At 33.0% G+C, this 115,909-nt stretch overlaps 4 protein-coding genes and 1 long non-coding RNA gene across 8 annotated transcripts; 3 read left to right on the top strand and 2 right to left on the bottom strand.

Annotated features, from left to right (window-relative positions):
- Nucleotides 1–3,898: 3,898 nt before the first annotated feature.
- LOC132722037 (tRNA methyltransferase 10 homolog A-like) lies at nucleotides 3,899–31,668 on the top strand. Its single transcript, XM_060706433.1, has 5 exons — nucleotides 3,899–4,053; nucleotides 19,835–19,904; nucleotides 21,727–21,887; nucleotides 24,412–25,079; nucleotides 31,415–31,668. Exons 2-5 carry the CDS (start codon nucleotides 19,844–19,846, stop codon nucleotides 31,650–31,652), a joined length of 1,128 nt encoding a protein of 375 aa, XP_060562416.1. The 5' UTR covers nucleotides 3,899–4,053; nucleotides 19,835–19,843; the 3' UTR covers nucleotides 31,653–31,668.
- A 15,612-nt stretch (nucleotides 31,669–47,280) lies between these two features.
- LOC132722035 (ubiquitin carboxyl-terminal hydrolase BAP1-like) lies at nucleotides 47,281–69,760 on the bottom strand. Of its 4 annotated transcripts, none has more exons than XR_009624565.1 (15): nucleotides 69,635–69,760; nucleotides 63,884–63,913; nucleotides 63,081–63,135; nucleotides 62,673–62,802; nucleotides 61,693–61,812; nucleotides 60,744–60,805; nucleotides 60,031–60,170; nucleotides 58,288–58,366; nucleotides 57,377–57,500; nucleotides 56,217–56,237; nucleotides 51,770–52,406; nucleotides 50,937–51,016; nucleotides 50,304–50,396; nucleotides 47,490–49,444; nucleotides 47,281–47,449 (listed from the first exon to the last, which is right to left on the bottom strand). XR_009624565.1 is itself a non-coding variant. In XM_060706431.1 (14 exons), exons 1-14 carry the CDS (start codon nucleotides 69,669–69,671, stop codon nucleotides 49,241–49,243), a joined length of 1,812 nt encoding a protein of 603 aa, XP_060562414.1. In that variant the 5' UTR covers nucleotides 69,672–69,760; the 3' UTR covers nucleotides 47,281–49,240. The 4 variants fall into 4 exon arrangements, 2 of the variants coding, with proteins under 2 accessions (XP_060562414.1, XP_060562415.1); XR_009624564.1 differs by having other exon boundaries at nucleotides 47,281–47,469; nucleotides 47,710–49,444; XM_060706431.1 differs by having other exon boundaries at nucleotides 47,281–49,444.
- Nucleotides 69,761–75,557: 5,797 nt separating this feature from the next.
- LOC132722034 (uncharacterized) lies at nucleotides 75,558–84,078 on the top strand. The gene is made up of 4 exons (XR_009624563.1): nucleotides 75,558–75,694; nucleotides 79,096–79,151; nucleotides 82,009–82,096; nucleotides 83,923–84,078. It is a non-coding gene; the product is annotated as an uncharacterized LOC132722034 (long non-coding RNA).
- Nucleotides 84,079–90,742: 6,664 nt separating this feature from the next.
- On the top strand, nucleotides 90,743–108,314 carry LOC132722033 (dentin sialophosphoprotein-like). The gene is made up of 4 exons (XM_060706430.1): nucleotides 90,743–90,931; nucleotides 100,338–101,930; nucleotides 102,833–102,934; nucleotides 104,117–108,314. The coding sequence occupies exons 1-4, from the start codon at nucleotides 90,821–90,823 to the stop codon at nucleotides 105,152–105,154; spliced, it is 2,844 nt and encodes a 947-aa protein (XP_060562413.1). The 5' UTR covers nucleotides 90,743–90,820; the 3' UTR covers nucleotides 105,155–108,314.
- Nucleotides 108,315–111,534: 3,220 nt separating this feature from the next.
- Nucleotides 111,535–113,595, bottom strand: LOC132722032 (ubiquitin thioesterase OTU1-like). The gene is made up of 2 exons (XM_060706429.1): nucleotides 113,476–113,595; nucleotides 111,535–112,982 (listed from the first exon to the last, which is right to left on the bottom strand). Exon 2 carries the CDS (start codon nucleotides 112,969–112,971, stop codon nucleotides 112,057–112,059), a length of 915 nt encoding a protein of 304 aa, XP_060562412.1. The 5' UTR covers nucleotides 112,972–112,982; nucleotides 113,476–113,595; the 3' UTR covers nucleotides 111,535–112,056.
- Nucleotides 113,596–115,909: the final 2,314 nt, after the last annotated feature.

Here is a 115,909-nt window from a genome sequence, read left to right as displayed (position 1 = left end):
ACACCGTAACTAAGTGACTTCTTCCAAAATGATTTAATTTCTTCTGGTAGGGAGAGTTAGTGGTCCGAGCACGTGAAAATCATGCATTTCATACATATAATTTTACAACGGAAAAGAATGTTATTCATAAGTTTGTGTAATATTTATACGAATACGAAAACGAAAATTTTATTCAGCATTAAACATGTTCAAACAATGTGTTATAGCCTATACAAATTCTATTGTACTGTGTGAACAAAAAACATAGAATAAAAGAAAAGCAAACAACAAAATGCATTTTTTTTACAGAATAAAATTTATACGCTGGAGAAAGACGATGTAGAAGGAATGTATATTATGACATGAAGAAGAAATGTACATAATGACATGTAGAAGAAAATGTACATTATGACATGCATGTAGGAGAAATGTACATAATTACAAGTAGAAGAAATGTACATTATGACATCATGTAGAAGAAAATGTACATATTGACATGAAGAGGAAATGGACATAATTACTTGTAGAAGAAATGTACATTAATTATGACATGTAGAAGAAATGTACATAATGACATGCAGAAGAAATGTACATAATGACATGTAGAAGAAATGTACATTAATTATGACATGTAGAAGAAATGTACATAATGACATGTAGAAGAAATGTACATTAATTATGACATGTAGAAGAAATGTACATTATGACATGTAGAAGAAATGTACATAATGACATTTAGAAGAAAAAGTACAGAATGACATGTAGAAGAAATGTACATTATGACATGTAGAAGGAATGTACATTATGACATGTAGAAGAAATGTACAAAATGACATGTAGAAGAAATGTACATTATGACACGCAGAAGAAATGTACATTATGACATGTAGAAGGAAGAAATGTACATTATGACATGTAGAAGAAATGTACCTTATGGCATGTAGAAGAAATGTACATAATGACATTTAGAAGAAATGTACATAATGACATGTAGAAGAAATGTACACTTATTATGACATGTAGAAAAAAATGTACGTTATGACATGTAGAAGAAATGTACATTATGACATGTAGAAGAAATGTACATTATGACATGTAGAAGAAAGGTATATTAATTATGACATGTAGAAGAAATGTATGCATGTATGTACAATGTCTTTTACATGATCTTAAACTGGGTTTATTATATATAAATTGACCTGCAATATGTTATTCCCTGCGGTCTGGAGACCGCAGGGTATTGGTACGCGTTTAACTTTTGAGGCATGGAGGAGCACGTGACCTGTTTTCGGTACATGGAGGAGCATGTGATCTGTAAACCGTACATGATTGGTTAATTGACCTTTTCGAAAACCTGGCTAAATACCGTTTGCCGGTACGTTACGGATAATCCTTTAGGGAATAAGTCAGAATTACACCTAATTAAGAACAAAAAACTATTACGTGATATTTTTAATTTTCTATAATTATAATACCGTTTAAGGTGGAAAAACTTGAATGATGTGTTTGAAAATTATCAATGTTTCTTTAATATGTATCTCAGAATGTTACAAACAATAAATTGTTTATACTGAAAATCTACAAAATTAAAATATTCGTAGTAGCATCTGCCATAATAAATAGAGATGTTTTCTGCGAAAACTTGTGTGTTTGCTTTTTTTTTTTGCTCGGAATTATTCATAAAATGGTAGGCCTATTTAATCATTTTCTTAAAAAGAAATAATTGTTTTATGTTCGACCTTCTCCGGTCATTAACGGTCACCAGTTTCCAAAGACCTTCTTCTATATTGATCAATTATTGTCAACTATATTCCTGATACAAACGTTTATTTATCCACCCACCCAAACAATGTTGAAGATAGTTAAATGAAATATCTTTATATCATCAAAAATGTTCCCCGCAGGAAACCATTTTACTTTTTGGCTTGCAGCCACGGCTGCAAGCCATTTGTTTTGAATAACTTGTTCCGGTATGGTGGTTTCCTGTTTCCAATTGTTAGTGCATGATTGAACGGGAAACCAGCTGCAATCGTTCCAATCGCAACTTTTCGGCCTTTTCCGTCACTCTTCGGATTAATGATAATAGCCGATGTAGTTCCGATTGCAATCGTGACAATTCGGGCGATTCCGTCATACCGCGGAATCAGACGAAGTTATATTACGGAAATCTAAGCTATTTTAGTTACTTCGGTAATCCCAGTTTGTTTATATAAATAGGATTTCTATTTTCACTTGATTTATCGGTTTAAACTGTAATAAATTATAAACGAAATTGTTCCGTTTCAATTGTTTTTCAAGACGCAAAAGTTAGTTTCTTTTATAATTGTTTTTTTGTCTGTATTAGTTTTATACAATAGAGAATGGTAACTGTAGTAGTATTCCGTCTTCAAAGGGTGGTCCTGCTTACCAAATCACGCATGATCGAATTATATTTAGATCTACTGAACGCAATTCAACTTCTTGGTGAGGTAATCTAAAAATAGCCCATGCATATCATTAACCTTGCCACGTGCTGATCTACAGATAGCGCATCGTATTTGTGATCGTGTAACATAGTTGATATATGCTTATTAATTGGTACCATGTAACGAAGTATTTTAGTGCATTTACTTGTCTATAAAGCAAACGAATGATTACTCTGCGAAAAAGGGGAAATGAAATGTGCACACTTGTATAGATAGATCTCCACGTTAGTATTTTTACGATTGATCATTTTCTTAATTAGTTTTATACAATAGAGAATAGATTTCAAATCGTTTTGACAAAAATATTCGTTTTTCAAAAAAAAAAAAAACAACTAAATAAACCGTTTATGATATACAAATACCGTAATTCAAAAAAATTGTGATAATAAATTGAAACCAAAAAAAAAAAAAACAATTTTAAAGGGTTGGGATGAAGGCACAACTGTGCAAGCCTTTCCTTTTAAAAGGAAACTTTATTTTGGCTTGCAGCCACGGCTGCAAGCCATTTCATCTGGAAAACTTGTTCCGGTTAGGTGGTTTCCTGCTTACATCTGTTGGTGCATGATTGAACGGGAAACCAGCTGCAATCGTGCCAATCGCAACTTTTCGCCCTTTTCGGTGAGTCTTCCGATTAATGATAATAGCCGATGTAGTTCCGATTGCAATCGTGACAATTCGGGCGATTCCGTCATACTGCGGACTAATATTACGGATATTTAAGCTATTTTAGTTACTTCGGTAATCCCAGTTTGTGTATATAAATAGGATTTCTATTTTTACTTGATTTATCGGTTTAAACCGTAATAAATTATAAACGAAATTGTTCCGTTTCATTTGTTTTTCAAGACGCAAAAGTTAATTTCTTTTATAATTGTTTTTTTGTCTGTATTAGTTTTATACAATAGAGAATGGTGACTGTAGTATTATTCCTGGTCCTGCTTACCAAATCACGCATGATCGAGTTATATTTAGATCTACTTCTACTTCAATTCAACTTCTTGGTGAGGTAATCTAAAAATAACCCATGTATATCATATTAACCTTGCCACTTGCTGATCTATGTATCATAGTTGATACATGCTTATTAATTGGTACCACGTAACGAAGTATTTTAGTGCATTTACTTGTCTATAAAGCAAAGGAATGATTTCGCTGCGAAAAAGGGGAAATGAGATGTGCACACTTGTTTTCCTTCAGTATCACGTTAATATTTTTACGATTGATCATTTTCTTTATTAGTTTTATACAATAGAGAATAGATCTAAATCGTTTTGACAAAAAAATATTATTATAAAGGGTTGGGATGAAGGCACAACTGTGCAAGCCTTTCCTTTTAAAAGGAAACTTTATTACTTGTTAGATATTTAAAAATGCACATCTTGAGACACCTGCGCGCAGTGGATCAGCGTAATAAGTTTATTAATCTGGTTCCCTGTCCTATTATGGTTCCCATCCAAGATGTACATTTTAGAAGTGCGCAGGGGACCAGTTTATATTTCAATCGCATCTCCTCTGTCTTTTCCGTCAAATTTAGAATCCGATTGCTCCACATGCTTGATGGTTATTTTAAACAATTCTCATCTCTAGCGGTAAACAACTTAATGCATAGGTATGAACGACAGTTTAATAGTAAACATGAACTAAATGACAAATATTCTTTGGACGAATTACAATCAAATAGACCTCAAGTCAGACCTGTCCCATAATTTTCTTTAGAACTGTTTTTTGTTGATTTGTTGTTGTTGTTTTTTTTATAGATGTTGTGTCTAATATATTTTCTTATGGTAATGGTGCTGATGATGTAATGTAATCGTTAACGATTTGAACAGTATCTCTATCAATCTCTGGATACTGCCAACCCCTCTTACGACTGATATCAGGAATTGATTTCGAGTCATTTCGGCCCCAAGACGTATCGGCCCCAAATTACCCAACTGGCGTTTCGGCCCTTTAACAAATCAGCCCCATATTGAGTTAAGAATAAGTCTTACCTTTCAGTGTTTAATAGCAGAATTTTAATACATTAAGCCGTTTTTCGAAGGTCACTCCGAGGTAGGTAGCCTCTTCAGCATTAGTCCAATATCTTAGACGTTACAGGCCGAATTGGCTATATATTAACACTTCAGGAACAAAATATCCCAACACTTGAGTGTATACAATGGCACAGTCTAAATGCTCACAATAATTATAGAGAAAGAGCGAAACACGGACGATATAAATAGCAGATTGTTAATTTGGCGATGGTAGCTTGATAATAATTGGATATAATGGCACGTGTTTTAATTTACAATTAAAATCCGTGGTAATGGAAATCTGATACATTTAGTTAATAGTGCTTTGAAAGAATTAAAAAAAAGATTGAATTTTATGTCACTTTTATTACGTTTTATTATAGATACATTTATATTTTATATGATAATTCATGTTTGTTACTCCATTATCCTTCAAAAAATTACTTTCTTCGTATAGATATTGCAATAAATGGTAAGGGTAGTTAGACATTTTTTTACGTCTTCATCTAAAACTATTCTTACGTGCATATATAGGACACTCGCAGACGATAAAGAAAGTAAACCGACAAAAAAGCATAAAGTAAAAATAACACTGGCGATACAGTTGTAAATAATCTATTAGAAACGAAGTATATTAAATACTTACATTTATATTTACATTTTATTTTGCTGAACAAACATATATGTCTTGTAAAAACGTCTATAATGACTCATTTAGTGTTCTCAAGTGTTGGGATTTTAACATATAGACAAGATGTATTATGTCTCTCAAGTGTTGGGATTTAAACATCTAGACAAGATATTTCTATAATGACCCTCAAATGTTGGGATTTCAACATGTAGACAAGATATATGTATTATGTCTCTGAAGTGTTGGGATTTCAACATATAGAAAAGAGATATTTGTATAAAACAAGATATATGTATTATATCTCTCAATTTTTGGGATTTTAACGTCTAGACATGATATTTCTATAATGTCCCTCAAGTGTTAGGATTTCAACATATAGATAATATACATGTATTATATCTCTCAAGTGTTGGGATTTCAACACAGACACAAGATATATGTATATATGTCTCTCAAGTGTTGGGATTTCAACACATACACATGATATATGTATTACGTCTATCAAGTCTTGGGATTTTAACGTCCAGACAAGATGTTTCTATAATGTCCCTCAAGTGTTTGGATTTCAACATATAAACAAGATATATGTATTATGTCTCTCAAGTGTTGGGATTTTAACGTGAAGACATGATATTTCTTAAATGTTCCTCAAGTGTTGGGATTTCAACATATAAACAAGATAAATGTATTATGTCTCTCAAGTGTTAGGATTTTAACATATAGACAAGATATATATATATATGTCTCTCAAGTGTTGGGATTTCAACAAATATACAAGATGTATGTATTATGTCTCTCAAGTGTTGGGATTTTAACATATAGACAAGATTTATGTATAATGTCTCTCAAGTGTTGGGATTTTAACGTCTAGAAAAAATCTTTCAATAATGACCCTCAAGTGTTGGGATTTCAACATGTAGACAAGATATATGTATTATCTCTCTCAAGTGTTGGGATTTTAACGTCTAGACATGATATTTATATAATGTCCCTCAAGTGTTGGGATTTCAACATATAAACAAGATAATTATATGTATTTTATCTCTCAAGTGTTGGGATTTTAACATCTAGACATGATATTTCTATAATGTCCCTCAAGTGTTGGGATTTCAACATATAAACAAGATATATGTATTATGTCTCTCAAGTGTTGGGATTTTAACGTCTAGACATGATATTTATATAATGTCCCTCAAGTGTTGGGATTTTAACATATAAACAAGATAAATGTATTATGTCTCTCAAGTGTTGGGATTTTAATGTGTAGACAATATATTTCTATAATGACCCTCAAACGTGGGATTTCAACATATAAACAAGATATATGTATTATGTCTCTCAAGTGTTGGGATTTTAACGTCTAGACATGATATTTATATAATGTCCCTCAAGTGTTGGGATTTTAACATATAAACAAGATAAATGTATTATGTCTCTCAAGTGTTGGGATTTTAATGTGTAGACAATATATTTCTATAATGACCCTCAAACGTGGGATTTCAACATATAAACAAGATATATGTATTATGTCTCTCAAGTGTTGGGATTTTAACGTCTAGACATGATATTTATATAATGTCCCTCAAGTGTTGGGATTTTAACATATAAACAAGATAAATGTATTATGTCTCTCAATTGTTGGGATTTTAATGTGTAGACAATATATTTCTATAATGACCCTCAAGTGTTGGGATTTCAACATATAAACAAGATATATGTATTATGTCTCTCAAGTGTTGGGATTTCAACAAATAGACAAGATGTATGTATTATGTCTCTCAAGTGTTGGGATTTTAACATATGGACAAGATTTATGTATTATGTCTTTCAAGTGTTGGGATTTTAACGTCTAGAAAAAATCTTTCAAAAATGACCCTCAAGTGTTGGGATTTAAACATGTAGACAAGATATATGTATAATGAGTCTGAAATGTTGGGATTTAAACATATAGACATGATATATGTATTATCTCTCTCAAGTGCTGGGATTTCAACATATAAACAAGATATATGTATTTTATCTCTCAAGTGTTGGGATTTTAACATCTAGACATGATATTTCTATAATGTCCCTCAAGTGTTGGGATTTCAACATATAAACAAGATATATGTATTATGTCTCTCAAGTGTTGGGATTTTCACGTGAAGACATGATATTTCTATAATGTCCCTCAAGTGTCGGAATTTCAACATATAAACAAGATATATGTATAATGTCTCTCAAGTGTTGGGATTTTAACGTCTAGAAAAAATCTTTCAATAATGACCCTCAAGTGTTGGGATTTCAACATGTAGACAAGATATATGTATAATGAGTCTCAAATGTTGGGATTTAAACATATAGACATGATATATGTATTTTATCTCTCAAGTGTTGGGATTTTAACATCTAGACATGATATTTCTATAATGTCCCTCAAGTGTTGGGATTTCAACATATAAACAAGATATATGTATTATGTCTCTCAAGTGTTGGGATTTTAACGTCTAGACATGATATTTATATAATGTCTCTCAAGTGTTGGGATTTAAACATATAAACAAGATAAATGTATTATGTCTCTCAAGTGTTGGGATTTTAATGTGTAGACAATATATTTCTATAATGACCCTCAAACGTGGGATTTCAACATATAAACAAGATATATGTATAATGTCTCTCAAGTGTTGGGATTTTAACGTCTAGACATGATATTTATATAATGTCCCTCAAGTGTGGGATTTAAACATATAAACAAGATAAATGTATTATGTCTCTCAAGTGTTGGGATTTTAATGTGTAGACAATATATTTCTATAATGACCCTCAAGTGTTGGGATTTCAACATATAAAAAAGATATATGTATAATGAGTCTCAAATGTTGGGATTTCAACATATAAACAAGATAAATGTATTATGTCTCTCAAGTGTTGGGATTTTAATGTGTTGACAATATATTTCTATAATGACCCTCAAGTGTTGGGATTTCAACATGTAGACAAGATATATGTATTATGACTCATAAATGTTGGGATTTTAACGTCTAGACAAGATATTTGTATGATGACCCTCAAGTGTTGGGATATCATTATATAGACAAGATATATGTATAATGTCTCTCCAATGGTTGCATTTCAATGTCTAGACAATATATATGTATTTTGTCTCTCAAGTGTTGGGATTTCAACATAAAGACAAAATATATGTACTATGTCTCTCAAATGTTGTTATTTCAAGACATAGACAAGATATATGTCTTATGTCTCTCAAGTGTTGGGATTTTAACGTCTGGATAATATATTTGTATTATGACCCTCAAGTGTTGGGATTTTAATATATATACAAGATATATGTATTATGTCTTTCAAGTGTTGGGATTTGTAGACAAGATATTTGTATAATGACCCTCAAGTGTTGGAAATCCTAACCCTTGAGGGTCATTATAGAAATATCTTGTCTAGACGTTAAAATCCCAACACTTGAGAGACATAATACATATATATTGTCTATCTATTGAAATTAACATTTGAGACTCATTATACATATATCTTGTATATATTTGGAAATCCCAACACTTGAGGGTCATTTTTGAAAGATTTTTTCTAGACGTTAAAATCCCAACACTTGAGAGACATTATACATATATCTTGTTTATATGTTGAAATTCCGACACTTGAGGGTCATTATAGAAATATCCTGTCTAGACGTTAAAATCCCAACACTTGAGAGACATAATACAGAAATTTTGTCTAAATGTGGAAATCCCAACACTTAAGAGACATAATACATATATCTTGTTTATATGTTGAAATCCAAACACTTGAGGGACATTATAGAAATATCTTGTCTGGACGTTTAAATCCCAAGACTTGGTAGACGTAATACATATATCATGTGTATTTGTTGAAATCCCAACACTTGAGATATATAATACATATATATTGTCTATATGTTGAAATCCCAACACTTGAGGTTCATACTACAAACATCTTATCCAGACGTTTAAATCCCAACACTTGAGAGACATAATACATATATCTTGTCTATATGTTAAAATCCCAACACTTGAGAGACTTAATACATACATCTTGTCTATTTGTTGAAATCCCAACACATGAGGGTCATTATAGAAATATCTTGTCTACACATTAAAATCCCAACACTTGAGAGACATAATACATTTATCTTGTATATATGTTTAAAACCCAACACTTGAGGGACATTATATAAATATCATGTCTAGACATTAAAATCCCAACACTTGAGAGACATAATACATATATCTTGTTTATATGTTGAAATCCCAACACTTGAGGGTCATTATAGAAATATATTGTCTACACATTAAAATCCCAACACTTGAGAGACATAATATATTTATCTTGTTTATATGTTGAAATCCCAACACTTGAGGGACATTATAGAAATATCATGTCTAGATGTTCAAATCTCAACACTTGAGAGATAAAATACATATATCTTGTTTATATGTTGAAATCCCAACACTTGAGAGAGATAATACATATATCATGTCTATATGTTTAAATCCCAACATTTGAGACTCATTATACATATATCTTGTCTACATGTTGAAATCCCAACACTTGAGGGTCATTATTGAAAGATTTTTTCTAGACGTTAAAATCCCAACACTTGAGAGACATAATACATATATCTTGTTTATATGTTGAAATTCCAACACTTGAGTGTCATTATAGAAATATATTGTCAACACATCAAAATCCCAACACTTGAGAGATGTAATACATTTATCTTGTTTATATGTTGAAATCCCAACATTTGAGACTCATTATACATACTGTATATCTTTTTTATATGTTAAAATCCCAACACTTGAGGGTCATTATAGAAATATATTGTCTACAAGTTAAAATCCCAACACTTGAGAGACATAATACATTTACATTGTTTATATGTTAAAATCCCGACACTTGAGGGACATTATATAAATATCATGTCTAGACATTAAAATCTCAACAGTTGAGAGACATAATACATATATCTTGTTTATATGTTACAATCCCAACATTTGAAACTCATTATACAGATATCTGGTCTACATGTTGAAATCCCAACTCTTGAGGGTCATTATAGAAATATATTGTCAACACATTAAAATCCCAACACTTGAGAGACATAATATATTTATCTTGCTTATATGTTGAAATCCCAACACTTGAGGGACATTATATAAATATCATGTCTAGATGTTAAAATCCCAACACTTGAGAGACATAATACATATATCTTGTTTATATGTTGAAATCCCAACACTTGAGGGACATTATAGAAATATATTGTCAACACATTAAAATTCCAACACTTGAGAGACGTAATACATTTATCTTGTTTATATGTTGAAATCCCAACATTTGAGACACATTATACATATATCTTTTTTACATGTTAAAATCCCAACACTTGAGGGTCATTATAGAAATATATTGTCTACACATTAAAATCCCAACACTTGAGAGACATAATACATTTATATTGTTTACATTTTAAAATCCCACACTTGAGGGACATTATATAAATATCATGTCTAGATGTTAAAATCCCAACACTTGAGAGACATAATACATATATCTTGTTTATATGTTGAAATCCCAACACTTGAGGGACATTATAGAAATATATTGTCTACACATTAAAATCCCAACACTTGAGAGACATAATACATTTATATTGTTTATATGTTAAAATCCCACACTTGAGGGACATTATATAAATATCATGTCTAGACGTTAAAATCCCAACACTTGAGAGATATAATACATATATCTTGTTATTTTGTTAAAATCCCAACACTTGAGGGTCATTATAGAAATATATTGTCAACACATTAAAATCCCAACACTTGAGAGACGTAATACATTTATCTTGTTTATATGTTGAAATCCCAACATTTGAGACTCATTATACATATATCTTGTCTACATGTTAAAATCCCAACACTTGAGGGTCATTAAAGAAATATATTGTCAACACATTAAAATCCAAACACTTGATAGACGTAATACATTTATCTTGTTTATATGTTGAAATCCCAACATTTGAGACTCATTATACATATATCTTTTTTATATGTTAAAATCCCAACACTTGAGGGTCATTATAGAAATATATTGTCTACAAGTTAAAATCCCAACACTTGAGAGACATAATACATTTACATTTTTTATATGTTAAAATCCCGAAACTTGAGGGACATTATATAAATATCATGTCTAGACGTTAAAATCTCAACAGTTGAGAGACATAATACATATATCTTGTTTATATGTTAAAATCCCAACCACTTGAGGGTCATTATTATAGAAATATATTGTCAACACATTAAAATCCCAAAACACTTGAGAGACGTAATACATTTTATCTTGTTTATATGTTGAAATCCCAACAAAAAATCCCAACATTTGAGACTCATTATACATATATCTTGTCTACATGTTGAAATCCCAACACTTGAGGGTCATTAATAGAAATATATTGTCAACACATTAAAATCCCAACACTTGAGAGACATAATATATTTATCTTGCTTATATGTTGAAATCCCAACACTTGAGGGACATTATATATAAATATCATGTCTAGATGTTAAAATCCCAACACTTGAGAGATTAATACATATATCTTGTTTATATGTTGAAATCCCAACACTTGAGGGACATTATAGAGAAATATATTGTCTACATATTAAATTCCAACACTTGAGAGACGTAATACATTTATCTTGTTTATATGTTGAAATCCCAACATTTGAGACTCATTATACATATATCTTTTTTATATGTTAAAAAATCCCAACACTTGAGGGTCATTATAGAAATATATTGTCTACACATTAAAATCCCAACACTTGAGAGACATAATATATTTATCTTGTTTATATGTTAAAATCCCAACACTTGAGGGACATTATAGAAATATCATGTCTAGATGTTAAAATCCCAACATTTAAAATGTATAATACATATATCTTGTTTATATGTTGAAATCCCAACACTTGAGAGAGATAATACATATATCATGTCTATATGTTGAAATCCCAACATTTGAGACTCATTATACATATATCTTGTCTAAATGTTGAAATCCCAACATTTGAGAGACATTATAGAAATGGCATGTCTTCACGTGAAAATCCCAACACTTGAGAGACATAATACATATATCTTGTTTATATGTTAAAATCCCAACACTTGAGGGACATTTTAGAAATATCTTTTCTGGACATTAAAATCCCAAGACTTGATACACGTAATACATATATCATGTGTATGTGTTGAAATCCCAACACTTGAGAGACATTATATATATATCTTATCTATAAGTTAAAATCCCAACACTTGAGAGACATAATACATACATCTTGTCTATTTGTTGAAATCCCAACACTTGAGGACATTATAGAAATATCATGTCTAGACGTTTTAATCCCAAAAATTGAGAGATATAATACATATATCTTGTTTATGCAAATATCTTTTCAATATGTTGAAATCCACAACACTTGAGAGTCATTATAGAAATATATTGTCTACACATTAAAATCCCAACACTTGAGAGACATAATACATATCTTGTATTACATATTCTTGTTTATATTTGAAATCCCAACACTTGAGGGACATTATCAGAAATATCGTTGTCTTGAAGTTTAAAATCCCAAGACTTGAATAGACCGTAATACATCATTCATCATGTATGTGTTGAAATAAAAAACTTGGAGAGACAAATATTAGCAAATATATTTGTGTCTGTGTTGAAAATCCCAACACTTGAGAATATATATACATATATTTGTCTATATGTTGAAAATCCTAACACTTGAGGGACATTATAGAAATACAATTGAGAAGACCATAATACATCTTTCCCTTCTGTATGTTGAAATTCCAAACATTTTAAAGACATAATATTAATCTTTTTTATATGTGGAAAACCAAACTTGAGGTCATTATATATAATGCCAAAATAATCTTTTGTTTAGCAAAGTTGAAACATCCCAACACTTTTAAGAGACATAATACATATTTATCTAGACATTGAAAATCCCAACATTTGAGAGTCATTATACATATATTCTTGTCTAGACGTTAAAATCCCAACTCTTGAGAGACATAATACATATATCTTGTCTATATGTTGAAATCCCAACACTTGAGGGTCAATATAAAAATAACTTGTGTAGACTTTTAAATTCCAACACTTGAGAGACATAAAACATATATCTTGTTCTATATGTTGATTCCCAATACTTGAGAGACATTGTACATTAATCTTGTCTATATGTAGAAATCCCAACACTTTAGGGTCAATATAAAAATATCTTGTGTAGACGTTTAAATCCCAACACTTGAGAGACATAATACATATATATTATATAGACATTGAAATCCAACGATTTGAGAATTATTATACATTCATCTTGTCTATATGTTGAAATCCCAACACTTGAGGGTCAATATACAAATATCTTGTGTAGACGTTTAAATCCCAACACTTGAGGGCTATTATACAAATATTTTGTCTAGACATTAAAATCCCAACGCTTGAGAGACATGATACATATATCATGTCTATATGTTGAAATCCCAATACTTGAGAGTCATAATACATATATTCTGTCGATATGGCGAAATCTTAACACTTGAGAGTGATAAAAACATCTACTTTGTTTTTATGTTGAAATAAAAAATTTGAGAGTCATAATACATGTACTAGCTAGTATGTCACGGTTCAGAACTGATCACTATTAAGGGGAATTGGTGTGATAAGCGGCCGGATAGCTCAGTCGGTAGAGCCGCGATACGGTATTCCGAGGTTTTCGGGTTACTGTCCCGGCCAGACTGCACATTTTTCTCTCCTTGTGACATTTGGGGCCCAACAGGGGATACCGTGATGGTATAAACTCCGACTTTAATTTCACATTGTTGTCTGTACCCATTTCAATATAGCGGAGGAGTATAAAAATGTGCAGGCTGATCGGGACTCGAACCCGGGACCCTCGGAATACCGTACCGCGACTGTACCGATTGAGCTATCCATCCGTTACCCAATATCTCCCCTGAATAGTGAACAGTTTTGAACCGTGACAAGTATATACATGTCAAAAATTGGAATCATTTCTGTTTAATGTGTCTGTGTTTTCTTTAAATATATATAAAAAACAATATACTTTATAAATTATTTTTACGTCACAAAACCTTTTGTATGATTAAAAGTTGAACATAATGGCCAATCTGTTGTAACAAAATTTAAGGGATTAAAACCGATTCCGGTAACTTTCATCGCGCAATATAATGTCTGCTTTCATTTTCCATGTATAATAATGCTATTTTAAAATCACAATGATTATCATAATAATCTAATATCATATACATAGCTAAAAGCAATGTTTTTTGCGGAGCTTTCCCTTTGCTGTCTTTGCAGTATTATTTGCACTTGTTGCATAAATATTTTATGTTTAAAAATGAACATACTAATAGAATGTATGAGGTTACGGGAAATCCATGATGAGGTCAACTTCGTGAATTTTAAATAATGATACTTCTAAAAAGTAAAATGATTTATTAGCATAGTTATAAGCATAGCATTGCTGAAATTTAAGGTATTAGGTAAGATTTATAAAGCATTATGGCGCGTTGTCGTGAATTGTGTATTTATGTTGTAATATAAGTAAATAAAGCAGATTCTACATTTCCCGAAAAAAATATAGTAGAAAATGCTTTTTTTAAAATTTCCTTCTTATTTTATATGGGCATCAAATTCAGCGTGCCAGAAGCTACTGCCCAGTTAAACATATGGTAGAATTTGCTGACCAATTAAACTTATTATAAAAAGTGCTAACCAGTTAGATATATAAAATATATTATATTTTTCCGCAGTTTCCATTTAACTGGCCAGCAGTTTCCTATTTACTCTCTATCGTCAGCTAATTCGTCAGCGGTTTAGTTTACAGCGGTATTTCCTCAAGTGTTGAGATTTTATCACGCGTATGTTTACCTCAACTGTTAGATTATAGTCAGACCCGTTACAGGCTTGTTATAGTTTATGTTGCTTTGCCCAGAAGCAAAAATATCTCAAAGCGACGTCATATTTATAGGACTACTTCAGCATCTGCTAATAGTGTGTTGCTCAAGCATATCTGAATTATTGATTGAGATATTCAATTGAAACTTGCAGTACTTATTTATAGTAACAATGTATATCAGATTGACAAGTTGGATAACTCTGCCTACAATATTGACAGAATTATGCCCCTTTTTAACTTAGAAATTTTGGTTAATTTTTTTTTGTAAAGTCAAATATCCCAATTATTGCTTGAGATATTGAATAGAAATTTACAATACTTTTTTAGCTCGACTATACGAAGTATATGGAGAGCTATCCTACTCGCCCCCGGCGTCGGCGTCGGCGTCCGCGTCCGCGTCCAGATTTTAGATTAAAGTTTTGGTGCAGTAAAATATTTTTCACTATAACTTTGTCATTTCTTAAGGTATCAACTTCAAACTTTAAATATATGTTCCTTATCATCAACTACATCCTATGTGACAAGGTTCATAACTCTAGCACCAATATTTTCAGATTTATCTCCCCTTGAACTTAGAATTTTCCTTAAAAAATACTATTTTTTACTGATACTTATTCATTTCATAAGGTATCAACTTCAAACTTCAAATATATGTTCCTTATCATCAACCACATCTTATGTGACAAGGTTCATAACTCCAGCACCAATATTTTCAGATTTATCTCCCTATTTACTTGTATTTTTTTACTTGAAAAGTGTTATTTTTTACTCCCCTTGAACTTAGAATTTCCTTTTAAAAATATTATTTTTTACTTTTACTTCTTTATTTCTTAAGGGATCAACTTCATACTTCAAATATATTTACGTTATCATCATCCCCATCTTATATGACAAGGTTCATAACTCTAGCACCAATATTTACAGATTTATCTCCCTTTGAACTTAGAATTTTCCATACAAAATATTATTTTTACTGTAACTTATTTATTTCTAAAGGGATCAACTTCATACTTCAAATATATTTACGTTATCATCATCCACATCTTATGTGACAAGGTTCATAACTCTAGCACCAATATTGCAAGAATTATCTCCCCATAAACTTAGATTTATTTACTAGAAAAATGTTATTTTTTATTTTAACTTTTTTATTTTATCTACCTCAAACTTCAAATACTTATTCCTTATCATCAATTACATTTTATGTGACAATGTTCATAACTCTTGAAGCAATATTTACAGATTTATCTCTCTTTGAACTTAGGATTTTCTTTAAGAAATATAATAACTTCTTTATTTTTTAAGGTATCTACTTCAAACTTCAAATATATATTTCTTATCATTACACAAATGTTGTGTGGCAAGGTCCATAACTCTAGCATGACTATTTCTAGAATTATTCCCCTTGATCTTGGAATTTATGTTAACAAATGTTATTTTTTTACTATAACTCAATACATAATTATACATAATTGATTTTTCTTTCATAGTTTTGTCCTCCTTACTGCGTCCAGTATTTTATTAGTCGAGCTTTGCTGTCTCCTGTGACAGCTCTTGTTATAGTAACAATGTACATCAGTTTGCAATATTGCATTACTCTGCCTGCAATATTTGCAGAATTATTTGCCCCTTGAAACTTAGAAATTTTGGTTAAAGGTTAAAGGTCTTCAAAGATATTTACTGGAAACTTTTCATATTACTTAGGGTTATAATTGGAGGGTCATAATTGTACGTCACTGACCAAGTTCCATAACTCTATCTTGCATTTAGGCTGATTCATCTCCCCTTTTCTACTTAGTCTCCAGGTTAATGTTTACATGCAAGTTTTACATATCTCAATAATTATTAAAGATATTTATTTAAAACTTCACATATGCATTTAGGGTCATAATTGTAGGTCACTGACCAAGATCCATAATTCTATCTTGCATTTAGGCTGATTTTTCTCCCCATTTTCAACTTAAAAATTCATGGTAAAGTTTTCCTTGAAAGCTTTTATCTCCATAACTACTGAAGGGTGTGTGCCTTTTTTGGGACAGTTTTATGCATTTATAATAATAAAACAGTGATTTACTTGATAAAACATCTTATTAATAAGAAGCCTTTGTACCTTTTCGGTCAATTTTATGTGTTCATAGGTAATAAGCATTAATACACTCAATAAAACACCCTTGTGACAACTTTTTCGAATAGTCGAGCCAATACTGTCCCCTGACAGTTCTTGTTTAAGACAATAATTAATAAGAAAAGTGATAAAAAGATGAAGATATTATTTTATGGGAGGAGATGCACAACTAATTCAATTGGAGCATTGTTAAAAATATCATTGTCATCATTATTTAGAATAAGCTACTCTGGAAATGTATATCTCACTAAAACATTAAAAAAAACATGAGCATTTTGTCCATCTGTCAAGTAAATATAGGACATTGGCTCTTTTAGTTTGATAAATTTTCCATGATTATGATAAAAAATACTTTTTTAAATAAGGGATATTTTAATAGCACATTCATGAGGCTTGTATATTTTAAGAGCTACTTGACACATTCCTGGTCTTTTAAGTGACTATGAGAAAGACACATTTCTATGGAATTTGACAGTCTGTTATTTGTTTTATAAAAATGGATGATTTGGTTTATCAGCTGACCTAAATTTTGATGATATGATGTGACCTACAGGCTACTACTGAACTTTGATATCAGCTGACCTAGATAATTTGATGAATTTGACCTACTTAATTGTGTCGCCTCTACGGAGTAGTGGCGACATATAGGGATCACTTCTCCTCCGTCTGTCTGTCCGTCACAAAACTTGTCCGGACTACTCCTCATAAACTTCTGGTGCAATTTCATCCAAACTTTACAGGAATGATCAGTACCAAGTCTAGTTGTGCATATTGTCAGCATTTTTCGGTTCAATGATTTTTGTTAGAGTTATGGCCCTTTAATAATTTTTAACCAGGTTTCCCGAAGGAAAAATCTGGTTATTAGATTGAGGTATGTCGGCGGGCGGACGGGCAGGCGGGCGTAAACAATTTCTTCTGTGCGCAACTCCTCCTACATTTCTCACGAGATTTTGACCAAACTTTCACAGTACCTTTGTCATCAAGTGCCCTGGCGCATATTGTCGGGGTTTTGTGTTTGGGTAGTATTTGACCTAATTATGGCCCTTTGTTTTTTTCCTAATACAGAATATATAGTGAACAATTTCTTCTGTACGCAACTCCTCCTACATTTCTCAACGTATTTTGACCAAACTGTCAGAGAACCTTTGTCATCAAGTGCCCTGGCCCAGGTTGTCGGGGTTTTTTGATTGGATAATGTTTGACCTAATTATGGCCCTTTGTTTTTTTTCCTTATATAGAATATATAGTGAACAATTTCTTCTGTGTGCAACTCCTCCTACATTTCTCAAGGGATTTTGTTCAAACTTTCACAGAAGCTTTGTCATCAAGTGCCCTGGCGCATATTGTCGGGGTTTTGTGATTGGATAATTTTTGACTTAATTATGGCCCTTTGTTTTTTTTTCCTTATACAGAATATATGGTGAATTCTTCTTCTGTGTGCAATTCCTCCTACATTATTCATGATTTACATTGCACATAGTTACAATTTGTTTCTTGTATTTGTATTTCAACTACAACATATTTTATCTACAATGGTGATAACTGAAAACCTGGTTTCGTGGCATTGCCATGTTTCTTGTTATTTTTAAAGTTTGTCCGGACTACTTCTCTTATACTACTAATGCAATTTTAATGAAACTTTACAGGATTGATCTTTCGCTCAAGTCCTTGCGCATATTGCACGGGTTTTCCAGTTGAATGATTTTTGGCCGAGTTATTGCCCTTTGATAAAAAAGGTGTTTTTTTCTGTGTGTTGCCAGATACACAAAAGCTTGCCCGACTACTCCTCATAAACACAAAAGCTTGCCCGACTACTCCTCATAAACTAATGGTGCAATTTCATCCAAACTTTACAGGAATGACAGTACCAAGTCTAGTTGTGCATATTGTCAGCATTTTTCGGTTCAATGATATTTGTTAGAGTTATGGCCCTTTAATAATTTTTATTTTTAAAGTTTGTCCGGACTACTTCTCTTATACCACTTATGCAATTTCAATGAAACTTTACAGGATTGATCTGTAGCTCAAGTCCTTGTGCATATTGCACGGGTTTTCCAGTTGAATGATTTTTGGCCGAGTTATGGCCCTTTGATAAAAAGGTGTTTTTTTTCTGTGTGTTGCCAGATACACAAAAGTTTGTCCGGACTACTCCTCATAAACTACTTACCTAAACCTTACAGGAATGATCAGTACCAAGTCTAGTTGTGCACTGTTCATCTGTTTGTCCGTCTGTCACAAAACTTGTCCCAACATGAAATTGGCCATCATGAGGCGACACATGTGATCACTGATCGCTCTTGTTGTTCTATGGAATTTGAATCAGATGTAAGATTGAACTTTTATATCAGCTGACCTAGATAATTTCACAAAGTGACCTACTTTCTTGTCCTTTGATGTATAGCTATTAAATGTGGACCTAGTGGACAGTTTTAGATGTTAAATTGAAATTTGATATCAACTGGCATAGATTTTGATTTTCATTAACTTTAATCTGTAAAAATTAATAATCTTGGTTTGATAGGCTAGATCAAAAGTGAACTGTAAACATCTTGTATACATTTGTTTTTTTGTAATTTTAGGCAGTGAAGATGTTGATAAAAAGATTACTTCAGATTCCCACAAGATTGTCAAAACAACTTTTTTGGAGAGGTTTGTAGTTTGTTTTATTATAATAATTTTCCTTTCTTAAAAGTTTGCTCCCCTTCCCCCTTGTTAAATATTTGTTAACAACATAAGGAAATGTATACTGGTGCCTCATATTTCCGAGGTACCCATATTTCCAAGGTATATGGCTTAAACAGTTTAAAGTGCCTCCTAGACTTAATGAACCTGCCAGTAGTTTTACTTTTACTATTTTATTGTATTTTTATCGAAATGTAACATATAGAACTAAAAAAAATTATTTTATTCAGATTAAGAGCAAAGTTATTTAATATTTCACCATTTTTCTTTTCGATTTCATACCTTTTAAAAAAATCTTCTTTCTTAAAGAACCATTGAGGTATTTGATAAATGCCAAAGAGAAAATCGCCCCTTTCAGATGAGCCTAGGTATAGGTGTACTAATAAATAAAGTTTACTATTGGTTTTGCTTTTGAAACTGTTAAAATGTAATTGCCTAGGAAATATGAGAACACAAATTTACTCACTAGGCTGCAGATGGTTGTTAATTACAATGTTGTATACATAATTGCTTACATGCAAACATTAAATGGAATTAACTATGATGCAATTGACATGTCTATCCTACAATATTCACTTTGTTTTCCAGAATTTTGTCCTCTTAACTTTTGTTGTCTGTGTTTAAACAGTTAAGTACCACGGAAATATGAGGCACAAGTATATATTTTAAGTGTATGATAATGATGATAAGGAAATGATGCTCATCAATAAGTATCTAGACAAAAATGTTGAGTTACTCTACTAAAAATATATACATGTTACAGTCAAACCTGTACTAAGGATCACTTCTTTTCAGCGGTCACCTGACCTTAACAGTCAGTTTGTGATGCCTCAACCACTCTATTTTATACATCCGTTAACGGTCACCTGCAGCTGCTGTCCGCGGTCAACAGTCACCTAAAATGCTTGCCGTATCATGCACAGCATGATTTGACTGCTTTGATGTGCATTTTAGCCCGGCTCTATACTGATGACAAATGGTTATCCATTTTTGTTCAAGCTGGTTTAGAGTTTAAAACAGTTTCTGTCAGATCTTGTGTTGATCCATTCCTTTAAGAATTTAGTTAACTATAAACAGGGTAGGTACAGACTTTAAAAGTGCTTAAATTTGAGTACCTTTCTTTAAAAATGCTTAAAAAGGAAAAAAGTGCTTAAAAGTCCTTAAATTTGATACTTGAAAAGTGCTTAAATTTGCTGCAGATATGCTTGAAATTGGTTTACATACTAATAACTATTATAAATGGGGAAAATTCTACAAAATTTTAGGGTCCTGTATTATAAATTGTCACCAAGGTCCTGTAAAATACTAGGTTTCACAGGACCTATTGTCCTGTAAGATTATTTCAAGTTTCACTAGGACTGACATAGTGTTGGTAAAAATCATTTGAAATATGGGAGAACCGGCCCCCGGACAAATACATTGCATGTATGTAATGAGAGAAGATGAACAATAATAATAATTGAATTTGCTGGTCATACTAGAATATTTTAGTTTGCACTATACAAGAATACATGTATTAAAATATCACATAAAGATGATGTACAGTTAAGAATAAAGTTTCCAATGTTGTATGACTGTTTTAAAGTTACATTAATTTTTCATTGGTTACAAATAATATATGTGGAACAAATTGTGCTTGAAAAATGGGAAAACATGCCAAAAAAATGCTAGAATTTTGGCATTTGATGATGTCTGTATGAACACTGAAATTTAACAGAAGCTAATACTTTACAATATTTCAGTTGAGCAATTCTAGGCAGTTTGGACCATGTTTGTTTTTTATTTGCAGTTCCTTCAGCAGCTTATTGTGATGTACAGCCAAAAGAGCCACTACAGGAGGAGATGTTGAGAGAGGCTGAAGAATTTGTTGCAAACCTTGATGAATCCGGATTAGAGAAAATGAAAGAAATTAAACAATTGCGCGAAATTTTACAAGGCGAAAATGTAGAAGTATGCATTATTATCAGTATAAATCTTGCACAATATAATCATCTAATTTAACAAATTTACCTCAATAACTATGCTGATTACATTGTTAATTTTTAGCTTGACTATTCGCAATATACTCGAGCCAATGCAGTCCCCCATTTGTTGGCGTTTTCGTCCATGTGTTTAAGTTTTTATGTGTAAGCTGGTAACACCATAACTACTGAAGAGAATGGATTGAAACTTCACTCACTTGTTCTCTTAGATTATCTAACATGATAGGCACTAAAACCTTAACTCTAAATTGATTTTTTGCATAATTATGCCCTTTTTCAACTTCTTGGTTAAGTTTTTGCGTGTTAGCATGCATCTCCATAACTACTGAAGGGAATGGATTGAAACTTCACACACTTCTTGTCTGTGATTATCTAACGTGATTGACACAATTATCATAACTCTGATTTGTTTGCATAATTTAGCCCCGTTTTCAGCGAAGAAATACTCGGTTACATTTTTGCATGTAAGCATGTATCTCCATACTACATTTACTTAAGGGTTTGTGCTCTTTGGGTGACAGTTTTATGCAGTCATAATAATCAAGCAGTAATTTACTTGATAAAACATCCTAATAACAAGCCTTTGTTCCTTTTTTAGGACAATTTATGTATTATATAGGTAAACCTTATTATACTCAATGAAACACCCTTATGACAACTCTTTCAAATTTTCGAGCTCTTGTGTTATTAACACTGAACCTAATATCCATTTAATAAATTTGCCCTGCATTGAATTTGGAACAGTCCATTTTAATATTAAAGCATCATGCTTCCAGATTTTTGCTTGTTATCATGAAATAACTTAATTTTTTTTGTCCCTTGGGTGTAAAAACAGGTATTACTTTATCTGATAACTGGACAATAACAAGGTGTGAAAGTTGTTTAAAATTAGACAAAGCAATGCATTTGGACCAGACAATTAGGTTTGTATGTCACATATGACAGTGTGGCCAAGTGGTTAAGAGGTTGTTGACTTCAAACTAACCCCTCGCCGCTGTGGGTTCGAATCCTGACAGGGACTTTGGATTCTTTCATGTGAGGAAGCTATCCAGCTAGCTTCTGGAATGTTGTCGGTTCTACCCGGGTGTCAGTTCGTGCCTGAAATGATTCACAGAAGGGCACCTGAGGTCTTCTTCCACCATTAAAGCTGGAATGTCACCATATGACCAATACTGTGTTGGTGTGACATTATACTTTATCAAACAAACAAGTCACTTATAACAGGAAGTCGCATAATTCAGATCATTTATATAGGGAAATGTGTTGGGTGGACTGAAGCAATTGTCTGATAAAACAAAGAGTCATTGAAACAGGCAGTCTTGACTGTATACATGTATGAAACATTTTGAAAATCTTCAAAACAAATTAGCTGTAGGGGACCGTCTTCCAAGGTTGTTCATTAAATTCAGGAAACAAAAGATGACAATATTGAGAAAAATTATTAAAAATCATCTTGATTAAAATCTGTTTGTCACATTTTGATTTTTAAATATGAATGATTTAAAGGTTACCATAACTGTCAAGCAGATTAGGTAGGTAAACAATTCTGATTCCTCTAAAAGCAAGGTCCTTACGTTGTTTTTCCATACATTTTAAAAGAGAAAAATTTGCAAATTTTCTTACAAACTCTGGTGACTATGATGTCATGGCTCTTTTGTTTATTCTACCGTCACAAATGAAGTTTAGGACGGGTATATAGGAGTCAGCTTGTCTGTTGGTTGGTCCATTGGTCTGTCCACTTCATGGTTTCCAGACGATAACTAAAGGTCAAGGTCACCGTTGCTAAAAATAGAAAAATGGTTTACTGGCAATAACCAGAGTTGGGAATGAGATATTGTAATCAAACCTTGTGTATAGCAAGCTTACGTGGAGACCCTGGATGGTATTTGGACCCCTAGGGACAAGGTCAATGTTACTAAGAATAGAAAAACAGTTGCCAGACAAGAACTATGAGTTAGGAATAAATTATTGTAATAAAACTTGGTGTATAGCCAACTTATGTTAGAGACTTCGGTTGGTATTGCATTTGGACCCCCTGGGGTCAAGGTCAATATTACTAAAAATAGAAAAAAAGGTTTCCAGACAATATCTAGAGTTTGGAATGAGATATTATAATCAAACTTGATGTAAAGCTGATGAGGAGACCTGATGGAGATTATGTGGAGATCGGTATCGCATTTGGACCCCCTGGGGGTCAAGGTCAATGTTACTAAGAATAGAAAAATTGTTTCCAGACAGTACTAGTAACTAAGGTTAGGAATGAGATATGTAATCAAATTTGGTGTATAGCAAGTTAATATGAAGATTCTGGTTGGGATTACAATTAATTGAAATAATTCTTTGTACACAGTTGATACTTCATTTACTATAGGTTGAGTTCAAATTTTTCTTCAGACTACTTATTTTTCAAAAAGTCAAAGTTGCTGATGGGGGTATAAATCACTTTCTGTTATAGCTCTAGTTTTCATTTTATTGTTGTTTTCTTTATAAAGGTGCCAGAGACTATACCTATTACAAGTTGGAAAGTCCTGATTACCGAGCATAATACATATAATGCTAGAGTAAAGTACTTTCGAAAGCTTTACAAAGACGAATTACGCAGGAGAAGCAGTGAAGAGAAGAAAGAAATTAATAGAATAAAAAAACAAAAAAGATATGAAGAATTAGCAGCAAATTTTAGGATACCGGAGTTTAGCATTAATTATTCACCAAGACAAAGAGATCATGATAACTGGAAGAAATTGAAGGCTTGGCATTCAGATATTAACATGATCTTCGATTTAGACTTCAAGCAGAGGGAAAGAGAGTATATTCATTCTGCTACACAGATTCAAGAAATATGGGGAATGAATAAGAGGCATTTGCAGCCTCTGAATATTCATTTAACAAGCATTGATAAAAATGAACATATTGCGCGATTTATAAAGTATCAGAAAATGGAATCTTGCACTGTGCACAAGGAACACTTCTCTGACTTATTTGATAAATCAGATTTGGTTTACCTGACACCAGATGGTCCACCGATGAAGAGATTTGATAGAGACTGCACATACATTGTTGGCGGATTTGTTGATTTGGCGAATAAAAAGCATCAGACATTAGGTATTGCCAGGCAGCTAGGCATCAGAACTGCGTCGTTTCCAATCAAAACATACTGCGAGTAAGAAAAATCTTAATTAACCTATTCATTCATATTGTTTTGCATATTTAGAAACATGGAGCTATTGTTCATCATATTTAGAAACAGGGAGCTCTTGTTTTGCTTATAACTTTGGGTCTGTTTTTAAGAAAAAAAATAAAGTTGGACTCTAGGGAAAGTAATTTAAACAGTTGTAAACAATGCTTTTTATACGCCCGTTTGAAAAACGGGACGTATTATGGGAACGCCCCTGGCGGGCGGGCGGCGTCCAATTTTGTCCGGAGCATATCTCCTACATGTATGGAGGGATTTTATTGAAATTTCATAGAAATGTTTACCACTATGAGGAGCAGTGTCGCGCACATGAACCAGGTCTCTAGGTCAAAGGTCAAGGTCACACTTAGAGCTCATTGAAAAATGCTTGTCCGGAGCAAAACTTCCACATGTATCGAGGGATTTCAATATTACTTGGCACAAATGTTCACCATTGTGAGGCGAAGTGTCCCCCGCAAGATTCAGGTCCTTGCGGCCAAGGTCAAGGTCACACATAGAGGTCAAAGTTCAGATAAAAATATGAAGAAGTGTATATGGACCATTTAGTCATCATTTATTGAGGGATTGTAACACAAATGGTCATTATCAAGACTATGGCTGTGATACATATAATTTAGGTCAATATATACAAGGTCAAGGTCACTAAAGATGATGAAATATCCAGATTTTGTCCGGAGCATATCTCCTACACGCATGGAGGGATTTTAATGAAATTTCATAGAAATGTTCACCATTATGAGAAGCTATGTCACGCAAATGAACTAGGTCTCTAGGTCAAAGGTCAAGGTCACACTTAGAGCTCATTGAAAAACGCTTGTCCGGAGCAAAACTTCCACATGCATTGAGGGATTTCAATATAACTTGGCACAAATGTTCACCATTGTGAGGCGCACAAAATTCAGGTCCCTGCAGCCAAGGTCAAGGTCACACATAGAGGTCAAAGTTTAGATAAAAATATGAAGATGTATATAGGGACGATTTAATCATCATTTATTGAGGGATTGTAACACAAATGGTCATTATCATGACTACGGCTGTGACACATGTACTTTAGGTCAATATATGGAAGGTCAAGGTCACTAAAGATGGTGAAATATCCAGATTTTGTCTGGAGCATATCTCCTACATGTATGGAAGAATTTTTATAATACTTTATGGAATGTTCACCACCATGATATGTATTGCTCCATGCATGATCCAGGTCTCTAGGTCAAAGGTCAAGGTCACACTTAAAGCTCATTGAAAAACACTTGTCCGGAGCAAAACTTCTACATTCATAGGGGGATTTCAATATAACTTGGCACAAATGTTCACCATTGTGAGGCTGAGTGTCACACGCAAAATTCAGATCCCTGCGACCAAAGTCAAGGTTACACATAGAGGTCAAAGTTCAGATAAAAATTTGAAGATGTGTATAGGGACCATTTAGTCATCATTTATTGATGGATTGTAGCACAAATGGTAACTATCATGACTACAGGTGTGACACATTTAATTAAGGTTAATATTTGCAAGGTCAAGGTCACTAGAGATGATTAAATATCCAGATGTTGTCCGGAGCATATTTTCTACATGCATGGAGGAATTTTAATGTTACTTTATAGAATTGTTCACCACCATGAGGCTTAGTGCCCTGCACATGAACCAAGTCTCTAGGTCAAAGATGAAGGTCACAGTTAGAGCTCATAGAAAAACGCTTGTCTGGAGCAAAACTTCTACATGCATAGAGGGATTTCAATATAATTTGGCACAAATGTTCATCATTGTGAGGCTGAGTGCCGTGCATAAAATTCAGGTCCTTGCGACCAAGGTCAAGGTCACACATCCTGTGCATATCTTCCCTACTGATTTGTTTTAAGGTTCATTTAACAACACAATGTGCCAAGAATAAAAACTTGCTTGCTAGATAACACTTATCCATAATGCCCCCATCTCCGTCTAAAGCTTTTGTAAACGGGCGTATTTTGTGACTATGGCACCCTTGTTATTTCTTTCATTTAACCCCAGTTTAAGCATCCATCCTTTAAAGGGGATTTTTTCCAATTTTTTTTAAGAGGGGGAATTTTTAGAGTGGAGGCAATTGGTCACTGGGGTAAATAGTACATGTACATGTATATGACTATGTAGTTTGTATTTTGTGTTTGACATGCATGTTTGGCTCTTATTTAAGAACTAAATAACCTAAGCATTACATTTTATTGGCCCCCACTTTTAGGAAGGAAAAAATGTGGAGCTATTGTCATGACTTTTTCATAAGTGTTGGTGTTGGAGTTGGTTAACCTTCCCATTAAGGTCTATTTTCTCAGAAATAATAAAAGATATGAGCCGTCTGCTGTTGATATTGATCTAGATAAGCCGCTTCACGACAAAACCAACATAAGGCGTTTGCGACCAGCATGGATCCAGACCAGCCTGCGCATCTGCGCAGTCTGATCAGGATCCATGCTGTTCGCTTACCAACTCTATTACAAGTAGAGAAACTGATAGCGAACAGCATGGATCCTGATCAGACTGCGCAGGCTGGTCTGGATCCATGCTGGTCGCAAACGCACTGTTGGTTTTGTCATGACACGGCTCATATTCACTTCAAACTTGGTATGCAATGCAAGGATGTCATTTCAAAAGGGCAGATTCTCCTATAAAAAAAAAAATTGCTAGGTTTTGCCCCTTTTTCAACTTTGATTTTTAGCCCTGGTTAACCTTTTTGTTAAGGTCCATTTTTCTCAGTAAAATAAGAAATTCACTTTAAACTTGATATACATATTCACTATCAAATTATTACACCATTTCAGAAGGGCAAATACATCTAATCGTAAAATTTTGAAAAGGTATTTTCCTTTTTAGCTCACCTGTCACAAAGTGACAGGGTGAGCTTTTGTGATCGCTTTTCGTCCGGCGTCCGTCCGTAAACTTTTACTTTAAATGACATCTCCTCATAAATCACAAGGCCAATTTCATCCAAACTTCACAGGAATGTACCTTTGGTGGTCACCTTTAAAAATTGTTCAAAGAATTTAATTCCATGCAGAACTCTGGTTGCCATGGCAACCGAAAGAAAAAACTTTAAATATCTTCTTTTAAAAAATCCTAAGAGCTAGAGCTTAGATATTTGGCATGAATTATCTTCTAGTGAGTGTCTACCAAGTTTGTTCAAATAAAAGCCCTGGGGTCAAAATTGGCCCCGCCCAGGGGGTCATTGATTTTCCCTATATGCATACAGTAAAACTTAAAAAATCTTCTTTTAAAGATCCCAAAGAGCTAGAGCTAAGATATTTAGCATGAAACATGTCCTAATGAGTGTCTACCAAGTTTGTTCAAATAAAAGCCCTGGGGTCAAAATTGGCCCCGCCCCAGGGGGTCATTGATTATCCCTATATGCATATAGTAAAATCTTAAAAAATCTTCTTGTAAAGAACTCAAAGAGCTAGAGCTAAGATATTTAGCATCAAACATTTTCTAATAGGTGTCTACCAAGTTTGTTCAAATAAAAGCCCTGGGGTCAAAATTGGCCCCGCCCCGGGGGTCATTGATTTTCCTTATATGTGTATAGCAAAAAGTTAAAACCTTCTTTGAAAAAACCCAAATAGCTAGAGTTTAGATATTAAGCATGAAACATCTTCTAGTAATTGTCTACAAAGTTTGTTCAAATAAAAGCCCAGGGGTCAAAACTGGCCCCGCCCCAGGGGTGTCATTGTTTTTAACTATATGTGTATAGTAAGAACTTAAAAAAATCTTCTTTTAAAAAGCCCAATGAGCTAGAGCTTAGATGTTAAGCATGAAACATCTTCTTATGGGTGTCTACCAAGTTTGTTCAAATAAAAGCCCTTGGGTCAAAATTGGCCCGCCCCAGGGGGTCATTGATTTTCCCTATATGCATATAGTAAAAACTTAAAAAATCTTCTTTTAAAGAACTCAAAGGGCTAAAGCTAAGATATTAAGCATCAAACATGTTCTAATAGGTGTCTACCAAGTTTGTTCAAATAAAAGCCCTGGGATCAAAATTGGCCCTGCCCCGGGGGTCATTGATTTTACTTTATATGTGTATAGCAAAACAAAAAATCTTCTTTGAAAAAACCCAAATAGCTAGAGTTTAGATATAAAGCATGAAACATCTTCTAGTGAGTGTCTACAAAGATTGTTCAAATAAAAGACCTGAGGTCAAAATTGGCCCCGCCCCGGGGGTCATTGATTTTCCTTATACCGTATTGTTTCTATTTATAGCCCCCCTTCTAATTAGCGCCCCGTGGGTGAAAAATGAAGAAAAAAAATTCTTACCTGAATTGAAAATTTTAATATCCGAAGTGTATTTAAAAAAATAAACAGAAAAAAAAAACTAACTGTTGTAACTTCCAAGAAACATTCAACTTTCAGTTTGAATGCATTCGTGTACGTTTCTTAGAAGTACAACCTTCCATTGTGTATTGATTAAATCATTAAATCAAGTTTTTTACACACAGGTAAACTGATGCCTGTTACGTCATAATTTCCTGTCATAATTTCCCGTCATAATTTCCTGCCAGAGCAGGAAAAATCAATACTTAACAAAGTTTATCTCGGTCAGCAGACTACCGTATTGTCTACAATAATTTTGTGCTGCTTATTTATCGTACGATGAACAAGAGGTTTATAGGACGAAAATAGTTGGGAGATTTTTAGATATTTTTAAAAATAAAATTAATTTTCATTTTATGCAAATGTGCTTCTAATTAACGCCCCCCGTTTCCGTTTTTGCAACGCCCCGGGGGCGATAAATGGAAACAATACGGTATGTGTATAGCAAAAATTTTAAAATCTTCTTTGAACAAACCCAAATAGCTAGAGTTTAGATATTAAGCATGAAACATCTTCTAGTAAGTGTCTACAAAGTTTGTTCAAATAAAAGCCCTGGGGTCAAAACTGGCCCCGCCCCAGGGGTGTCATTGTTTTTAACTATATGGGTATAGTAAAAACTTTAAAAAATCTTCTTTAAAAAGCCCAATGAGCTAGAGCTTAGATATTTAGCATGAAACATATTCTTATGGGTGTCTACCAAGTTTGTTCAAATTAAAGCCCTGGGGTCAAAATTGGCCCCGCCCCAGGGGGTCATTGATTTTCCCTATATGCATATAGTAAAAACTTAAAAAAATCTTCTTTTAAAGAACTCAAAGAGCTAGAGCTGAGATATTTAGCATGAAACATGTTCTAATAGGTGTGTACCAAGTTTGTTCAAATAAAAGCCCTGGGGTCAAAATTGGCCCCGCCCTGGGGGTCATTGATTTTCCTTATATGTGTATAGCAAAAACTTAAAGAAATCTCCTTTGAAAAAACCCATATAGCTAGAGTTTAGATATTAAGCATGAAACATCTTCTAGTGAGTGTCTACAAAGTTTGTTCAAATTAAAGCCCTGGGGTCAGAATTGGCCCCGCCCCGGGGGTCATTGATTTTCCTTATATGTGTATAGCAAAAACTTAAAATCTTCTTTGAAAAAACCCAAATAGCTAGAGTTTAGATATTGAGCATGAAACATCTTCTAGTAAGTGTCTACAAAGTTTGTTCAAATAAAAGCCCTGGGGTCAAAACTGGCCCCGCCCCAGGGGTGTCATTGTTTTTAACTATATGTTTATAGTAAAAACTTAAAAAAATCTTCTTTTCAAAGACCAATGAGCTAGAGCTTAGATGTTTAGCATGAAACATCTTCTTATGGGTGTGTGGGGGTGGGGCTATATACAGGTGAGCGACCTCAGGGCCATCATGGCCCTCTTGTTTAATTTAATTTTTTCTTCTAAGGTCAATTTCTCAAAAATTGTTGAAGTTAATCACTTCAAATTTAGAATACTTATTTCAGTTTTTAAATTAGGATGCATCTCTAAATGGCAGGTAACATTTAAGTTTGTTTTTTCTGAGTTCTGTCCCCTAGTGACTTTGAAATTCATGGTTAAATTTTTGTTAGGGTATAGTTCTCAAAAGGCATCAAAGATAGACTATTAAGTTTAAAATGCATTTTTAGTGGGGACATTATCCTGAAATTTTTTTTGCTTAATTATTTCCCTTGTTTGACTTAGAATACTTGCCTTCTCAAAAACCGTTGAAGGTATTCACTTAGGATATTTGTTGATGTTCAAGGGGAGGTAAGTCTGAAAAGCATGTTTGCAGAGTTATGTCTGCTTTTCTATGTTGCTTTTATTTTACTATCCAGCACTGAGAAAAGTGGCGCGCACTGTTCTCAGACAGATCTTATTTTATCTTTTGAAATATGACTATCTGACTGTTTTGTTATAGATTGTATATGCATTTTAATTTATCTTTCACCTTTCTTTTTCAGTTTAAGAGTGTATCAGAAACACACAATTTTAACATTGAATGCGGTGTATGGTATTTTACTGGACATGTACTTACATGGTTCATGGGAAAAAGCGTTTGTAAAAAACTTGGGGAGTAAATATCCACTTTATTCAGATGTTTGTGTGAAGAAAAGTGTAGAATATATGGATATCAAAAGATACGAAAGGATTCAAGATGCCTTATTATCTAGAAAAAGAGATGTATTGAGAGATAAATAAAAAATAGAAAACAGAAGATGTTATTAACTAAACAACACAACAAAAGATTTCTTGCATGTAAAATGTTCTAAATTGTAAACATGAACTTTAAAGGGAAAGACAAGGTTAGAATAAAAACTTTATTTCAGAAAAAGAATACTATAAATAATAAATCTGCAAATTTTCTGCCGCCAAATAATAATATTAAACGAATGATAACAAAATTTAAATTGCTAAATCACCGATTTCTGCAAATCAGTAAGCGCGGCCATGTTTGTGTATTGGCCGTATAAAAACCACACTGGCCATAGCTTTCGCAGAAGCGGTGGGTCTACCGGTGCGGCGATGGAGATTTCGTCGCAGAAGCGGTGGAAAAACATGGCTGTTGGATGATTTTTGCTGGTGTCGGTAAGTTTGTGACTTATTTGTACGTTATGTTTTTATGTTCTACTGATAACACCTAGTGAGACTGGAGCCCACATATGTACTCTTCCAACTTATTACACGCATGGGGTGCAAATCATGACCAGTTATGCAAACACTTCTGTACAGTTTGACGAGGGGACGCCACTTTTGCCTAATTTTGATTATAACACTACATATGTACTCAAAACTACCCCTAGATACACTGGCATCGCATCGTATGTATGATAATTACACAAAACAACCATATCTTGGAACTTTTTGAAATTGATATTACCATTTTAATAAAAGAATTGACAAAAATTGATTACAACGCAGACGGTGGTGGATTCGATTGCAACGCAGTGCGGTGGGCCCGATATCATTTATGTCTTTTTTTTAACGTTAAAGTCACAAACACTCAGGAGTTGAGCTCCAAACACCTAAAAATACAAATGAAATATGTATTTGTTAATCCTAAAACATATAGTTGATTATATATATCAATGAAAGTAAATATACGCTGTTTTGAAAACAAAATGACTCTCAGATATGTTGTATATAAATGAGCTTTGAACCAGCCTTGCTATAATCGGAGTCATTCGGGATAATGCGGGTTCTCACATTCATAGCGCACCGCATTTAAATACGACAAAGCTGAGTGCCACGCTTGAATTTGTTGAAATATTTTGTAAATAAATAAAAAGGCGATAGTTTAAATTTTTTCACATAGTGTGTTTGTATATTGAAGATGAAGTTTGATATTGTTGAAAAAGAAAAATATGATGAAAATATATAATAAGTACCAGTAATATATGTTTAATAGATGACTCGTGTCACCTGTTGACAAAAGGATAATGCGAAAATATTGGAAATAAAATCAATTGCAAGGTGATTTGAAGGATGTGCGATTTTTTCTAACACATTTTTTATCTTGTGATTGACGTATAAATATTTACTTTTTCTTCAAAATAGCATATATGTAAGTTTTATTGAAATATATGATAAGTATATGGGCTGGAATTAATAAATATACAATTATTAGGATTTTAAAGCAGCACGCCTCAATATCATGTTCATTTTCATGAAAAGTTTGGAAATGTATTTATGTTTTACTTTTACCACGGTACATGTTCCTCCTTGTTAATTTGTGTCATCCTCAGTAGAGTTAAAATACAAACATAGAAATTTGATTGATAATGTCTGGCAGAGCCAGACGTCTTTATTGTCTAAGAATAGATTATGATATAATCAAAAGATTAATCAGAAACTTTAAATACGCTTTCATATAGAAAACGTAATTGTAGCAAACGTTATAATAGATGACACAAAGTTGGACAACAAAAACCACCAAACTCTCAGGTAAAATGTTAAAAATTCTAAGAAGCATGTATGAGGGTGTGAAATTATGTGTACGTAATAATGGCTCACTAACTGACTTTTTTGATAGTTACACGGGCTTGTTGTTTATTATGTTTATTAATGATATGCAAGATCACTTAGCTGACGATAGTATAGATGTTTTTACCATTGAGGAATTACAAATTTATTTGTTGTTGCTCGCAGATGATACTGCTTTATTTTCTTACTCTGAACAAGGTTTACAAATTCTACTTAATAAATTGTTTAATTATTGTAGGAAATGGGGTATTGAAGTTAATTCAGATAAAACAGTTGTAATGGTTTTTAGACAAGGTAATAGACCTTCAAATATATCGCTTAAGTATGACAATAAAATTTTAAAACAAGTTAAAACATTTACTTATTTAGGAGTAACGCTATCATCTAATGGATGTTTTTATCAAGCTCAAAAATCATTGTCTGCCCAAGCTTTGAAGGCTCTTTATTCTTTGAACTCCCTTTTTGATAATGTTAATTTAGATATTGAAGATAAATTAAAACTCTTTTACTAATTTTATGTTACGGATCTGAAATATGGGGTTTCCATAAATCTCCGGGCATAGAACGTGTCCTTTTTATAGAGAATTACGTTTAACTCTTTTAGATAATTATTATTACACATGGCCTAATATGAATAAATTCAATAAGCTTATGTCAACAACCAAAAGATCTGTTATAATTAAACTTGCAGAATTTGTCTATCTGGCTTTAAAGAAGAGAAACGAGTGTTGTTGTATAATAAAATATGTATTTCTTTAAACTATTTTTCATATTTATGCTGTATATTATTAGATATGTTAAATATGACATGTCTTGTATTGTATGTGTTTATGTGTACTTAAAACTGCCCATCTTTAGTTAAAACATGAACATGAAACATGAATTATATATTTTCATACTTTTCAATATTATATTACTTTTGTTATATATAAGGCAATTATGTGTGGCGAGAAACATGTATATATGTTTATGCTAATAAATACTTTGACTTTGACCAAACTGTCCAACCAAAGGAGGAACGACAGACCGTGAAAAGCAACGAAAACGAAAGAGCGACAATTTGAATTCTGACTTAAAGATTACAATTACAATTTACAAACAAAAATATACGATAATTTGAACGCGTGCATGTGCAATTCGCTCATAGGCCAATAAACAACATTTTCGTCTGCCTTTTTTTGTCAGGTATTTTGTAATATTTTATTTCAAAATGCATTCTATAATTTTTTATGTTACATGCAGCCTACTTATAGCTTTGTACACGTTAAATAAAAAATTTATATAATTTAATGTTAACATGTAAAGTTATATAAAAAAAATGAAATAAATAAAATAAAAAAAATACATAAAGCAATAAAGCTAAAGGTAGTGTCACTATCAACAGATCTCATCTCATCTCATCTCATCTTATCAATGTATTAAAATTTTATCACACACTGTTCATAAGTAAAAATAAAGTTCAAAATATATTTATGACCAATGTGTTAGTAATGCATAGTTAATGATGACTCTTGTGTGTTAAACTACAAAAACATTTTGATTTGTTAAATTGATAGATTAAATTCAATTAAAGCTATAATTAACATTTCATGAATGCATAGTTTGTAAAGATAATTACGAAAATAAATGTATACATTATAATGAATTTTTAAACAACCCATACATAGTTTATTGAATAAGTGTATGTTCAATACTGAATTTATTGCACGAGTTGAATAAACTTATATTATGCGAGCCTCTGGCGAGCATAATATTCATTTTTTCAACGAGTCAGTAATGAACTTACACGAATTTAATATTCTATTTATCACATACCCAAAATAGAGACCGTTTAAAGTGAAATAAGAGTCATTTTTCATTGACGCGCCTATAGTATAACGTTAACATTTAACGCGTCTTTACACTATGTTAGCATAACGCTAATGACGTCACGTCAAAATATATGCACGGCCGTGCCATACCATATTTACGGAGTCGCAAAATCGGCATGGGTGTGTGATAAATGTAGTTAACATACACCCAAATATGTTAAACTAGTATCTAAAACAGGGATTGTTTTATTAAAACATATTTATAAGGTTCATGATGCAAAGAGCGTATATTTACTTTCATTGATATATATAACAACTATATGTGTTAGGATTAACAAATATATATTTCATTTGTATTTTTAGGTGTTTGGAGCTCAACTCCAAAGTGTTTGTGACTTTAACGTTAAAAAAAAGACATAAATGATATCGGGCCCACCGCACTGCGTTGCAATCGAATCCACCACCGTCTGCGTTGTAATCAATTTTTGTCAATTCTTTTATTAAAATGGTAATATCAATTTCAAAAAGTTCCAAAATATGGTTGTTTTGTGTAATTATCATACATACGATGCGATGCCAGTGTATCTAGGGGTAGTTTTGAGTACATATGTAGTGTTATAATCAAAATTAGGCAAAAGTGGCGTCCCCTCGTCAAACTGTACAGAAGTGTTTGCATAACTGGTCATGATTTGCACCCCATGCGTGTAATAAGTTGGAAGAGTACATATGTGGGCTCCAGTCTCACTAGGTGTTATCAGTAGAACATAAAAACATAACGTACAAATAAGTCATAAACTTACCGACACCAGCAAAAATCTATCCGACAGCCATGTTTTTCCACCGCTTCTGCGACGAAATCTCCATCGCCGCACCGGTAGACCCACCGCTTCTGCGAAAGCTATGGCCAGTGTGAAAACAGGTGCGCGTGATGTCATTTCCCCACATCTTTAGATTTATGATAAATGTAGTTGAATCGGAGGGAAATATTAATATAATAAAGTATTGACCAGACAATTTAATTTTCACAGGAGGTGTAAAGGAGATTTTTTATGGTTCAAAATACGTAACAATATCCAAGAAATAAAAAAACAATAAAACATAAAGAAACAAAAAAAATCAACGTCTACCGGTCGCACCACTTCAGGCCAGTGATGCCCGTTACTCCAAGCAATGCTATGTTCATTAAAGTCTCATCTTAATGTAATTAAACAATATTTCAGAGATTTAATAAATACACATGTTATTATTTAACAAAGTTTCACAATCAAATAATGCAATTAAATAAACAAACGCACCAACGAATAATTGGCTGTTAATTATTGAACGGCGATAATTATCATTATTATTAAAATCCTACTAAAACGTGTTCTTAATAGTACATGTAATTAAATTTTTGCAGTTTGATTCTGACTTTCAAATTAAAAGGTGTGAACATATGTTATAATTGATGTAGACATTTCAAAAATATAAGCAATTCTTTTGAAAAGTAAATTGTTAACATGTCTGCGCATCGTTATCGTAGCCTAATATTAACTGCAGGCAAAACATTTTTATTGGCTGCTCAAAAATCTAATTTGCATAATTTATTCACACAATTGCTGGTTCTTACTACTTATGTCTAATACTTTGCATTATCCATTTTAATTGTTCCTAATTTGGAATGACAGACTATTCTCTCCCTTACCAGTTCCTCTCCCTGACGGTTCTCTCCCTAACCGTTTCCTCCCCTGACGGTTCTCTCCCAAATTTGAAATATGCAGACAGTTCTCCCCCAATTTTATTTTTATAAGTTATCATTTTAGTTTTGACTTAATCTAATAATATTTCTTGATGAAAATTATTAAAAGAATGTGTTTGATATTAACTGCATTTTATGTTTTATGTTTATCAGCTGAAAAGTAAATTTAACACCTTTTTTCAGTATTTTAATCCTATCAACACCTGTAAATTTAACACCTTTTTTCAGTATTTTAATCCTATCAACACCTTTATTGTGAGAGATATAGATCATTGGACAGTGATTGATATACAACTGTAATTATGTTAAGGTCTAGCTTGTGATGTTCATTTATTTGTTAAATAGTGAATAAGGTGGAAATAAATATGTTCTAGAAAATAAATATAAAAAACAACTGGTATGCAAACACATTCCACATTTACTTTTTTACAAAATTGATTTAAAAACGTGTAGTAATTAACTTGAAACAATATATAATACAAAATAACTTATATAATACTTATTCATCAACACAGCTATTCTAATCTAATCAACATCAAGGAATTGATAAACACCTCAATTATCACTGGCAGCAAACTTAATGCATACATGTGTGTATTGAACTTTTTTCATTATTCAAAAGTTTAGCAATTAGAATTTATTAATCATTTTTTTGCCTATAAATTTCATTTTTATTTATTAAAAAAAAAAAAAATAATATCTTATGATTATCCTAATCAAGTAAATTATTCATTAATTATTTTCAATGACTAAACACATTAAAAAGTATATGTTACATCTAATTAAAGAATCAGAATAATTAACTAATATCATCATTGATCAATTATTATTATATGTTAAAAAAAGTTTTTCTAATTCAATTTATATCAGTTGATAATAAATTTATTAAACATCTGAATATTCAATAAAATATTTTTTTCTCTAATTTATATTAATATTTGATAATAAACTTACCGATTTATTGTTGCTGATGATGCTAACAAAATTGAAACTTGAATTAAACATCAAAATACTTCAGTAAAGTATTTTTCTCTCTAATTTATTACAATTTATAATGAACCTACCCATTTATTTAACATCTAAACACTTCAATAAAATCTTCTTTTTTTTCTAATTTATATCAATTCATAATAAACTTACCCATTTATTTATCATCTAAATACTTTAATAATAATGTAATTATAAAAATAACAATGGGGAGGAACTGTCTTCTAATTTGCAAATATGCAGACAGTTCTCCCCCAAAATAGGGAGAGAACCGTCAGGGAGGAAACGTCAGGGGAGGAACTGGTAAGGGAGAGAATAGTCTGACTACCCCTAATTTGCACCAAATGTTCCTGTCACACTGTGTACTGACGATTTTTATTGCTCCTTGTATGCCTCTGTGCCGACAGACCCTTTGATCATGCACAATGTTGCCCTGATTGGTTAATCACCCTTGTCAAATATTCTAATGACGAAATAGACATCTATTTTTTTACGCTTCATCAGTGAACTGAATGACCTTAGGGGAAATTAAGTTCCACACCTATCAAATTATACTGTAAATTACAGCATGTCATAAAATAGCAACACATTTTTTTTCAGTTACCAATAATCATTTTAAATATTAAGTAGATTAATGATGTTTTGTTTTATTGGATTAAATTTACGGTAGTAGAAATATGTATCTGTGTGGGAAAGGAATTGGGTAAATAGATAACGTGGAAAAAAGCTATAGGGAACTGGATAAACCCGGGAATATGCGTAATTACAGGGGAATGGGCAACCTGTTGCTGTTGGTACCAGTTTTGACTGGGTGCCTAAATAACCTAACGGACAGTTTTGTTTTCATACGATATTAGTCTGGCTGCCGATTTTCCTGCGCCATTCTCATTTTTAGCGTCAATGGCTGAAAATGGCGTCCTCAGCAGATCACTGCATATTGGATTTAGTTGATATTTTACGCTGAAAAAATAACATGACCGGCGATGTACCCTATTCAGACAGCTTGTCTAGCGAAAATTAAGTACAAAATAAAAGGATATATCGTCAATTTGAAGAAGTTTCTCACAGTACCCAAATTAAATTGATGGTTTATCTTTGAAAATGAAGCAGTCATTGCTTAAATCATGTGGTGGGATCATCAGCAAGCTTGAAAATCGGACAAATGATAATTAATGTCACGGCGTCTTCAATTAATTATTTAAAGCAATTCAGTTTCATATGATGTTTTCATAAATAATATATAATGTACGCAATAAGATTAATAAATTCTTCATCAAGATATATTTCAGTTGTACCAGTGGGTACACCTATACCGGAAGTGGGTGTAACACGTCACAATCTCGGTCTTGTCTGTCTCGCGAGAATGACAGAACGCCAAAATGGCGGCGCCCATGAACTTATTTCTCAAGTAAAAAATAGTGTCTTAAAACACGAATTTCTCACTTATAGGATTGATTTCAACAGAAAAACTGTCATGGTTCCTCATTTTAAATGATGAATATTTATATTAGACAGACATCAATCCATCCTTTTCTATTCCTTTAAGGATATTTTTGGATGTTATTTCATTAGCTTGATTTTTCGAAGAAAAATTTTGAGCTATTTCTTCAATCATATTGCCATTCTTGTTGCCTTTCAGAAACTTTTAATGTAGGCCATCATTTCTTAATGAATTGTATTCATATTTGCACACAACAACCCTTTTGACCAGACCTTCCAGAATAAATCAATTATCACCTTCACTCATCAATTACCTTAAGGTCAAATTAATGAATTTTGCAGGATGTTTTACAAGAAGTTGGTCATAAAAATTGTTCTAATAAACATAGCTGAGTGGCTATTTTGATTGACAGAATTGTATATACATGTAGTAATTTCTGAATACAAACTTGTCCATGCATAATGTTAATATTTTCATTTGTAATTGAATTATAAATGAAAAATTGTTGAATTGAAATGGATATTTTATTATGCCACTGCAGCATCTGCGATGCGTGGTATATAGCGATTCACCTGTGTGTGTGTTTGTATGCATTTGTGTATGTTTGTGTGTTATATAGATTATATAGTGAACTTAAAAAATCTCCTTGTGAAAAACCATAAGTCCAATTTCAACCAAACTTGGGAGGACTGATCCTTGGGAAAAGGGCTTCTGAAATGGTTCAAGGAATTATATTCCATGCAGAAATCTGGTTGCCATGGCAACCAAACGGAATGTAAGAATAAATTTTAAAAAAATTCTTGTAAAAACCAACAAGGCCTAGAGCATAGATATTTTGTATAAGGCATCTACCTAGATTGTTCAAATTATAGCCCAGGTGTCATTGATTTCCACTATATGTACATATAGTAAAAACTTAAAATACCTTCTTGTCTGAACATACCAGGCTTAGAGCTTTAATATTTGGTAATTGATATCATCTATAAGTACTCTACCAAAGTTGTTCAAATTTTGCCTCTAATGTCAAAATTAGCCCAGCCCTGGGGGGTCATAGGTTTTCCTAATATGTATATAGTAAAAACTTAAGAAATCATCTTTTTGAAATTGACAAATGGTAGAGGTTAGATATTTTGCTTGAAACATTTTGTAGCGAGCCTCTACCAGGATTGTTTAAATTGTAGCCCTGGGGTCAAAATTGGCCCCGCCCCGGGGGTCATTGATTTTCACTATGTACATATAGTAAAAATTTAAAAATCTTCTTGTCTGAAGGTACAAGGCTTAGAGCTTTGATATTTGGTATATAATATCATCCATGGGTCTCTACCAAAGTTGTTTAATTTATGCCCTAAGTGTTAAAATTGCCCTGCCCCAGATGGGATAGTTTTCCTTATATGTATATAGTAAAAACTTGAAAAATCTTCTCTGAATTGACAAAGGCTAGAGGTTAGATATTTGGCATGAGACTTTGCATGGTGAACCTCTATCAGGACTGTTCAAATTATTGCTCTGGGGTCAAAATTTGTTCTGCCCGGGGTCATTAATTTTCATTACGTACATATGTAGTAAAAAAAAAATGTTGTCTGAAGGTACAAGGCATAGAGCTTTGATGTTTGCTATATAATATCATCTATAGGTCCTCTACCAAAGTTGTTATCCCCCGCCGATGATATCGGGAAGGGTATATTGTTTTGGAGTTATCTGTCTGTCCAAATGTCGATTCCGGACTAGTTCTCTGCAACTTCTGGCTGGAATTCAAAGAAACTTTATGGAAATCATCAATATCAAGAGGAGCTGCGCATATCATCAACTTGTTCCGGTCAGACTCTTTAACTCAGTGTTATGGCCCTTGATTAGTTATGCAGTATGCATATAGAGTAAAAATTGTTTTTACGGCTACTTCTCTGCTACTACTGGCTGGAATTCAACGAAACTTTATGGGAACCTTCAAAACCAAGATCATCGCCTTTTTCTGGTCAGACACTTGAACTCAGAGTTATGGTCCTTGATTAGTTATGCATTATGCATATATAGAGTAAAAATTGTTTCCATGCTACTTCTCTGCCACTACTGGCTGGAATTCAACAAAGCTTTATGGGAACCTTCAATACCAAGAGGAGATGCCCATATCGTAGCCTTGTTTTGGTTAGACACTTTAACTCCTAGTTTTGGCCCTTGATTAGTTTTGGAATAATATTTGTTTTCAAGCTACTTCTCTGCAACTACTGGCTGCACTTCAACAAAACTTTATGGGAACATTCAATACCAAGAGGAGATGCGCATATAATCACTTTGTTTCGGTCAGACACTTTAACTCATAGTAATGGCCCTTGATTCAAACTCAGAGTTATTAAGTTATTCAGTATGCATAAAGAAAAATATTCGTTTCTGCACTACTTCTCTGCAACTACTGGCTGGAATTCAACAAAAGTTTACGGGAATCATCAATATCTAGAGGAGATGCGCATATAGTTGGCTTCTTCTGGTCAGACACTTTAACTCAGAGTTATGGCCCTTGATTAGTTATGCAGTATGCATATAGAGCGAACTTTATAAGAACCTTCAATACAAAGAGGAGATGCGCATATCATCGCCTTGTTCTTGTCAGACACTTTAACTCATAGTAATGGCCCTTGATTAGTTATGCAGTATGTAATAGAGTAATAATTGTTTCCTTGCGACTTCTCTGCAACTACTGGCATGAATTCAATTAAACTTTATGGGAACCATTAATACCAAGAGGAGATTACTATTTAAGACAGATTTATGGCTCTGTTATTGCCCTGAATATTTATCAAGTACATGTAAAAAGAATATTAGTGTTTATGCCATGATAAATATATAAATAAAGCCTTATGTCTTCAGTTGTTGTAAAAACTTGAGATAGTAATAATCAGTACTCGGCAGGGGATATAAATTCAACAAATTTGCTTGTTCAAATTTTGCCTCTGGTGTCAAAATTGGCCCTGAATTTATTTTCATTATGTACACATAGTAAAGTCACTGAAACTAAAACAAATGTTTTCAGAATTGAAAAAAGCTACAGCTTAGACATGAAACGTTGTTTGGTGGACGTGCATCAAGATTGTTTGTTCAAAATTTTGCCTAACCCAAGGGGACAGTGACTTACTTTCTTGTCCTTTGATGTACAGCCATGAAATTTGGACCATGTGCACAGTTTTAGTTGAAAAATTGAACTTTGATATCTGGTGACCTAGATTTTGATGATGTGACCTACTTTCTTGTCCTTTGATGTACAGCTATGAAATTTGAACAGATTAAGTTTGATATCAGCTGACCTAGATTTTGACAGTATCTTACTGTCTTGTGACCTTTGACGTACAGTCATGAAATTTAGGCCATGTGAAATATGACTTTCACCACCAAATTTACTAGACGCAACTGCAATGATAGATTCCTAGTCTGATCTTTTATTTGAATAACAATAGATTTAACCACAAATCTGATAATAAGAATTAGATAGGTCAGGGATCTATGCATTATGGCAATCTTCAATTGTATAGAAACAAAAAAAAATCTGTTCCTGCACTACGATTTAGTGATGTATTAATGCGGAGGCATATCATTTTTCACAAATGCAATTTTGTTTTCCATATTTTCACTGTAAAAGTTTATTTTCTATTACAGTAATACACAATTATATTCCGTTTTTTCAATATTGTCTTGCTGGACTATTTTCAAGAACCAAAATTTAGAGTTGTAATGTCAAAAAATAGAAAAATGTATATATTTGTGATACAGTATGAAAATTATCAAAACTGCAACTCATGGAATACATGTACTTATTTTCATACCACTTGATGAAAATAAATCTGATATTTATAGAAAAAACTTACATATCCTCTATTTGTTTACCAACACTAATGCCTTTCTGTATGTTGTTTTTTACAAGAAAATTTTGACTTTGTTGGGGAGTTTTTTGTCTCACTTTTGAGAACAGGACAACCATCAAATCTGATTATTTTCCAAAGTATTCAGCAGCATTAAAATATTTCAATGTAATAAAAAGAAACACCTTATCTGATATTTGGAGCATTACATTTTCTTACAAAAAAAAAAATATGTATAATGTATTGGTTCTGCATAGAGGGATATGTAAACGAATTGCTTTCATAGAACTGCCAAATCGGCATTATTAAAAAAAAAAGAAAATCAAAAAAATCAGACCTGCTCATTTTATCTGAAATTAAAATAACGTTTTAGCAAGAGCTTAGATATTTGGCATATTGCATTGCTTACAAATCTTGAAATAATATATGAGCAGCGTCACGACAAAACCAACATAGTGCATTTGCGACCAGCATGGATCCAGACCAGCCTGCTCATCCGCACAGTCTGATCAGGATCCATGCTGTTCGCTATCAGTTTCTCTACTTGTTAAAAGGTTTAAAACGGAACAGCATGGATCCTGATCAAACTGCGTGGATGCGCATGCTGGACTGGATCCATGCTGGTCGCAAACGCACTATGTTGGTTTTGTCGTGACACGGCTCATATATCTTGTCACTGCGTTGACTTGTATGTACTTCTGAATTGCACCAACCCGTATATACAACTATAGTATGATAATAATCACAATCGTATCAGCATTTTGTAGTGTAGTAACAAATTAACCCCATATAAAATTCAATAGGAGTTTAACCATTACTGCACTTAGGTGACGATTGTCAAACATATCTGGTAGCATTTCTAGACTATAACTGGGCATATTATTGTAAAAATTGACTTAAGACAACTAGACAGTGTAATGTAGAACTTTATTTAAAACCTCTATTAGTACATCATTATTTTTTGATCACCATGTAACAAAATATTATGTTTTTCATCACAGTAACATTGTTTTAAGCTTAATGTAATTGGATTTTGCCAACAGTATGGCGCCATGCCAGCCTACACGTCCATACAATCAGACTAGGCTTGACACTGTGGTAGCTCAATTTTTTTATTTTGATATGTTACCTGTAATTTAAGGTGAAACACAATCAGAATGATGAAAAATCAACTGATATGTAAGGATAACCACAAAAGTCCCCATTGTATGAAATTGCTGTGTTATGTCGGAGGATAACCACAAAAATCCCGATTGTATGAAATTGCTGTTATGTCGGAGGATAACCACAAAAATCCCCCATTGTATGAAATTGCTGAGTTACCTTGGAGGAGAACCACAAAAATCCCGATTGTATGAAATTGCTGTGTTACCTTGGAGGATAACCACAAAAATCCCCTTTGTATGAAATTGCTGTGTTATGTCCGAGGATAAGCATAAAAATCCCCTTTGTATGAAATTGCTGTGTTATGTCGGAGGATAACCACAAAAATCCCCTTTGTATGAAATTGCTGTGTTATGTTGGAGGATAACCACAAAAATCCCCATTGTATGAAATTGCTGTTACGTCGGAGGATAACTACAAAAATCCCCTTTGTATGAAATTGCTGTTATGTCTGAGGATAACCACGAAAATCCCCTTTGTATGAAATTGCTGTGTTAAGTCAGAGGATAACCACAAAAATCCCCTTTGTATGACATTCCTGTGTTACATTGCAGGATAACCACAAAAATCCCCTTTGTATGAAATCACGGTGTTATGTTAGAGGAGAACCACAAAAATCCCCATTGTATGAAATTGCTGTTATGCAGAGGATAACCACAAAAAATCCCCTTTGTATGAAATTGTGGTGTTATGTTGGAGGAGAACCACAAATATCCCCTTTGTATGAAGTTGCTGTTACATCGGAGGATAACCACAAAAATCCCCTTTGATTGAAATTGCTGTGTTACTTCGACCCTTTAATACAATGTTGTGGATATTCATCTTCTCTTGTGAAGTGTGAATGGGATTGTGATAGCAGTCATTTTCATAAATGGCTTCTTGATCATTCTGTAAATGTCATGATGTGGGTCAACATTACTTCAGCAAAACTGGGATTTTAACCTGTAACTGCTGAAACCAAATATGATTTGGCCTTTGACAATAGTATTGATCCAGGCAAGTCTGCATATCCATGCAGTCTGACCAGGCTCTTTACTGTTGGTAGCTTCATTTCTGTACTTTGATATTGAAATCTTTTTGATGTTCTTTCTCTTTTGTATCATAGGCAAATATAAAAACATATCCCCTGTTGTCACAATATGAAACCCTAGACAAAAGAGTAACCAATGAACAAGTATCTGAAAACGATATTTCTATCGCTATTCCTTTCTCTGCCACCACAATAAGTAAACCCAAGAAAAAAGAGCCAATCAATGGGTATGCTCTAGACAGTTGGTAACTATAACCTGCACTACAGTTAACGCACTGAGCATAATAATCTAAGATTTAAGTCATTAACACATTTCTAACAGAAAGGTCCCCAAACAATGACACAAGAGATAAAATTTAATGTATTGCATTTTCTAAGACAGAAACATGTTACTTTTGTATTTTTTGTACCATTATTTATAATGTTTATCTTTTTAACAATTTATAATATAACAGTAAATTAACAGTTAATCTACATATTGCATAGAAACAATGACGGCAATTGAACAATTTAACTTATGTTACCGTCAACAACCTCTTGTTTAAAGTGGATTGGTCTACAATAAGAATAACAATTTCAAATATTGAAAAAAAAAAAAAAAAAATAGAAATGTCTCATTTCGATATTCTTATGAAATTTCATTTGAAAAAAAAAATCCCAATAAAGTTCTATATGATTTAGTATGAACATTTATATGATGAAAAAATAATATTTTGTTCTAAAACATTTTATTAACTGCTTTATAAATATATGTAATATTGGATCATGTATCTCACACATGCCAACAAAATCTGTACATAATTATTTCATGGTATGCTGTTATGTCTGATATCAAATACTATCAACGTTACTATTTATTATATAACAGTCCTTCAATTATAGACCAATTCACTTTAACCTTTCACCTGTAGGAACCAAAAGTGATAAACCTTTGCCACCCACCAGTTTAGAGCCCAGCCAGCTTTCACATCCATGCATTCTGACTAGGCTCTACACTTTGGTAATATATTTTGATATTGAGATCCCCTAAACTTTGAATGGACTGTTCTAAATTCAAAACAGGGCATTACACAAATTCAGCAGGTTTATTCTAAATTACTGTTTAAAAAACTGTAGGCACTCAAATAGAAACATTTTAGTTGATTCATCTTTAAAGAATAAACAACATCACAATTATAATAGGAGAAACAAATGAGCTGTGTCACGACAAAACCAACATAGTACGTTTGCGACCAACATGGATCCAGACCAGCCTGCGCTTCCTAATCAGGATCCATACCGTTCGCCATCAGTTTCTCTACTTGTAATAGGGTTGGTAAGCGGACAGAATGGATCCTAATCAGACTGTGCAGGATGGATCCATGCTGGTCGCAAAGGCACTATGTTGGTTTTGTCATGGAGCGGCTCAAATACATAATTATCATCATATATACTTTGTACAAAGAATGCTGCTGGAAGTAATCAGTTATTGCACATCTGTTATATATAAACAATATGATGTCCTTTAGTGAGTACACAAATATGCTAAGTGAGACACTTACAAGAGCACAACATACTCAAAATGAGCTTCTTTGATCATCACTTGTCTGTCCACACTTTACCTTAAACAACATTTGTTCCTTAATCACTGTGTTGATATCAAAACTTCAAAGAAATGTTCTTTTCTGTATGTTTTCACAGAAATAATCATTGTATGAACTGTATTAGAATGGTTGAAATGATTTTACTAGATTAAAAAATATGGCCAGATAGCTGTGTAGTCTGTTGTTATACTCGGGGATTTTGCACAAAATACATGTTGGTGAATTTTTGGATCTGGTTACTTTTATGAACAGAGAAATCAAGGTAAAACACCTTGATGTACAGAGAACCACCTTGATGTTCAGAGAAATCATTGTAAAACACCTTGATGTACAGATAACCACCTAGATGTACAGACAACCACCTTGATGTTCAGAGAAATCATTGTAAAACACCTTGATGTAAAGAGAACAACCTAGAGGTACAGATAACCACCTAGATGTACAGAGAACCACCTAGATGTAAAGAGAAATCATTGTAAACACCTTGATGTACAGAAAACCACCTAGATGTACAGAGAACCACCTTGATGTACAGAGAAATCATTGTAAACACCTTGATGTACAGAAAATCACCTTGATGTACAGATAACCACCTAGATGTACAGAAAACCACCTTGATGTACAGATAACCACCTAGATGTACAGAAAACCACCTAGATGTACAGAGAACCACCTTGATGTAAAGAGAAATCATTGTAAACACCTTGATGTACAGAAAACCACCTAGATGTACAGACAACCACCTTGATGTAAAGAGAAATCATTGTAAACACCTTGATGTACAGAAAACCACCTAGATGTACAGAGAAACACCTAGATGTTCAGAGAAATCATTGTAAAACACCTTGATGTACAGAAAACCACCTAGATGTACAGAGAACCACCTTGATGTACAGAAAAATCATTGTAAACACCTTGATGTACAGAAAATCACCTTGATGTACAGATAACCACCTAGAAGTACAGAAAACCACCTAGATGTACAGAGAACCACCTTGATGTACAGAAAAATCATTGTAAATCACCTTGATGTACAGAAAATCACCTTGATGTACAAAGAAATCATTGTAAATCATTTATTTCGGCTTCTATTGTATGCTTTTGTAGAGTGTTACTAAGCATTTTTAAATAATACCAGCCAAGGGTCATTAAAAAACATTTCAACAATTCCACACCACGGTCAAGACTATATAGGTAATTTTAGCTCTGTTACCCTTTTTGTTCAATAGTGATAAACAATTTCAGTACATCTTTTACTAATGTATTGCTGCTATTCAGATTCATGAAATTCACCAAGCAGACCGGAATTATTATTTTATTTAATTCATACAATGATCATTTCTGGAAAGTTTCATTTAAACTAGCCAATCAGTTTATGAATGGATGTTTGGACATATCATGGGCATGTTTTTTAAGCTGAGAAAAAAAGTCGACAATTTTGTGATGCCTAATAGCACCAGCATGTATAGACAATGCCATCGCTTTTTCATGAAATATACAATGTTACCACTTCACTGTGGCATAAATAGACAAGATCACAACTTAAATGTAACATATTACGACAAATGTCATTACTCTTAAAGCGACTGATTGATTAATAATCACTGAACAAAGAAAAAAACTAAATGAGACATATCCTGGGCGTCTGGTCCCCAACCAGTAATGTGATACTTATAAACAATGCAATCATCTCAAATGTGACATGTAAAATCAATGTCGCTAGCTTATAATGACATAATTATAAAGATAATGCCTCTGTCTAGATGTGACAAACAAAAGCACTTCTTGCTTTAATGTGTCGTATACATGTGAAGACAGTTGCCACTATTCAATGTGCTTTTTAGAAACAGTCACCATTTAATGTTGACACAGTGCAATTATATTAACCTGACACTCTGAGATAGTGCCATTACTTTTAAAATGTGACATTTTTAAACTGTCCATGTGATTACGTAAGCATCATATTTTTGAACACAATGTCACCACTTCCCCTTCAAGATACAGTGTATCTCTGCAGTGACCCTCTGTACAGCAATCACCTTGTATAAAACAACCACATAATTTTTCCTGGAGGTAAGACTTGACTATAACTTTAACCTCTCTAAATCAACACCTCTATTCAGCAACCAAAATCTTTGTCTCCGAAAGAGTGTTGCTCTACAAAGGTTTGACAGTATAAATCACACCTGGAAACAACACAACTACTATCTCCTTCTCTTTGCTTTTGTTTGTTTTTTCTTTGCAGCCTGAGACAGCTTGGACAATTTACTACCGATATGTCCGGGAACTCGTTTCTTTATAAAACTATGTTGTTGCACAAGTTCCGCAAGGTGACCTTGTTCTGCTAACATTGAAAGGAACGTACACAGGAACTGATCGTAGTTGTGCGTGCGGCGGCAGTTGTCAATCTGTAATAGAAAGTGCCATGTCGAATAAAAACTCACTTAAGTACTTTTCAAAAACAATAAAATCCACATACTGTAAAGTAAGAAATTTTCATGATGTATAAAATTTTGCTTACTTTGTAAATTGAATTTCTCAATGAAAATAAACGATTGCTAAGTATCTTAATATCATAATTTAAACAGAATTGAAACATTGTAGTAATTCACTGATATTTAAACTCACTAATTATATTGATTTTGCAAATTTTGAACTAATTTTACTGTATACCAACTATTGGTGTCGGAGCAATATACTTCCCTATGTTCATTAGTTTAGTATAGACAACAGTATAATGTATCATCCTATTGTTTTGTTCCGGTATATTTGTAATTATATCCCCCATCCTGAATAAACATAGTTTTGGAAGTGTGGAAGAGGCTATTTAAAATCACTTTGTCCCAACCAAATTGTTTTTCAATAACTGTGAAACAAGTGCAGGTGTGAATTTGAAACTTTACATATAACCTGTATATGAACGATTAAAAAAATGCTCTCAGTAAACCAAGTGTCACAGCAATTGTGTTTTGATACAGTTATACTCATTTTTAACTTCACTGCTTTTGAATCCGGCACAAGCAAAGTTTATTGTTATTTTTTTTTTATCAGAGATATTTGAGGGTATGAATCAAGTAGGTCTAGTTTCTGATGCCTCTGCCTAAACAATTAGCAAATCTAAGTATAACAAATTCAACATCACTAAATATCTTCTACAAATAGAGTCAAGTGCCCTTATTGGATAGCAAGGAAGTGGCGGCAATAAATGTCAACTTATTACAAAAAATGATCAAAATTTCTGACCCTGATACTAAATGAGATATATACCTTGTACTTTTTTATCTTTTCTTCTTCATCTTGTAGTTTGGTCTCGCATAATTTGATCTCATTTTCAACATTTTTCAACAGGGCTATCAAATCCTGAAAATTGAATAAGATTTTCACTCAAAAGAACATCTAAAATTATTTGTTTCCTATAGGTTTTACATAGCACCAACACTTAAAAGATCATATTGGGACTTTCCAGCTTTACAAGTGGAGGAAGGTGCTAGTCTTTTTTCAGCCACAAACAGGCACCTAGAAGAACCACAGACATTCTGTAAGCTTGCTGGATAGCTTCCTCACATGAAAGAATCAAATGTCCTGAGCAAAATTCAAACCCAGTGGTGTGGGGAAAGTGGTTTGAAGTCAACAACCTTTACCACTCAGCCACTGACATACCCAGTAGTATCAAAATATCTTTATTATTATCTTTCTTTCTTCTGTATCAAAATAAAACAAAAGGCTACCAACAGTATAGAGCCTGGTCAGACTTCACAAATGTGTTGACTGGCTTGATTCTATACAGGTGGAAAAGACATAAAATTTTTGAATCTAGTAAGTTATGGGTTTAAGTCTATGTACATTTTTATAGTTTAACTTTTTTTTTTCATTTCTGAAGGTACGCTATTTTTTTTATACCTTAGGCCTGAAACCTTGTTGACTGTTAAACTTTGTTTTTGACTTTACAGGTGATGAACTCTCTGCTTCTTTTCCTCCATCTGTAAACAAAACACAATGCTAGATTTAATGATATTAGCATGCTCCTTTACTACCTATAAAAAGAGTAGAGTAAGGGCTTCCAATAAGTTTCAAAATTTGGAAGTCAGAGACTGCAAAACCTCTGATAATGGAACCAGGAAGTCACATGATATAGGTAAAGAAGGAAAAGTGTTCTAGTCGTGAAGTCACAAGGAGTAAATGACTCCCAAACTTCCATAAATGGAGGTCCTGCAGTAACAAATTAATAATAAAATCTTTCATGATATTTCAAGTATTTAAAAATGTGGTCATTTTAAAAATGATACAAGTAACATGTTAAATACAAGAAAAAAATATCTCTAATATTTATCTGAGAAAAAAGCTATCAACTTAACACTGAGCTTTAAAATTGTTACTGTTAAAAAATCTTAAATGTCCTTCCTTCATTTTTGGGATCTTTTCATGATCAATTTTGGGGATATCAAAATGAAAATTTGAAGTAACTTGTGTAAAAGTATGGATCATGGTCACTTATTGTTCTAGCAGGTCATGGCTTAATTATAAGAAAAGCATCGTAGAGAAAAAGTGTAAATATGTTGAAAAATTCCCTGGAAATAAAGATGGGCGATCACATCTTTACGTTATATTTTTTAAGCATTTTGGACGCATCTTTGTTGTAAATTCAGCCACAATGACATTGTCAAGGTCGTAAGAAGACTTATTTTAATTTATCTAATGTGACATTGGAGTTAAAAGTGTTATAATTTACATACCAGTTATTCTTTCCCCACCAGCTACATTAGGACTGTTTTGTGCAGACGTACTCATAGTGCTACTACTAGGTGAACTAAAGCAGCTCCCCACCTCTGAAGCTGTATCAGTACTTTCACTGCTGGGACCGGGCGAGGCAGAAAATTTTGTTTCTATAGTAAGAGGTTTTGTGACGTCTGTAGTCGCTGCTGTTGTCGGAACTATAGTCGACACACCGTCGGCATCTGATGCTACTGAGATCTGAACTTCCATTCCTTCGTTCACCGACGTTTGTACATCCCCACGTGCACAATTTGTCACGTTTTTATTTCCTACATCACTTTTTAAAGTCAATTCTGTTTTTATTTCCGACTCAAGTTTAACTCGACTAATATCATTGATTAAACCAGTTTTGATCACTTCCTCCGTTGTTGTTGTTGTTGTAGTTCTAAGGTCGTCATCTGTGAGGTCAATGACCTCTGATTTCACTGCTGTTGTCATCTCCCTGCTGCCACTCTCTAAATCCCTTTTTGTCAGGTCAGGTTCATCTATCTCCATAGGAACAGCTATGTTAACATTGACAGGCCCATGTTTTTTAACAACAGCCAGACATTTCTCCTTCTCAGCTGTGGTAATGTTGGGATTGGTGACTTTAACCATCTTGAAAAAGGAAAAATAGGGAAATAATAAAATGCATGTGCAGGGAAATGAAACTTAATAATCAAATTTCTTTAAACTATTTACAGCTAAAATCTAAAACTTTAGAAATAGGATTTCTTTATAAGAAAAGGTGTGGTGTTTTTTGTTTGTTTTTTTGTTGTTGTTTTTTTAATATCCAGAAAGACTTGACCATGTAAATCAGAAACAACAGAACTAAACAATCTTTTTTATATTAGAATTAATGAATTTATCATTCAAAAACCTGCAAAACATTCAATTTTGCCTTTAAAGTGAAAAGCTCTAAATTTATACATAATTCAACATAATTTTAAGCCTGTTTATCTTGACACTTAGCCAAAGTGGCTTTTAATTAGAATTGAACATAAAAACATTAGTATAATTATAATTTCCTAAGAACTTGTGAATGTTTTTTTCTTATTTCTGATTCTGTCAGAGTTTACATGAATTAACATTATTTACATGAATTTGAAACAAGTACATTTTTACATTAAAATGAGATCTCAAATTTATTGTGCTGAAACAAAAATTGATAAAGAATGATGATTTACAAATAAAATAGTTTGACCAACTGAAGCAAAAATTGCTCTTTAAATTTTAAAATGGTAGGTAATCTCCCATTTATCAATAATTCAATAAATATTGGTTTTTGTTTTATTTTCCTGAATAATAATATATAAGTCACATAGTTGTTATGGTCAAAATATTGTGACTTTCCGAATGAACTTTCATTGAAAACCATGGTGACTCTCTGAGCATTATCTTGGGCAAAAACAGATTGAGTAAATTATGGCCCCAAAGTAAAACCACTGACTTTTTATATGCTAGCAGGATAGTTTCTTCATAAGTAAAAATTTCAGATATGTGCGGAGGCCTATTGGTTATGGTATGGTTGAGGTCTATTTGAGTCATGACCATAATTTCTCATATGACACCAGTGCTGGTTAGTTCTAGGGAGTGGACATGATATAAGTTGCAAGAACTTTACTTATTTTATAAATAAGCTTAAAAAAAATTCAGTAGAACTTCGGTAATTTGAAGGGTTTTATATAAAAACTTCATAACATCTGAACTTTTGACTTATGTACTTGGCTGAATTTCTCTACAAAATTTCGACCCAATGATGTTTACAAATTTTTTTAAAAGCTTATGTATCATCAACACACAAAACATCTGTGTAAAATATTCTGGACATTTTGTTTTTTTTTATGGTTTTACAGTGAACCAACAGTTTAGGTGGTATGGAATCTAAAAAGGAAAGATGATTCTGAATGTTTATATGCAGTAAAGGCAACTGTATGTTTAAACAAGCTTTTTGAAGCATTATAAACTATAATATATCCTCCTTTCTTTGAAAGAAAAAAAAATGACATATTAGTGTCAACATGTTAACAGGAAGCTACATACATGTATTTAATAGGATTACACAATATCGTAAAATGATCCGTATCCACATGTATTCATTTTTCAGTCTATTCTCATTTCATACCACAATTTTTGAAATTTTTTTACATAAAAAAAGTAAACAAACAAAATCTTAGCATTACAAATTATAATTTTTCTAATTAACCAAAAACAACCTATATTACATGGGTTTTTGTGAACATATTCCTGTCCAGTGGCATAAATAAACCTCCCAATTAACAAAAAGAAGAGATATAAAAGAATAAATCCTTCACCCAAAAAAGGTCAACACCATTTATAATGAGCATAAAATCGGCTATTTTTCCCTCTTTTGCCCATGTTATAACGGGGCCAAAACCATGCGTTAACATAGTCACGCGCTCTTGTTATAGCCCGGTTTTACCTATGCGCAATACATACAGGGCCCAGTAAACAAACAAACAAAAAATGACGATTTGGCCTGTTTGCCGAAGAGTCATGCGTTCTTGTTATATTGAAATTTATTGATTCGAGGGCCTCAGTCGCATATTCCAGTAACTATGCCGGAAAAAACGGCGTATAGACATCGGTGCTAATCTTGGTTGTCGCCCTTTCTAAGAAACGGACAGTTGTCAATGTAAACATATCAGATATACAGTAGAATCTACCTGTCATTCAGTTTAACACTCCGATTAACTTACAAAACTAGATAACATAAAATTAATATGAGAAAATGTTTTCTTTATTTATGTTAATGTCGATAAATGCTCTTTATAAATTTATTTGAGAGAATAATGCTTAGTGCCTGATTTTTTTATAAACTTGTTTGCTTGAAAAAAAAACCGATTCTGATGTCACTGATCTTTTTTCTATCACTCTAAACATTTCTGAGGGTCATGTTTTGTCTTGGGTAGAGGGTAGAGTAATGTAACGTTTTTTTTCTTGAGATAATAAATCTCCAAAGGCCAAGCTTTGTTAAATTAAAATTCAAAATTTCGTTCGGTTCCGAGAATTTGCCAAGTTGTTGGCCCCGGAAAAATGAAACGCATACGTAAAACATAGAATTGGATAAATACCGTCCAAGCACAAGAATTTAATGTAATTGTGTTTTGTATAAACTATACATCACGAATCTGTTTTAAAATTTTATGCTATAATAGCGTCAACGCACGTTTATTTCGTGTTATAAAGTCTGCAGAGTCCCTCGGAACTGTTGGAGCCCTCGCCCTACCGGGCTCGGGCACCAACCGTTCCTCGGGACTCTGCAGACGTTATAACACGGAAAAACGTGCGTTAACCCTATATAATGACCAAAAATAAAAAGGAAAACAAATTAATTGTGTTCATAAACGTAACAATTTTAAATTGCTATCAATATCATTAAAAAAAAAAAATTTTCAGTCATGTTTTACTGTGAAGTACACATGACCAATGAATTTAACCTGCTGAAAGCGTGAAATGGTTTTGCCCAGCTTTGAAATTGAAACAGTACATTTAAAGTTTTGTGGTTGTCATGATTACAATACAAAAACTGAGCTACCAACAGTATCGAACCTGGTCAGTCTGCGTGACAGTGCAGCCCGACCAGGCCCTAAACTGTTGGTAAAGGCTAATCACTTTCAGTTCCAGCAAGTTAAGGTTTTAAAAAGAATAAGCATTGTAACTGAAGTCCTTTAACTTAGAATTTAAAATGTGTAAAGTTACTGTTTATCAATATTATAATTCATTGTGCATTTACATCTTTTTTGTTGTTTTTTTGTTGTTGTTGTTGTTGGGTTTTAAGTCACACCAACATAGTATAAGTCATATGGCAACTTTCCAGTTTTACTTGTAAAGGGAGACCTAGGATGCCCTTCCATGCATTATTTCATGCACAAACAGGCACCTGAGTAGAACCACCGACATTCCATAAGCTAAATAAAGGAGTCAACCTAATACTATAAAATTTTGTAAAATAAATGTAAATTCTAACAGATATATATGCATACTGCCTTACTATTATTCTGCATGATAAAATATATTACATACTTATTTGCAAAAGAACAAGTTCATGTAATGTTAAAACATTTACGATCTCTTTTAAAGGTATGAAATGGCAAGTTTGAATTCCAAAAGAAATATTTTCAAAGCATGAGAGAAAAAAACAACATATTTACACTCTTATCATATTTCATTTTAGTGTCTGTGGGTTTTATTATTAATAACTAGGGCAGTGAAAGAAAAACAAACAGCATTATCTGTATGGTACATATATGTGTGATGGTGATATTAAAAAAATAATCTAAACTTAAGTAGCTGATGTTATGAACACTGTGGCAAAAAAGAATAAAGAAAACAATGGATTTACTTCTATAGGTGTTCACAAACTTATAAACAAAACAACAAAAAATATATAATATTTATTTATACCTTGGGCGGGCTTCCTAAAAGCTTCATGTGAAAAAGAAAAATATCATGAACTTTCTTTATTTTGAACTTGTGATTACACATTATACCCTCATATCATGGAATTTCATTTATGATAAAGTTAAACATTAGTTTTTATGTTTTTGTTTCTTGGGTTTTAATAATTATAGTAAGGTAATTTGGCAACTTTCAAGCTTTATTAATCGCTGCAGACTTCAGGTTCCCAATAGAGCATTATTTCAGGTACATGAGGTGTATGTGTGGATATCTGAGTAGAACCACTGACTTTCAGTAAGTCAGCTGCGTAGCTTCTTCACATATAAGAATCCAAAGTTCTCAATTGGAGCAGTGAGGGGAAGTGATTTGGCTTATACAGAATTTATTTTAGTTTGATTGTGAAGACAGCTATAAGCTTATAGACACACTTTCGTATCCTGGAACCAACCTGTACTGAGCTATGAGTGTAAAGTTTCTTGCTCAAGGAAACAACAACTTGCCCCCTTTTGGGCTTTGAATCCATGCAACCAGCCATCATTAGATTACTAGTTCAACATGTTAACCACTCGGCTATGCCACAACTTGCCGCAAATGACTTGAAGTCAATGGTCTTAACCTCTCAGCCATGGAGGCCCTTTATTACTTTCATAACACACAGTTTAGTGTATCATTTAACACTTAACATCGTTTTAGCTCCTTTGTGGAAGGAAATCAAATATGGCCGTACTACAGGCAAGTGTCATCATTAGTTTTCATAAAAAGTTACTTAGAGTTAGAAATGGTACAGATGTTGTATTATTCTAAACACAATTTTCCTGCTCATTAGCATTGTCCTTCTTCAAGCACAAGTAATTAGTTTAAATTTATAAAGTGTTATGGTTAGTTTTTACAAAGTTGACTTCTAGAATCAATGTATGTGAACATTTTAAGTACAAATATAACGTGTCTGGTTATTTTTTTTAAACTAACTTGGCTTCTAGAATCAATGCATTTGAACAATATTTTGGATTATCAACATCTACAAATAGAAGAAACATAGACACAAAGAAAACTTATTGAAGTCAAAATTTAATCAACTTTAGTTACATAAAGACTACACATACTGTCATAAAAATTACATAAAATATTATACTAGCATATATACATGTACATGTGCAAGAACCTACCTGTTGAAGGGCTTCCAGGACAATCTGTCTGTTGGTCTTTAATGTGCTCAACTTGTGTTCATACAGGCTCACTTTGTCTGGTACCACAGCCATTAAATTAAATCTTATATCATGATATGGCTCTCTGTAATAGATACAATATATAAACATATTCCAGAGCAGTAATAAATTCCACAGCCGAAATAAACCCCCACAATAGAAATAAAATATATTTTAGAGCAGATAAAATATTCCAGGCAGAAAAAATTCTAGAACAGAAATATATTCCTGGGAAAAAATATATTCAAGTGTAGTAACATACATTTATTCCAGGACAGAAAATAAATTCAAGAGTGGTGACATAATCCAGGGCAGAAGAATATTCAAGAGACGCAACTTAGCCCAGGGTAGAAATATATTCAAGAATAGTAACATAGTCCAGGGAAGAAAAATATTTTAAAGCAGTGACTTATTCAAGGGCAGAAACATATTCAAGAGCTATTATATATTCCTGGCCAGCTGGCAGAAATATTTTCCAGAGCAGTAACATATCCCAGGGAAGAAATATATTCCAGCTGGCTAGAGTAGTAATATTATACTAATATATTCCAGGAAAAATATATTCTAAAACAGTAATATATTCCAAGCAAAAATATGTTCTAGAAAAGTAATATATTCTAGGGCAATATTAAATATATTCAAGAGAAATAATATTTTCCAAAGCAAAAAATGTGTTGAAAGTGGCATAAAAACAGACAAATAAACACATAAGCTTTTGTGATAAAGTGAAACGCGCTTTAACCCACACAATGCGACAAATGCAAAAGGAATAGAAAATCAAACAAGTTAGGAGTTTATAGATAAATTTACCAGTGTACAGCAATACAGAATAAAATATTGTGTGAGCTTTAAAATTTATCTTAACTACACACCCTCCTGTTGCCATTCCAAGTCTTTCAGAGATGACACGGCGAAATTTTTCAGTCCAGTCTTCATTACTCTCCCACGGACCTAAAATTGTAACAAATATGGAATGTGTAGACAGTCAATCCTGTGTATATATACCAGTTTAAGATATGGAAGAAGTGGTCTTTCACAACCAGAAGTCCCTAAAAAAAGGAGGCACTGCATTTCATAAGATGAGAAACTAAATTAACAACCTTTAAGAAAGATTTTATATGTGGGTTTAATTTCTGGTGAATTTCAATGAAATTTAATTCAATTTAAATGATAATAAAGCTTAAGTTAAATAATTTTGTTATTGTTTGTTAAAAATGTAATGCTTCATATTGCAAATGCTATCATATTAAACATACTCCCATTTTAAATAAGCAATGTATTTAACCCTTAAGCAGCTGGATTTCTAACATGGGATTGTCCAGCTTCTTATTTTTGGAATTGCCCATTAACAATTGTGTGGATATCAAGATGAAAATTTGTTAGTCAGCCTACAGGGTAAATCATGGCCAGACTTCAGGTTATGGATTAATGGGAACAAGCAAATTCGTTGAATTTATATCCCCCGCAGAGTACTGGTTATTATTAACACAACAACTGAAGACATAAGGCTTTATTTATATATTAATCATGGCATAAACAGTAAAATTCTTTGAACTTGATAAATATTCAGGGCAATAACAGAGCCATAACTTTGTGTTAAATAGTAAAATCTGGAAATGCCAATGAGATGTATGCATACTACATAACTAATCAAGGGCCATAAATCTGAGTTATAAGTATCTGACTGGAACAAGGCGACTATATGCATATCTCCTCTTAGTATCCCATAAAGTTTCATTGAATTCCAGCCAGTAGTAGCAGAGAAGTAGCGAGGAAACAAATATTTTTCTTTATGGATACTGCATAACTAATCAAGGGCCATAACTGTGAGTTAAAGTGTCTGACCGGAACAAGTCGACGATATGCGCATCTCCTCTTGGTATTGAAGGTTCCCATAAAGTTTCGTTGAATTCCAGCCAGTAGTTGCAGAGAAGTAGTGCGGAAACGATTTTTACTCTATGTGCATACTACATAACTAATCAAGGGCCATAACTCTGAGTTAAAGGGTCTGACCCGAACAAGCCGACGATATGCGCATCTCCTCTTGATATTGATGATTCCCATAAAGTTTCGTTGAATTCCAGCCAGTAGTTGCAGAGAACTACTCCGGAAACGAAATTCGGACGGACGGATGGATGGACGGACAACGCCAAAACTATATCCCCCTCCCGATTCCATCGGCGGGGGATAATAAAATACAAACATCATAAAGCTGATATGCCATTTCTTTGTAAATTTTGTATACCGCATATATTATATAAACCAATAACCATTTGTGACATGGTGAGAAAAGGGTTCCTGCATAATTATGGAATAATGTCAATCAAGCAAGTTTCCACTTCTATTCACTGACTGTTGGTAAAAATTTTGAACATTTATCTTTTTCTAGCCCCAGTGTGATTAAAGTTTGTAGCTAACTTGAACCACTCTCAAATCTGCTTCCTGCAACTAACCAGTACCAGTGTCATGTGTTGAAACACAGTGGTGACCACAGTAGGCCTCAAACTCAAGATCCTTGGGTTGAGCAGCAAACACCTTAACCACCAGGACACTGCTCCCCTTGAAGTTCTAAGCTTTATAATATTGCACGAAAAGTATAAGAAAAAATAGCGTACCATGATCTATGGGATATGGTTTGAGACCATCTAGTTCAAACAAGTGTCCATGAATCGGTACATAACTAACAAAATGAAAAGCTTCCATAGTCCTGATGGTCATACCTTGCTGCTTCTCTGGCAAATGAGAATTCTCACGTCTGAAAAAAAATTATCATATGAAAATAATAGTTATATATAAAGTACTTTATAACATTGTACAGTAGTGGAAAAACATATTTTTCTGTACCAAACAAGCCTTGAAGATTTGCAGTGTTGTTTTGGTGTATTGGACTTACTTAATTAATAGGTATACAACTAGAGGGAAAATGCATATGAAGAAATTTATTTCCACAATATTTCATTATTCAGGTTCATACTGATAAGTTGCCATGATAGTAGGACATAATATGTACAATACAGTACTTTAAATGTTGGATATATTAACATGGTTGGGGGTCACAGAATATTTTGTATTCCTTCTTCAGACTTGGGTACAAAAACTATATAATTAAAATTGACATTAATAACACAATATTTGCCACTAGTATACAGCCAGGCCAGTCTGCACATCCCTTCAGTCGGGTATGTGCAGTCTGAATAGGGGCTAAACTGCTGAACTGTTTGTAGCTCAATTTTTCTATTTTGATATTGAAATGAATGGCTTATTGCAAATTCAATGCAGGGTGAATCAGCTAGATATTTTTTATATTATCACAGGACTAATAAGTTACCTTGCATGACTGTTATGAGCCCGTGCTAACTCTGGTATGTTACCTATTGCATAACCTTTATTCTGAAATATAAATCATTTCATTTAATATGATACCACTCTGGAAACATTTAATAAATAACTAAATGTATTCACTGCACAACCACCAACATTTTAAGGGTTTAAACCCCTCTTTATCAAGGAGTTTGCTGTTTATTTTCTAAATCATCAGATTTTCTGTATTAATTTGTAGGATAACACAGTGTAAGAAAAAAAATTAATATTATGTGATTTAGAAAATAAACTGCAAATTCCTTGATAAAGAGGGGTTTAACCCTTGAAACCTTGGATGTTGATAAAGATAATATTTTATATGATGTAATTAAACATTCAAACAAGAACGGTTGGATATACAGCAAAATCTTTAAACAATCTCAGGTTTAAACCTTAGCTTTCTGGCAGCAACTGATTCTACATGACTACCCAAGCAACCAATGCCATGGTTTGCACTGTCCACTATTTAGTCATACATATTTTGTAATTTCCCTTAAATTGATGGTATTGGCCAGATTAAAACCTGAAAAATCTGAACAAGTCAAGTCTATTTAGCATGGAAATGGTAAAATTACTATACACATCATAACCTTTGCGTAATTTTTTCTAGACATAATTCTATCAAAATCCATGCTATAATTATTAGTTTCGGACAACTATATACAGTTATGACCTAAAGAACTTTCAAGAATCAATGTACAAAGTAAATAAGAAATGATAAAGCACCATGCAAAATCATAACTAAGAGCTATATCAATAATGTTAAGAGTGAGATGGAAAGTTCTACTATTCTTTGAATAGGCAAGTTAAATATATATTTTTTTACAATAAAAGTTTGATATGATTTTCATAATCGTTTTGACTATAATAAGATACAAAGCATACAGTAGTTTGAAGTGGCTGTATAAGATTAATACCTCTGGGTTCATATGTTTGCTGTATGATTTAAGTTCTGACAGCGTTTGTCCGAGATTCACTTTTTCACAGTTCAATAAGACACTAAGTAATGCATGCGTAGCACAAGAATTTGGAATCATCTGAAAGTAAATCAGAACAAAATTTATCTTACTGATACAGTATATTGACAAAATATTAAACTATATTTATGGTTAAATCAATTGCCACACTTCACATATAAAAAGACTTTGATACCTTTGAAAAGGCTCAAGATCAAGTTAGAAATTCAAATCTTAATCTCAACGTGTAAATGACACAACTCCCTACTAACCTTAAATCTTAGATTTATTTTTGCTGGATTTTAAGTCACACAGACACAGTTAACGTCATAATTTTCAACTTTACTGGTGTAACCATGAAGGAAGAGCTCATGTACTCCTCAGTTGCATTATTTCTGGCATGGGTGGGACTTACATCATGAAAGATTTACCAGCCTGCGCATCCACGCAGTCTGATCAGGATCCATGCTGTTCGCTATCGATTTCTCTACTTGTTATAGAGTTTGTAAGCGAACAGCATGGATCCTGATCAGACTGCACGGATGTGCAGGCTGGTCTGGATCCATGCTGGTCGCAAACCCATTATGTTGGTTTTGTCATGATGCGGCTCATATATATGAGACTTGCACTGCCTAGAAGAAGCATCTCAGTAAGTGTCATAAAATTTCAGTCAAAATTGAGTAAGAATTCATTTTGATAATGCTGAACATTGCAGCCCTCAAGATCCAATTGAGGTGACATTTTATGATCAATTTGAAGCATTTCTTGTTTAAAAAAAATTCTCATGACAAACTACATGTATAAATAACTCAGTAAGTTAGACTTTCTCTTGAAAGCCAAATAGTATCTTTGATTTTATGGGAAATCATCTTAATCTGTTAAATCTGTTTTAAATTTAGTCTTTTCTAAATTAACATTTTAACAGTGTGACTATTATTAACCTGTTGAGCAAAGAAAATACTGTTCACAATGTTGTCATCTGTGACAAAACTTTCATCCTCTGTTATTGTTTTCCTCCTGGATCGTCTCTCTTCAATCCAACGAAAAAGAAAAATGAACCCATATGTTGTCCTAAAAATTAAATAAACATTGACTTTTACAGTGTATGCATAATGTATCAAAAAGTATAGTAAAATAGAGAGGGGGGAGGCGGGGGTATAAAGTATTGAATGAAATTCTTCATCAAATTAGACATGACACTTACATTAATTTGTCAAAATCCATGACAGAGTTAAGTCCTCTAGCCTAAAGATTAACAAGTATTCAATGTTTCAGAGCAATATCTCAGAGAGTATGATAAAAAATACGGGGGTGGTAAAAATATTATATTAGAGCTAAAACTTCCATACCCTTCAAAAGCTTTTTGAAGATCATATATTTCCTCAACTTGTACTCCCTTGACCCCTGAAATTATAAATGAAAATCATATAAATAAACCTTTGCCACCAGTATAGAGCCATGCCAGCTAGCACATTTGTGCAGTCTGACCAGGCTCTATACTATTGGTAGCTGATATTTTGTAGTTTGATAATGAAATCTCTTAAACTTTTAATGGACTGTTCCAAATTCAAAGAAGGGCAAATTCATTACACAATTTTAGCAGGTTCCAGGTTATAATTATTAGAAACATTATCCATATGCCATGGAAGTGCATGTAGGCACCTGAATAAAACAACTGACCTTTTCTGCTAGCTGTCTCCTTATACAAATACATATTTATTTTTTAAATATTAAAACATCAATATGGAAGCCAGTGAACTTTTTATAATACTGACCAAGAGAATATTCTTTGCCTAATTTCGTACAAATTTAAGCCTAATTTAACCACTCTATCTCTAGGAGCACCTTTAAGTAAAAGAAATTATAGCCCTGTGTCTAAAATATATTTACTTTTCACTTCACAATACTAATAAGGGTGTCAGATATATCTAAAATTGTGTACTCCAAAAAAAGCAGGGTAGTAACAAAACTTTGAAAATTACTGTATATCAATAATATAAAATTCATCTAATTTTCACTGTATTCATGTGCACTAAATATTAGAATAAGAATTAATTATGTTCAGCATTACAATTTTTATTACAAATTACTAACATAAATGGTTTTCCTCAAGAGGTGTCAAAATACTTATTGAATAATATACAAAACTTACCAAAGTCTTGTAAAAGCAAAGTGAACAATCCTGAAAATATAAATAGTATTGAATACAAACCATGACAACATAAAGGTTGTTAATAAGTAAGATTGTAAAAATGAAATTCTAAGAGAGGCAAGAGGGAGCAAAGATTGGCACATTAAAACAATATGAGGGAGCAGTTTTTAAACAGAAATTTTAGTTAAATGTGTTTTAATTATCAAGAAAGTACATGTTCCAAATGAAAATCATCTGATGCTTTAATTTTCTCTTTGATGTAGGATTTTATTTATTTGTTTAATTGTCTTTATAATTCAATTTACATTTCTCCAATTTTTTGGGTACATTATATAAATTGGTCCCACCTGGTGGTCAGATATCTCAATTGATTGGAAGTGTTTTTTTTTTATATCTTATTTTCTTTTTTTGCAATGTCACAGACTCACTGGATTTGTATAGTCTCCTTTCTGTCTATGACCTTAGCAGTTTACAGATTGGTTAATGGTTTTTTTTGGTTTTTTTTAAACAAAATTTATATTAAATTAAAAGGTTATTAGGGGGAACAACACATCAAAAACACCAGGTCAGTTATTATATTTATCAAACTACCCATATAAACCTGTTTCAGGTAATATATACATGTACATTATATTCATACAACCTGCTGGTGTTTTAGCAAAAAATTTGTTCAAAAATATTTCTTCTCATGGGATTACACACTTAAATTCTTGCAACCAATCAGATAACAGTTATCTGTGTGGTAAATTGAAATGAAAGTGATGTGATAGGAATTTGGCAATCTCCTGGATTAGACCCCTATGTATATTTAAGTGATATAATAACCAAGTGATTTTAACTAAAGGATTTTAAACATTATTATCAGGTGTGACAGTTAAATTTTCTTATTCAAAGGTTATTCATTATTACTTTCCAAATTAGTCAGCAAATTACATCATCATCTGAGTCATTTTCACCAATACGCCCATAAACACTTTTGATATGAACTATATGTACATGAATAACCCAGGTATATCAAGTGAAAAAATAGTTGTTTCCCTTATCCTCGAGTAAAGTCAATATCTCCTATGCTAAAACAATACAAAATCAGCCATTTTTAAACTGTTAAATTTTAATGTCCAATTATATAATTTATTACTTCAATGGAAAGCTTTGGGTCTTATTATGTAGCTTCGTCACAGGGTCAGCATATACTTCAACACGTCATCTTTTGACACCAAAGTATTTAAATTAACTGTTAAACCTGCCATATGTCAGACCATTCTGCATACGTTTTATACAGTGAGATACGCAACTGATTTTCTTTACTCGCAATTCTACTGATAAGAATAGCCCGTTGTTTGCTAGTTTGGAAACTGTTTATCGGTGTATTGTATTTGTCAAAACAAAGATGGTGTTCAAACTGATGAGAATAAAGGTCAGATTACTGTATTGTAACAGGGTCAGTGATTAGCTGCAAAAGGTGCAGGGAAATCCGTAAGACTCAATGGGACATCAGGTGGTTGGATGAAAATGTAATGTTTATGAAAATTATTTAAGAAACTAAAACTACATGGTTTTCTTAAGAAAATGTAGTTTTAGTTTCTTAAGAAAATGAACTGTTTCCTAAAATAATTTTCACTTAAATAGTTGCACTTTACAAAAAGAATATGTCAGTCCTGTGATCTGTAGAAAATTTCAGTGAAAAGGGGGATAATCATCTTTGGGGACATTTGGCGAAAAAATTTGGTTGGTCATATCATAATAGTGAGCTTGAAGAGCTGGCCCGAAGGGCCTGCTCGCAAAGCGAGCTTTACGGTAACGCGAGTACCTGTTAGATAGTGATGGTTTTGAAAACTTTCGCCATAAGTACTGAACTGACAAATCGCAACTTTTTGAATTATAAGGTAACGATAAAAGCTGAAGAATTCTGATTGAAAACGGATGCTTAGACTGGTGTCCTGCACACTTTCATAGGAACTATAATAGGACAGGGAACCAAAATAAACAGAAGCAGTGTATAAAATAAGGAATGACAGTTTTAAAACAGAAAATGTAAAATAGAAATGAACCATTAATTTAGATTCAGAGTCAACTCGTCCCCTGGTCAACTCGTCCTCTGGTCAACTCGTCACCTTTTTGGTCAACTCGTCCCTTGGACAACTCGTCCCCTGGTCAACTCGTCCCCAATGTTTTATTATTATTTGTTTTTCATATATTTCATAAATTATTATAGACTGTTAAAATAATATATTATAAATTTACTGAATTGGACATATTTTGACGCTTTTTGTATGCGAATATTTGGAGTTTTTTTATGTAATAATAAGTAAATATATGCATAATTCTGATTAAATTACATACAGAAAAAAAACGACCCGAAGACAATCAATAGCAATAACATTTATGTATAATGTATTATATTTATCAGGGCAACTTTTATATTGACAATTTCACAACAAATGATTATCATATTTTTAATTGACACGATCCTTCTATAATGAGATCAATACGCACCGACATAAAGATTTTAGTACTTCTAATTTCTGTTAATCTGTCGTCAGTCTTTAATCCATTCAGGGAGGCGGTAAAAATCAAAGAGTTGGACCTAATTTTAGTTTTAATTATCATTAAAACTCTGATTAATTAAACATTAATTGAATGTTTGCAAACTTACCTGTCTTTGTAGTTTTACATCAAAGCTATGCACGTGCGCTTAGATAAAGATCATTAAAATTTAACGTAAAAAAGACGTTATTTTATTAATATTTCGATATCAATCAAATTCATTATTAATTTTACATAAAAGAACTATTTAAAGACATTGATTTACAACATAATAGTGACGAATAGATTGAAAGTAGGGGACGAGTTGACCATATTAGGGACGAGTTGACTTTTTGAGGACGAGTTGACCAAAACAGGTACGTATATTAACGGTATCCGCAACTCTATACAGTAACTCAATAACGGTAAATTATGCTGTCGTGGCAGATAATCCATCCAGACTGCCGATCGTTATTGATTTTTATCGACGATTACATATCATTAAGCGGTGTGATATTTGACCTTGGTTATTTAAATTACCGTCAACATGTTATTTTCTGTTCAATTTTTTAAAAGTAACATATTCTAGAAAGCTGAAAGATAGATTTTTTCAAATATATATTTTATAAATCAGTGCGTTTAGTATGAAGAAAATTACGACGAGTTAAACACAGAGATTTTTTTTTTGTCTCCCGATTATGTCAAAACTTCAGTAAAAATAATGATGCCCTCTTCGAACAAATATAAGATTTTTTCGTAATTTATGGTCCGAATTTAGCAAAATACCTATCAAAAGAAAGCTGAGAATTTGATCTTTTTAACCGTGTAATTATCATTTACAAAGCTAAATTATTTCCGGAATTGTAACGAGTAAAAAACGCAACTTTTACTACCAGCCAAATTGCGACTGCACACGAAAGAAATTTTATATACATGTAGTAACAAGTTATTATTGTTTCGTCATTTTTTTGCCGAAATTTGTGAAAAATTATTTATAAAAAGCTTATAAACTGTAGTTTTAATTTTTTTATTTTTCAATTTCTATTGCGTATCTTAAATAAATGCGGATAAGATATCGTGAAGAATCACATGACCAAAATCATCTTGCATATTTCGAACGCAACTTTTACCATATATTTAACTTATTAAGCCCTTTATATTTTTTATTTGAACATTGTTTTAAAGAATGAAGTTATCTATCTATCTATTTTTAAAATTGAATAAAAGTATGATTATATAATTTTCAAACTGCACCAGAAAAGAGCTCTTATAAAAATGTTCGTTTTCTCAGGTACATTAACATTAATATACGTACCTGGTTTTCTGAAAAACGGCCTAAACATTTTTTGTTATGAAAGTATTGTGAAAAATAAGTACATTGTACCGTCATAATTGATGTTTGCTGCAGATTCAGTAATTGATTTAATCACGGTTATTAATGTGCATCTATTTAATTGTTCAATTGTGATAGTTTTCACACTTTTTCTATCAGTCGGTCCTGTTTGAAACTGCTTTTTAGTGGGTAAGGCTAGATTATTACTATATCCAGTTAATTGTTTTTATTTAAAACATATTCTCTGTGTTGCTTTTTATACAATTATATTGAGCAAACTGTTTCACCACTACATATGTCAGTATCTTTCAGGTTCTCTTGAATGAACGTACATTTTTTCGAGAGAATAGACATAAAGGTATTGGAAATAGTAGTATCAGGTACCTGGTAGTAAAAAAAAAAGAAATAAAAATGAAAACACATAAGTTTTGCCTTTTATTTTATAACTGGATTTACATAAAACTTCAATAGCATCGCACTGGCTATAAAATGACTGTTTATAGTGTTTTCATTTAGTCAAATTAGTGTCACTTTATTCCCGAAATTTATTTGACACTTCTGGGACTCTCCTGGCACAAGCTGCAAATCTTTGAACTTTTGGGCTGTATCAGCATTCAGTGAAATTGTCGTGCTGATCTACCACTTGAAACCCTTGAAGCACATTTGTTACGATCTGAAATAAATGAAATGACATTTAATATAAATATTTTGTTTTATCAACAGAATAACCATGTACTAATGTTAATATACGTACCTGGAATAACTAACAAAAAAGAAGTTGAATATAACTTCTGAGTAAATGAAAAAAAAAATGGGGGAAATTTCATCCATTTTCAAAAGACCATAGCATCAAAAATATTCAGTTGAAAATTATAAATAATACCACACCCCATTCACAATAATGTAGTAACTAACTTTAAAGCTTTCATTTGTATTTTCAAGGTCTTTAGATACCTCTGATGTTTGGGCCAAAATAGGTCGTGAATTTATTTTTGCACCGCAAAAATTTACAAATTTCCTTCAAATTTCACGCCACAAAAACAACAGATCAGATGATGAGGGAGCCTTAAAAGTACCTACATAACTTACTTTTATATATTCTAAACCGATTTGTGCAAGTTTAATCAGTTTTCTACAAGTAGGTTAAGCCTGATAACTCTGCAGATTTTATACATGTTCACCCGTTTTTAACAAATATCCGCCATTTTGTCGATCTCATTCATACAGACTGGAAATTTCCACACCCGATTTACGCCATTTGGAAGCGTAATCTAGTAAAAATACACGTACATAACAAAAACATAAGACTTACCTGTCATTATTTCTTGAGTATTTTGTGCCGATGCTCGTAAATTAACACTTAATTTACAGATTTTTCATCAACAAAAATTGCTCCGTCCGCCATCGATTAAATTTTTTGGTAGCATGTGCGCATGCGCACGACCGACACGACAGCAATCTCGGTCTAAAACCTTGTTGCGGATACCGTTAATATACGTACCTGACCAAAAGTAGGGGACGAGTTGACCAAAAAGGTGACGAGTTGACCAGGGGCCAAGTTGACCAGGGGACGAGTTGACCGGATTGCATTATTTTATACTATTTCAGTTTTTCACGGTAAAAGTAAATTGAGCTTTGAGGCTTTGCCTTTTTCATATTAATATGTCAGGCATGTCATTCTCCTGCAAAAACACATCTTGAACATGATAACTCAATTTTACGGTAGGTAGTCCGAGCTAAAAACACACGACTGAACAATATCTGAAAATCCGAAATTACGTTAGACGTTTACTGGTGTTCATGCTATAAAAGTCGATATCACGTTTCCTTTCGATACGTCTGTTGAAATGAACACCACTCTTTTTCTTTGCATATTATAACAGTATATTCACCTGGATCGCTTTCAAGTTCAAGCCACCCTTTGTTCATTTTGAGTGGAAAGGATAAAAATAATGAAAAAATTGTTAGTCTGTATCATCAGATGTTTGTATTGTAGTTGGACGGTAAAACCCAAACGCTTGGGTGATACAGACTTACGCGAAAGTGCGAAATAAACGAAATGATATACATTTTATGATATACGTCTTTGGAATAACCCCAGTTTTAATATCTTTACTGAGAGGCTTGACCCATTCTATAAATTGTAAATTGCACGATATGTCTTTTGAATTAATAGGCTTGTACAACTTTTATCTTTTTAAATTTGCACATAGATAATTTCTTTTAATAACAGTTCCCCGACAACGCGCCTGCTAGCAGTAGCATGTAGATGTAACTAGATGATATCATGTTGGTAGGTTAATGAGCTAAGTGACTGGTGTATCAGTTATTTCTTTCTTATTTTTCCTGGTTTAAAAAATGAAATAAAACCCTCCAAGTAATTAAGATGCCTTTTAGCATCTTTATAAAAAGTCTTCACATATACACTTTAGTCTTTGTCTGAAAATAGAAAACTGAAAAAGCCTCATTTACGTCTTTGAAAAGCACAACTCTCTGATGTAAAACTGACGTGGCATCTTAAAATCAAGGACCTATAACTTAAAACCTCTCTGAGTATCTTCAAAATATTTTCTGTTTAGTTTTTTTTTTACATGGTTGTTGCGTGGCTATCACATGACATTTAAGCATACTACATGGTGCAGGTATATGTGCTCTAAGATGTTTTGTTTCCTAATATTCATTTTCATATTAGTAATTTGTGTATTTACATGACTTACAAAGGTTATGGCAATTTATATGAAATTACCCTAAGTAACGAAATATTCAGTGTAAATATCTGTTCCTATGCATTAATTGTTTTGATACATGTTTGTCCGAAACTAAGCTTGTATATGTTGTCCTTCTACCCACTACAGAGTCAAGCAAATTATATGTTAGTAAACATAAGTTGATGACATCATTGGAACTTCTAGTTAAAAATAAACAGCTCATGAATTAAAAGTTTGAGGTTAGATTGAGTGTGAGATTAGATACTTAAACAATAAAGTATTCTAATATGAGAATAATAAATGGACGTAGAGTTATTTTTCAATAACGGGACAAGCACGTTAAAGTGACCATATAACAATGAATGATGGTCGGACATACGGCTTTTAAGTCAGCAATTGAAAATAAATGTATCCAAAAGTTAATAACAAGCAAAATAGTTTAAACCAAGTTATGATTTACAGCTAGAATTGAACAACTAATAGATAAAAGGTAATAAAAAATTGCAAGAAATACCGGTTACATAAAATGCATGCCATATGGTTCTGTAACATAACATTTCCTTGTCAAAGTGCTTTTAGAGTATTAATTATAAAAAAATGACAATTTCAATATTCGTAAATTAACTTTTACATTTTTAACAATCATTAAAAGAATTTCATGTTACATAAATATTTTGATATAAATTACTTTTAGATTCTCAACTGATAAATTTTACAACTGCAGTATAAACATGTCATAGTGGTCAAAATGAAATATTATCACCTTTCAATTTTAATACTTTATGGCTTGATTATCAATTTCCTAGTCTATTTATCAAACAAGCCATACTTGATTATCTTATGGCATTTATTGCTAATAGAGCTTAAGGCTTAATCACTATGACAACATTTTGTAGTTTTTTTTATATTTTAAATAAGTCTTATTTTGAATCGGAACTTACAACATCTAAAGTCTTATCTAGAATTTCGGACGTATATAACATCTAGTCTATACTTTGAAATTATATTTAGTTAATTCAGGTGTTAGCTTTATTGTAATATTTGTGGACTATTATAATCTATTTTATAATTTGATGAACTATTCCAGTGATAAATTAAAAAAGAATTAAATTGAACTTGACATTTTGTGTTGTGTCATTTATAAAATAGATAAATACAGAATCCCTAAAGAAAGCCCAACACGGCAAAATTGAAAATGTTGCAGGCTCGGTTTGATTGAGCCTGTTCATGGACGGTACTGGAAAGTGCAAGTTACCGTCCACGCCCCCTAGCACCGGCTTAAGCAGAATTCAACATTTAACATGAACTGGTAAAATTTACAATTTTGAAACATCCGCAGATGTGTTCATATGGCGGTTATCATGGAACCTTCAATGTGACACGGTAGTGCCATTCCATGAAAAGCGGCATATGGTCCCCAAGTAAAAAAATGCGTGTGCCCTAAACGAGAAAACAATGGGCGGAACTAAATAAAATGGAATTTTGAAAGGGGATCTGAGGTTATGAAGCCTGCGTATCACAGAGAGGACGTCAAAAGACAAATTTAAAAAGCAGGCAACATATCCTAAGGGTGATTCAACATTATTCAAGTAGGAATATTGGAACCACCCAACTAGAAAGTGCCAAAAAGTTGAAACTAAAAATACCACAAGCACAACAATAATGTCGTGCTGAACGATCTTCAAGGATCGAAAATATAACATCATTGATTAAATGTACGGGGAGACTTTTTATAAGTTATATTTAACAAAGAGGATACTGGATGTCACGGTTACAAGAAATAAAATATTAAAATATGATAAACAAGATCAACAAGGAAAGGCGGCGTTAATGAACGCAACCCAACACGACCCAGCAACAAGAACAAGTGGCAAGGAGCCCAGACGGACCCCAAACAAAAATAGGACAGGGCACAAGACAGGCTAATCAGTATCCCACCACAACCAGCCAAGGGTTTCCGTGTAGGGCGCTCACTACACCAGCGAATCTTATTCCCCAAACGACCCCAAAGCGAAGGCTCTGCCGGCGACCCTTGGCTACAGTTCATTGAAAATACTTTGAAATGAAACTAACCGTTATAACATGATGAAATATAACCCCAATTATCCGGTGGTTGCAATTCTAAATTGAGGGGCACTTAATGATTCTCAATATACAAATGTAAGTACAACATCGAGTTAATTGCTATATACCATGAATGATGTCCTGGTAGCACGTAACTCGACTCTGGATCAAGTCATATTTAGGTTTTATAACCGTAAAGTTCCAGTCACATAATGAGCACCATTAGGGCATGTTTACGGTTCTCTCTGCTTCTGGAAATACACAAATAAATTTCCTTCCACTATCACAGCTAACAAATATATGTTTTCATTGCTTCTTTTTAATTCATACAGTGCTCATATGAAAGAAATAAAAATGGCGACGATTGGCAAAGACACGGTCCAACAGATGATTATTATTTTCTGCTTTTATAGAAGTAATTCTGTGTAAATATTCCTTTATTGAATAAGTCTGTAAGAAATTTTTGTCAAGAAAACTATGTTATTTTTTTCCGGATATTAAATATGTACTGTATATTTTCAAATTCGCGCTCAAACATTTAGAGTTGGAAATAATTTTGCGCTTTCCATTAATGCTTAATTGTGAAAATATCAATTATAGGTGAGACTTTTAGATAGCATTTTTAAAAAGGTTTGGATTTTCTTTAGGGATTATTATTTTTTCTATTTTATCCCCACATCAACATTGTTTGTGCCGTGTGGAGGCTGCAAAATGCCGCCCCATACATTCAATTAGAGATGTTATATTTCCTATCTTAAAAATAGTTCAACACGACACTTTTGTTCCGATGAATTCTGCTTAAGCGGGAGCATGGATGGTAGTTTGCCCTCGACAATACCGTCCATGATTAGGCTCAATCAAACCGAGTCTGCAACATTTTCAATTTTGCCGTTTTGGACTTTGGGGATTCTCATTTTCTCTATTTTGTTGTTTTATGTAAATAATTGCTTTCAATATGAAATTTCAGCTTTATCTCAAATTCTATTCTGTTTTATGATGTAAATCTTAGAGATAAGCATTTAAAGATAAAACAAAAACAAAACAAAATGTTGATTAATTATATATAGAATTTAAAATTGACCAAGTCACTTTTAACTACTAACTTCTTATTTTTATTTGAAGAAGCAGTAAGAGACAGCCAAAGAAGTATTCAAACACAATCATGAAACACTCGAGACATGCCAAGAAAGATCAAAAGAAGAGGTTGATCGGAACAGATTGTATCTAAAGGGTTAAACTAAAAGTACTTCATAAAAAGTTTGAATTTAAGCTGCATCTTTTGAAATAAAATATTAAGTATTGTCTTGATTTTTTAGTGAAACTCTGTTACTTTGTTTTATATCTTAAAATATAAATATGGTGGGTTTTCGACATTGAAACTTCAACTGAAGCCGCCACGTCGTATCAACATTCAAATTTCAACGTTGTTTAAACTTTCAAACCCGAATATAAATCCAACGTTATTTCAACGTTGGAATTTGACCATAATTCAACGTTGTTTCAATGTTGATGTGCCTGCTGGGAAGGTACTTGGCAGTTTCAGCTGAGGGTATATGGGAAAATGGTAGGGTTCCTTTTTACAGGTGGTCGGCCCTATGCACATTACACATGTCCGGATGAACTTCATAGTCCAGACTCGTTCCTATATTTATAGGTTCTGTAAGCCATTTTGTAATCTGTCCACGTCTGTTTCACCCTCGTTTGTCGCGTAGAATATTAAGAGGTTAATACACGGCAGGAGAGGGCCGGAAGGTGATAATCGGCCCGCAAAATGAATAATGGACCCGAGGGCTTTAGCCCGAGGGCCATTATTCATTCAGGGCCGATTATCACCTTCCGGCCCTACTCTGACGTGTATTAATGTCTTTAATACACTTGGTAGATCTAATAGTAGCATTTTTAAAAAAGAAAAAAAAAAAACAACAACAACAAATAGAAATCTACTTTGAAGTTCTTTGGTTGAAATTCTTGTGTTCTGTACGGAGATGTTTACTGTTTGTGTGTTCAAAGAAGCAAGTTTTATTTTCATTTTTTTTTTCGGATTGAATTTGTCGTATTATTTCTTCAAATTTCAACAGTAACAAAAATGTGTTTGTACTAAATACGATGTGCTGTCAACCTACTTTCACTTTTACAGTTAACTGTTTCATGACGTAAAATATGACGTCATTGTTTCAGTTTGTGCACGTGCACATGTTCTGCGGGCTGATAACTAGTTCTCGGCCCCGGGCCGCAAACTCATAATAGGTCACGTGACACTCATAATCAGTTGAAATCATAGGCAATTTTGTTACTATATATAGTAACAAGTGTATTAAAGTGTCATCCATCCTCAAATAACCTTGCTTTACTTTTTACCGTTTCTGACATTAATTCTTTATAAATTTATTTCATTGGCAAATTAACAGAAGTACAATGTATGGCCCTAAACTGCGCCTGTCTCTGACTGCGATTGCTCAGAAATGACCTAATTCAGGGTGAAACTTGATAGTTTATGCCAATTATTTGTAATGCATATACATGTATTAATTTGAATTTGTCAACTTTTTCAAAGACCTTTGAAAAGGCCATTTCAATGACATCCGTATGTGGTCCATTGCCTAGGTTATTTAATATTAATTAAAGCAACGATTGACGAAGTAGGGCGATATTCACTTAGCACAGCCTGGAAAAACACCCACCCAAACATTGCCATCAGTAATATAATACACAGCAGAATAAGGCACGAGTATCAAAGGAATAATTTCACAAGTAAAAGCAATGACGTCCCGTAGAGTTGTAGTTTAAGTTGATTTTCAAAGTTTGATAAGATAAATCTTTTGAATGAAGGGACAGAAATGGGAATTACTTAGGTAGGGGTGTATAATGGAGTTTCCTTGAGAAAAAGTTTTTCGTATATAAATGTCTTCTTCGCATTTAAGACTTACCGGGAATCTAATCGGAACAGCTCGGCTATTATTCACTCAATCGCGTCTTTCCGTCTGTCTTTAGCCGTATAATCCGAAGTTTGACGGAAAAGACCGACCTAAGACTGACGGAAATAACCGAAATGTTGCTACTATCTGAAAGCGTTTGTTGATGTTGATCAGTTGAACGTGGTTTTCAGTGGTTTTAACCGGTTTTACTACGTTTTATTATTCATTTCCAGCAAGTTATTGTCAATCATGTCGGGTAGAGAAGGTAAGAATTTTATGAATCTGTTTATTTATTTAGTTAATTTTGATTCTGACTTCTGTTTCTCTCAGGTTTTCTTGTAGATCTATCTTCAGATCATTCGCGCTCTTCGTTTTTCCGGATTACTTATTTAAATTGTAAAAAAAAGCCACACAATGAAAGACGTTTAAACGCTTTTCACTCAAAACAGGCTTAGAAAAGCATAAAAAATACGATTTTCAATTTATTTCAAAGTATATTTCTTAACGGTAATAGGACATTTCGGACAATGGACGTTTCGGACCAGATTTTGGGACACTTCGGTCCATATTTAGGGACATTTCGGACCAGATTTTTGGACATTTCATATATTTATTAAAAAAATCTGTAAAATTATGGATTGTCCAAAAATTTACAGACTGTAGGTAAATATCTTGAAATCTTGACCTGATCTTGTATTATCTGGTAATTTTATTTATTGCTTGTTGCTATGTAACAATTTTTCTTACAATTTTTTTCTTTTGTTCATAATGTCTAAAGGGATATTTTTCTGTATTGAGGGCAAAAAATTACTATTTAGAAATGTTAAGTTCATCTTTGCCAGTTCATTCCTTAGCCCAATGATAATATAAGAATTTAAAGAAAACAGGATACTCGAAATACCTGGCAGTCATCAGTTAATCTATATTATATATCATGTCAAATAAAGACATCAAAATTATAAGACAGTAAAATAGAGTTATTTAAAAGTGGATAAAAGAAGAATACTGAAAACGTTGTTAAAGAAATCTATAAATTGTAATTTACGTAATCAAGAATTGGTTTTAAATTTGCATAATAAGCATCATATGATTGACTGAAATATTTCAAATAGTATGCTCAGACTGGGACTTAAAATATACATATTTTAACTCCCAGGGTCAGATGAGAATTTTATATTTATGGAACCGAACATATTTTGAATATTTGTTCCCATTCAAAGTCCAATAATGAATATATTTAATGTTACGGGCTTGTTAAAGTTTATGATGGTCAAGCATATTACAGATATTGCTAGGAAAACCATAGCAACTTAATAAAATAAAAAAAATATCTAATGTTTTGCCTTTCAAGTTTGCCTTATCAAAAGTTTATCAAATATTTTTCAATTTCATGCTCAATCATTAATAAAAAAATCTCAAACGGTGTAATATTACTAATAATCAATTTAAAATAAAATACAAACAACAATCTGATTTTGCATGTCTGCCATACTGGTTAAGTAAAGCGCTTTACAGATTGATTCCAAATTTTTTGACAGAAAAACATATTCATACAAACTTATATCGGCAAATATTTCATTAAAAAATATTTTGTTTTTGAGACTTTGACTCATTAAATGCTTACATTTAATTAGTCTATCAGATTTAGTTCTTACCGTGATAGCCTTTTCTGTATTGGTTCAGTGTATAAGAATGCTTAAATAAAAGGATTTAAATATGATTTTTCGGATGTTACAGTTTGATTATTTTGTTAGAAAAAGTATTTGTTTAATCTTTTTTACTTTTGATCATCAACAGCTCAAAATTTATGTATTTATAATTTTATAACAGGAGGCTTGTAATATATTGACTCGCTATTGGTCAGCTAGTATTAGCCACTAGCTGATAAGCCCCGCCTAAATTCACCTGGCATCACCTCTATGTAGTATGATTAGTAAATAGATTTAGTAACCAGACGGCTGCGTTGTTTAATCTCTCTACCCATGCTTGTCCAGTAACTATGTTATAGCAGACATTACATTGGCGACGAGGATGGACTTAGGCCAAAAGTATTACAAATAGCACATGAAACACATCAAGGCATAGTGAAAACAAAGCAAATGCTAAGAGAAAAAGTTTATTGGCCTGGCATTGACAACGAAATTGAAATGCTGATTAAAACGTGCTTCCAGTGCCAGCTAGTCTCAAACCCGCCACGACAACTTCCTATCACGCCAACCGAATTACCAGAGACACCCTGGCAAATTGTTGGGATGGATTTAACAGGACCGTTCCCAGGGGGAGAATATATTCTTGTAGTAATAGATTACTACTCTCGTTATCCAGAAGTTGAAATCATGAAATCAATCACTTCAAGATGTATCATTCAAAGACTTATGAAAATATTCGCCACACATGGACTTCCGTCAGTGATTAAAACGGACAATGCACCAAACATGGTATCTCAAGAAATCACAAACTTCTTCACTGCAAACGGAATAAAACACCAACGTGTTACGCCTTATTATCCACAAGCAGCAGGATTGGTAGAAAATTTCAACAAAACAATAGCAAAATGCGTTAAGACTGCTAACAATGGAAAGAAAAACTGGCGAACAGAAATCTACAAATTTTTGATGACATATCGAACAACCCCTCATGTATCCACAGGATCCGCACCTGCATCCCTATTATTCAACAGAACAATTAGGAATAAACTACCGCACTTTGAAAGAAAGAAAAATGACACAAAAGTAAGAAAAATGGACTCATACAAAAAACAAAACATGAAGAAATACGCAGACAGGCAGGCAAATACTCGGATTATAACATATAAACTTGGACAGAAAGTGCTTATTCTAAACAAACATCAAGGAAAATTAGACTCAAAATGGAATAATGAAATATACACTGTTATTGGACAAACGGGAAATCAAGTGAAATTAAAATCAAGACACAATGACATTGTGAGAAGGCATATCACTCAGATCCGTCCATTTTATCAGAGATAAACTGTCAGACACATTCTCAATGAAAACAAACTGACCATACAGACTAACCATTAAACTAAGAAAATTAATGACATGTTTCAGGAAATGATTACTTTAAATTAAATAGCAATAAATGCTATCATTCAAACTGCTAGAGAAAACATTAAGATTAATCAGTGTAACATTATTTCTGAGACTGTTTACAAAATGTCTAAACTTTATTGCTCTGAAAACTTCATGCCTCTTAGATAAATGACCACTATTATTTACAAGTGACATGCTAGATTATGTTCATGATTATAATGCTTTTATTTCAGGGATTTTGAGTTCATGAACTTTTTAAACTACTTGCATGTTATTCTTCTGAGAAAAAGGCGGATGTAATATATTGACTCGCTATTGGTCAGCTAGTATTAGCCACTAGCTGATAAGCCCCGCCTAAATTCACCTGGCATCACCTCTATGTAGTATGATTAGTAAATAGATTTAGTAACCAGACGGCTGCGTTGTTTAATCTCTCTACCCATGCTTGTCCAGTAACTATGTTATAGCAGACATTACAAGGCTTCTCAATGAAAACTGCCATTTTTCGCAATTTGCTCATGGGGTAAAAGGTTAAAAATAATGATTAAATTTTAATCTTAAGCATAAATTTGTATTATATCGATTATTATATGTTGCTGTTGTGTATATCCAGGTGGCAAAAAGAAACCTCTAAAACAGCCAAAGAAGAATAAAGGGGAGATGGATGAGGTAAGATACTCTCTTTATATTAAGTTTCATTTATAACTAGAATAACTTAATTTGTTTAGTTGGTCGAAAACAAAGCTGGGTTAATACTAAATTCTCTGTTGTTTGGTACATAACAAAATAATGGGTTACAATAAATATTGCAAGTGAACATATCAGATTATAAAGTACAGAATGTGCAGTAAAATATAATGAACATATATCAATGTATCAGGGCTCATCCGGAAGGGCGATTCAGGCGAAAACTTCGCCGTGTATATTCCAATTTCGCTCTTCCAATTGATCAAAGAGAAGTCAACATCGCCGATAAAATCTTAATTCCAAATAGTAATTACTTAGCGTTGTAAAGAGCAGAGATTGTATCCGCCCATATGACGACCGCTAATTATCATTATCCAATCAGAGCGTCGCTTTATACTACCCTTCTACCTGTAAGCGAAGCGATAGACCGCCTACTCTAAACAGTAAATAATGAGAGCATCGACCCGAAACGGTATAATTGTGTGATAGTTTGCGAGTTTAATCCGGGATTTGGCGATAATTATACATTGTTTTTTCCCCGATTATCTAAACACGTGCAATCTTCCCTAATTGATATACACGATGCACTTCGATGGTGGGTTTTTAACCCGAGTAAAGGCGATGTGCAATGGATTTTTCACGGCTATCACAAAACTGTTTGTCAATTAAAAATAATCAATTTCATTAATGATCAGCGACCGGATTAAAAACTTAATCATAGTTTTGAGTCTGTTAACATCAAATTTTTACTGTAAATTTGTTATGTCGCTCACGTCATGGCTACAGGGCGAAGTGCCCAAACCTAGCAGTAAAACTAAAAGAAAGTTACGGATTCTGATACATAAACGCGAAAATTTAAGGAAACCATTTCGCAAAAATCTTGCGATTGGTATGTTGTAGACAGTGGGGGTGTTTGGCATTGTTCTGTTTTTAGAAATGCCAAATTTGACACAGTTTACGCACGTGGGCAAGACATCCCGGCTAAACTACATATCGGTCGTATATCATGTTACGTATATAACAACAAAATTTGTCAAGAAGACGAGTTCTTATTGTTTCAATATACATATTTGTTTCAATGTCGTAAATATGACGCTCAGATTAAGATTTATCAATTTTGTAAATTTAAAAAGCATTATTTATAAAGATATAACCGAATTTAACATTTCATGAAAATAAAGGGAGGTAATTAGAAATTAATTTTCTACAATTTCTCAGTCAAATTTTTCAATAAGAAATGAATGTATGTAATTTTAGTGATCAAATATAATGTGCACAAATGTTTGCAGTACATATTTTACATATTCTTTGATGTTTGAAAATTGTTTTATAAGCATAATTATATGCATATAAATCTGACATTACAACATTCAGGACATAAAAGAAATTTCTGTTACCAGAACAGAATAGAACAGATTTTATTAATCAACATCCAAGGTGACTTCATCTTCTAATAAAAGTGAGGAAAGAAAAAATATGAAATTGATTTTATCATCACATCTTTTCTTACACATCATTATCAACAAATGTACATGAAAATATATAAACACATATTTTGAGAAAGCTTATAAATAGCTGATCAATAGATATCAATAATAATTTTTTATATTCATATTTGCAGCTCAAAAACATTTAGATGCTATTGCCAGATCTACTACTAATTAATCTACTTTTAATTAATACTACTATTAATTAATCTACTATTAATTAATTAACTGAAGAAATATTATAAGTGATGTCAATTGTGTTTATATTATATTTAAAGCATGTATAGCCATCATGTTAATGCATACACATTGGGTTGTTTCCCTTCTCCCTAATTTTCGCGAGGAAGTCACTTCTCCCTAAAATTTCCCCCCAGGATGAGCCCTGAATGTATAATGTACTATTCTACCATAATAGTTAAATTTTGTGTGTTCCCTTCAGATTTTCATCTTAATTGTTAAAAGATATACCTATAAATGTAGAAATGTGAATTGTTAAGGATTTTGCCATAATTATTGTGATTTTTGTGCCCCCACGTTAGTGGCGGGCATTTAGATTTACCCTTGTCCGTCCGTTCACTTTTGTGTTTCACATAACTCAAAAAGTATTTGACCTAGTGTCATGAAACTTTACAGGAATGTTGATCAGCATGTGTAGTTGTGCACCTGGGTATTTTCGTGTGGATATTTTTAGTATTTTCAGAGTTATTGCCCTTGACTTAGTAAAATTTTGCAATTTTCAACTTGTGTCGCATGTAACTCAAAAAGTATTTGACCTAGAGTCATGAAACTTTACAGGAATGTTGATCAGCATGTGTAGTTGTGCACCTGGGTATTTTCGTCTGGATATTTTTAGTATTTTCAGAGTTATTGTCCATGACTTAGTAAAATTTTGCAATTTTCAACATGTGTCGCACGTAACTCAAAAAGTATTTGACCTAGAGTCATGTAACTTTACAGGAATATTGATCAGCATGTGCAGTTGTGCACCAGGTATTTTCGTCTGGATTTATTTAGTATTTTCAGAGTTATTGCCCTTCACTTAGAAAATTTTTGCAATTTTCAACTTGTGTCGCAAGTTACTCAAAAAGGATTTGACATAGTCATTAAACCTTATGGGCAGGTTGCTCAGCATAATTATTTAGATTTGCACCTGGGGTTTCGCTTGTGGATTTATCCAGTATTTGTAGAGTTATTTCCCTTGACTTAGTAAAAATGACAGAACAGTGGCGCGATGGGGGCACCCGTGTCCTATGGACACATTTCTAGTTAAATAACAAAATTAATCTACATTTTGTAAGAAAATTAGATATGCCAGATTTGACTATAGTTTACATTTATTTTACTTTTGGCAGGATGAAATGGAGTTCAAACAGAAGCAAAGAGAGCAGCAAAAAGCTTTAGAAGCAGCCAAGGCAAAAGCAGGACAAAAAGGTCCTTTGGGTATGCAAAACATGTTTTTCAAATTCTATAAACTACTGGTTCAAACCATGATTTTTTTAGCTCACCTGAGCATGCTCAGGGTGAGCTTTTAGGATCGATGATTGTCCGTCGGCCTTCGTCCGTTCACATTTAGTTGTTAACACTCTAGCGGTCGCATTTTTGCCACAATCATCGTCAAACTTGGTCAGGATGCTTATCTAGTTGATAGCATGGATGAGTTCTAACATGGGTCATCTCGGATGAAAAACTAGGTCACAAGAGCTAAAAATAGAAAAACCTTGTTAACACTCTAGCAGTCACATTTTTGCCTCAATCATCATCAAACTTGGTCAGGATGCTTGTCTAGGTGATAGCTTGTATGAGTTTAAACCTGCATGGGTCATCTCGAATGAAAAACTAGGTCACAGGAGCTAAAAATAGAAAAATCTTGTTAACACTCTAGTGGTCACACTTTTGACACAAGTGTCATCAAACTTGGTCAGGAAACTTGTCTAGGTAATTGCTCAGATTAGTTTGAACATGGGTCATCTCGGATGAAAAACTAGGTCAAAGGAGCTAAAAATAGAAAAATCTTGTTAACACTCTAGTGGCTACTGTTTTGATCTAAATATCCTGTAAATTGGTCTGAAAGTTTGTTTTGATAATTTCTAAGTCAAGTTCGAACATTGGTCATCTCGGATGAAAAAGTAGGTCACACCGCCCAAATATGGAAAAACCTTGTTAACACTCTAGTGGTCACATTTTCGACTCAATTATCATCAAACTTGGTCAGGATGCTTGTCTAGGTAATTGCTCAGATGAGTTCGAAATCGCATGTGAAACTAGGTCACCAGAGCTAAAAATAGAAAAATCTTCTTAACACTCTACTTGCTACTGTTTTGATCCAATTATCCTGGAAATTGGTCTGAAAGTTTGTTTTGATGATTTCTAGGTCAAGTTTGAATATGGGTCACCTGGGTAAAAAACTAGGTCACACTGCTCAAATATGGATAATCCTTGTTAACACTGTAGTGGTCATGAAACTTGGTCAGAATGCTTGTCTAGGTAATTGTTCGGATGAGTTTGATGGGTCAGGTGAGCGATCTAGGGCCATCATGGCCCTATTGTTTAATTTTATTCTCCAACCACTTTTTGTTAGGGGCAATTTATAGATTTGCACATGCTTTTTATTCCAATTTCTTTACATAGAGCATTTTGTGTGACTGTGACATGTTGCACCAAAAGTGAAACTGATAGAGCAATGAAACTTTGTAGCATGTTCACTAACTCACCTGGGTATTTCGATTCAAAATTATTGGAGATCAGCACATGCCTTCTGATAATCAAAATATAGTTGTATGTGAAGGTGTGAAAGCCTGTCTTAGCCATATTAATCTTTATCATAAACGTCCATTTACAGTGTTAAAAAGTTGTTTAGAACTTTATAAAAGGATTTCTTATGGCCATGTTTATGCTTTGAGTGTGGTACAAAAGAAAATTATACAAGATTAGGAAGGAAGACAATTTGGATGTAACGAGTATATGATATATCCACAGGTGTACACTGTATAATCAGAGTGTTAATGTGAGGACCTTTGATGCCACATATGGCCACCATGTTTAATGTTGTCTGCAGGTTAAATGTTGAAAGATTGCTTAACAGTGAAATAGAAGTAAATAAACTGTAAAATTATTTGGAATGTTTTTGTTTTGATTTTTTTAAAAATTATAAATGCAAATATAATATTCAAGATTTTGACGAACAATGGAAGTAACTGATTATGTAAATTGGTCAATGGAAGTTATAAAGACATTATGATCTTAAATTCTCTATTTTTATGTTGCAGGTGGTGGTGGGATAAAGAAATCTGGCAAGAAGTGATCTTCATCCACAAAATGCACCTTCAATTTGACCTCGATGATTTTTTATTTTTTTATTGGAAGTTTTGGCAATGGCATTGGAGAAATTGAACTGTGCTTCATTGAACTTGTACCTAAAATTCATCAACAATTTTGAATTTCTCTAGGTCATTAGTGTTCAAAAATGTTATTATTAGGTGTTCAGTAATCTGAGATTGTTATATTTTGTTGGCTGTTGTACTTCTTGTGTAGTTCATTTACAGTTTTGACTTTACCCCCATCTAAATCCAGCCTCTAGGCTTACTGATCTGATGTCTCCTGTCTATTATGTTTCATTTGCCATGATTGTGTGGTCTTAAATTGAAGTTAAATAGAAACAAATATATTTCCTTGAAGTTTATATAAATTTTTAGATTCTTAATTGAAATTGGGATATGTACATTTTCTTCTACATTGTATTTTTTGTGCATAGATGTATAAATGTATGATATTAAGGAAAATGTGTAACATTGATTTAACATGCAGTACTATCACGCAATCCTTTTAAAAATATATGTGTAACTGTACATACATAACTTTTTACACAAGCAATTATCATAGTATTGCAAGCAATCCATAAGTCCCCTACCGGTTAGAACCCCATCAACATTCTGAAGGGCCATTGGCCATTCACTAATGTTTCAATTTTTCTCTATTTTAAGTAAATTTGTTGGAAAAGTTCTTTAAAAGTGATCACAGGAAACAGTTTTTATGAACAGACAGACGGACTGAAGGACACTCTAAAGTTAATATTTGAAACATCCCTGTTACCAAAATATAAAATTTTAAAAGCAAAATTCTTAAAGAGGAGATAACTCTTGAATTAAAGATGCAATTTCATAAAAATTTTCAGCTCTTTTGACTAATCACAAATATTGTTTTATTTGCCATGTTTTAAGCCTATTTGTTGCCAAGGCAACTGATATTTTATCAAAATAGGAAGAACGGATAAGACATGCATAATCTCAAGACTGCTATCTACCCATATGTCAAGTTTCATAAAAATATTTCCAGTACTTTTTGAGTTATAACTGGATTCAGTTTATGTGTAAAATTTGCCATATTTTCAGTCTATGTGTTGCCATAACAACCAGAATTTTCAACATAGGAAGAAAAGAAAAAGACATGCATAATCTCAAGACTGCCATCTACCAATATGTCAAGTTTCATAAAAATATTTCCAGTACTTTTTGCGTTATCACTGGATCCAGTTTATGTGTAAAATTTGCCATATTTTCAGCCTATTTGTTGCCATAGCAACCAGAATTTTCAACATAGGAAGAAAAGAAAAAGACGTGCATAATCTCCATACTGCCATCTATCCATATACCAAGTTTCATAAAAATATTTTCAGTACTTTTCAAGTTATCGCGGGATCCAGTTTATGTGTAAAATTTGCCATATTTTCAGCCTATTTGTTGCCATAGCAACCAGAATTTTCGACATAGGAAGAAAAGAAAATAACGTGCATAATCTCCATACTGCCATCTATCCATATACCAAGTTTCATAAAAATATTTTCAGTACTTTTCAAGTTATCGCGGGATCCAGTTTTGTGGACGGACGGACTGACGGACTGACAGACGGACAGACGGACGGACAGACAGACGGACGGACAGACGGACGGAGGGTAAACCTAAAGTCCCCTCCGGTAAACCGGTAGGGGACTAAAAATGATTTTGTCTTACAGACTGATAACCAAATGTATACGTTTTGATGTCCTTGACTTCTCGCTTAAAATTTCAGATTTGTTTAGCTTTATTTTCAGTAGGTCAAATGATTATGAATTCTTTGATTTGTGTATGGAAAGTTGGCAACATTTGATGCTTCATTTTATCATTTTACCATTACGTGCATATATGTGTATAAAATAAATCAACTGAGTAATAATGTAATATAATGATGTTTATTACAAATTGGACTGCTTTCTTTCTTTATTTCACACAAAATAAAAAATTGTTAAGTGTTTTGTTTGATTTGGTTTTACGTCACACCAACACAGCTAGTATAGCTTCCTCACATGAAGAATCCAAAGTCCCTGTCCGGATTTGAACCAACAGCGGTGAGGGGCAAGTGGCTTGAAGTCAATGACCTTAACCACTCGGCCATGGATGCCCCTTTGTAACATGATAAAATACATGCATCATTTGCTCGAGGAAATAATAAAATCTTGTCAGATTCATGATGGAAATAGATAGAAATGTGTGAAATAAATAAATCTTCAAAAAATCATAAGATAGAAATGTGTGAAATAAATAAATCTCAAAAAATCATTCCTAGATAAATATATTTCATACTGCATAAAATGTTACGCACCTAGTTGTCTGCCTGCCTGTCAGCAGTTAAGTGTCCACTCTAGATCTTTTGAAATGGTTGAAGGAAGTTGAAACTGCTTGGCAGAAATGTTAACCATTATGAAATGATGTGTGAAGCGAAGGTTTTGACTTTCTTAGGTGGAAGTCTCAACTTTAAAATATTGTGTCTGCTCTCTAACTTTTGAACCGCTAGAAAGAAATTAAAACTTCTTGGCAGAAATATTACTTATAATGAGACAGTGCGCAGAACACTGGTTTGCGCTACCCGAGATCAAAATTGGCACCTGAGGATTACTTGATTTATATAGTTCTTGTGTCAGACTTGTATAGTTCTTGTGTCTGGTCTGTATCTTTTAAAGCGGTGGAAGGAAAGTAAAACTACTTGGCAAAATAATAACCATAAAGAGACGATGTGTGTATTTGACCTTTCTCAGATCCAAGGTCTGTATCTTTTGAAGCGTGGAAGGAAAGTAAAACTACTTGGCAAAATAATAACCATAAAGAAACGATGTGTGTATTTGACCTTTCTCAGATCCAAGGTCACACGCATTTTGTATAAACTTCAAAGTATTGTGTTCACTCTGTATCTTTTGAACTGATATAAAAAAAACTTTGGCAGAAATATTACTTATAATGAGATAGTGGCCAGGCTTCCTGAAATGAAAATTGGCCCCACCCTATCAATGATAACTGCAGCATTTTGAACACCATTGTAAACACAGGGAGAAGACGCTGTGATCTGATATTATCCCGGGCCCCCTCCCCCCGAAGGCCCTGCTACAACCCATAAAAAATATCAATGCAAGTTGATTTGCACAATAAAAATTCATAAAAACAATATTCTGACACGTTTCGACGATTTTCATTATATCCCTATACTATATTTTATAACATAAACATATTTTTCCGTCAACTTCAAAATCAGGCATTCTATACTTTTGTGAACGTTTTTAACAGTATTGTTGTAAATCTCATAAAAAATTGTTCATAAGCTCTGATTTTGAAAGGAAATCCATGTGGTAACACTTAAGTTCATATATGAATTTTAACATGCAAATGAAGACTAGTATAATTCGAGTATGCGCTATGTCATGGTGGTAAAATCATGCAATTGTAACCATGTGGGTCACAGCAAATACGAGATATTCTTGTGCAAACAAACTTTTACCGTTTTAGTTTCACAGTGCATAATATATAGCCCTGTCGTTAACAAAAAACTAATCATCTGAAAACGTCCATATTATAATGCGGAAATGGGACTGCTGCTTAAAAATGTTTGTTGATTTTCTATTGATATACGGATGACCCAAAGGCGGAGTTCCTCATACAAATAGAAATTATACACAATTAGGTTGCAGAATTTTAGGCTTATAAAACTCATTTTGGTTTCCTGGACATCAAAATAAGAATGGGAGTCTATATGAAACACATTTAATTAACAAAATCTAGCTATTTCTCTTTTTATGAAATTTATTTAATGCAGCTTTAAGCCAAAAGGAGAGTACCGGTAAACAAGTACATATCAAAGATCTCTTTTTTAAAAACATTATTAGTTTCATGACAGTATCGCAAGGTGCACGTCAAATTACGTACATTTAGTCCTATACAAAAATAATATGTTTGGTTACGTTTTGAAGTTGTTTAAATTATCTTTCAGAAAAGAAATATCTGTACTCTAAGTGAGAGAAAGAGTTAAGATATAAAAGAAATCTTTTGTATGCCCAGAGACATATAGATAACATGTTATCTATGTGTCTGGTATGCCTCGGAAAGGGTTGCATGCGATAGTTGTAAAGTCAAAGGAAATAATTTTAGCCTCTTTTTTTGTAAAGAGTTACAGACACTTGTTGATGAATATTGTTTAAACATGCTTTTTTCATATCCAAGAAAAGCTACGTTCAGTTTACTTGAAGAATGATTTCCTCAAAATGGAAACTTTTTTTTTTTTGAAATTGCCATAATAAACTATTGCAGTGATTTTTCTCACTTAATTCATTGTGTTAATTCGGAAAAGGCCATGGTCTCTTCATTTTGGGAAAAATTATAGCTAAAATTGCTAATTTGGGAAGTAAAAAAACTGGTGTAAGTTCAGATTTTTTTGGGAAAACTGCATAATTTTAAAGTCAATCAATCGGTAGGAGGCCTTTTATAGGCCCCTATTATATGTGGAAAAATCACTGTATAATATTGATAGTGTTTGATAAAATTTGAAGTACTAAAATAACATTGTATCGGTAAATGTTACGCACATAACTTGACGTTAACATTGTATGATTATTATCATTGTAAGCACTTTTGCCATCAGTCAGATTTTGTTCTTTGTGTAGAACAATTTTGATATCGTAACATTTAACTTGGAACTTTTGTCTTGTAAACCTTATAGTACTGTCATTTAGTTGCGTTACTTAATTTAGCATTTACATAACAAGAGGCCCAAAATAGGTGGAAATAAAAATGTCTTAAAACGATTTACAATAACATCGGCAATAGAAACACCGACATAAGACTAGGATTGTGGTCCATAAGGCACTGACGCGCCCATTTTCCACATTTGATAGCAAACATATCTTTATTTAAAAATTCGGTTACATTTTATGATTATTTCTGTCAAAGAACTGTCAAATGACTGCCGAGTCCGTTAGATACTTGACTTGTTTGGCATATGTTTATCATGTTCTAAATTTTAATTTTCGTTCTTTATTCTAAATCTTAAAATGCAACAACAATTTTGTCGAGGACCTCTCCTGCTCATGCCGTGCGCAATGATACATGCATTTACAGCCAATGGCCACATCGATAAGAAATCGCTTTTTATTCAATTGAAAGAGAGGCATTATTGTTAAAAAAATTCTACTCAATTTAAATATTTTCCAGACATAAAGTCAGGGATAAAATATTCCGTTCTTCCTCTCATTTCAATATGTACCAGTAAGCTGTCTAATTAAGGTAGTGTTACTGAATTTGTCAGATATGCAGTGTATCAACAGAAATAAATGTAATAACAAAATAAATAGCGTATAGTGTTCTGAAGGATCCAGTGCACGATAAACGGTTACCTTGGGTATGAAAAATAGGATGTAAACAACGAGTGTCACTGTTAAAAGTGTCACTGTGTTAAAAAGCTGAATCTATCATACTAAGACATTGCTACCGGTTTTGTTTCCCTATATAGTATACTGTGGTTATACGTTTAATTTAAGTAACTATTTACAAAAAAAAAAAGACTAAAAGAACAACCTTTGGCTTTATGGCGTAACCCTCTTCACAGCAAACAAATGGAAGTGTTCCTGAATGTGCATGTGTATGGGTTCTTCGATTTCTTCTATATTTAGTCTTTCTTGTAATAAGAACACTTATCTCCTTGATTTCACCCAATCTGAATAAAACTCATTTTACTGCAATTGGTATGAAGACGTGGTTATTGGGAGCGTGGACGGTAGCTTGCATTTTTCAGTACATAAACAGGCTCAGTCAAACTGAGTCTGCAACATTTTCAATTTTGCCGTAGGAATTCTGTTTTTCTTTCTTATTTAAAAGTCCACGATTGATATTGCTTTATAACTAATAGGTTTTTTTTCCACAATAAAAGAGCAACTTAATTTCTTCACAAATACAGAGAGCAATTTTTACTTCCGAAATCAATTAAAGCACGTGCGTAAATTTATTTGTGAATGCATTTTTGAATATACATCATCATGTACATCGTAAAGTAAATAAAAACGTTTTTCATGGTTAAGAGAACGGAAGGCATTTTGCTTCGCATTTGCAACCAATTCTGAAATTTACTTTAAACTGTAGTTCGAATTTTTCGACATGGAACTGGTGCCAGAATTGACAATTGAAGAAAAATGTTACAAGAATTACACGTTTCTGCCATCATCGGCAGCAGCAATTTGTCTTTATGCGGCTGGAAATATTTTCAAGAAAAGACAGACTAGGTGAGTATTTGAATAGTGATGACTGTCTCCCTTCATTTATTTAAAACTTGTGATATTTTGACATCAACAGCTCTTAGTATTTCATTAAATTGAAAAACGGAAAATTACCTGATATTATCCACATAGATTATCAGATTATAAAACAGTACTTTTCATTGGCCTATGTAGAAGCACGTGAATTTCGTGCAAATCGAGCATGAGTTATGTTACACCTATCATTAAGACGATTCCGATACTGATTCATAACAGTAATATATCTTAATAGGTCTGCAAATATATACTGGGATCCTTCTTATTACCGGTTTTTTCGCTGTAACTTTTATTTAAACCCATTTAAAATAATGGAATTTTACCTAATTAATTTTGGCAGAGACTTTTACAAATATAACTCTGTGATTTTGGGTTCTTAATACACGTAAAAGTTACTTTATCAAACACGAAATTTAACATTTTGACCATAAAAATTGTCATTATCAGAGAAAGACAACTCAATTTACCCACGGATGTAATTTACCGGACGGTACCGACGTTTTCTGAGGACCGAAAAGTTGCGATTGGGATGTGCGAGTGAAAAAAAACCACAGACCCTGAAAATGGAGTTGGGAAGCTGCCTTATTGCAAACCAGAAGCTTATCAAATCATCAAAAGAAGTTTTTACTTTTGCAGAGAAAATTTCTGCGCAATGTAATTTTTTGACGAGTGATGTAAGTATCATTGTGTTATGTTCAATGTAGTCAATGTTTCGGCTAAAAAGAATTTCGGATAAATAAATTATCCATTGATCAATATCATTTAGCTTGGATAAGTATGCTATACATTTTAATTGGTATGTCAAGTTATAATACTTGCACTTTTGTGTTCATTCTGCTACAAAAGTATTTACATAAGTAGGACCCTGTAGCAAATTTTATAATAATAGCCTCGGGTGCCCTTATTCCGTGGGAGTCCTGGTTCCGGTGATTTTTGTTTACTTCCTGTCTCGCGCGAAATCGATGACGTCATACGTCAAGTGCTCGATAAAATTTTGTGTATTGCAGAATGCAAACAGCAAATAGAAAAATCAGCTCAAAAAATGCGAACAAAGCAGGTAAAGAAGGGTCATAACATTTCATCTTGATGTAAATTTGTATTTTTTACTATTTCCAATTCATTGCTTTCAAAAACTGCCTATTTTTTGCTTCAAAAACATCATTTGAAAATTTGACAGCTGATTTATGTTTGTAAACAAACCTCCATTGACATTTTCCCATCGTGCAATTTTCAGTAAGTTAGGGCTAAGCACATTTTTCATGAGTGGTTTTCAGACCTATTTCTTATGTGATTTTTTTATCATTTGTTTTTATCTCAAAATTGCTTTTCAGCAAAATCCAAAAAAATTCGCCGTAAAAAACAGGCTTTACTCCCCTACAGCATTGACCAAATGCCTATATGCATATAAAGGAGCATGGCACATCAGTTAGAAAAAGCCTCAAAACTCTATGGTGTCCCAGAGAGTACCCTTAGGGACAGAACTTAGGGTTAGTTCATATTGATACTCTGTCTGCTGGTGGACAACCCTTGTTTGACGAGTATGAAGAGGCTAATCTTGTCAGCCATTTCAAAACTATGGCAGGATATGGCCATGGGTACACAAGACAAGAGTGTGTTGACATTGCCACTGATTATGCTGTCCAATTAGGTCGACGAACTCAGGATAGACCACTCACGATGAAATGGATGAGAGGGTTTTTAAAGAGGTGGCCAAATTAAAGGTTGTTAAACAAAAGTAGGTATTTTTTTGTTTTATATTGAAATAATTCACAATCTAAATAATTAAATATATTCAAGTACAGTAGACCTATATATCATAATATGCTTTTTAATGTATTATTTCATAACTTGTATTCAATCAATTGATATTCTTAATCATATTATTATTCTCCATTATAGGGTCTAGAACACGCCCGAGCAAAAATGGCATCACGTGATACAGTGATGAAATACTTCATCAACTTAAAAGAAACAATTGAAAACCACAACATTGAACCCATTTGATTTTCAACATTGATGAAAAGGCAGTCAAAGTTGAGCATAAGCCTCCTCATGTAGTTCAAGTTCTAGTTACATCCCCTCTGCTGTTACCTCTGGCAAGGGACAGATTGTAACTTTGATTGGTGCTGGAAGTGCAGCTGGACAAGCTATCCCCCCTTATCTTGTGTTTCCCGGACAGCGCATGAGTCTGAGCTTATGATTGGAGCATCGCCAGCGTTAATTATTTAATTAAAAAAAGTTAATTATTTAACAAATATCTTAATACTGATATTTTTAGCTTATTTGGTAGATTTTTTTCACAGTTAAAAATATTATATTGGCATAGTTAAATCAAACTATTTTTACATTTCAGGTGCTGATGGAACAGTTAATGAAACCGGCTGGTCTAATGGCAGCATTTTTAGATATTATTTAGAACATCACTTTCTTAAATTTGTTCCTGGACGCAATGATAAGAAAATCCTTGTGATCCTAGATGGCATAAGTCTCATGTGTCTGTAGGTCTCTCTGAATGGGCACATAAATTAGGAATTGTTATCTTCATATTGCCACCCCATTTAGCCACATTCTTCAGCCCATGGATGTAGGATGTTTTGGCCCTTTCAGAAAATATATGATATAAAATGTCACAAGCTGATTAGGGAAGTTTCATCAGTAATTACCAGATACAATATTTGCCAAGTATCTTGTTCATCCTAATCTAGCTGCCCTTACCCAAATAATGTCCAGGCTGCATTCCGCCGTGCAGGCATTTACCCATTGATCCCTTGGCCATCGCACAGGAGAAACTTCTACCTGCAGAGGTGTTCAGATCATGTTCTCTCTGACACTGATGTCAGTGATGAATAAGCCAGGCAAAACAGTGATAGGTGGGGGTCCAGTCAGAATTAAATGAAATGTCTCGGGACATTGTAAATTTCTTGCACCAGAAAGAGGCTAGTCTTAAAAGGGTAAAAAATGAAAACAAAAACAAAACCAAGAAATACCATGAGTAAAATTGTTGCGGGTAAGGAAATCAATGAGTCTGTACTGAAACAAATGACTGAGCATGTTCAAAAACAAGGAAAATCTAAACCAGTCAAAATCTAAGGTTAAGCAGAGTAAACAGCAAAAGAAGACCCCACCATCACCACAACCTGGGCCATCATGTATAAATCTTGTTTTGAAAATGTGTCAGATACTGACAGTGAAATTGAAATTGATGAGTTTGGAACTTTGTTGTTTAAATGCAAAAATTTACCCCAGTTGAACTTGTTGAACCGCAATTTTGTAAAAGTTTACAACATGGGGGAGAGTGGGGGCAGTTGAGTCTTGTGGCCACTGGGTGCATTTGATTATATTGTACTTCTGAAAGAGTCTTAAGGCGTTGGAGATCACTTTGTTTGCCATGTTGCAAGGAGGAAAGAGTGAATTTGCATCCTTGCATATTTGTGACTTGATACTATAAAACAAAGATGTAAATAAACTAAATTTGGAAATTTACTTCCTTGAGAATATGTGCAATGATAACTGATTAAAACTGTGAAAAATTTATGTTTTGAATAGAATTACTATGTAATAAAACATATGTAAGCCTGTAGAACCCAATATAAAAATTGAAGTGGCCTAATTGTTGTTTTATTCGAAGTTACCCCCTTGATTAGCATGTGTATGACGTCACCGGAGCCGGGAAACAATCAGGGCCGGGCACCATGTTTTTACAGAAGAAATTTTTTGAAGGTGGTTAAACTTTTGAAAAAAAATCATGAACTACTTATGCTATTTTAATAAAAACCAAGGCATTTTGAAGGTAAGTTATTTGTTTTTATTTGGCAAATGTTACAACTGTTTTTTTCATTCTTAAAGTTGGTTTTATTCTCAATCCTGTCCTTATATCACCGGAACATGGGCACTCGAGGCTACAGTATACTAGTGAGAGGGAATTTGGAGGAAACGTACCACTGCATACTGGTTGGGGACCACCAAAACCGGACAACCACCAAACCCGGACGGCCCCGAAAATGCTTAATTTAGTATTTTCTTTGTTCAGTGGTTGTCAGTCACTGTTTGTTTTAACAATAAATGCACGTTTCTTTTATAATTTAGTAAATAAATTTATTTCAACCTCCGTAAATAGTAATATTTTTAATGTCTATTTTAAGAATGTTGCCGTTGAAGTTTGGCATCAAGAAAAGAAATGCCTGATCTCATATACCAGCTATAATCATTTGCAAAGTAAACAATAGAATTTCCAAAACTTCAGCATTTGTTGCTGAATATTGTATATCATGTTAAAACTTAAAAATTAAAAACATCCAAGCTTTTATATGAATTAAATCACGCCATGTACATATCTGTCCGGACACATGGTACTATAGTGTATGACAATTTAGGTAATTTGGATACCCTCCTTGACGAGCCTCAGAATATAAGTGAAATACAATCAGAAATAAACAAACTTTAGTTTGTTAGTTAGGAGAAGAACCTAGCTGTATGTGTCAAATTTTAGGCTCTCTGAGTTGGAAAGTATGAAATCTGTATGGAAAAATGTTCAAAAAAAGTGTCCGGTTGATGGTCCCCGACCAGTAAATGTATCATTTTTGGAGGTTACGTACCACTTCTATAAAAATAATTAATAAGTGATAATAAGGGATAAAAGGTGTGAAAATATCCGGTAAACTTTTTATTGTTCAAATTGACGCAATAATTCTATTGTATTTTATTAAATAAAATATATACGGCAGGGCACTAGACAACTTTTGGGGACTGGTACCCATACCCTCACTTGCGTCATTTTAAGACAAAAGGGGAAATTTTAAGCCATATATGAGTTCTTTAAATTTAGGTTTTACATTAACTCTTGGCACAATTTCCTACCATTACTTACAATAGCTAGTATATTTATTACTATAGACCTAACAAATAAAACATATAACAGGAAGTTTTTCTTGAGATAGGCTATCTCATTATTTTCTTTATTGCTTTGTTATTGCACTTGACTGACTCAGACATCAATCAGAGCTCCAGATATATGTTTTGGCCAAGGGTTTTATACCCCTCAAATTCTAAAGTGAGGGGTTAAAATGCAAATTCTGAAAAAAATGTTAGGGTTATATTAAAATCTATAGCAAGCATAATGCATTTTTGTTTATGATAAAAAATTAAAACTGACAGTTAAAAAAAAAACTTGTACAACAAAAATTGAATCAGTGCAACAAGCTCTGGAAATGCAGACTTTCCTAGGCAAGGGTATGTTATACCCAAGTGCTGGAAACACCAGGAAAATTATTTCCTATTATAGTCATTAATTGTTTCTTTATTTTTAAAGTTAAAAATGTATCACACTATTTTGCAATCTGCACTGGTCAGTTCTTAATCTATTTTCTACATATTTCTGCCTGTTCTTTAGATTGAAACAATTATAACAATGAGAATTGAAATAAGAATTAAATAAAAATAACAAGAAAGTTTTATGCCTTTTCTAAAAAAGGGTTTGGTTTCAGAGAAAATTGTCTGTAACTGTAAAACTGGGTACGAAAATATTTGAGTACAAAACTGCAAGAGAAATACGTTTTTTCCAACATCAACTGACAGAAATTAAAATAGTTTTGTTTATTAACTAGCAAAATATGACAATGTATGTCTATTCTCTAAACAAATTGAATATAAGGTAAACTCCTACGATGATTATCTGCCACATTAATTTTGTCAATAATTTTACGAGAGTTACCTCCCTTCTACATTTCTCACTTCCTGCTACTTTCGGTTTTAACATACAGCGTTGTTGACAACTGTAATTTAGTTTTCAATCCATTGAAAGTTAAACAGAAATATATTTTATTTTTATGAAATGAAAACATCACTTTTTTTGTTAAATATCAAACATTTATTCTACAATTTTTTTTAGGGGAATTTTCTGCTGAAATAGGGGAAAAAAGCATATGATTTTGAGAGGGGAATGGGGCCGATATTCGGCCCCAAAAATGGCCAAACGAGTGCCCTGATACGTTATAAGTAGAATAAACATCAAACGACAATTAACCATAATAAACACGTTTCCTCCGTGGTAAGTAACCTCCAGAAAGAATTGTATGGATTCTTGATTAGGAAGCTTTAACCCATGGGGTTTTAGCAAAGCTATTAACACATGTCTCGTGTTACATGCCGTCAGGCATTTGGAAACAATTTCCTTTAACTCTCATACATGTAACAATGATTAGAAATGTATGAAACTGACAATGATTTAGTACCAAAGCATTTTACAGTCAATGACTGACAAGTGTTGTTTATTTTTCAGTAGCAAACACTGAATCATTGAAAAAATCAGAAAATAGACTCTAATTAGACTTCTAATCTATTTTAAACTTGCAAAAAGTGAAACTTTAAGTCAAACTTTATCATAGATTTTCTAGCATACTGTTTGTTTGTTTGTTTGTTTTATTGGGTTTTACGTCACACCAACACAGTATAGGTCATCTGCTACAAAAGTATTTACATAAGTAGGACCCTGTAGCAAATTTTATAATAATACAGTATACTAGTGAGAGGGAATTTGGAGGAAACGTACCACTGCATACTGGTTGGGGACCACCAAAACCGGACAACCACCAAACCCGGACGGCCCCGAAAATGCTTAATTTAGTATTTTCTTTGTTCAGTGGTAGTCAGTCACTTTTTGTTTAAACAATAAATGCACGTTTCTTTTATAATTTAGTAAATAAATTTATTTCAACCTCCGTAAATAGTAATATTTTAATGTCTATTTTAAGAATGTTGCCGTTGAAGTTTGGGCATCAAGAAAGAAATGCCTGATCTCATATACCAGCTATAATCATTTGCAAAGTAAACAATAGAATTTCCAAAACTTCAGCATTTGTTGCTGATATATTGTATATCATGTTAAAACTTAAAAATTAAAACATCCAAGCTTTTATATGAATTAAATCACGCCATGTACACACATGTATCTGTCCGGACACATGGTACTATAGTGTAGACAATTTAGGTAATTTGGATACCCTCCTTGACGAGCCTCAGATATAAGTGAAATACAATCAGAAATAAACAAACTAGTTTGTTAGTTAGGAGAAGAACCTAGCTGTACTGTGTCAAATTTTTAGGTCTCTGAGTTGGAAAGTATGAAATCTGTATGGAAAAATGTTCAAAAAGTGTCCGGTTGATGGTCCCCGACCAGTAAATGTATCATTTTTGGAGGTTACGTACCACTTCTATAAAAATAATTAATAAGTGATAATAAGGGATAAAAGGTGTGAAAATATCCGGTAAACTTTTTATTGTTCAAATTGACGCAATAATTCTATTGTATTTTATTAAATAAAATATATACGTTATAAGTAGAATAAACATCAAACGACAATTAACCATAATAAACACGTTTCCTCCGTGGTAAGTAACCTCCAGAAAGAATTGTATGGATTCTTGATTAGGAAGCTTTAACCCATGGGGTTTTAGCAAAGCTATTAACACATGTCTCGTGTTACATGCCGTCAGGCATTTGGAAACAATTTCCTTTAACTCTCATACATGTAACAATGATTAGAAATGTATGAAACTGACAATGATTTAGTACCAAAGCATTTTACAGTCAATGACTGACAAGTGTTGTTTATTTTTCAGTAGCAAACACTGAATCATTGAAAAAATCAGAAAATAGACTCTAATTTGACTTCTAATCTATTTTAAACTTGCAAAAAGTGAAACTTTAAGTCAAACTTTATCACAGAATTTCTAGCATACTGTTTGTTTGTTTGTTTGTTTGTTTGTTTGTTTTATTGGGTTTTACGTCACACCAACACAGTATAGGTCATATTGCGACATTCCGGCTTTACTGGTGGAGGAAGACCTCAGGTACCCTTCGTGCATTAGTTCAGGCACAAATGGGCACCTGAGTAGAACCACCGAAGTTCTGTAAGCTAGCTGGATAGCTTCCTCACATGACCAGCATACTGTAACTATCAAACATTTCAATGAAAATGTTTGCTGATATTGGACACTATTCAAGTTAAGGGTTTAAACTTTAAAGAATATGTTTTGTTTGCTATAAGATTGAAATAATTCAATTGTTTATTGATGTAAATAACACTAATTATGTAAACAAAATAGACATTTGTTTTATGAAACATATTTGATTTAGAATCATCAATGTAAATGGACATGAAATAATTGATTACATAAAATATTTTTCTTTGCCTTCTTACACTGACATAAACCCTACTTATTCTTGTACAAAACAATCTAAGCAAAATATAAAGAACAACCTTGTTAACAAAGTCTAATATCCTAGGCATAATAAACTAAGCAATATACAAATATACATGTATATATATTCTCTTTATTAGGCAAAGTAGAGAGGTATATTCACTAACAGAAATAAATAAAATTTAGCTTGTATCCATATTTGAAAGTGTGTATCAATATTGTACCAGATAATGAATATCGATGATATAGCGATATTGGGATATTCAATGACAGCCCTAATTAAAGTTTTTTACTTCTGCTCTGTCAAAAGGTCATACATTTTAGATATATGTTAGTTCTATGGAATTTAATTTTTTAATAAAAGTTGGTTATTACATAAATGGAAAACTGGCAGATCTATATTTATTTAGCTCATAATTATTGCTTACATCTTCTCCCTTTCCCTATAATATTCCAAGCAGAGCCAATTGCCAAGCAATTTTTTTTATGAAATATGCCTTCAGAAATTCCAGACTGGAATGCTGCCCCTACACATTTCCTCCACATGTGCTTGGAATTCTGTATTGTCAATGACAACAGCACTGGACTGAAGGCTTTTTCTGGTTTTACTTGCCTTCTTACACACAGAATAATGCATTTTCGTTCAATCAAAATTATTGTAAGTCAAACTCTGACTGCTAACTGCCAGTGACATTGCCAAATTTTACCCTCTTTGGTTAGTAGCTAGGTGTATTGGTGAACTCTTAGGCAGAGTCATTCTCCTGACTTTTCATTGACACAGGCAATGAGTTCTTACTTGAGGCTATAAGCAACAAAACAGATTTAACAAACCCAGATCTTTTGATCAGTTTATATATACATTATAACCCAAAATTTTTATATCTGAAATTACAAATTTTCATTTCAAAATGCTGACTGATATTTTTTATTTCACATGACATTTGGATTGATCAAAACTGATTAAAGTTAAATTATATGAAAATCAAAGTGACATTTTAGGGGATAATATTGGCATTTTTAGGGGAAAATATACTTATTTTAGCTAGGGGAAACAGTCTTTATTCGGCTGTAAAATACACACAAAGAATCACTGATCATAGTGACAAATCTTAATATGATTCCCAGAAACTCAAAATCCTTTTTTGGCTGTAATTATTAATATTCAACATTTTTTTCTTACAATATGATGCATTGAACCTCAAGGTGTGGCTATGATTGAGAATAGGACTGAGCTAGAGACAATATTTCGGCCACAGATACCGTGGTTTAAACCGTCTCAAACAAGTTATAGACAGCAAGAACAAAACATTCATTAATAAGCATTTGACAGTTTTGATGATTTTTATTGTACATGGATGTATCCCTTACCTGCAATTTTTATGCATGCATGTAGAATATTGGGGTGACTCAGCTTCTTATTTAGAGAATAAATGAGCATGCTAATCTGCATCCAATTTTTAACTTTCCAACAAGTAAAAATGTTAACTTTCAGTTATCAGGTAAAAGTAAGTTGTTTTTTTTACAGACTGTCCGTACTGTAAATGATAAGAAGACACACTATCTTACATAAAAGAATGCATAATTTATACTGTAAATTGACGGTTTTATGTTACTTACAGGTTTGGCCAGAATATTCAGGAGTAGTATGTTGATTTTCTTTTGCAATTTCACAAGGGTCACATACTGGTCAACAAGGTTTAAATTTTCAAAAAAGGATTTGGGTCACCAAAGCTAAAAATAGATTTTACAACTAAATTATGCTGGAATTTGTTCAAGAGATGATTGAAAACATTTAATATGTAACTGATGAACGTGAGTGGTAAAAAATGATGGCCCTCATTATGTAACATACATGTACCTCTTGTTTTATTTTCATTGCAGTTGATTCTAGCAGCTGTGTGGCATTGCTTGAATCAAACAACAGAAACTTCTGCTGGCTCTAATACAACAAGTGTATCTGGAAGTGAAGAAAACAAAACTGACAAGCAAAATGGAAACAAAACTGGAGGAGAAAGTCCTGTCATTGTTGATGAAACTAATACTGAGGCAATCACACATAATGAAAATGGCAATGATATTAAAAAGCAGAAGGCTAGCCAGTCAGACAGCAATTGTATGAGTACATCACAAAATAGCCATTCTAAACATCCAATGAATTCATCAGTGTTAGACAAGTTAGATACAGGAAGTTGCCAAACTATCAGCAAGGACGAAGCTGGTAATGTTATAGAAACTGAAATCATTTCTGTAAAGACAAAGACAGATATTGTAAAAGTACCCGACAAGAATACAGGATTGCACACAAATAACAAAGCCAGCGTTAAAGAAACAAACAGTCAAGCCAGTACTTCAGCTGAAAACAATGAAATTAACAAATGTAAAGGTCAAAGTATATCTGGTCAAAAAAATCCAACATCTGAATTTAAGGTTTCTTTAATGGACAATGGATCAAGCAAGACTGTAAAATCACAAGCTGTAGCTGAGAAAAAGAAGGAAAGAATAGAAGATGTTGAAGTAATAAGTATTGATGATGATGATTCAAATGATGTTGGTGAGACAAACATAACAAAGGATGCAAACAATACTGATGTGATTGAAGAGAAAGTAGAAGAGAAAGTAGAAGAGAAAGAGCCAGATTATTTTGATATGGACTGTGATGAGATAGAAGATGAGGATGATTATTATGATGAGGAATATGAAGAGATATCAAATATTACATATGATGCAGGCAAAGCAGTTAAAGCTGAAAGTGATTTCAACTCAAGTAATATCCAGAAAGATGAAGATGTAACAATCATAAGTGATGATGAAGATGTTTGTGAAATAGAATTTAACAATACCAACCAAAGTTCGGAGCAAATTTGTAACAGTAAAAATGTAAATATTAATACTTCAGGCAGTGAAAATTTGACTGGAAGTGTAGGGACCAAGTCAAAAAGAAAACAGTCCTTCTCAAATATAAAGGAAGATTCTACTATTAATTCTGGGGAGAAATCTACATTGAAAAGTCCAGTAGATGGGTTGAATGAAAAAGGTTCTCCTCCAAGGTTGCGTTGTCCCACAATGGAACATTTAGATGGTATGTCAAGTCCCACATTGTCGGTTCAAGATGAGGAAAAATTATCATCCTCTTGTGTTATTGTGTCGGATAAACATTCTTCTGATTCTGCAATGGATGTATTAGGACTAGTACCAGTAAAAGATCAACAAAAGACTGTTGAAAAAACTGTAATTGCTGCAGATAAGTCTACAACAAATCAAACTTTTGGATCAGTTTCTTCCAGTCCGTCAGTATATGTCTCGTCAGACACTGTGAAGGGCTCTCTTTCCTCATTACCGAATATTCAGAATTTACCGCACGTTTCTACAGATGTTGAAAATGTGTCTTCTTCTACAGAGACTTCCCAGCGAGAACAACAATCGCTGCAGACTCAGAAATCAAGTACTAATCAGTCTCTGGCTTCAACAAGCAAGGTAAGTTGATATAGCTAATGTCTTAGAAATGTTCTGTTTATACTGATAAGACTTACTGGATTACAGGCCCTAATGGGCGTGTATGCTAGCTTTGTCTCAGGACAACAAAAATTTACTGAAAAAAGGCTAGAGTGTGGTGATGAGTTCATTATGATATTAGTTGATATTTACCAATTCATTGGAGATTGTAATCCTTACAAAGTCTTGACATATTTTTGATAGGCTAAATAACACTTAGAAGGTTGACAGCTGGAGAAGTGAGGTATTGTAAACAATCATTTGCATGCATTGGACTTTCAAAAGATATTTTCACTTTCCTGTTGGGTGAAATTCTATCAAATTTAACAGAAAAGGAAGCCTGTGAAAGACTATGTTCATTTTGACTTAAAATTATAATAAGTCAGTGTTCTTTGTTAGACTTTAACATATATTATTTCTGAAGAATACTTTATTTCATTTCTTGAATTAAAATGCAACAGTAAATTTAAATTTCAAGTTCAAATTGAAATCTTTATTATAATTGTCAAAGTAGTGGCAGATATATAGTTTATTTTGTAATGGTAGACTTAGTTTAGTTTATACAAATATACATATATTTTAGTTTGATTGTGTTGGAAGTTATAAGCTTATTGAATTACTCTCGAATCGTTCCTGGAATTAACAAGTACTAAGCAATGAATGTAAAGTTTCTTGCTCAAGGAAACAACAGCTTTGACAGGGTTTGAACCCACGCGGTCAGCAATCCTTAAGATTACTAGTCTGACGCGTTAACCACAGTCACTCGGCCACGCCTATAGACTTGATATCAACGGTATGTAACATCGGTATTTACCGTAAAGAGTATTGATTTAATAAGTATGTGTGTTTGAATTAGGAATGCAATTACATTTTGTTATTTTCAGTCACCAGATGTGTGTGGGAGCCCACCAAGAAAAAAGAAACGACTTTTGGATCATGACAAGAAGTGGCATATGGAGCCAAAATTTAGTCCAGAACAAGACAAGGTAATTTTAGTCCTTACCGATTATTGTGCCCATCCTCCTCCCTAAAAAAATCTGCCTCAAGAAGAAGACACTTTACAATATCAATTGAAAATTGCTTTATTTTTCACAAGGAAATATGTGATAGTTAACATAATGAGTATTGTTGTTGTCAGACAATTTTTTTTTCTTCAAAACAATACAAATTCCCTACATGAAGGCCCTGACCTTGTCCCCAATGAGGTAATAAGGGCACTGAGTCAATATATGTGACAATTATATTGAGGCATCAATATTGGATATCTTCTACACAGAAGACATTAGGCTGTCATTTTGGGATCAAAAACAGTTTTTTGTATTTTTATGAAGATAAATTTAATGATATAGATGAATGATTGCATGATTTGTACAAATTTAACATAGAGATCTTTTATATATTACATTTGCTTATTGTGAAGAAACCCACATATAGTGATAAAAATGTAAATGTTTCTGATGTTAATTTGAATGATATTTTCCAATCCTTGTTAAGTTGTGCCGTGACTTTAATGAATATCTATCTACTGTATATTTGAACTTTGCACACAACAAAAATGCTGGTGTTATGGTATGGAATGTTTCTTACAGCATAGACTTTTGTCAGTCAGTGTTTTAAGTCACATAATTTGACATAAAGACTAGCAGTACATATTGAGGTGCCCCACCATGCATTATTTTAAGCTAGAGCTGGCAACTAAGTAAAAACTACTGATGGTGACCTTCCATAAGCTAGTTAGATAGCTATCTATCATGAAAGAATCCAAAGTCCATCTTGGAATTCATACTGACAGCAGTTAAGGGCAAATGTTTTGAAATTGGCTGCCTTAACCACTCAGCTATTGACAAGTCCTAGTAATAATATCATGAAGATACAGATAAAGAATTGTGTTTTGACTCAGAACCCAAACTGTCCTTAATAAAAGAGTTTCTCTGTAATATTGTGATTTGTATAATATTAAACTGGTTAACAATTTAGTGAAAGTCTTCATGTATTATTCTTTCATGTGAGCTTATGGCAACTCAGTGGTTCTACTAACATGAAAGCCTTCGCTTAAAATAGTGCAGGGCAATGCATATTTGTTGATAAGATATCAAAGGTGGTTGTTCATTTTAAAATACAGATGATATGTTACTATGATTTTAAGATTATCTTTGTATGTATTTCAGTATCTCGCATTGCCAGGTGGTGTGGAAGGCAACAGCATTTTGACTGGATGGGGTCAGCCTGGAAGTTATTCCGATGATAGTCAAGCCTCAAATGAACCCAGTATAGGAATTGAAAAAGTTGACAGTGATTATATGAACTATCAAAGTATAAGTGAGGATCATTACCTTGCTGATCGTGGTGATAAAAATGATAATGACAATGATGATGATGATGATAATACAAAAAGTGGTTCAGAAGATAAAGAGTTGAGCAGAAAAAAGGCCAGTATTTCAGGTAAAAGGGGTAGAGGACGACCACGTGGACCTAGATCAAAAAGTAACGTTTCATCTAGAGCTAAGGACAAGGGTCAGAAGAATAGGAATTACGAAAGTTACCTTACTGATGACAATGATGACTATATTGATAAAGATGATGATGATGATGATTTATGGAGTGGTAGTGAGGATGAAGGGTCCAGAAGGAAAAAAGGCAGTGTTACAGGTAAGAGGGGCAGAGGGCGCTCAAAAGGACATAAATCTTTGATGATGGAGAGGGGCAAGGGTCAAGTTAGAGGGAAAAGAGGGAGGCCAGTTTTGAGGACTAGAGGAATAAATCGTCATGGTGCTGCTGTTAAATTGAAAACAGATAAAAAAGATGTCAGTCCATCAAAGTTTAGTTCTTTAAGAGGACGTAAAATAGGATTTTATTCTATAAAAACAGGAAAACCAAAGCATACAAGTGACTCTGCAGGGACTACTTGTGCAGTGAAAGATGTTAAAAGAGGGCCAGGAAGACCAAAAAAGCATGCTGTTCAGGGGTGTACTTTACCAAAAAAACTTGCCGTTAAAGGAAGAGGAAGACCAAAACTGCATAAGATTATAGGAACACAAGACAGAGATAAATCCAGTATTACATTGTCTGGTAATCAAACCAGTAAACAAGGAGAGAATAGTAAAAGTAGTGCAAAAAATAATAAACGTGGGCGTGGAAGACGAAGTCAAAGTTTGGAATCTGCAGAAAAAGAAGATCAAGACAGTGATGTGATTATAATTGATTGACAGTATTTATTTAAGAAACTTTACATGGCTAATGGGTTTATATTTTAATAATGAATCAAATTTCTACACAGTTTTGTGATAATTAATTAAATTAAAGAAATATTTGATAAAAAGAATTGTTAAGAAAGCAAAATTTCTTTTCTGGTTTGAGAGAGTTTTGTCTCATGTTCCAGGACTTAATTCAGATTATTGCAAAATTTCATAAGTCTACTATGGTAATTAATTATTAAACATTTCATATCAATTTAGACTAGAGCCTTGAGATGACATAAAATGATGAAACTTTTGTAGTTTCTGAATAAAGTTTAAGAAATCTGCTTTAGATTCAGATTTTGATTGATTCTAGCCTTGGTCAGGATCTTAAAATTTATCTCTATATTGAATTATGTACCAATTATTTTTCATGTCAAGTGTTATCATAAATATCATCTCAAATAGAGTTGAAAGTGGTAGAAGACGACTATCAGAATTATTCATAAGTTCTTTATGAACACATGATTATCGTCTTCTTAATGAATTTTTATTGTTATACAGTTGATCTTAATGCCAGGTTAAGCTAAATTGTAATACTCACTTTTTGAACTATTTCATGTTGCTTTTTTTGTTTGTTTTTAATTATCAATAAGCAATATTCACTGTAGTACAGCTGTGTTGTGAACATTTCAGATTACTTTGTTATCTTGTAATTTGCAATAATAACATGCAGGACATGTCCCTATAGTGATGTGTACTAACTTAAATGTACATGTATGATAACTACCTGTACGATATTACCTAGTCTTAACCCGACTGTTCAGCACAATGTGCTGAGAGGAGAGTGTTTGTGATGGTCGTGTGTCTGTCATTTGTCGTTGCCCACAATTTCTTTAAACAACAACTCCTAAACTACTTGATGGATTATGACCAAACTTCATATGATTGATCCTTCGGTGGTCTGATACAAAAGTTTTAAATGGTTCCAATCAGATGCATAGCTAGAAAACTAAAATACATGTATCAAATTATATCTTCTTTCGTGTGACTGCAATACCTAGAGTTTAGATATTTGTCATGTATCATTGCCTTGTGGACATCTACAAAACTTATTTAAGGTATGCCCCTTGGGTCAGAATTCGACTGCCATTTATTGGTTATCACTTAGTTTATATGGACATGTATAGTACGGATGTCTTAAAAATCTTCTCTGAAAGTATAATGCTAAGAGCTTAAATATTTTCCCTGAAGAATCACATTGTGGTCCCCTAGAAAGTTATATGTATTATGCCCCTTGGTTAAAAAATGGCAATGACTTCATCTAGACTTGTGTTAATCCTTTTATCATAAAAAGAGTTAAATGGTTTAGAAGTAAAAGTAGTGAACCTGGTGAAATTATTCATTAGCATGCCAACTATATGACCACTTAAGCGCCTTATTGTTTTTGAAAGAACAATGCCAAGAATTTCGATATTTTGCATGTAGCATCACCTTTTGGTCCTCCGCAAAAGTTAATATCATGACTCTGGGATCAAAATTTACCCCCACCCCGGAGGTCATTTATCTTACATTGTCATATTGTTTAGGAAAAAACATTTATTTGTCTTTTGTGAAACTGCAATCCATAGAATTTAGATAATTGTCATGAAGCATTGATAGTAGCAGACATGCGCAAATATTTTTAAAATTATGTGGCTTTGGTAAAAAATGAAGAAAAAAAACACAGTGAGATCATTACAGAAATTGTGAACTTTTCTAGCAATACTTCTCAGGTGAGCTATCCAGGGCCATCATGACCCTCTTGTTTATGTTCTGTTGTTATATGTTGTATGGTATTTCTGCTTTGTATTGTTGCTTGTTTTTTTACCTGTAACAGTGTAAGTATTATAAGGCTTATAGTCTTAAAGATAAAAGTTTTAAGAATTTTAATATTTCTGTAATGAATACAAGAATGAACTTCAGCAATTTTGTTAGTTTGGATATTTAGATTATTGTGTCGCCTCTACGGAGTAGTGGCGACATATAGGGATCACTTCTCCGTCGTCCTGTCTGTCCGTCACAAAACTTGTCCGGACTACTCCTCATAAACTACTGGTGCAATTTCATCCAAACTTTACAGGAATGATCAGTACCAAGTCTAGTTGTGCATATTGTCAGCATTTTCCGGTTCAATGATTTTTGTCAGAGTTATGGCCCTTTAATAATTTTTATTTTTAAAGTTTGTCCGGACTACTTCTCTTATACCACTAATGCAATTTCAATGAAACTTTACAGGATTGATCTGTAGCTCAAGTCCTTGCGCATATTGCACGGGTTTTCCGGTTGAATGATTTTTGGCCGAGTTATGGCCCTTTGATAAAAAGGTGTTTTTTTCTGTGTGTTGCCAGATACACAAAAGCTTGTCCCCACTACTCCTCATAAACTACTGGTGCAATTTCATCCAAACTTTACAGGAATGATCAGTACCAAGTCTAGTTGTGCACTGTCCGTCTGTCTGTCTGTCTGTCACAAAACTTGTCCCAACATGAAATTGGCCATTATGAGGCGACACATGTGATCACTGATCGCTCTTGTTTTTTTCAGGATTAGGAAATAATAAGCATATTTGCCATTGGGAATGGTTCAGATAATCTGTCACATAGTGAAACTGAGAAAAGGCATGGCCTTTTCTTATATTCAGGATTTTAATATGATAGTACATCTAACTGGTTTTATTTTTTGTACATGTATTGTTGGAAGAAAAAAAAGAAAATTAAGATTTTTTACTAGTATATTTCATAAGTATTACCCGTAACAAGTACTTAGGTAAGTTGAGTGCACTGTCTATAGGACTATTTTGTCTTTCTGAATTAATATGGCTGAATTTTTTACTGACAAAATTGTTGTTACAAAGAAATTACAAGACTTTACTTTTATTAAAATGTGTTGTATAACCATGGTTTGTATTTAACTGGAATGTGAATGAAAGAAAATTTTACTGTGAAGATATCTTCATTTATCAAATTTTGATTTTGTGTTTTTTCTTTTCGCGGCTTTTTTTATTCCTTATTTCTTGACAGATCTGGTTCAATTTCAGCATCAATTTTTCCTGTCATTTGTAAATTTTCTATTGGCAATATTTGTTGTTGATGTTTCTTTCTATGATTAACACAATGTGTTAAACTATAAATAAACAAATGATAAATAGTTTGGTTTTGTTTTGGCTTAATCAGGACTGAATGTTTTGTCCTTTTTGTTTTATATGATGTGTTGTTTGCCGTAAGAAATGATCAGCTGCACAGACTAATAATATCTGTCATATTTTGCGGTTCCGATCAGATTATCCGTCCCGAGGTGACCCACCCATTGGGCGGGTGACCGAGGTCTGCACTTGTTGCATGAGTAAATTCAGTCGCCACCAGCTTGTAAAGGATTCTTCAAGACTTCAAATGCTCCTAGTGACTTTAGAAAAAAATTCCCATTTTTACCAGTTTACCAGTCAATGTGTCTTGAGGCAATTTCCTTCTGAGGAAGCCAAAATGTTATTTCAATCGATCTTTGAGAATTCATTGTGCACATGCAATTTTTCATTAAAGGATGCATTATTTAGAATTTTTTACCTAATTTGCTATTGGAGAGGCCATATGGTTATACTTGCATTATACTCAAAAAAAATCATGCAAAAAAAGGATCCTGCTTTTTGTCTCTAATTTAAGAACATTCCTATAATGAATACCAGAGACAAAAACTCAGATTCATGAAAATTTCTCAAAAAATATTTAGTCTTGTCGAAATCAGGCACCTTCCAGTCTGCTATAAATGTAATTTCTGCATCGTAAAGGTGACGAAAAATAAATCTGAATATGTTTTTTCAATGGGTTATGGGGGAAAGGAACAGATCCTTAAACATTTGATCTTGAATTTTGAAACAAGTTGCCTATCTGAAATGAATATATATCCTGTCTGTAATATTGTATATGTAGACAGTAGTATAGAGCTTGATTAAGACTGCATTCCTGCATCGGCTTAAAAGATACACTCTTAAATGAATCTGTCGGTTTCCTATTAGTTAACGGCCCCAAATCACACTTTTTAACAAATAAAATAAAAATCTGTCTACAGAAGAGTACAAAAATGTTAGGTACTGTACCAAAATTTCATCACAGATTTTCAGACCTTTTTTATTTTGAATTAATTCAGTACCAGTTAGCAATATTAAGATGTTTTGTTTTTTTTTTTCAAATAAATAACTTCACAACCTTTTCTGTGTCGTCTGCAAAAGTATTGATTTACCTTGAATGTGATCTCAGTTATTATGCATTGACATTCACACTAGAATACCCCAGGTGTTGCTTATTATTAAATGTTGCAAGTTCTCTTATGTAACTTTAAACAACAGGCAAAACTATCTTAACTGCTGTATTGCATAGAAAACAAATGTTTCTCAGATTGATGAATAACAGAAATACTTAATGAAAATGATAAAGGGCCAAAAAACTGCTAGGAAACCAGTCCTGTTCTCTAAAACTTAAGAAATGCCAAAAACATGGATTCCCAACATTGTCTTCACAAAATAAACATTAGATCAATGTAGCAATATCCTTCAATAGGTTCATGAGTTTGGATTCAGCCAGAAATTAAATTGCTTAATTTTGAATCTTTGACCTTGAATTCAGTTTGTTTGTTCTGTTTAAGTCACACCGACTTTGTGTAGGTTATACAACGCCTAATTTCCAGCCTTACTGGTGGAGGAAAACATCAGGTGCCCCTTTGTGCTGTATGTCAGGCACAAGCAGGAACCGTGAGTAGCTGGATAGATTCTTCACATAGAAGAAACAGAAGTCCCTAACAGCAGTGAAGGGCCAGTGACCTTAATGTGTGACCTTGACCTTGGGGCATCGACCTGGTTATTATGCTTTGCACTTCCTCTCATAATTATGATCATTTGTGCCAAGGTATTTAAAAACTTTTCATTTGTTGCTGACACGAAATGCTGTCTTTTATACATTTGCCCTTTTATAATGACCTTTATCTTTGGGGAAGCTACCTAGTGGTCGAGTCTGCACATCATCTGACAATCGATGATCTTTTGTGCGAGGTTAATTTAAAAACTTTTCACTAGTTTAAGTTATGCAGCGTACTTGAAATGATGACTTTTACATTTCTCCTTAATTAAGTGTGACCTTGGGGGTAGCAATCTTGTTGCAGTCTGCACATCATCTGGTAATAGTGATCTTTTGTACCAAGTCATTTTAAAACTTTTCATAAATTTATAAATTACAGAGGACACAAAAATGTTACAGATGGACGGGCTAACAGATGGAGGCCATGCATTACCAAACTACATATAGGCGGCAGGTGATTAAAAAACAGGATAAGTCACTTTAGAAATTCAACAGGTTGAGGGTTATGACTATAAGGCATCATCATAGAACAGGCTCCTTTTATTATTATTTATTGGCTTACAAAATCACATACAAAAGACATTAAACAAATATGTGATAAATAGTTAAATACAACATACAAGTGAAAAGTTGTTCAAAAACTACACAACCAAAACTTTGAACTAAAATTGAATAGTCTAAATACATGTATAAACTTGGAATAAAAACATTGGATGTTAATTACAAAACATTGCAAGTATTTATTCAATAGGGAAATTTGCATTTCATGGTCCCTTTAATAAGTTATATTAAGGTACATTGACAATTTTTGTTTGTCTTCAGTGAAAATGTATTTATCTGGCTGAAAAGTGAGACAATATTTACAGAATGAATAGAAGCTGTTGTCATTTACAGTTGTTAAAAGTAATGGCAATGGTAAAAGTGCAACGCACATTTTAAATGTAATACCAGTGAAATAATTTATGCTTTATAAATGAATGCCATTCCAGTCCCTGAATCTACATGTAGCATGTTAAAAAGGCAAGTAAATGCATAATTTTATTAAATAAAGAATAAATAAAAGAACTCACTAAATAATTTGTTACAATGGTAGAGATATTTCAACAAAGCACTTTCACTTTCCTCTCATGTACATGTATCTATATTACTTTTGATGGATGATTAGCAGGATTTCAGTATTTATTCAGATAAAGCCATGTGAAAATAATAAAGGATTTCAGTATTTATTCAGATAAAGCCATGTGAAAATAATAAAGGATTTCAGTATTTATTCAGATAAAGCCATGTGAAAATAATAGAGGATTTCAGTATTTATTCAGATAAAGCCAATGGCCCATGTGAAAATAATAAGTCTTGCAATTTCTAAATCATATTAAATCCTCTGCTTCATATTAATGTGAATTATAAAAACAACAACACTTTTATAAAGATATGGACAATAAATAATGAGCAAAAAGTGATCAATAAACTGGCCTACAAATTATATCTGCACTTGTCTGAATGTCATGCCTTTAGATTTATTTATGTCTACACTTATTATGCCTATAAATTTGTTTATATCTACACTTGTGCACATAGATTTGTTTATGTCTGCACTTGTCGTGACTTTTGTTTGCACTTGTCATGCCTATAAATTTGTTAAAAGTCTGCATTTTCGTGCCTATAAATTTGTTTAGGTCTCCAGTTGCCATGCCTATAGATTTGTTTACGGCTATACATAAAGATAATGACAAACTGATAGGAAAGGAAACAAATCTTACAAAAATGCTTATCGGGATAAGAGATCTTAAGTAGATAATGACAGAAAAATGACAAACATTAAACAAATTGTAGTAAATCTGCTTTCTATAATGTTTAACTTCAAGAGGAAGACTGACTGACTGGGATTAATGCCACTGAAAAATTATATATATAATATGATAAATACCTAACAGAATTTAAATTAATGACTTATGTTGAACGATAAATACCTACAGAATTTAAATTAATGACTTATGTTGAAAAAAAGAGACAACTTATATAATACTATTACTAAATAAAACTTGGTCAGTATTCGCCAAAATTTATATGTCCTGATGACTTAGCATGTTCTTGGGCTTCTTTCTGTCCAACAAGAGACTTTTGGCAGACAAGACACCTCAGTGTAAATTTAGCTACGTCTGTATACTGGCGTGACGCTTTAGCTTCATTTGCAATTTCCATAGCTTGACTAAGTACACTTGCATCTTTAGTGGAAAACATGGTTTTGATCTCCTCGCCAGGAATTAATGGCTCCATTATAAGCGGGTCGTAGTGAATACCGTCATAAATTACAAGAACACGCTGCTTATAATTCATATCTTCACCAAATCTATCTATCCTTCCGGACTGAGTGTCAACCACATCAATTTCAACATCGTAATACTTGGACAAAATTGAAATTTCAATTGCTCCTCCCCAAGATTCTTTGTTCATTATCCACTTACAATAATTAGCATTGCCTTTTCCAAGGAAAGCTTCATTATATGTGTCCGGGTCACTCATTACAATGCCAGCAATTAGTTCTCTCATTTGCGGAGCTGCATTTAAATCAACAGTGCCATTGTTCATAACACAATCAACACTAGTAAATAAGCAAGAGTTATCTGCGGGTACTACTTTTCTCATTAACATCCCACCAGAGTTTGTTATTTGGTCCTGAATATCTTTGTCTACTTGCTCTATGCGACGCTTTCTCATTGATGAATCTTCTTCTACAATTAGAGTATCACCAGATCTGAAAGGCAGTGAAGATAATTCATTGCTCTCTACACTCAGATCTATCACTTTTGGTGGATATCCTTGCCTGACTTTGATACAATCTTTTGGAATTTTTGTTGCCTCACAAATCATCTCTTTAAGTTTTCCAACACTTGATGACAATGTCAAGCCAGTCAAATAATGCTGGCCTGATTTAGTCTGACATCGTAAATTTAATGCCATTGTTCTTGTTCCTGTGAAAATAAAATTATACAAATTATCTGACAATGATACATTGCAGTTCAAGGTTGGCAAAGTAATGACTGCCCGGGAAAACCCAGGTGAGAAAACCTGGGGTTTCCCAGGCTGTGCAATACTCCCTTACCTGGGCAATACACAAAAATGGTTTCTTCTATTTTTTAAAAATTTTATTGTCCCAATCATTTCTCTTATTTAAATAAAGTAAAGTTAAGACCATGCATGTTAAAGAAGATTTTACTTTGCAACAATCTTCCGATAAAAAAATTTATAACAGGAGGCTAGTCAAAGATTTTTGTTAAAAATAAAACATACAAAATTATAACAAGCACAAGGTAAACAACTCAATTTTCAGTGTAATCTTTACAAAAATGAGGAATACTGTAAAATCTTTCAAAGAAAAATATAATTAATGTAATTAAAGCTACTTGTGAAAACACTATTGTTGTTTTTGCAAATGCATTTCATCAGAAATGAATATAATAGTACCTAGCAAATTTATTAGCAAAATAGTTTGATCGTCTTCTACATCTGTGAACGTAAAACGTCATCAGAAAGTGTGTTCTCTAGGCTGAAGTTCACTATGAGTTTTCTATTTATTGGTTGAACGCCACAAAATACTTTCCTTCTGTGATTCTATGTATGTGATAGAACGGTCATAGAACATTCCCTGTGAATCACTTATCAGCATTCAACAATTGAAAAAAAAGCTAAAATAATGAAACTTCAACAATTTTATTGAACATTTTATCTTAGTGTCATACACTTGCCAGCGTTCAGAATAAGTACAAGTACTAGCATGGTTGAACCATTTTGCAGGTTTTTCTTTTCTTCTGTCAAACTAGAAATGTGTCTGAAAGACACAGATGTCTCTGCTATATATATTAGGACACAGAATAAATGTATAAAGATGTTTTGACAGGACAGCATAGTTGGTATTTCATAAACAGCTTTCCAATGAAAAAACTTTTCCTGTAAGAGGATGGATACTGCAGCACTGATTTCAAAATCACTTATAAGAATCATACATGACAGAGTTATGGACTGGACATTATTTTCTAACTGCTGACCTTTGACCTCTTAAGGTAACCTTTGAGTAAGGGGTCTTGGTCTATCTCATGACACACTGTTTCATCATGCTACACATTTGTGCCAAGTTATTTCAAAATCCTTGATGCATGACTAAGGAACTTATTGGGTCAAACAAGAATTTTTAACTGCTGAAATTTGACCTCTAAAAATGACTTTCACCTTGAACCTGGGGTTGCAGTCTGCAGCATATGACACTGTTTCATCATGTTACACATTTGTGCCTTGATACATAACGGAGTTATGGGCCAGACAAGATTTTCTAACTTTGACCCCTATTTGTGACCTTGACCTCGGATCTAGGTGTCTTGCACATGACACATTCTGTCTCACATAAATGCAAAGTTATTTCAAAATCCCTTTATGCATGGCAAAGGTTTTTTTTACTGCTGACCTTTGACCTCCAAGTGCGACCTTAATCTCATAGCAAGAGTTACCGTAAATCTTACACATGACACACAACTCATCAAGCATCACACATTTCTAAATTCGAAGAATGTGGCATTTTCTTTTATATGTACATATCTAGATTAATTACATTTCTACAATATGTACTGATCTACAATTCCAGTCTTAGAGGAGACACTTTATCATATATGCGCAGATCTATTATTCCAGTCCTAGATTGGACACATTTATGATCCATATTTTCTCTTATATGTACAGATATAGATAAAGCACACTTGTCTAATAAGGACAGATCTATGATTCAAGTCCTAGATAAAGCATGTTTTCTTTATGGTATATGAACAGATCTGAATAAAGCATATTTGTCTTATATGAAAACAGCCACAGTGCCAGTTCTAGATGAGGTATATAATTCTTATATGTACAGATCTGCAATGCTACTCCTAGATAAGACACATTCCCTCGTGATGATTAAATGGCAATATGACTAGTTATTCTCCATTGGCTGTTATAGATAATTGGCAATCACTTGCTGAAAACCAGGGGCACAAGACATGTAGCTTTTATTTGTCAAATAGGCAATGCTACAGGGCATATATATCTAGGTCATATAGATTTACACAAGATTTAAATAAGTTTTCCTTCATAAGCAATGATCCCCACAACAAGAGCAGGACCAGCACAGGATCTTTATCTAGGTCTTTGTTTATACAAAATTTTTCAGAAGTTTGATTGTGTAGGAAGCTTTATTAAGCATAAAGAGACACTTTAGAATCCATTCCTGTTACCAACCAGTACTGAGCAATGAGTGTAAAGTTTCCTGCTTAAGGAAACAACGGCTTGCCCCGGCACGGTTTGAGCCCGCAAGACTAGGGATCATTAGATTACTAGTCCATGTGTTAATCACTCTGCCATGCCGCTACTATACATCTAGGTCTTGAAGAGTATAAATCACAAGGTTATGCTAAATGCTCTATACATTTAAGATTACAAAAACATTTCTCAAGTTAATTTATTAAAAAAAAAAATGTTAATGTAACAATTGACTCCAGGGGGCCAGGCCAAGTCTTGATTCAAGCTAACTAAACGCATGTTCAAAAGGCAACAATAGATACCAAACAGGTTTGCTTTAGGCCTATTGCTTGGAGATTAGGATATTTTTAAAGTTTGTTTTTTTATTTTTGTGTGACACTATGTTAAATCAAATGAGGTTCTTTTGAGAAACATCATAGGCAAGTTTCAAACAATTTGCCCAGATAGAAACAATAATAAGCTATAAACACAGCAACAAAATCTAAGAATTCTCACAAGGTCTTAGGTGAGCTTAAAAAGTTTTTCTTTATGAAAACCAGAATCATGTATGTATGTATTCTAGTCTTAATGAGGGTCTATCCGCCCTTTCAGACACTTGAGAGTACGTCCCCCA

This window comes from Ruditapes philippinarum, unplaced genomic scaffold (genome assembly GCF_026571515.1).
Source record: "Ruditapes philippinarum isolate M1 unplaced genomic scaffold, ASM2657151v2 ctg853_1_1_1_1, whole genome shotgun sequence".
Taxonomy (NCBI): Eukaryota; Metazoa; Mollusca; class Bivalvia; order Venerida; family Veneridae; genus Ruditapes; species Ruditapes philippinarum.
Note: the sequence above shows the minus strand (reverse complement) of the source record. Positions and strands in the feature narration are given on the sequence as shown.

What these genes read in the sequence shown, in the direction of transcription:
- LOC132722037 (XM_060706433.1), top strand. Translation starts at nt 19,844, where the DNA reads ATGTTGATAAAAAGATTACTTCAGATTCCCACAAGATTGTCAAAACAA. An exon ending in AAAACAACTTTTTTGGAGAG is followed by an intron (nt 19,905 to 21,726) that starts GTTTGTAGTTTG and finishes TTTTATTTGCAG; the next exon opens with TTCCTTCAGCAGCTTATTGT. An exon ending in CCAATCAAAACATACTGCGA is followed by an intron (nt 25,080 to 31,414) that starts GTAAGAAAAATC and finishes TTTCTTTTTCAG; the next exon opens with TTTAAGAGTGTATCAGAAAC.
- LOC132722035 (XM_060706431.1), bottom strand. Translation starts at nt 69,671, where the DNA reads ATGAACAAAGGGTGGCTTGAACTTGAAAGCGATCCAG. An exon ending in TGAACTTGAAAGCGATCCAG is followed by an intron (nt 63,914 to 69,634) that starts GTGAATATACTG and finishes TTATATTTTCAG; the next exon opens with GATTGTTCACTTTGCTTTTA. An exon ending in AAAAGATAAAAAAGTACAAG is followed by an intron (nt 49,445 to 50,303) that starts GTATATATCTCA and finishes TTTCTATTACAG; the next exon opens with ATTGACAACTGCCGCCGCAC.
- LOC132722033 (XM_060706430.1), top strand. Translation starts at nt 90,821, where the DNA reads ATGGAGTTGGGAAGCTGCCTTATTGCAAACCAGAAGCTTATCAAATCA. An exon ending in GTAATTTTTTGACGAGTGAT is followed by an intron (nt 90,932 to 100,337) that starts GTAAGTATCATT and finishes TTTTCATTGCAG; the next exon opens with TTGATTCTAGCAGCTGTGTG. An exon ending in TTAGTCCAGAACAAGACAAG is followed by an intron (nt 102,935 to 104,116) that starts GTAATTTTAGTC and finishes TATGTATTTCAG; the next exon opens with TATCTCGCATTGCCAGGTGG.
- LOC132722032 (XM_060706429.1), bottom strand. Translation starts at nt 112,971, where the DNA reads ATGGCATTAAATTTACGATGTCAGACTAAATCAGGCCAGCATTATTTG.